Below are 120604 nucleotides of genomic sequence, written 5' to 3'. Positions count from 1 at the left end.
GCAGGAAGTGTCACACTGCAGCAGAGCATCCCATGTGGGTTACTGCTCTGCTACACCTCTCCCCAGTTCAGGTTTACAGGAAAGGCTGCCAGTTCTGTCTTTAAAATTATGAACTTACGCATGGCTCTCAGCTCTCTAGACTCAGAAAGAAAGAGGAGAAATGCCAGTGTTTGCATAAGATCATGGCTACACAGAATTAGCATCCATCTGGTTTCTTCCAACTTCTAACTTTTCTGCAGTTGGAGCGTTTATCCCTTTACTTCATATAATTTCTCCAGGTTTTGATTTTTCTTTGTTTTGTGGGGTAGGGCAGGAGAAGCAGGAAGGGGCCTATAGTCCAACTATTTGTAGGGTCTTCACCAAAATAACACAGAGCTCAAGGTAGCTAGGACAAGAGAATCTTGCAACACAGCTGAATCATCTGTGCAACGACATGTTTAGGGCCAAGGGCAGAAGCGCACAGGTGAATCCACACAAACCCTGTTCCTGCTCAAATTACTACCACCTTAGGATGGCAGAAGCCTAGTTAGGATTAGTTTTTCCAACTGAGCACTCTGTCTTCCCTTCTCCTGCAGACCTAGGTACCTCCTCGCTTTGGTTCTTCAGACATTGCTGACAGGGCAACATAAGTAAGTTTTAGCCTCTCTAAAAGCTAGTAATGAGAAATATACTCCTGCTTTGGACCAGTGAGAGATCAGGTGAGTGGTACTCCATCTCACCCTTATGTGAGACAGACACAGTTAATCACAGCCTTTCACAAGCTGGGCTCTTACTAGAAAGTAACCAGGCATCCATTACTGAGCAAAGTAAATCACATATATGTAAGAACAGGTGTCCACTAAGCATCAGAAACCATCCCATCTGTAGCAGGCATGCCTTCCTTCTTCTCTAGGACCCTATGCACCAGAGTCCTTCATGTGGAAGGCTTGTAAGCAGTCTACAATAGATCAGGAAAAAAAAGACCTTGCAGGAAAGATGATGTCCCAGTGGTGAAAGATATTTTATCCATTTTACAGGCTGTTACTAAGCAGCCATCCACATGTAAACCTGCTACCCTCCTTGCTTTGGTGAAGCAATTTGTTCCTCATCCCAATGGGAAAGTGGGAGTGAAGAGAAACTCACCTGTGTGTGAGCATTATTATTAGCTCAAACTGTAGGCCAGATGCTTTAAAGAAACGTCAATATCTACTGCATCCGTCAGATCTTAAGTTGTTCTTGAAACCAACTCCACCCTGTGGATTCCTGACTCATGGAGAAGTTGAGTGAACTACTGCAAGAGTGCTGAGATGATGCAACTCACAGTACCAAACTCTAGTTCTCCACAGTATCACACTGCGCTGTGTCTCTAGCACCTCTCAGCTTCCCTATAAAATATCTCAGACTTGATTATACTTGAATGCTAGGAAACTATGAAGGGTAAAGTAGGACAGTATATTTAAAATCAAATACATACCCTCATACCCCTCTACTTCGGAGCATGGAAGCCTCTCTGAATAAGGAGTTGAAAAATTGACCATACCTGTACAGAACAGCCTGAATGAGGAAACTCCTCGCAAATGTGGCAAGAGCAGGAAAAATTTATTGCTGAACTGTCTGACTTCAGAATTTTTTTTTTTTTTGCCTAAAAGCTGGTATCTTATGCTTTATAAAATATTTGTGCATATTTGTAACCACTGAGCAAAATAGGCATTTCCCCTCTTATCTGGTAATATTTCTTATATATATCTGAGCCATCTGCAGCCTGTGGAACACTCATTATAACAAGTGTGAAAGCGCTGTTCATTGTTTCATAGAAAATGCTGAATAACAAAGCACATTAGTATAATGAAATTAAGAGTTTTAATGCACTGGCATTATAAATCAGTTAAATTCATCAGAGCTGAAAAACATATGGAGAGTACTTTTTTTTAAAAAAAAGTCATAATTATTTTTCTGCTGTACATATGCATATATTAAGTCCTTTAAATGGCAAAAAGCATGATTATGAAAACTGCTATACATCATTTGTATCACAAGGTGGTGCAAGTGACCTACAAGCACACTCACTTTGCAAAGAACTTAAGACAGCACTTGTCTCATCACCCTCAAGTTAATACGGCATGTTACATATTTAAAAAGGAAAACAAAACAACAACAGAATGACCTTGACACCACCGACTCACAAATTGATGCATTTCTTGCCTCAGAATATTGTTCCAATCCAACCTTGACATTCCCAAAATTTTCAGCAGGCTGTTAGCTGTATGTGTCTCAGAAAGCTGTATGATCTGGAAAATGAGTCTTGCTGTTGTCCATTCCAAACCAAAATGTTTTATGTATTTTGTAAACAGCAGAATTTTGATATAAAATACCTACTAGCATCCTCGATTGCATTTAAAATGCACTTCCACTGCAATCCAAGACAGAATTGCTAAGGTAACTTAGAAGTAGCTTTGTTGTTGTTTTGTTTGTTGGGGGGCAGGGGGAAAGAGGGGAATAGAGAGACAGCTCAGAGACATTTCGTATTACTCTGTATTCCTACTACTAGTGTATGTTCACTACAGTGAATCTGGACAAAGCATCTAATCCTCCTTCCAAATGAAACACCTGGCTGTGAAACAGCTTACTGCTCCAAAAACATATTATACCAATTTGCAGCTGTGATTTATTATAACTACTTCCTTTACCTTATTATTATTTTGCATCTCTGGCACGACAATTCATTGCACTTTCTGTATAAAGTAATATATTTGCACTTCACTGATAAAGGATGACTGCAGATTGATATATAAAGATTAAAAAAATGTGAGGTTGGCTTAATACAAAACAAAATCTGCTTTGATAGTATTTCATTATCAAAACTATCTGGGATCCTATAGGGAAAAAAGGGAGGAGCAATATATTAATTCATGATTCATAATGAGTCAAGTGTCTACAAACCATTTGTTGTGCTCTACACAAGGATGTGCACATATCTTTCAGTCAACAAAATTAATACAGATTCAGACTTTTGACAGTATTATACCCAAATGGAATAGAATAAAACCAGAGCAGCTCCAGCCACTGAAAAAGGAACACACAGTGTGTTCTAGTACAATCTTGACTGCCTACATAGCCAGTTCATTTTGTTCTAACCTGTCAGAGAGACCAGTCAAGATCAGATCAGTCAGATGATGCATAATTCTAAAATATTTGAAATGTTCAAGTGCAAAATTAATATTTAAGATGGGCATCTTGGAAGTGATAAATGAAACTTTTACATCCAATTACATGTGCCTTCAGAATAAGGTCCTCTGAAAATCAATAGTTATATGTGATGGCTTTACGGAAGAAAAAAGGACAAAGGACAACCTGCAGTTCCCTATTTCCAGCATGGCACACACTTGAAACACATCTTACAATCTCTTACAGTGGAAGGCCAATAGCCTATTTCTGAGATGCCCGAGGTCTTACCTTGACTCACCTTGGTCATCCCTGTAATGCACAGAAATTTTGTAGGAGTTGCACTTAATTACCTGTTTGGCTAATATTCACACAGCCCTGAATCCCAAGCACTGGCAAAAGGCACTAAAGTGGCAAACGTGAAGTATGCAAGCAAGGATGGCTTTTACACTCTGTTCTGGCAATAGTCTAATTCTGCCTCCACTGTGATAAAATTCTATAATGGTAGTTTAATAGACCCAGAAGCCTGAAGCATTCTAGATTTGCTGAAGCATTCTAGATTTGCTGAAGCACATATCTACTTTTGTCTGCTTGGTGTACCCTCTTCTGCACATCACTGAGAAACAGCAGTACTCCATGGAAATCCCCACTAAAGTAACTGAACCATCTCACTGGACATATTTATCCAAGAAATGTAATAGATAGCCATTACACTCTCAGTTGTTCTCCCTGAATATGTAGGTTCTTTCTTTTTGCTGTTACTTTTAAAAATAAAATGCACCCACTTAATTCCCATTACACAAATTAATAATTAGAACAATAATAATTTGGGTTCTTTAAAGGCACACTTGGCAAAATAGTGATTTGCAGGCAAAAGCTAATAGACATTACTATACAGGTGTGTGTATATACATGTATATAAAAGTATCTCAAGACTCAAAGCCTGTAGGTATGAAGGACTGTGTATGAAGGTGCAGAGCCTCAGTCTTCTGCTTGACCCCTTCACTTTGCAGCAAGGTTCTTAGGAGGCTGCAGTTTGTAGGTGCTGAAGTAGTTCACCACTTGCTGGGGGACTTCTGCCAGGACACACTGCGCCAGAGCTTCTTTGGGAGCCTTATTAACACAACAACAACAGGTATCAGGTTCCATTAAGAGTCAAAGGGGATCCTAGGAGGAGCAACCGCAGAGGAACTCACACAGTGCCCTCATGGGAGACAGGGAAGCTTCCCTGCCATCCCTACCTTTCCACTCCCGTGACCAGCTGACTGCCTCCTTTCACTGCAGTCATGTAAGCTGGATGTCCATAGGGATGACAAAATTTATATATGTGTGTATATGCCTACACGCACACAGAGATGTATTTATTTGCATGTAGGTATCACACACACTTCAGACACAGAATTTAGCCATGTCAATACAATATTACTAACAGGGTTAAGATAAAGAAACAAAAAAAATAGAACATGCTAGGGCTGATATTGAAATTATGAATTTTTAAGGTAGTTTATACTGGTCTTATTTTCCACACCCCAAAAGTTTTGATTTTCTTAGAAATTAACTTTTTTTTCAGAGATGTGACATTTAAATGACAGACTGCATGAGCCTAGGCACATTTTATTGGGTTGTACAGCAAATAAGGATTCCATTCTTTCACTTCCTGTTTTTTGGTATCTTTGCTTTAATGTAAATTCAAAATGACCCCACTGTTGTGACCACAATTTCTAATGCCTACCACCTCCTCAGCTTGGCCTAGGATTTTAACACTGCTTTAAAAAGTGACACACACAGAGATGCAACTGATCCACAACTACAACTGGCACATCCACAATAAAAAACACTTTTCCATAAGAAAAATCACAGTGATATCTCCCAAGTAAACAATGTATCCATTTACCAGACTAAAGTGAGTCCGAAGGATATTTAAAAAGGTCATTTCCCTGCAACAACTGGTCAGAAATGCAGTGCAAAGGAGTCTTTTCAGCTGAATCGACTTCCCCACTGAAAACTCTATAGAGGCTCAAGGCTTTTTTTCCTATCCCTCTCACTTCTCTCCTTCCCTGCCCCCCCCCCCCTTTTTTTTTTTTTTAAAGCATTTGATGAAGACAAATCTCAGGCTTTAGAGTTCATCTCTGGGTCACTACAGCAGCTCACAACTATATGAATAATATTCTAGCAAATTCTAGCATTCCTCTACAAAATTTATTAAGCGGACAGCTAAAATTACTTACATTCTGGAACTTCCTAAATGGCACAAACTGGACTATGTCCCGGACAGCTGGTTCTCCAGATGGGGACCGAAGAACTCCGTTGTCACCATCCAGAAACTCCATAGCATCAAAGTCAGCTCCCCCAACACCAACAATGATAATGGACATGGGCAGTTTTGAAGCATTAACTATGGCAGCTCGAGTTTGATCAAGATCTGTTATTACACCATCCGTTATGATCAGAAGTATAAAATATTGCTGTCAAAGCAATAAACAAGTGTTACAACAAAAAATATATATATACTAACATCAGGCTTAGGTTATTAGTAGATATTTTCTTCAGTATTTCTGCTCAAGTAGAAGTTCTCTCTTTTGTGCGCGTAACATACCTAGCAAAAATGACAGGAGGTTTCTGCTACTGTTCCAATATAAATATCGATTACAGCTACTACTGTAAAACCACCAAGGCAAAACTTTACAAACTTCTTTGTGAATAAAAATCCACAGCTCTTTTCCAAATTGCTTCCCATGAGCACTACTGTATGCAAAAACTGCTAGCTTTACTTCCTGATTTTTTATTTATTTTTTATTTTTTACTGTGTAAGAGAGAGATTTGCTATGCTGAATAATTAAGGATATATATGGATTTAGGTTTCTTAAACTTATGTGAACTACTACGCAAATAATTTGATAGTCAAGACTCAGTCTTCAAATTTGCCAACCCTTAATATGGTCAGCAACCCACACATCTGATTTGCAGTAGGGAAGCAGGCATGATATTTACAAATGCACATAACACATTCAGTTTTATAGTAAGGGCAGTTCAATATGTATATTGGTACCTAGATGTCAGGAACTACATCTCTATGCATCATATTACTTCTCTGTTTCGGTTATCCAATGCAAACCAAGGACTGTAGTTAACTTTTTCACTGAGATTAAGATGCTCTCCTATATTTAGAGGCTTAAATTAGACTTCAATATTTGTATAGCACTGCAAGAACTTTTGCATAAAAGATCGCACAAAAATGTCACATTTAAATTGCTACTTCAACTCTCTCGAGTTTAATTTAGAAGTGAATTGCTCTGCATAACCTGCAAGAATGAGTTAGACTTTATCTAATTTTAAGAATATCAAATACAATTTCACAGGGTAAATGGCAAATTGTTGAAACAGTTCATGCTTACAAGCGTAAAAGAGAAAAATAATATATGCAAGCAGAAAACAAAAAAGAAAACACATACATACACTACAGTAAAGCACTTACAGATGCTGTTTGCTGCTGTGTAGCTGCAGCAGCAAATCTTGCCACATGATTTATAATTGGAGAAAAATTGGTTGGCCCATATAACCTCACTTGAGGAAGGCAAGCCCGATATGCATCAACAATGCCTTGGATTCCTAAGAAACAAGAATATTTTCTTCTTAACTTTTCATATTAGAATTATCAGTGAAGTGACATTTCAACATGAAAGACCTGTTCCTACACTGCCTAAATTGTGCCCCAGTTGTTCAAAACATTTATTTCATGTATCATTAGAGAGAACAAATGGTAGTTCTAATAATGAAGATATTTGTTAGGGGACATGATTAAACTCTTCTTCTATTTAGTTAGATCAATATACTTCACAATTTACCTTTCAAGTATTTTTTTCCTTTCAAACCCATGGTCTAATAAGTTATATACTTTTTCCAATATAAATTGGAATCATTGATATTATCGTTCATACAGTTGTGCTAGTGATGCAAGGAACACACAGATATATATTGCCTCATATCATTTTAGAAAAAGTTACTTTTGGACTTACCACTGCAGAATGGGTTTGATGGATTAAAATTTAATGGGAACTCATGTGACACCTGTCAATACACGAAGGACAGTTAGAATTGTATACACAATCTCCTCCTGAAGCAATGCTTTGAACTATCCAATGTAATGCATTTGCACATCCATTACCTGAAAGGAAGGAGGAATCTGTGCCCCAAATCCAAAGGCTGGAAACATTTTATCTCTAAGAAAAGCAATTTAAAAGAAAATGAAGTGAGTGCTTTGCTTTAAAAGCTGTCATAGTTCAGTAAATTGAGCTAATCAGGGCTGCTTTTATCATTAAAAAGCAGCTTATTAAGAATTAAGAGGGAAAATTAAGTGAAAGTTTCCCTCTGTAAACATATCTAGGAGCAACAAAAGTCTTTAAAACCAGATCACCACGAATTCAAACATTTATTTAAATTAATAAGCTGTATACAACACAGATGAAAAGTCCTAGTTGTCTGCTGTTAAACACAAGCAAAATGGTGATTATGAAGTTTTTTTTAGCCTTCACTCAGGTCAAAAGCTTTCATTCTGACATACTTGTTTGTCATTCTGACATCTTCCACATTACAGCCCATTTAAAAAACAATCATCACAAGAACATGCACGTATTTAAAACATCCAAGGAAACAAACAAACAAAACCCCCCCGCACACATATCAAGACTTACGTATCATAGTCCTGAATGACCATTCCTACTGACCAAATGGCTGTCAGGTATTCGTTAACTCCACTGGGGCTGAGATAATGCAGTGAGTCCGGGGAGCGAGGGTCTCCGTTGGAGCCTGTAAAATCTATCCCCACCTGTCAAACACAATAGTTACTCCAAACTGCTGCCAGAGGTGAAACCAGCCTTCTAACAGCAGGCAAAATCTGTGCTTCCCTCAGAAGGGGTGGAATGAATTTTAGCTGTCAGATTTTGGCTATGTTTATTTTCCGTTAACATTCACAGCAGCTCTTCAATAGCTGCAAAGTTCATCCTGTTTCTTACCATACACACACTCATCAGTAGACTAGCCAGAGACCACAGAATAGCCTTTTCTCTGACCTCAAGAGATCATTTTCTCTGGGTCAATAATGAAATACACTGCAAAGGTGCCACTGTAGCTTTACAAATCCTACCACTTCAGGGCCAGCTCCTCTGTCATGGCTTCTGCGTATCACTTTCATTGTGCAAAGGGCCTTGAAAGCCACATTCAAGGTCGAAAGAGAAATCGTAGGCAGGGAGGAAAAAAAACAAGAACCAAACACTTACAAAAAGGAAGCATAAAATAAACCTAGCCACCAGAGAATTGTAAATTTCTCCTTCCACGCAGCGCTGTCAGTTTCTGCTAAACATAACTAGAGGTTCAGAGCTTTGTACCAAGAACAAAAAAATATTTTTTCTGAAACAAAATACATGGACTCTGGAAAAATGAAAAATACAGTAATCAAAAAAGGAGCACAGCTTACCAATGGTACATTTTAGCTTGCTTCAAAATTCAAAAGCTATTTTATACAAATATATATAATAATATATAATTAACTTACTGTGAAATTCAGCTGACATCCACCCATTATATAGTCAAGGAATGTGCATTCTACTATGATCTAAAAATAAAAATTAAATAGAGTAGAAAATTCAGAGAGGCGAAAAATAGGTGTTATTGGAATAACTCTTGAAGTTGCACTGCTTTTACTCTCTACCGCTCCAGCACTGCAGTGAGGATGTTACAGTGTAGGCATCACACACACTCAGCACATCAGAATCACAGCTTCCACAAAATTACACATAAACTACAAAATAGCTTCAAAACTGCAATCATTTATAACACAATATATTAAGAAAGACTTGATAGAGTATAAATCACTGTAATTTGACAAATTTGGAAATTCAGTGCTTCAGGAGTGGACTTAAAATTGGCAAGCAATTTTGCCATATAAACAGCAGCTTTAAGAAAGTGAGAGCAGGGGACAGTCACTTGTTTCAGCTGCCTGGTGTTAATCTGTCTCTCTATATAAATCAGCACCCTTAATTGTTCAATACACAGACATGCCTGCCCACAAGTTTCAGACATTTTACTGTTTCAGATATTTTGGGGGCACACTGAACATCCAAGCTATTGCACCCCAATGCTTATAAACAGCCAAACAATAATATTTTACTGACCTCGCAGTGCTTAACACTCACAATGCCAGAGTTTTTATAGCTTTTTTTCTTCTGTCGTTTCTTTTCATTTATACATTCAAACTCAACCTACGTGAATTCAAAGGAAGACAAAAACACAGTAAATATCATTTATGGAACATGTTCAGAAATTCTTTGATTGGACTGATATTTTTGTCTTGTATTAAAATGCAGTTTATTTCACTGTCAGACAAATTTTAATTCAGCACACAAAATCTGCTAGAAAAAAATCATCAGGGCAGAGAAAAACACTAATCCTCTCTCTATCAAAAGCGTACAAAATGATTTATTTAGAGAAGTGTATTTCCACCAATAAAGAAGTTCTGCATCATTTTCTCCCTGACGATTTCTCTTCAAAAAACTTTCTCTTTCATAAAGACAGGATTATTCACTTAAGGCGAGAGAGAACACCCAGCAGGAACACATGAAATAAAAGTTGCATACTGAAGTCTTCCAAATTCAGTGATTCAGGCTTCATGAACTGAAGCAGTAGCTTAATCTAAATTTGGGCTCAAGAACCAGCCAGTGCGCATCACAAGGCACTGCTACCAGGCAGTGCTGAGGGCATGTGATTGGCATGTAAATGGTCCAAAGAGGCATTTCAGCTGTGCCTTCTGACTCAGAGCCAGAAAAAAGGCTCCACTGCTTTGATTCCTGCTAAAGTCAGATTTAAAAAAGCAATCTTGCAATTAATCTCAAGAGTAAAAAGGCACGGAATGTACTAACAAGGCTAGCACCCGCTAAGTCTATATGCTTCTCCCTCACCTCTTCAAAACTTTAAGTAACTTTACTCCATACTATCACAATTGCTCAGGTACTCAGTACTACTGGTCAAAAATATATAGCACGTATATGTAATATAATCTTTCAAGTAAATTTCATAATCATTCAACAAGAATTCAAAGTCTGGGGAAAGCAAAAACATATTAAGAGGAAAGGAGGAAACTTCTCAGTAATCCTCCAGAAGCTCCCCCTTCAGGTGAGCCTGTGGGAATAACCAGAGATCACCCAGCCTATGAAGTCAAGCTTTAAGTTGCACTGGAAACATCTTATGGACAGTATCAAAACACATGGGATTAGAGAAGCTATGCTTCAGCTTCAGAAGTCTGTGCTCCTGAATTCTGTTTTTAAACAGAAGTCTGGAGCATACTATTTACCTGTGTGGTTGCACATCTTTGCTTCATCCTACTGACACAGCTACTCTAAACAGGTGGAGCCATGATGCTCATGAAGGCTTTCCTAAGCTTTTTTTTTTTTTTTTTTTTTTTTTTTTTTTTTTTTTTTTAAATAAGGCATGAAGCCTTCCTAAGCATTTCCAAAACAGAAAAAAACTCCTTCAAATTCACAAGTGACCCAGCCTGTTTCATTTCTCCCCTTTCTGTCTCTTCGATAGGGGAGAAACGCAAATAAGCCTTTATGCAGCAGGCTTCACACTGCCCAGGTAGCTACAGTTGTGGTTCTTAAAAAAAAAAAAAAAAAAAAAAAAAAAAAAAAATCCATGTATGCTGGAAAATATGAATGTACAGAATCCTGCTAGCTTTACTCAGTTTATGGTACTAACAAAAAGGCAAGATCACCTTTAAAAACTGGAATGTATTATAAACGAGTAGAAAACTAAGCTATTTTATGAAATTCCACCCAGTCCATTCACATTCATATTTGCATACTTTAAATACAATAATAATAAGGATCTCTGTCAGCAATAAAAACTAAGCTGACATTATCTGGATGCAGAAAAACTAGAAAAAATAGCTCCCAGGAGCAAATTAAATGTGAATAAGGTAAGCATTTCAAAATTCTTAACAAATGATACAAAAGAGAATGATTAACCCTGCACTGTTCAAAATTTATTCACAGACACACTACATTCAAGGTCAACTTTTTAAATCATCAGCAGCTCTGAAGATTTCAATAAAAACAAAACATCCAAGATGTTATAAAAGAGCAAGCAGGCACTCGCTATAACCCATTATTCATAATGCATTAACAATTATTCAAATTTTACAGAATTTAGGAAAAAAAAATAGTTGTCCATTAAACAGAGACTTTTATGTTAAAGTTGCTATGCTGTCTTTCACTCTTTTAATTGTAAGCTGTTTATTACAAGTTTTGCAAATCGTCAAAAACACAGAGGATAATTTTACTCTAATAGTCATCTAATATAACACGTCAAGTGAATTTCTGTGCAGCGGTAGGGTTTTCGTATTCAGTGAATTATGCATTATAGCTGATGAGTGCTGCACTCGAAATAAAGGATTAAGTCAAATCTGACAGGAGTACTGCTTTGTCCTTTTAACTGCAAGGAAATTTGTACTCTATTATTTATTCTGCCTACCTGTATTTTATGAATTCTATATATATTTTTTCTAAATCTATGAAAGTTATTGGAAATCAATGTTTGGTATTTACATACTTTAAGCATTGAAAACCAACCAAGATCTTAATCTTAGAATAGTGAATTTGTAATGTAAATTCTGAATCTGCCTCAACTGCACTAGCATTTTAAGTTGTGGCCAAACACAACTTACATACCAAAAAGCAAATCTGGTGAGGCGAGTTTTGCCGCCAAATAGATAAAGAGAATAGAGAAAGATAACACAATAAAAACACACAAGCAGCTAAGTCTATGCAAGACTTACAGGTGAGGACCGAGATGCTTCCTTCAGTTTTGACATCGTGGTTTGAAAGCTTCCTATGAGATCGTGAGACCCATCACCATCATAGTCATAGCACTCTACCTAAAATGAACCATTATGCAGCGTTAGTAACATCAATATCCTACCACAATAATAAATACTGCAATGGTATTTCTAATAGCACTTTACAAAACTCAAAACACAGAACACTCCGGAATCTCTTGCATCATGGAGCTTCCCATGTGCTAGTGAGGCAGTTTGGTAAATTTGGAAGTCCCATCTACAGGATTTTAGACCAGGTCTTCCAATAAAATCCAGGAACCGCTAACACTCAGCAGGGCAGGGAACAGGGGTAGGTTACATCAATTCTACTGAAATGCACAGGAGGGAATGGAGTTGGAGAAGGTAAGGAAATGATCTCTAGGTCTCTTACTGTCAATAGGGTATGGAGACCTGATTTTTCAGAGATATAAAACATACCTACCTTCATAATGTCCTCAATTCTTGCTTTTTAAAAGTTGAAGTTATAAATGTGCCCCAAGTGTACTGCTGAGTAAAAATTTGTGTATTCGATTGTAATAGAATATGCTACTTAATTTCATCTTAGCAAGACAGACATATCGGTTAACTTACTTCAATTAATCAGATCAAAGAAAAATTGACTCTAAGAGTCAAGGTTGGAATTATTTGGGATCAAAGCATTAGCTTTCAGATAATTTGTATTGAGTATATATGGCTTGAAATGAACAACTGTCTTCGTGTCCTTTCCAATTTGAAAAAAAATTCTTTGATATACTCAAGAAAAACAGGTTGCATTACTTGTTCATTTCATTTAGGAATAACATAGTAAAATGAATAACTGCACCACACTGGAGCTGCTAAGAGAAATAAGCTTTCTGGAAATAGACAGCAATATTGAAGTACAAAACACACGTACAAGACAAGTTCTATTCTGTGGAAAACATGCCTCTAAAACATTGCAGTTTGCACTGCTGCTACAATATCTTGAATACACTAAATAAAATGCAGGCACATGCACATATTATCAACTTAAATCTCATACCAGCAGTCACAGTACCAAAAGATTTGATGTACACGGCAAATGTGATGTAAATTCTTTTGAATGCTCTCAATTAAGCCAATCAGGTACTCAGACAAGTGCTTTAGTACCTGAAATTTAAAACTGAAGATATTTCCTGAACCAAGAGCTATGATATCTGTTCAAAGTTAGCACTGTTATTTTTCTTTTTTAAGGAAGAAATCTGCCTTGCTTGTTGTACTTGATCCATCTAACCCAATATACATTTCCAATATTGTATGTAAAATACTTAGTCCAGGCAAGACAAAAATATTCCTTTTTCCCCCCACCACATATGTTCTCTTGGACAGGCAATATCATGAGACAGTGTGATAAAATTGCACGCCTGCTTTCCCCAGCACACCTACACATGCTTGCTCCAGGAGAAAGACTCACATTTTCAGCACAGAAAAAAATTACTGACTCACTGCAAACAGACTCACATGGAGTGTATACATAAATTCAAAAGACACAATATCATCTTGGTTTGTGCATCGCTATGCATGCACAAAGTCATTCGATGGGTGAAAAGTCACTTGTTAGAAAAAAAAAAATACAGTATGTGTCTTTACTTACTATGAGAAATAGCCCATTTTGTCTGCCACTGCATGCATATAAAAGTAGTAAAGCATTGTTTATCCACTCAACAGTGTTATAATACAATTTCATTTGTGTTTTAATGTTTGAAGTGATAGTTCCCACATTTCCAAGATGTATCAGAGCGTGGAATTCAATCTACTGCCTGAAAACCCAAAACAACTACCAGCAAAACCAAATTTCCACTGGAAATAAATCTATGTTTTTGAGATAAGAATCTGAATTGGCATTATTAAAAGCCTACAGTATATCTGGTCAGGTGTTATCATGGTAGAGGAAAAAAAAAATCACTTCATCTTAACAAAATTATTTTAATCAAAGATCTACAGTTAACATGTTTATTTACTAATCAGAGAAATATGTCTACAATATCTGGGATAGCTCTTGCTTCTCCATATATTTTGGAGAAAGGAGAAAGAAAGGAGCAAGGAAATAAAAACAGTATGGATGTATGTAAGTAAAATGCAGTAAAGGAAGCATTTATGAGATTCTGGGCTTGTAAAGTCATTCCTTACACTGCTGTGTAATTAGATATTTTAATCTATACAGGTGCTTGTGACACCCTGGGACTGCTAAGCATTTTCCAGGACTGCCTCAAGCCATATAACTAATATCTGTCACATGCAGTGCATGATCTCCTTTGTCCTTTCCCAGGGGAATAATAATGAGTATAGCACTTTTTTTTTTTTTTTAAATTAATGTCTCAGGTTCCTAACATGCTCATGTCACCTTATAAATGACACAAGGATTTTAACTTCAATTCCATCCTCAAACTAAGGGATTTCCCAAACAAAACCATTCAGAAGAAACACAACTAATTCAAGGTAAAATTCAAAACCCAGGAGTTAAAGACTAGACTCAGTAAAACTATCACTTTGCAGACTTGCTTGACCCTCGAAAAGAAATTCCAGTTTTAACCAAGGAGCCAAATTACTGATGTACTGTTATCTCAGATCTTCTGAGAAAGGGAAATAGCGCCTCAGCAGATGGTCCTCAGTCTCTACACAGTCTTTCAAGACCAACAGAACAGGTTCAAGGGGCCCTCAAGGGAGATCTGGGTAACAAACAGAAGGGCTCTGTGTCTTCCTTGCTGCCTGCTTTTGAAATGACTCTGAGCTAGATGCTCAATTTGTTTGAGAAGAAAGCCTGCCAGCTGCAGACATGTTTTCTTGACAGAAGCTGCTGCTGACTCAGAACTTGAGACCTAGGCCTTCACAGCAAACCCACTCCCCATTCCTGTTGCTTGTTCTGCTAAATCACATAGGCTCTAGTTCCCAGGTGTCTCAGGATTCTAAGGGCTGGGAAGAATTCCTGCTTCACAGCAGCCTCGAACAGCATCACAGCCTTCAACCCTAGCAAGATCTACATATAGGCTAGAAAAAGAAAAAAAATCTTAGTCCAGATTCACAGGACTTACTCAAAATAGAGAACAGAGGAAAACATATCCTAGGAATTCATTCACACCGCTTATTAGCTGCTGTGAAGGAGAAGATAATCCAAAAGAGTAGCATTCCCAGGTGATAGCAATACTTCCATATAAGCAAGGTTCGCCCTCACAGTTTAAGAAGCAGCCAAGAGAAAGTCCTGACTGATGAAATGGGAAAAGCATAGACTTGCCTCCTCTTTGAGGCTTTTCCATAAAAAGATGGAAAGTTTCTCTCTAAAGACCGAGAAAAAAAAAAAAGCCTGCTTAAAAGGTAATGCTTCCTTTCCACTATAAGCATGTTTCATTCTAGAGGGATTTATATTGTTATTAATTTACTCAATTTACTCCTCGTGGGAGGCAGCAGCCAGAAGCATCACACAAATGTGATTCCCTCATTCACAGCCAAATTAACTGGAGCTGATTACACCACTGTTACAAGAGGCTGAAAAAGGAGCAGCAGCTGCAACATATATTCAGGAGATAGTTAAAGACTAAACCAGGAAATATACTGTAATACAAGACAGGCAAGCAAAGGGGAAAAAAAAAAAAGGCAGGAGAAAAAAGGGATTGTTAAGCATGTTTAACACATGATCTACATCTGTTAGCTCAGGAAGTGCATTAAAGATTCCATTAATGTTACCTAGTGCACCAGTAACAAGATGTTATTCATCTGATTATTCATAAAACAGAAATAAAAGCATATTCTAATGCATCTTTCACTATACGCTCTTAACACTACTGATGCTGGCCAACGCAACACTTGAATTGTATAATCTAGCAAGAAACTGACCTGCAGCTTTCAAAGCTGTTTATGTTGGACTGTTTTCCCAGCCTTTCAAAGACCAACTTTTATGCATCATTTATGCATCATTTATGCATACGGAGACTTTTTTTTTCTCTCCAAAGCATGCTTACAGCTTTGTGACTTTCAAATACATAATAAAGGAGAAGGGAAAAAAAAAAGGAGAAAAAACAATACTTTCAATATAATCTGAAACAAAAAAACCTAAAATAACACACTTTTCATTACATTTTCTATTTTTTTTAATATAGCCATAAAATCACATGCGTTTCTTACACATTACCTTGATTGACTTATCCATGTCACTGTAACATAGAGAATTGAGAGAGATTTTAAATGGCCTCCAAACAGGATTCAAGTTGTTTTTAATAACCTGTAAAAGACAGCCAAAACAGTAATACTTACAAGAGTGGAAAATAATCATCATATCTGGTCTTCCCCTCTTGTCATGATTTTCATAAACAAAAATTTTTGACTAATACCATCGTCTGTCACTTCCCATAATACAAACACTAACATATACAATTTAGAACAACAACTAAAAAAATGCATTAAAAACACGCCATATCACTGTCAAAGCCAAATCACAGGATATCTTTTAAAATCTGCATTCTCTAATCTACACTGTGATCTACTACATCATGCTGCTATTACTTTGGAAGGAATTTCTGATTTCATTTTCCTTATGTACATGCTGATACTGATAGATTCATCAGTGAATGGAAGCATGATTTATCAATAAAAAGAAAAATAAATAAATAAATAAGGGAATTTTTGAAGAAACCAAAGTTCTGGAGATTACATTTCACCCCAGCCAATGCTTATTCTGAAATGCCTCTTCTGAAAAATACTTCCTCAAGAAATTCATGGTACAGTTCAGCAGAAATAGCGTATGAGAGTAAAAGGATATTTGCTGCTTGCCTGCGTGTCTTAAGCCAAAAGCTAAATAAATATTTAGGAATAATACTGATGCATATGCAGAATTTGTCATTTAGAATGTGCCCATAATATAAAATATCCTCTGAAATGGACTGGTATCAGTACAAGCTCTTCCTCTAAAACCAATAAAATGATTTTACACAGAAAAAAAAAAATCCCACATAAACAGAAAGTCAGTGGAACAGCTGAGATAATTTCTAACTCTGGTCTGCACATCAACTGCTAGACCAGTTTTTTCTTTTTGTAAGAAATGCTGTACTTCTAGCAGCATGACACACTGAAATTCAAAATTACCACAGCTTCCAGGTTGTTGATAGAAAACATCCTACCTCTGTTCTGTGAACCATCACCCAGTTTCCATCTCCAGTCTGCTTGTGGAATTCCAGATAAGGATCTGACTTTCCAAAGAAATCCTGTATTTAAAGAACGAGCAATTATCCCAGAACATCCTGGGGCATGAATATCATTAAGTGCTAGTTAAAATACATTTAGATTAACAAGAACTAAACTATAGTTAGGGAGGAAAAGCTTGTTATTATTCAAATGAAAATAATTCAAGTCAGATAATATTTATAACAGTAAAATAGATCAGCAAAAAAGTGCTTACATTTCTCTAGCGTCTATATACTAAATACCTGACAACTCAAGCAAATTCAGAGTTACTTATACCGGTATGAATAAGTAGTAGTAGAAATAGCTCCCTAAGTTGGACATTTTTTTCCATTATTAATACTATATTTTTAAATACAGTAATTTCAACCAATCCAAAACTATTGAACATTATAGATTCAGGCACTAAAAACAAAAAAATACATATCTATGTCAGCAAGTACACTTCTGTCATTTATTTTAATAAATTTACAGGTAATCAGTTATGCAACTGTTCAAATGATTGGATACACAAGAACTCCTTTATCTTTTTAATTAACTGTGAAGATGTACATTTACATGGAGAAGTGCTGATCTAGGAACACCCCTGAAATAGTCAACATTACTCTGAAGTTATTCTTCATCCGCTTGGACGCAGTCCTGTGCCACGTGCTCTGGGTGACCCTGTGTATGCAGGGGGGTTGGACTAGATGATCTCTAGAGGTCCCTTCCAACCCTAAGCATTCTATGATTCTATGATTGTATGATTCATTTTTCTTCCGGCGTAAGCAAAATCTTAATGGCCCCAATAACTTCTCCAAATATCAGAATTAACATTTTAATGCTTCTGCCTGTGACAGAATTCTAATTTCACTGCTTCATCACAGAAACAGCAACCAGTTAAATACCTTATTGTCCAATTTCCTTGCTTCTACTTCCAGTACAACTACTCTGTTATCCTTCACTTCTTCTGCTGTAATCTAGATAGGAAAGAAAGTAACAAAGATCATGTAACTTGTATTCAGAGGCCAAGGCATCTTTTCAAAAAAAAACAAAAAAACAAAAAAAAAACACCTCGAAGCATTAAAAATGGAGGGGAAAAAAAATGGAAAAAAAACCCACACAATTCAACATTGGGACTCACTACCCATCACAGTCTGAAATACATTTCAATTCAGTATTTAAAAACAATGATGCTGCCAATTAAAGATGCTGTTTGAATAGCAGGACATCAGTTGCTTTGATTTTGAGAACTTTCCAGCATGCTCGGCAGTAGCCAAGTACCTGGTGACACACTGGCACACACACAGATATTTTGCCTGTCCATTCCTCCATCCTGTCAAAGATGCACACAAGGAGTCTTCCAGATGCAGAAGTTGGGCAACCTTCCCTTTTGATAACAAGGAATTCACTGGTACAAAATATCCAGAATGCTGGATGCTAGACCTTCTTTCTAGCACTGTGAATTAGATATGCTACATTTAAGCAACAATATAAAGCAAACAAACAAATGTTAAGGTTAAGTGTTGAAAAGTAGTATTATCTTACCGTAATACTGCCTTTTCCAGCAGGTCTGCCATTTTTAAGTACCAATGGTTTTGTTAAAGTCTTGTTAGAAACTATCTGCCAAAACAGAAGTTGAGTATCACGCATTATTATTAGAGGAATCAAATCATTTTTTCATATGCAAGAAATGAGACTGTGAGGTATTTTCATGTTAAGAATGTTTTCTTTGCCATGAAGATGACAGTACATTTAATTCCTATTTTCTGCTACAGATAAACAGATATATACCTGGTACATTTCAAAGATAAAAACATTCATATGATGTATAAAGGTATGAACATATGCAGAGTTTCAGGAGCAGAATAAAATGCCTTATAGCAACATAATACACACACAAGGACAACAAGAGTATCTTAAATTGCAATCTTAAGTCATTCTTAAGTTTTTCAGAAATAACATTTAAATAGATGCAAGCCGTATTTCATAAATAGCTTCAGCAAACACATTTATAAACACAATGTGTTCGCTATGCAAATAACCATCAGCCCCCTCTTGCTGGATTACTAGTTGATTTTGATTTAGCCTTTTCAGGCAATGTTTTTGCAGAAGACTCTCTGCTCATTCTCTAGGTCTTTCTTTACTGCAGGAACAAGTGACTGCTTCTAAATTGTTAATTTAATTTCACAATGCCTCTTTTTTCCTAATGCACTATAAGTAAAAATAATTTAGACACAGTAGTGGAAAAATTGAGAAGACACTCCTGAGAAGAAAAGCCTTCAAAAGCTCCACATGCTGGAGAACATGCTGGAAAAGTGGCCTGAATATGACAGCACAGAACTGACAGGCGAGTAAAGAGTTAACAAGTGACTACGAATTGCAGGAGCTCTGCCAGTGTGGCAAAAGAGAGATGTAGAAACTCTGGGAAGCAGGAAGTCCTGTGGAGGCAGGGAAGTCTCACTTCACTAAAATTTGCAAACAAAGAACTGATACAATTGCAAAACACTTGATAAGGGACTGAAACCCGCCTCACTGAGGGTACAAAGCAGATAATATGGAAGTCCCTTGAAGATTCTGGAAGAATCACCTTATAAGGCTGACACACTCCTTCCCTACCAGCATAAAAGCCCGCATCTGGCCTCAGTGCGTTGAGCGGGGATTGGGAAGGCCACCTGACCAACTCCTCCAGCTGGATCCTGAGCGTCTCTCCCCTCCTCTCAACCTGGGGCATTCAGTTAAGGTGACTCCTTATAAGAAGGAGAGCTCCGTGTACACTCAGGGTGAAGAAACGCTACAGCATTTTATTGGAACAAGCTGTGCTCTCTATATAGTCGTACTAATTACTAGTTGCTATTTACTAATTGATAAGCCCATCTCTATAACAACATCTACTATTACCTGGCATGATCATTATCTCAAAGATCTTGTACTGGTGAATAAATTCAACTAAATAAAGCCCAGTGCTTGGAGCCACTCTGGATTATTTTACTGCCTCCTTTAAGGAGCTAGCATGACAAGAGTGGAATTCTATAGCCAAATGAGAGTGACATCAACAGTATATACAACCAGGATCATTGTTCGCCCTACATGGAAGGCAATCATTATCAGAATTAATATGGCCCTTGTTTATCATTGTATATCATTGTACGCTAATTCTTTTATTTCTGGGAATATACAAATAAGAATTTGGGCACTGGTGTAAATAACCAGCAATTATTACGTTGTGCATCACGGCAGTCCTCTTACTCTTAGATAGCTATCTAAGCAGTCACCATTTTAGGGTACATTTTAAAACAATATCTCAAGATATTTTGCAAATAAAAGGTCTATAGTAAACTGAGCCTGGAAAAAAAATCTATTTTCAAATTAGAGTATCCTGCCTACACAAGAACACAGTGATAAGTATCTAAGCTCTTTTTAAGATAAAAGTGATTAATGATTTGCAATATGTTTGTATTTTCTTAATTAAAGGACTGCATACTTACTTGCCCCAGTGTACATTCAAATTCTCCAAGGAAATCATCATCACTCAAATCAAAGGTCTTGTTGTCAATGTCATATATTCCAAATTTAAGTTTCTGAACAAGCTCAAAATAATAATCAATTAGGAATTTCTTGGCAAATTTGGGGTTCAAGGAATTCTTGATTCTTTCTGTGCGATCAACCTGCAGTTAAGAGAGAAAAAAAAAAAATGACCTTAGCCAGAATTTTACTAGTCAGTTCAAACAACTACAATAAGCTTCCAAATCAAATGACTAATTAAAGGCCTTCAGAAGAATCTTCTTAGTTAAAACACATATATGCCTATAGGCCTTCTCAAATATAAGTAACCACTGAATGTTACAAAGTCTGCTACCGTGAGTCTCAGATATTCGATGAACTGTTTCTCTTTGTTCCCAGTAAGAACTAACTACTCCTGGGTTGGAAAGACCAACATAAAAGCAGCGTATTTTCAAATCCAAGATGAGAGACAGTTCTGGAGTACTATATTTTATAAAAGCACACTTAAGCACTTGAAGGCTGTCTGTCCACGTATGGTTACAGTAAATAGTATTATAAATAGTAAACAGATGTAAGCACTTCTTAGAAAAGAATTCTTAGCGTATTACCTGTATACCTACTGCAGACATAATCTAGCAAGGATTCATACCATTCAGTGGTATTAGTAGATTTTTTTCTTTAAGGAAATTTTATGCTCCAGTGTTTGAATAGATCCAACAAGTTACACACTATTTTGAGCATCACATTTTACCTCATACCACTGCTGACCACTTGTGTTCTGGAGCAGCACACACAGTGGGTCTGACTTGGAACCAACATCTTTATTCAAGAGATTGGCGCAGGCAACTGTCAGCTCCACCTTCGTCACACACTGGGCAGCCATTTGTTAAGCTAGAAAGTAGTAAATTTAAAAAAATTGACCATTAAAAAATGGATTAAAAAGGAAACCTTGGAAAGTTCACAGTGCATTATTTCTCTAAGTGATCATCAGAGCCATTAGCTTGTTAGAGGGAGTCCTGAGACTCTAAAATGCCATCTTAAAGATTTATGATGTACTGACATTATCAAGAAAACTGTCATACTCTCAGCTTTACCACAGAGGGATAAAACTTCACTTCAAAGTGTGCATATATGAAATGAAATCAGGTTTCTTAGCCTGAGGACCCAAGTGGAAAACGAGACACACCACCAAGAAATCACAGTGCTTCCAACAACTGACAGTAAACTTTGTCCCACATTTTCATGATGAGGTTTTTAGAATACCAAGCAAACTTTAAGTTACATCCTGTAAAAATATACATGAAGGCAACACATTCTTATGACAACACAGCTTTTAATAAAAATTTAATGAATTAAAAAAGATCACATGAAATATTTTCAATTCTTTATAACAGGACATGAGGTTGGCAGGTTTGGAAAAGTAATAAATATTTATTGTGGGCAAGAGGAATAGATTATCTTTTCTTAAATATCTTTCAGATGAAATATAATTTTTCTAATATGATAAACAACTCTGAAATCAAGTAAGAAATTAGGAGAAGAGTTCCTTCTGAAGACTCATAAAAATACATAATGAAATCAAGACTTTCTCATATTTCCTCTGAAGTAACTCTCATTCTCCACTGCAACTCAGTATATAATAGCAGCAGAGAGATATTTTCTTTACATCCAGGTTGGCCTTTTCTAATACCTCTTTGGGAAGGGAGCGTTCTGCAGTAAAGTAGCCCTTGACTCAGTACTAAAACTTCCCAGAGATCCACCTGCAAACACAAACTGTTTTCAGAGCTCCCAAATCACTTTATCCTTGCAGCAGCCTAGAGGTGGGATCCTTCTAGATCAACTACCTTGAAAACACGTGAAACAAAAAAGGAATAAGGAAGAAAAGACATCTGCTTCTGTCTAATGTGTTCACCGCCATCATAGACATTTCAGTGTACCTAGACCTGAAACTTTAGCCCAATCCCTCTCTTATCTTCACTGCATTTTTACAATTTTCAGTGAAAGCAATTTGTTTGGGAGGGGTGGAAAGAGATGAAGGGGAGGGAGGAAGGAAGAAAGAAAACACTGCAATCAGAATTTCCTGAGGATCCTTACATTTTGCTTAACCGTGTTTCATATATTGCCTCTCCATCCCTGCTTTGCTCAGTTAGAGATGGACCCTTGGGGGTGCCGATAGAATAGGAATAATCTGCAGTACAACCACTGAAACGTCCCTGCACATGCATTATTTATAAGGGGCACAGCAGATTTACAGAAACACTCCTATACCTCCCAAGCACCTAAATGTGATTCCATCTACAAGCATCCTTTCCCCCTCTGACTTCACCAATTTTTGATCAAAGTTTTTGGGGGAAAAAGAAGAAGAAGAAGAAAAAAAGAAAAAAGAAAAAAAAAAGAAAAAAAAAGAAAAAAAAAGAAAAAAAAAGAAAAAAAAAGAAAAAAAAAGAAAAAAAAGAAAAAAAAAGAAAAAAAAAGAAAAAAAAGAAAAAAGAAAAAAAGAAAAAAAGAAAAAAAAAAGAAAAAAAAGAAAAAAAGAAAAAAAAAGAAAAAAAAAAGAAAAAAAAAAGAGTGAAGCTCCAAGTATGTAAGTTGTTTTCAAGCCAATGCTTCTAACCCTTAGAAAGCATATCTTTAAAAGCACTCTGCTCCTTTTTCCCAGGTCTCTCTTCATAGAGATATTCTTTACTCTGCTGTCTGCCAGAAGAACTCTAATTAAAGGCCAGTGGCCTTGCCCAAAGGACCCAGGGCAGAGCAGAGTCTGACTCATTAATGGCTGTTTCCAGAAATGCAACTTTATGCTGACAAAAATGATGTTCTAATCTCCAGTGATGCTACAACTACACGCACAAATGGCTTTCCTGAAATGAAAGAGAATTCAAACTTGGACGATGTCATACTCTCAAAACGGTTAAAATTTTCTTAATTGAAACTCTAAAGAGTGGGTAAACATTATTTAAGGTGAGAGATTGTGAAAAGACACATAGTCACACTTCTTTTGTTAAGTACTGCTTCCAAAATCACTAGTAAATAAATGTCCAGAAACCAGTCTGTGGAGGCCAGTCAACCTAAACATTTGGTCAGTTTATCTATTGAGTTTTTGTGTTTCCCACTCTTCCCTATTTCTCTTATACCAGAAGCTCTTTCTCACAGGAACGCTTTGTAATTTCCTCTCCTCTGCACTTCTTTCTCTCCGACTATATATCTGATTTGGAAAGAGAGCCAAATTGGCAAGAGAGGCACGTGCAGACAGCATTCTTTAGCACAGCACAGAGAAATCAACAAACTGCTCCATATCCCTTCACTGAAATATAAATGCTGCTGTCTGAGACCTAAGCAGGATGCTAGCAGCTAAAAGACACAACTGTTTATAAGAACAAGCAGTTAACTGAGCAGAGGATACTGAATTTGAAAACCAGATATAAAACCAAAACCTCTCAAGTCCTGAGATGATCCTTTACACTGTCTGTCTCCACTTTTGTAAAATGCAAGATGAAAATAATGCAAATTATTTCCCTCCAAGATTTTGAAAGTGTTAGGAATAAATATTTAGAATTGAACAGGTCTGTAATGTTTTTAAAGCATTTGAAGAAATATTTTTATTATACTTGGAAAAAAAACAATAAGTTTCTCCATAATAATGCAAGACTGATGCTTTTATATTATATGGCTATGTAAAACCTGTTCTTTAATAAAATAAAGCTTAAAAGATAACAATATACTTACCAGGGAGAAAAGGTCATACTTCATTAACCCAAAATACAATATTTATGTTTGTGAAACTTTCAACGCAGGTATAAACAATGGATATTTCTCAACACTGCAGTCATTACAGAACCTTCTGGGGTCAGGCAGGCACTTCAAATGGGCAAAATCGGGAGTCCTTTAAGCAGAAGTAGCTGTGGGAGCTCTACACATAATTGTGTAAAACCTCAGAAACTCTCATAAAAATGCACAAAGGGAAAAATTCTTCTCATGTTTGGAAGGCTGTGTTAGCTGACATGTGAAGGACAAGGTGGTGATTGGGAATAGTCAGCAGGGATTTATGAAGGGAAAATCGTGCTTAACCAACATGATAGCCTTCAGCAAGTCAACTGCCTTATCAGGCAACAGCAGAGCAGAGGATATTGTTTCTCTCTGGTTCAGCAAGGCTCTCAACAGTGTCCTGTAACATCCTCATGTACAGACTGATAAGTGCAGGCTAGAGAAGCAGAGAGGTGGACTGAAAATTAGCTGAAATTGAGGGCCCCAAGAGCTGTGACCTGCAGCACAAAGACCAGCTGCAGGTTGGTCACTGAGGCAAATACTGCTCTGTGCTCTCATTAACAACCTGGATGATGGGGCTGAATGTACAAAGGTGCAGAAAATAAAAAAGGGGAGAAGTGGCTGACACACCAGCAGATTGTGATGCCATTCAGAGGGACCTTGACAGGCTGGAGAAACAGGCTAACAGGGATCTCTGAACAAAGGGAAATGAAAAGTCCTCCCCTTCTATGGAGGAATAACCTCATGCACAGGTAAAGGCTGGGGGTCAATCAGCTGGAGAACATCATCGTTATATAGAAGGATCTGAAAATCCTGATGAACAAGTTCAGCAGGAGCCAGCAACACACCCTGAGGTCAAAGGCGGCCAATGGTATCCTAGATTACATCACGAAAAGTGTTGCCAGCAGATGAACAGAAGTGATCCTTTCCCTCTACAGCACTGGAGAGGCTGCATCTGGAGCTCTGGCTCCAGTGCTGGGCTTCCCAGTTCAAGAAAAACATGGACATGCAAGAGCAAGTCCAGCGAAGGGTCGCATAGTCGATTAAGGGACTAGAGCATCTCTCATACAAGGAGAGGCAAAGAGAGCTGGGACTGTTCAGCCTACAGAAGAGAAGGCTCAGGGTGTGTGGGGGGGGTCTTATTAGTGTTTTTACCCAGAATCAGGTTAAAGCAAGAACATCATTAAATCTACTAAATATTATAGGTCCTTCTGCTCCAGCTGTCATTATCAAAAGGAAACTGAAAATGAAGGATTAGCCTCATCCTGCAGTTATACTGATCATAACGTTCTCTGAATTCTGTCAATAATTCTTTTGAAGACAAGCAGTAACCACCAAATAACGTGGCCTATGTCAGCTTTTAAACAGAAACTGTGAACACAGCATTGTACTTGGAGGAAACACATCTCTTAACAAGCATCTTCTAATTCAGCTCTTAAGAACTGCTGGATTGCAAGTCACATCAACACTGCAACACCAGAGGAGAAGACAAGCTGGCCCAAATGACTCTCTAGGGCAGCACAACTATACATACACATCTACAGCTGCTTGATTCAAGTCTGACAAGCAGAAATACATAATTACATAAAAATCAAAGGGCTAGTAATGTGAGCGGGGTTCACTAACAAGTCTCAGACCTGTTCTGATGCAAGAAAGCTGCTGCTGTCATAGGACCTTTCCTGTCTTCTGTAAATTACAAATGACAACAGAGCAAAAATCTGTGCTCACCCTGAAGCCCTGATGGATAGGGAAAAAGTGGATGAAATACTTAAAAACTTGCTAATACGGTATGTTTCTAATCAGATAATCTTCCAGCTACAGATGCTGCCACACTTAAATTTGTGTTATGTGAACCAGAGTACCAGAAAAAGGCAGTACCATGCACAACTAATGGTCTGATTCTCCAGAAAAAATAAGTATTTCCCAAGAAACTGCACAGATGACAACCCAGAAATAAATAATGTAGATATGCTATAAAAAAAGAGTCTTGAAACAATCCTAATCTTGAAATAATAAAGGGGTAGCCTTACTTCCTGAATACAAAATGAAAGCCACCGTTAGTCTCCACTCTTTCAGACAGGACTAAGACACCGCTTCTTGCAAGTAGGTATTTTTGTGGCGAATGATTCTAGGCCTGCGCTCCTGGTGCTCCACCTGCTACAGAGCTCACAAAGCAGCTGCAGGACTCCTTGCGATGGCCTCTCCTCCACTGAGAGCGTTAGTAGTGACAATTTATGACACTACGTGTATGTACAGACACATAGACTCCACTATCATACAATATAGGTAAAATATGTATTTCAAGAAGAGGAAAATAAAACCCTCAACATAATATCTCAATTTCTAAGGAGACAGACCACTTCACAATATCTACCATTTTATATAATGTTAAAAATGTCAAGATGAGCTTATAAGCTAATTTCATCACTGCATTTCAATGTTAGAGGCTTCTCTTAAAAATCCTACCTCCAAATAGTTCTGGCTCCCCCTTTTTCTCTTGCTTTACAGGTCACACAGCTGATACACTCCCCTGTTGCATCAGCTGCTGTGCCTATGAACTACTTAATAGAAGCAGCTGAAGTTAATGCAAGTTAATGCCTTAGAATATATAGGGAACAATTTGAGCTAAGAATCATGCAGACCCTTCAGTATCAGCTATATGTCATCACATTCACAACCCTGTATATATGTTAAGGAACTGTATTGTTCTTAATTAAACACACGGAATCAAGCTAACAAATATAAGACACGCTGACCACAGAGCCCATTTTATTGTGGAAGAGGCCCAGCAAAAGTCAGAGCTAAAATTTAAAGAGTCTGGGACATATAAGCATGTGCGATAATAGAATTTATTTTCTCTGTGGGCAATGAATCATCAATTTACATAGGCTTCATCGTACACATGCTGTTCAAATACTTATCTGCTAGACTGGTAGGAGTAACTAACACCAGAGTAACAAGTCAGGCAATGATTTATAGATAGACTCTCTATATAAAAACCTATAATTAAGTTATTCTGCCAAATAATATATTTAGAATTCTATTTTTAAAAATCTACTGTATGGGCCAGAAACTACTAATTTGACTTCCAGGACTCTTGTCCACAAAATGACTTAGAAATCACCATTTCTGAACACCTCTTTGTTGACACTTTTATTCGTGAATACATGTGTTCACCTATTAAGTATATATTTAATGCCAAGTGTTCTTTCCAGCATCAGCATCCTTTCCACACAAAAGCTTTTATTAAATGTGGATGACATTTTGATTCAAGCTAGCTGAATATAAAAGTTAATATTTAACCTTGAACAATACAATTAAGAAAGATGCCCTGACTTCTAATATACTTTATTGTACTAAATAGACAGCATTCAAGCTGTGGAAAAAGGGGTTTCCTGTACATGCATTTTATCAGCCAGGTCCTTACTGAAAACAAAACCATGCAACCTGAAGCATATCTTAAAGCATGTCTTTTTACTGCAATGTCTACGTGCAAAGGTACTGACTTACTTTATATGATTAACGGTTGCAAGAAGAAAGAGGGAATACGTAACTACAACCTGCTAAGTTTTGTTGCATACACAAGATGCAAGTTATCACATGTTTTATACTAATCCTTCTTATGGTCCATTTCAGGCCTGGCATGTTGTGACCGCACTTCATTGTTACAAATACCAGTTCTTAAAAGTGAATTTATGGTAACTTGCCTGGGCACCTCTCAGCAGAAGTCTAAAGCTTCAATAAAAATGAACACAGAAAATGTGAAAGAAAATGAAATTAAAACTAGGAATTGCTACTGACATATAATTATTAAAGTCATAGGGCCAAGTACACCCTGTGTCTTATTAAAATGAATAATCTGTTAGACATCATATTTGTCTATTTAATGAAAATTCATGAGAAACCTATAGTCATTTACTGTTAGAAAACAAAGCACAAAGTAATTCAGTCATAAAAGAAAAACTCAAAAAGAAAAACACCTAAGTGTTTAAGAATAAAGATCAGATTACTTTCTCCCTCCCATACAATGTCCTTTTCAAAAGGTATTTTACATTGAGTAGACTAAAATTAGTAGCTTGCAAGCTCCTACCTTGGCCTTTGCACTGAGTAACTTATGTTTTCCTATGCTATGAAAGATTCCATAAGATGATAGAGAAGAAAGAAAAGTTATGGAAAAGGGGGGGGAGGGGGGTGGAAAACACTATACTACACTGTCCAGGAATATGCTTCAGTACAAACCATAAAGCTGCCTTCCAGGTACTCACATCCTTCATTGACTGTTCTGGGAGGCATCACAGATTCTCCTCATATACATATGCAGTTACTCTGAATACACACACAGCAGATCTGCTGCTTCCTAAACCCACCATATAATTTCACAAGTGCTCATCAGCTACCCTAAGGATTTGCTGCAATGCTCCTGGGTGCGAGGAGCACCAGAGCAGGCTGCCCCCAGCAAAACAACTTACTCAGCTGAGTCCTGAATCACCTCTCGGAGCACGGAGTGAACAGACGCACTGGACCAGCCACAGGATGGAAGTAGTAATTACAGGAGGCAGCTTCTTTCAGCAGCGGAAGGAAGTATGGAGCAAATAATCCAAATCGTTAAGGTCATTTCTTAAACTGAATCTCAGACCTGGCAACCCAGACCCAGAACTCCTAATGCAGGGGCCATTTGAACACTTAATAATGACATTTTAAAACCTCCTAACAGCAGCAGCTCATTTAAAACAGCATTTAAAAATAAAGCAAAGACATTAAATGTAAAACACTGGGAACCATAATTCTATATTTTGTTTGCCTACTTGTTTCAGCAGGCCACAACACAAATTCAAATGTAGTGCTAAAAAGGCCTATTATTTGTCTTAACCCAACTGATCCAAGAAACATAACAAAAATTAATACTCACAATTACTAACCTAGTCATGTTGGAAGAAAGTCCTAAGAAAGTCCTATTTTTCATTGAAAAATAAACAGATTAAGAAAGAAAAAAAAATGCCTCACCAATTAATTCTGTCCTTAAGTAACAGGTATTTCCTAAAAAAAGTCATGGTAATAGTATCTACCTTGCCAGCAGAACTTTAAATCTGAATAAGGAAATATACCAAATTCTGGCCTAGGTAAAAACATTTACTCAGCTGTAGAGATTTTATTTTTGATAAGTTATTTTACCTTTATCTCTAAGGGCAGATCTTCAGTGTCAATAGCACAAAATGGCTATTAAGGTACACATTACTGCAGCTCCCCTATAGCTTTAAGTTTCAGAGAAACACTACTGTCTTGGTTGCAACACAACCAGTGTAAACAAAGCACAACACACACTTGGAGTAAAAAGCTCTGGAATCGCTTGCAGATAACAGCAGCAAGAACTTAGCTAATGCTTGACTTACTGGAAGAGGCCTTCTGTTTTTCTAGAGATTCTGGTTTTCTATAGGCTAATTCTGACATATTTAACACAAACAAGTTATGCTTATTGAACAAACACAAAGTTTCCCCAAAGTCAAAACACACACTAATATTTCTGCCATGTTCCTCCTACTTCTGCTAACTGACAAGAATTGCTTAGGGCTGAAAATTGAAAAATCTCCTCCTCTTCGTTACATACCCAAATTTAAAACTTTACATAAAAAGAAGAAAAAAGGCAACACTAAGTCACTCAGCCTGAATCTCCCTTCCTGCACCAAATACGCAGTTTTGTGCTGCCACACAGGTATCTTTAACACGCGGGGCCACCGAGCTCTGCTGCCGCCCGGCTCTGGGGCAGATCCCCGCCGCCCCGGACGGAACGAGGAAGACCCGGGAGCCTCCCCTGTTACCTCTATGTGGGGAACCCCGAGCTTCGCCTCGCGTCACCCCGCACCGAGGGGCGCCGCGGCCTCCGACCGTCCCGCGGGCGGGGAGCTCCCCTCGCCTCGCGACGCGTCGCGAGGCGAGGGGAGCTCCCCGCCCGCGGGACGGTCGAAGGCCGCGGCGCGACCCGTTCCCCCCGCGGCGCGACCGTTAGCAACCGTTAGCGACCGTTAGCGACCGTTACCCCCTCACCTGCCCGGGCCGCAGGCAGCGCGGAGCGGCGCTCCCCCCGCCCTGTGCCCCGCCCCGGGGCGCATGCGCAGAGCGCCCGGGAGCGGGTCCGGGTGGTGTCATGGCGGCGCTGGCGCGGCCGCTCCGCGGCGCCTCCGCCAACGTCTCCTCCTTGCGGGCACTGCTGCTGCCGCCGCGGGCGGCGCGGGGCGGCGCGGCCCGGAGCGGGGCTGGCACCGAGGTAGCGCGGAGCGAGCGGCGCGGCGGGAGCCTGCGGCCCGGCCGGGGCTCCCCCGGGAGCGGGGGTCCCGCGAGACACGTATCACTTCAAAAGCTGCAAAATCCTTGTGTGTTCTCGGAAAATCCGAGCTTTTTTTCCCGTTGTTTCTTAGCATGCGTTTGCCGCTGTCCTTACTTAGATTCAGTCTAGCGCATAGTTCATGTTTTAAAGCATAATTAGGAGGTCTCCTTGCTGGAAAGCAGCCGTCATGTTTATATTGTGGGTTTGTTTATTTATATTTTTATTTGTTTTAATTAACATACAAAAGCTTTCACATGTGTTCTAAGTCAGAAATATAATTGGACTTTTCTGCAAACCGGATTCTAAATTTCTGGCAACCAGAAGAGAGTCATGTTCCTTGCAATAATATTTATTAATGTACATTTTATGGTTTCCTGCAGGTGCTTGGAAAAGGCTTTAAAAGGGGGGTTGTGCTGTCAGCAGGGTCTTTTCTGGTTTATGAAGCCTATGGGCTGATTTCTCGCTTTGCTGAGGTCCACGCCAGCGCCAAAGGTAAGTTTTTCAAACTGGGAAGCGTGCGGGTCGTTCCGTAGCAAAAGTGTCGCTTTTGGTGCCAGGATCATGAAGGGAAACTGCATTATGCTTTAAAGTTTTCCTGCTGTGATGGGAGTGTTTTCATGGTAGGACGCTTTTGAATTAGGTCAGAGTTTTGGGGCATAGTAGTGGTTTAACAAGCAGTTCCTTCAACCGTCACTGAAGGCAGGACCAGCATCTTGCCCTGGGTAGGACAGGACACGTGCACGAGGTGCGCGACAGCCGCTTTGTGCCTCCCCACACACACGCTTCACATAGGTCCTTTTGAGAACAGCATAGGTCATTTGGGAGTACAAAAAAAAAAAAAAGTGGTGTGGGATGATACCTAATAACTTAGATAAACTGCCTAAGTGGGTGCGTGGTGTTTCCAGAAGTGAGCGCTGAGCTCTGAGAGCGGCTGAGGTTGGAAGAAGCTTCTGGAGATTCTCAGGTTGGATCCCGCTGCCCAGGCAGGGTCACCTAAGTTGTGTTGCCCAGGGCCTCTGGAGAAGGAGAATTCCCAGCCTCTCCTGGCAGCCTGAGCCAGTGCTAAGTCACCCTCATGGTAAAAAAAGGTTATTTGTAACATTCAGGTGGAAGTGCTTGTGTATTAAATATGCTTCATTAGATGTGTTAATGTGCACTGTGTCTTAAGGAATAAATAATACAATTCAGCGAAGGTAAAATTGAAGATATACTCTGGAGCTAACCTTAAAGACTTAAATAAGTCCATTGAGATAGACCATTTCATATCTTTTAAGTGGTTGATGGTTGACAGAAGATGTCTAGAGCTGACAAAGTAAAAAATGGCCCAGACTGCTCTCCTAATTGTCATTGATTTGTACTTTTTGTACAGCTGTGAGTAGTGAAGCTTTTTAGCTGGAGATGAGGGGGTTGTCTTCAGCAGTCTTCAGTGGATTGTTGTTCTGTAAATAAAACTTCACTGCAGTGCAAACTCTAGTAATAACTTGGAAGAAGTGGGGAGGATCTTTGCAAAGGAGGAATAAGCCCTGTGTTTAATCACAGAGTAATACCCAGGAAGTGACAAGTGCTTATGCATTATTGTAAAGTCTAAAGGAAACTAGCAAGGCTTCTGACTTACCAAAATACTTTTCTGCCAATACTAAAACATTAAAAATTACATTTAATAGCCTTGGAGTTCTTTTCCTATATACTTACATACTTAATGGAATTATCTACCTGCTTCCATCTGGGTATTCCTTTTCTCCTCATTCCATCTATCTTGTGCTAGAATACAGTACTGTATGTTATTTGATATTTCTGGTTGCGGGACACACTTTTTATATATCTATATTTACACACACACTTAGTTTTCTATATCTGTATATACTTATTTTTATTTATATGTATATAAAACTAAGTACATGATAAATATATATGATTATACATATATAAATTCAGCCAACTGTGAAAAGAACAAAGTATACTTCATATAATACTACACATATTATACTAATTTCTAGAGAAAGCCAGCTTCTTTTTTTCAGGTTCTGCTTTGTCCATTTTTGATTTTAGTGTTTTGAAAAACAAATGTTTCTGTAGATGAAATATATTTTTGGAGTCATGTATCTGTGAAAATCTTAAGCACTTAAACTTCAAAAGTTAAAATAATGTTTAATTTTGGTTTAATGAATGAGATGGGCAGCACTATTTTGACTTGTGAATTCATACTGGGAATCAAGAATATTTTAACAAACCTCTTTTGAACTTTGTTATTTTGTTTTAACAAAACCTTTTGGGTTTCTTTTGTTATTTCTTTCTTGTTATCTTCAAGTTCAGCACATTTCCTAATGAGGGAGTTGCACTTCTTGCAGTCTGTTGCACTTGTCTTCCTGATCATTTTTTCCTACTGTTTCTTCTGCTTTTCAACTTCTCACCTACTGCTTGTACTGTCTGACACTTTGAGAAAGACACTTAATGTAACTGCCTTAAACTTCTAAAGCTTCTTTTGCCAAAGGCTGTTCTATAGCTCCATGAGAGAGAAGAGCTCCCCAGCCCTGCTGTAGCTGTGATAAATGTAACTTACCCAGCCCTGCCTCGCATTAGAGCCATTGCTTGATTTGATCTTAGGAACTATGGCCTAAAAAGGAGCTAGTTACCTTGCTCTTTGTGGTTCGGCTAGAACATCTTGCTCTTAATGTTGTGTTTATGCTGCAATATACCATTTACGTGTAATTTGTTCTCACATTTCCATGATTCTCATTCCTTCTTAAGTAGAAGAAGTTATAGAGCAAGCAGACTACCTGTATGGGAGTGGAGAAACTGAAAAACTGTATCGCTTGCTGGTTCAACATAAAACTAGGTATTTGGCTGCATTGAATATCCTCACGTTCTTTTGACTTTACTGTGTGCTTCTGTACCAGCTTTTCAGCTAATGTTTGGCCTGTGGCATGCTGGGGAATCTTGCTTTTCTCTCTATAAAAGAAGGGAAAAAAGGACCCTTGGTATTTTTTTTTGGTGAGGGAAAGGTGGACGAAATGGACCTGCTTGTTAGTTCAATGCAGCTGTAGAAGTTGAGGGTTGACACTTAGTTTTTGCTGCTGTAGGGATTTTTTTTTTTGCTTATTTACTTTGTTTTTTCAAGAAGTCCTTAAAATTTAGTGAAAAAAGTCAGAATGTAACTACACATAACTAAATAATGAAAATATCTGGAATTTAGGTTATTAAAAGTTCTTGAGAGTCATTTACTTTTTTCATTTCTGAATACACTTTCTGTTTGCATTTGTATCCTGTTAAGATTTATGCCTGAATGCAAACAGCTTGCTTGTAGTTACGTCATAGCTGTACAAAACATTGCTGATGGGAGAAAATGCTTGGAATCATCCTTCAGAAAGTCCATTTCTCAAGGCATCAGATTCTATCTAGAGCATTTCTGGAGGAAGTTATTTTTCCATTCAGGTTTTTTATTATTGCCAGAAAAATGTGTAAAGCGTGGAAAACAAAAGGAAGGTCCCTGTCTGTAAGGGACCTAGTGTCAGAACAGTATTTCCTATTCGAGAAGGAAGAATGGTCCCAGTAACTGTACTTAACATTTTTGTGACTCAGCTGAAAAAATGAGTCTGCTAATTCCGTGTTACCCATTAACTAGGTACCATTGTGATCTAGTGCTCTAAATAAGCAGATAAATGTACTGCTTCATATGGTGATATGGATGGTCTGTGGATTTTCACTGTTGTTCTAAGAAGAATTTCACTATTTAGCTACTACAATAGAGATAAAGATACGTAATATTGTAAAAGATGCATATTTTAAGATACATAATAGGGATAAAGATACGTAAACTTGTTGTAAACAGGAATGTGAGCATAGTCTAGCGAATAGTCTAGCGAAGAACAAAGGAGTCGCAGTTTCTCTTCTTGCATTTCTAGTGGTACTGTTGAGTTTTTTAAATCTACGTCATCTTCAAGAAAGCAAAGTCCTGTCCCGCAGTGAGGTTTGCTCCACAGGTCACAGTTGTGTGATGAAGGTATCATTAGGCAGTCTTTAATGGAGGGCTGGCATCCGTTTCTTCTTGTTTGTTCGCTTTTTTGTTTGTCTGCTCTGATTGTATATAGCATAGAATGACAGATGATCCACTGTTGTCTTCCTACCCACTTGAGATATGAACTAAGATGTTGATTTTAGATCTTTCGTTACGTTGTTGCCATTATTATTTAAAAACATTGGTGTTTTTGCACACAACTAGCGAGGACGCAGAGCTGTTGTGGCGGCTGGCACGAGCATCGCGTGACCTAGCTCAGCTCAGTAGTACTTCTGCAGAGGAGAAGAAGCAACTGGTTTATGAAGCCCTTGAGTATGCAAAAAAGGCACTCGAAAGAAACGAATCGAACTTTGCAGCACACAAGGTGAGCAAAGCAAAATGACTCGACTGAAATCTTGGTGCCTTTCAGCTTCTGCCAGTAGAATTTTGGGGTGAATGTCATTGTCATTCAACCACGTCCAACACAGTTCAGCATTTCAGTGGAGAGTGAGTAAAATTAACTTTTTCTTGTTCACTAGTTCACTAGCTTCCTGCTAAGATCAGACTTCAGTCTTTTGCAGCTCATTCTTCTCTCTGTGGGAAACAGCAATTGGTTAAATGCATTCAGGACCACAGGAAGCGGTCCTGAGGGTGGATTTATTTCTTCTCCTCTGACATAGCCAGGAAAACACTTCACACACCCAGCGTGCTGTCCCTGTGCACACTAGCAGCTTTATGGAGTTTCACTGAGAAGACTGCGTGCTCTGCTTTCTTCTTGCTCTCCATCTCTTTCCCTCTCTTTCTTTTTTTTCTTTCCTCCCCTCTCTTCTTTTTCTCTTTATGCTTATTCTCTGACATGTTTGTTACATTTTGGGTACAAGGATGCTGATTTCTCTATCTGTGGAAACAAGCAGGTTGCTCTGCTGCTATTTAAATAGTTCATAACAACTATTGCTTGATTGTTACCGGTGGTAGTGATTTTGTTTTAAAAGAAATTCACTATTTGACTGTAGTGAAATATTATTCAATATTTTATTTTTGTGCTTTCAATTACAGTGGTATGCAATTTGTATCAGTGATGTTGGAGATTATGAAGGAATCAAGGCTAAAATTGCTAATGCCTTTGTTATCAAAGAGCACTTTCAGGTAAGGTGATTTGGTTTGGGGGGATTGTTTCTTCAGGGGGAGAAAGGGATTTCTTGACAAAGGATTAATGTCTAATACATAGATGAAGAAAGTTGTGAACTGATTTTCATGAAAATTTGCAAGGGTACTTCTGTTCCCATCTCCTGATGAACATTGTTTTTGAGTTATTTTGTTATTCCTGGAATTCTGCAGCTACAAAGGGATACAAATTGCTTCTTGCAGTAAACTGAGTCCATACAGAAGAGAGTGCTTGAATTAGCTGAAGTGCTTTTGACTCCTGTTAGGAATAAAGTACAGCTGAACTTCTGAGAAATGGGTGTGTGGCCATACCTGTAGCTGTGGATTGTGTGACAACAACAAAAAAAAAAAAAAAAAAAAAAAAAACAGATATTGGTTAAGAAAAAGGGCTACTGATTTGGGTAATATCACCAGAAATCATAGCAAATTTTGAACACACGGAGTCTCTTGTGAAACTGTTTACTCTGACTAAATTCAAGTGCTTTAAATCCACTGGTGTCTTCAGTTATTTGAAGGTAGGTAATGTGCATTAAATACATCTTGAAATTCTGCACGTGGTTAATCTGGCTCATATAAAAAAAAGTCTACCTTTCTTTGTATAAACATCCATATATGTATCTGTATTATTCTGTGTGTGGCAGAACAACTTTTAACATCTTTGTTTTCCTGCCCTCGGGTCCTCAGAGAGCCATTGAACTGAATCCAAAAGATGCTACATCGATTCATCTTATGGGCATTTGGTAAGGTCTTGTATTTTCAAGCAAATGTTAGTTTATGACAATGAAAGAATGTACCAGATTATAAAACAGCTGAGCAATTTGGAATGTATTGTGGAAATGCTTGGGATAATTGAGCAGCTTGCAAGTAGTTGATACAAACATGAAAATCGTCTGACAGAATACAGCAAGTCGTGTTGACAAGGTCTGGCTGTTAATTCTTAGTTCAGAAGATGAAACTATATTTGGTTTTGTTTCAGGTGTGCTGTATTGAAGCATAACATCTCATTTTGCAGAGTTAATACTTCTGTAGCGTACATCAGATTGGGCTCTACTGGTTACCTAGCAGATGAAGGACAGGAAGTGTAACTTTCCTTCCCAAATCTAGGGAATACTGGGGAAGTGGTTTGGCTGAAACTGGTATTTCTTATGTGTTAATGAGACACTTCAGATACAGCCTTTCCTATTGATTATCTGTCAAAAAGAGCCAAAACTTCCATTGTTTCTAATGAGACTAAGAAGGAGAAAATAAAGAGACATTGTGGTTTTAAAGGTGGGAGTGAAGGAAAGCATAGCCACCCTTTTTGTGGCTTTTTTTTCACTTCATTTTTTTTATCATCCACCACTCATTCCCATGTGACTTCCCCACCACAGTAGTCCATATGTTTGCACACACATGTACACTGCCAAGTGAAGGAGCCCAGAGGTCGCTTTTGAAACATGAAGCATGCAACACAAAGGTATTGAAAACATTGTTGCTTTTGGCATTAAAATATCCCCCTATTCTACATTTGAAACTACTAATTGCTAAGTCTCAGGGTTTCTTTAGCCGAAGCCAGGATTTAGTGTCAGCTGATATTTGGGGGTGGGTTTGTTTTTCTTCCCCATCTCCTTCTCTCCCCCTTTCTGTCTGTTGTGCATTTAGCCTATTATCTTGGTATTTCCAATAGGGAACATATAGTAGCAAAACCTAATAGAGGGAACTTCAACTCAATCTGTGTATTCCTGCCTTGTCCCCAAAACCTACCATGCTGTATTTCCAAATCTTTTACCTCCTCCTGTGCTGTTATGCACAGCAAAGATCCAGCAGTACATTTCTAATCCCTGTGTGAGAGTAATCAGTGTGAATTTACCCTGGAGTGTCTTAGGTATTTGAAGTACTTAGCAAATGTTTAATTCTTTAAGCATCTCTGAGATAGGTGACTGAGTAGAATTATGTTGAGTAGAAGGGACTAGCCTAGAACACAGTAGTTTCTTAGGTCTGTTTTCATTTCTATGGATTGGAATATTTGGAGAATATGCCATTGATCTGCTTCTGAATACTAATAAGTGAGAAGAAACAAGGCAATAGTGAGGTCAGACAGTGACATGATTGTTTTAATGTTTTAAAAACAATTGCAAACATCTGATAAAGACACTGTAAGTGTCTCATGGGTCTCCAATTCTGTCTAATGCAATAACAGTTCCCCAGAAAGATGCACAAAACTACTTGGCAGAATTTAGCCGCAATTTTAGACATTTTGCAGTGTTTGGTATGGCTGTAAAGGCTTGCACATGGAATGTCTAAAATGACTGCAGGTGTTGTAGTTCTTGGTAATAACAAACTGTCTGACACCTAAAATCAGGGATAATACCAGTCCAGAAGAGGAGAGAAATGTGAAGTGCATATACAAATGTTTCCTTTTACTCCAGGTGTTACTCCTTTGCTGACATGCCATGGTACCAAAGGAAAATAGCTGCAGTGCTATTTGCAACACCTCCAACATCCACATATAAAGAGGTACAATGTGAAAGTGTTTCAGAGATTATCTGCTCCCGCCCAAGCCGCTGATACACTGACTTCCCTGGCAAAGCTGACCTGAAAATGGTGAACAGTGGAGAGGGTTTCTTGTACAAAATGGCTACTAGCTTTTGTGTCACCCAGAGTAGCCTAGAACTCACAAAACGAGCATGAATTTGCAAGTTTACAGCTATCACTAATAAAATGAGAATATAGGATGTCTATCTAGGGTATCTGAACAAATGTATTAACCAGCTTGCATCTACAAAACTCAAATGGGTAGTGGGAAAGTTTCTGCAACTCCTGCTGTAATTTTTGCTAGTGGAACAATCAAATATTTGGCCCTCAACGGTATTTTTTAAGTTTGTGGAGTTGAAGAGTCACTAGGAAGTAATTTTAAAAGGCGGCTTGCTTGCCTGAATAGTCAGTTCTCATTGAAAAAGAAAGTAAACATGTCAAGAATGTCAAGTTTGCAAGTTTGGCAGAATATTGGTCTCGGAATACGAAGTGTCAGCCGTGATTTTTAGCAGTGCAGAATCTTACCATTCCTAGCAACGAGTTCTGCAGCAGAGTGGCTGCAGAAGCAAACTTATAATAGAATTTGTGGTTGAAACATATTGCTAACAAGTTTGTGCAGTTTCAATACAGACTGTTTTATAGATCTTTCCACATTTTAAAAAAAATGGTGTTTTCCCTGTAACATCAGAAAGAGGTAGAAATGGACTTAAAATTTCTGATGTGCATTATGGAAAACTAGCTGAAAAGTGTTTTTCATAAATGCTTGCTCTCAGAGGAGGATGCTAGCCAGCATTCCATAAGAATCAATAAGTTCTACATCAAGTACTTGTCCACACTGGTGCTCTGAGTAACATTTGTTTCATCTATTAAATTTATACATGAGAATTGGCTAGGAGGCACTGCAGATAGACGAGAAAGCAGAAATAAAATCCATAGTGATTTTGACAAGTTGAAGACTGAAAGTACAACATCAAAAGTTTGGGGGAGACATGTAAGGCACTATTCTTATGGAGGCTGCAAATGCAGGGAATAATCAACTAAGCAGTCTCAGCTCTCCCTGCTGAGAACATTGGTGTTTTGGTTGCATGCTGTGACCCATCAACAGTGCTGGGCATCGTGGGCTGAAAGACAAGTCCCTCTTCAGCTGTGTTGAGAATCCATGGGACTTGGGGTGGATTATTGTGTTCCATAAACTCCATTTTAAGGAAGACCTTTCCTTTTACAGGCTCTTCGTTATTTCCACATGGCAGAAGAAGGTAATCCCTGTAGTTTGGTTTGTATTTTTTTTACCTACCTTCTAACAGAGTAGTTCTTTAAGCGTGGCCCAGGTAGAGCTAATTCCTGTGCGTGTTCTGGGCTTGGGCAGCCCCAGGCCCCGCTGTGAGGGGAGGGAGCAGCAGGGCGGCCGCCCAATGGTGCTTTACTCAGCAAGGCCTTTACCTGCCTCTGCCACCTCCTCGGCAAGGCCTTTACCTGCCCGTGCCACCTCCTCGGCGAGGCCTTTACCTGCCCCGGCCACTTCCTCGGCGAGGCCTTTACCTGCCCCGGCCACCTCCTCGGCAAGGCCTTTACCTGCCCGTGCCACCCACTGCTCGGGTGCTGTGATCACACGCTTGTAACTACCAGTGTTTTGACCCCTGACTTTGGACTGAACATCTGAGAAAACTTGTGCTCTACCAAGCGTGGACAGTAGGCAAGTCCTTTGATAGCAGTCAGTAACTAAAAACACGCTTCATAAAAGCAGCTTAAAGTAGAGAAGGCTGATAAAAACATTTTGTTGTTGTTTTTCATGTAACAAAAGCTAGTTTCATCTATCACTGTAACAAAAGCTAGTGCACATGATTTGAAATAGGCCCCCTTATTCTCTTGCAGATTCTGGCTAAGCTGGTTACACTTCTGCTTGCACCTACTATGTCCCCAAAAAGCACAAAATTTACAAAAAGCAGCTGCTGGTGTTATGCATAAACTCATCATTTCCTGTTGTCACAGGCTTACTTTCATATACTGCATTCATTTAACTACTGATAAATGTAACGGTACTTAAGACTGAAGTATAGCCAGTAAAACTTTCATGCTGGCTTCCTTCTAATCCAAAGTGGTATTCATCTTTCCTGAAGGAAATGTTTAAAGGAGTGACAATAGTGTCAGGACTTTGATAGTCTGCTGCTCACTATGATTCAAACAACTTTTAGTCCTGTTTCTGTACAGCTGATCCCAATTTCTACAGCAAAAACTTGCTCTATTTGGGAAAGACGTACCTGAAGTTGAACAACAAGAAGATGGCTCTCCTGTGGCTAAGCAAAGCCAAGGAATATCCTGCACATACAGAGGAGGACAAACAGGTAGGAAGTTTAAAAGTGTGACGGTGCAGTTATGTTTTAGAGTCAACGTGTGTGATGTTATTGGCAGTGAAATATGTAAAATTACTGCAGAGTAAGTGATAATTTAGCAGCTATTCCAGGATTACATCCAGACACAAAAAACTGTGTTGTGTCAGCTGAACATAAGGGTTGGAAGCTTTCTATTAATAAAGGATTGCTATTATTCTTTCTGCATGTGTATGTGTTGTGGTTTTTAATGATAATTATTATTATTACCTTAACTATGTTCAAGTTAGGGCAGATAACCTATGGCTATACTAGGCAGAGAAAAAGTTAATCTGTGCTTAAGTTAAAAAGGTAAATGCTCTATTTTAAAAGACTTAAATAAAAACTCTCCCGTGGAATCACAAGAAAGGATGGATGAATGACAACTTGCTAGATCCCTAAAATCTAGCCTTCCATTTCCTTCTAGGCAGCTAGGGCGAGATCCAGCCTCCCTGCATTGCGACAAAGGGAGGGAACGTTCCCCTCGGAGCAGCTCTGTTGCCAGCTGCCACGCGAGACCCTGGCTTTCCTTTGCCACTTGCTCAGAAGCCTCCTGGTTTGGGCAGCCCTGGCTGCCCTTGATTCACTCACCATAAAGCTGCAGTGTGAGATCAGGCTTTAACTGTTACAGCAAATATCCAAGTTAGCTGTGACATTACGAGTGACCTAATTGTAGGAAACACTTCAGCTGGAGAGTAGTGGTTTTTTTTTTTTTTAATCAGAAAAAAAATTCAAGTTTTTCCCACTTTGCAGATTCTCTTGTAAGATTCAAACTGATTGAAGTCTCTCCCACAGAGAGCAAGATCCTTCAGTAACCTCTTTCAGTAGGAGTATGAGTAAGGGTTCCTTTCATCCAGTGTTGGGGAAGATGTGCAGGAATTCAGTAGCTTAAAGTAGGGGCTTGAGGTAGATAAGAGATTAGTCAGTTTTTTCAGCAGTTCTGAGTGGATGTGATGACTTGTTCCTCTCATGCATCCAACAGTCTTTCTTCCACGAGGAAGAAAGCACAAAGCCACAAATGGTCTTTGTGCAACAGTTAAGCTCTTAAAGCCCTCAGCTGCCGCAGCGGTTGGACTGCTGGTACAAACTTGTTTTTTTCTAGAATGTTGTATAGCTGCAGCGAGGAGTGGTCATCTCTCCATTCTCTGGGTAACACCACGAAATTGATGGGTGTCAAAAAGATGGGAATGAGACTTCATAGTCTAGTACTACAGATTGCTCCCTCTGCCTTTGGTCTTTAGGCTGATACTCAGAAATTTTCTCCTTTTCCTGTAATAGTTGGCTTACATTGTCTGAACTGCTTTGTTAGGACTTTTTAATTTTAATATTGATGTTATCTGGCATACCCATTTTATTTTATTTCTTTTGCACAGAAGCCTTAGGTAAAGGAGTCTCTCACTTCACACTGCTGCATTAGCTTCTCTTTAGTTCTGAAAACCCAAGGCTGACCAGTTAGGGCCAGAGAGGGTAACTCACTACTGTTTGAACCAGGAGTCCGTTAGTAACTTTATCTAGGTTGAAAACAAAACGAATTGCTGCACTTTAGGCACTAGCTTAAAACATTCTATTGTCACTCATAGTCATGTAGAACATTTATGCTTGAATTATAGAATGGGAACAACTATGGAAAGAAAGCTGTCTGATTGTAGGAGGGCAGTAGTTTATGGACTGCTGTGAAACAGCCGGGTGCTTGCAGGATAAGGTCTGCTGGCAGAGCCTTTGTGGACATGGCATCATTTTCTTATTACTGTATTCTTTTCTTTTTAGGTACAGAAAGAAGCTCTGGAACTGCTTAATTCTATATAACAAGAAACAAGACATTGGGAACTCAGTACCTCCAGTGTGACCACCATAGGAAAACAAAAAGCAACCAAACCAATCTGCTACTTATGCTCTGCTGACTCCATTTATTAAAGACAGAGCCTGAACTTGCTCTCTCTCTTAATTGTTTTATTACATGATCATATCTGTTGACATACATGGGAATAAAGGAATTCATCAATGAGTAGCTGGGGAGAGACTGAGAGATTGAGTTGAATTTCTACATTGTTCAGCTGTAAAATGTTAGCTGTAAGGAATAATAAGAAACAGGAATATTAAAGAAAAGAGGTATAGGGCCATTACCTAGCCATTAAGGTGTAACTAAATTTCTATAGCACTTCTCTTTCCTGGGTGATTCAGCCACCTTTGATAGTACTGTAATGTCCATTAATAGTTTTAGATTGTGCAGCATTAATCAGAAGTCTGTAAAACACCAGCAACCTTAATTCCTGTACAGTGGCCCGCAAGAAGGGCTAAGAGCAAAAATAAGCACAACACACAAAAGGTGAAGCAGGAACCCCTTGCACATCCCTGCAAGGGGCAGCATTTTGTGATGTTTGCTCATGTTTTGCATTTTGACAAGATGTGAATTCTGAGAGTTTAGTGGCCAAACCAGGTCTGCTGGAAATACACCCTTCTGCCTCTAGACTATTATCACCCCGGGAATACTATTTGGAATACATTAGAAAGGCAGGACTACAATACTGAAGCCATTCAGGCGTTTACTTGTAAAGTCAGGTTTTTTCCTAATATTTTAGCACTAATTTACACACACACACACACACACACACAAAATTAACCTAGGTTAGGTTAATTTCCACACTGAAAATTTGCATCATGAAAAAAAATTTAGTCTTAACCATGCATGGTATTAGCAGTAGCAACTCCAACGATCTAGAACTATAAATTCCTAGTTCTCCTTTCAGTGCGACCCAAGTCATGATCTACAGAGGGGGCAATGGATGCAGGTGTAGGGAAGACCAACCAGCCATGTCACACAGCCATGCTCATTCTAAGTCAACAATAAAAATTCACAGCTGACAGGCAGAGATCAGCTTTAATTCTTACCTCAAATCATGGAGCTAGATAAAAGCTGTTTTTCTCCACTACAATGTAGTAAATTCCTTAATCTTGACACAGGACAACATGATGAGGTTTAGCACTCTGAAGCTAAGGGGTGGATGAGACACAGTGCATCAGAGCTGTTGGTACCAATTCTTCAAACTCTCCCATTAATCAATCAGAAGTGATTTGGTGATTGGCAGATGTTTTCCGGGAGGCTGGTTGCAGCAAAGCCTTCTGCAGCTCGCTTGCCCTGAAGAGGAGCATCTGCACAAGGAGGAAAGCTATCCAGGGACCAGGTAAAGATCCTTGGGAGCTCTGAAAAGAGCAGCTCTGAACCTGCTTGCAGGAGCAGACTGAATTAAGCAACTTGAGCGTAGCACCCTCAAGTAATATCTTCACTGCTTCCCTTACCTGATCTGAGCCTTTACTGCCTTCCTCTCTTCAGACCTCTCTTCCTCCCTCCTCCCAAGTACAGCTGCACTTTGGTAAGTACGGATGGGAACAGAAAAAAGAGTTTCAATGCATTACTGCTAAAATTTCTGGTTCCGGAATATCCAGCTTAACCACATGGGCACACACAGAGCACTATATACATTTTCCTTTTTTACTTAAGAGCCAAACTCCTTTAGTCAGTCATTTAAAGTTAATTCATAGATTACAACTGCACTTATGAGACACCTAAAAATCACCAAAGCAAACCAAGTACATTTTGCCATGTGCTGTCTTTTTTTTTTCTCTCCTTTTATTTTGTTCACTTAACTCACAGATTCACAGGATTCAGCAGTTGGTAGTGGGTCACCAAGTCATTCGTTAGTGCAAATTCATAGAGTTCAACTATATAACATTTAGCCCTCTTGATCATTTTTCAGGTAAACCACACAAGCTTCTGCTGCTCAGCACTGGAGTTTTTGGTTTGTTTTAAAGCTTCCTCCGTTGTAACTGGCAAACATCATAATTTAGGTGGATTTATGCTTGAAATTAATTTAGAGGTGTATGCATGAAAAGGGTTTTACAGAATATATTTGGTACAGTATGAGAAACCTTCACACAGTGGAAGTTTCTGAAACTCTTCGGGGAAATTCATGTCATATAGAGCAGTCTGTTGGGCCAGTTTCACTGCTGCTGCTGTCAAAGCTATTTACAAGTTATCAATCAGCTCCACAGTACACTTGCATTCAGAATGCAAAGCCTCAATATGTAATCCAACATGTAGAAAAATAAAATTTTGGCAGAATTCAGGTGCTGTTTGGAAAGATACAAGAACAGATATACCAGTATTTTTTCTGCAGTTACACTTTTAACAGTGCAATATGATATGTTACAGAAGTGTTTTTAATCATTCTAAGATCATGTTCATGTGTGTACAAAATTTCTGTAAAAGTTAAATGTAATGAACTTACAGTTAATATTTAAAGCATAATATAAATGGTAATTTTACTCTATAATAGGAAGCACGGTTTGCTAAAAGTAGCATCGAATATAATTCACAAGTAAGGTTTTGTGATTTTGTTACACGTCTTTGCAGTTCAGCAAATGCCCTCAATACCAATAAGACAAATTTTAAGATTATTTTGTATTACTGTGCACTTAGGACAAACTTGGCCTACATAAAAGAATGACAGGTTTTAGACATACTTAATTCATGTACATCTGAGTTTCTACAAGAACTTAAGAGGATGGCTTAATGACTTTAATACTTAATAAAACATTTTTAACTGTGCAAAGCTTATGTAACTTTCATTTGGGTTTACTAGATCCCATCATTGAAACTGAACATGAACACAGAAAGCAGCAAAGTTCACATTATCTTTTGTATACTCTTATATCTCAATTTACATTGATATTCTCTATGCAGTTGGAAAAAGGACACCACATTGGAAAAAGGGAAAAAAAAAACCTACAAGACACCAGACCAAAGAACGAATGTATAATATCTTCTCTTTTATTATTATTTTTTTCTTTAAAGATTACCTAACATCCTCGTGGCAATAACCCAAGGTAATATGTAAACAAATTTCAATGCTGCTCAAATGAATTAAAATATTCTGTTCAGCTCCTACAATAAGTCAGAACAGTGGCACCAATTGCTTTCAACATGAAATCACATTCATCTTATTATACATGACTCTTGTGCAAGTCATAAAGGCTTTATTCATGACCTTGGCTACATCACTATAGTAGAGGGAGGGATATATCAGCTATTTATGTGTTTCAAAATAGTTAAACTGACAGAACAACATATTCCGTCATCTCAAATACCAGCAGCATCTTTCTACATATTTAGGATACGTGTGGCCTAAGCCTTTAACTCCTTTTAGAACAGCCATGCAATAAAACAAACTTGGAAATGTTGAGAGAGAACACAGAGCAGTTTTAAACATTTCTTCTGAATAATAAAGCCAAGATAAAGCAAATCCAGGCCCTTTTAAATGGCTGCAATGTTTCATACACTTCAAGCTCTATAAAACTAGAGCCCATTAGTATATATATTTATATTTTTAATATATATCTTAAATAAGTCTTTTGTCTGCTTTCAAAATTTATGAGGGGGGTTCTGGTCATTTGGAAGGGCAATAAATAAAAGTAGAAAAGGCTGAACTGTTTTGCATATCTTTGTGGAAGAACGGAGAACAATTATACTTTTAGAGTTCCAGAAAGATCACTGTACAGAACAAACAGCTTATATACAATTAAGTGTGCATTTTAGTTGGCTGGGCCTTCTAGTTTGCAAGATCTCCTTTTGAACCAGAAGCCACTTCTACTCTTGACCAAATCCCTCTGTTTCTTCAATGGCAAAGAGCAGCTTCTCTTTTAGTTGTTCATAGCTCTTATATGGTGGCAAATCCAAACGATTAAAACTGAGTAAAACAACAAACAAACAAATAAACAAACAGAAAAACAAAACACATTTGGTAAGTTTATCTATCCCTGTAGAACATCGCAAAGCTTTTAAGATAGGAGTTAAAATGTTCTGATCTAACAATTACAAGCTAGAAAGTGGCATCAGTGGGCTCTCACTGCTTTGTCATTTCTATGAACACTTAAAAAGCACATTTTAAGGAAATACTTTAAGGAAAAAAAAGGCCACTGTCACATTATATAAAAAAACATAACTTTTGAGGACTAAAGAAAACCCAAGATTCAGAGATATACCACATTCAGAGGAAAAAAAAATGTTAACCATGAAATTAATGTAATCCTAAAACCCCTAAACTCAGGCACACGAAAAAAGCCCAAGTCCTTTATTTACCTCTTACGAGCTCTTCTTCCTGTGACTTTGCCCTAACAGACTCCTGATATGATTCTGTCTCACTCTTCCCTCATCCCCAAGGCCATCCTAGACAAAGATGATGTTTAACCGCTCTGCTCCTCGCTCAGGAAAACGGCACCCGTTGGGGAAAAGGGGGAAGGCGAGGACGCTGTGCAGCAAACAGCCCCAAAGCCAAGGGACTGTCACGGGTGCTGCTGGCGCAAGGGCATCCCTGGCTGCGGCACTAGCCCAGAGCGCAAACGCCAGGCTGAGAATCCGCAGCCTGGAGGGAAATGGAGCAAGGGCCAAATCGAACCTGATCCGAACATTTGCTGGGATTTCTTCAGCACCGATTCTCTCATGACTATATGGTTACGTTTCATAATATTACCATATAATACGTATAGGTAATAACTGTATATAAACTTGACAACAACATGACTTCTGCTCAATTATTTGATACGCTTTAAATTAAAGAATTAGGGAAGAATCTCTCAGTTCCATGCAAGAAGGATAATATTTTGATGTGTCTGATACTGACATTAAACAATGCAATAGCAAAACATAAGAATGTAAGAAAACATAAAAACATAAGAATAAGGTAGTCAGCAGGCTTTCAATACTGTCATCTCAGAGCAGTTAAAGAAACCAAAGATGGAGATCAGAGATTCAAATCAGATTTCATTTTAGATTTTAGAACAAGTGCAAAATCAGAAAAGAAAACCACTAACGTATATAAAAACAACTCACCAAGTGTGACTTCTTGGTAACCAGGTTTCCTTACCAACTTTTTCAATGCAAAATTTCTGAGGACCATTGCTTCCTAGAAGAAAAATTAGGAAATAAAGTGCTATTTGTTCTTGTTAAGTAGTATACAGCAGACAGAACTCATTATGTGCTACTCAACATTACATAAAAGTGAACATGCTGTTTGTAGTTAGCAAAAGGGCTCATTTCTATTTATGTCATGGGCCTTCTCCCGACATAAAAGACCTGAATCCAAGCTGAGGGCACGACACATCTGCAGCACGGTTCATTTGGAAACGGATCAGTTCCAGCACAGGCATCCTACAGCCTTCACTTACCCATAAGCTCAGCAAATCCTCCCAGTGGTAATCGGCAAGTGCCAGTAACAAACTGCAGAAGTCGCATGCGAACTTCATTGTCCGTCTCCTTTACAAACTAGACACGGAAATTCAAATGGGAAAAAAAAAAACAACAAAAAAAGTCATTCTCCAATCTGGTAAAACGCAAGGCAACAAGGAGATCCAATTTCAGATTATGTATTATCAACTGTGACAAAAGGAAGACTGGCAACAGCTCAGTAATTAACAAGAACCTTTAAGCTCATCTATTTTATTCCACGCTAAAATGTAAAGCATGGCTCTGAATGAGCACTGCCCTTTGGGCTGAACTCTGTGGCTGCCTGCCCTGCTCACAGTCGCTGGGTGTTTCAAGGCCCAAGTGCTCTCTGCAGCTGACAGTCTCAGTGGGAGAAACCACTGCCCACAGCAAGTGTTAGCATTTGGTAAGGAAATTTACTGGAGAAAGGGGAGGAAAAAGAGGAAAGCCTGACAACATCTTAGTAAGAAAAAGCAGTGTCAATATTGTTAGTTTGAAGCAGAAAAAAATCTGAATAATAAAAAAAAAATATCTTTGCTTTATAATTGTTGAAACCACATTCAAGTTGCATGAAGTTCTGGTTAACATATTTTTGGTAATGAGCTGCTTATTTTTTTCTCCCTGCTAGATCAGATAATTACATCTCACAGTATTCTGAAAATGCAATAATTTAAAAAGTAGTGGATTGGCACCACTTCTTTTTTGTTCTAACAATTTTGTTCAAAGCATTTCTAAAATCATTATTTTTTTTAATCACAACACAGGAAAGTCTAGCCGTGACAACTTCTCTTTAGAGAACTTCAGAGCAACTGGGAACTTGCATAGATTTTTTCTGTTTTTCTGAAAATATTTCTTAGATTAAGGTATCAGTAATAATCAATCCTAGAGTGCCAGTTTATATTACAATAACCATAAATAATACATGGCATTTTATATGCACACATGCCCTTAAAAGGGCATTTGGAAGGCCGATTGCTGTTAACAATAGTAATAGTTGTAATGAAGTATCTTGAGTAAGAAGGACAAGACCGAGAAAAAATACCCATGACCCAGCAAGCCAATAACAATGCAGGTATCTCCTGGCCATTTGCCACCCTGCAGTGCTGTCTAACAACAAGCAACCCAATCTTCCTTTCCTTTCTGAAAAGGGAAAAAAAGGAAGCAGCAAAGGCCTTCGTTCAAACGGCTTCACTTCAGGTGCATTATTTGTGTTAGAAAACAAAAACAAAGCAAGCCCAGCAGGAAATTTTTTGAATACAGGAGGAAGTTTTTCTCCTGGAGGGTAGCAGAGCTCAGCCCACCTGCCAGAACCAGACGATCTGCTTGCTGTTGCGGGTGTAGTGCCGGTACACGGTGTTGCGCTGCCAGTCGGCCAGGTCCACCTCCTGCATCCCGCACAGCATCACCTGCGGGCACAGGGATTGCTCGACTGCATCCACATCCGTGCACATATTAACGGGGTTACATCTGCCTTTGTGACTGTCTCATATGAAACAAGAGAGGTTCTTATCCGAATGAACAACTGGTGAACTTTTTTTTGTTTTATTCCACAATTAGAATTTTCTTCATCTTCTTTAGAAAGTCTCATTTAATTTGCAAAGGACAAGAACTGTTCATGTTTTTAAGTGATATGAAGGCACCACACACTGGAAGTTTCAGGCTTCTTCCAACTACTATTTCACTACTATTTCACTATTTCACATAAAAGATATTAATTTCTTTGCTACTATCACTGCTTATGGTAAAAGGTAGTGAAAGTGCAAGTGCAAAGTAACCAAGGCAGCAAAAGCTGCAGGTGGTAAAAGCAAAGCCTCCCAGAGAACCCAGCACTACGTAAGTTGTATCAAAGTGCTTTCTCTGGCAAAGCTCCTGTTTAATTCAATAAGCTTTCAGGACACTATTCATTTTACATAAAAAATCTTGATAAGTCTTACAGAAATAAGCACTTTTGTCCCAAACCATAACCCAACAACATACAGCACAGGGCAGACTGACGGCTAAGCATGGTACAACCAACTTTTTCCAAAGGCTCTTAAGTTAACATTTTGAGGACCTGCAAAATCCATACAACTTTCTCCCCTCAAATTTAATAACCATAAGTACCTATAGGGATACATCCTATAGCAGGTATATGAAACCAAGCAATTATTATACACCAGAGTCCCTTTTTCCTGATTCTGTTAAAGGTAATTGCACATATCAACTGGAGCAGAAAGTTTTAGAAAACTAACTAATTTATCTGTGATCTCTGATCCTTTAATGGGATGTGTGACAAAGTGCATTCCACAACTGGGATTGCATCTAAAATTCACAACTCTTGGACATCACAAAGCACAGACTCAATGTAGGTATCAGTTTTCGGTCATAATTTATTCCCATCTCTCCTGTCAAGACTCCCTGTTCCAGATGAGATCAAACGTAGCAGGCGAGAGATTCAAGCTGACCTATCCATTTAATCATTCCACATACACCATTCTTCCCTAAAGGCAAAAATGTTGAACAAAAGAACGTTACCTCCAACTCCTTCTCATCAAAATAGTGTAGCCATTGTAGAGGAACAACTTCATTAAAACCATCAAGAAAAGCTTTGGTTTGTTCTCTAACTCCCCGAGAAAATCGCCACTCTGCCATTAACCTGGGAAGGGCAAAAAACAACAAAGGACATAAGTGTAAATTAAATATTACTTTGCAGTCAACATAAAAAAAATCAAACGTATCACTGCGTGTCTGTTCAATTAAGATAACATTTCCTCCAATTTTACTTTCTTCTATCACTATGATGCTATAGAGTCTAACGAATTTAGCATACTGATATACTATCACAACTCTCCCAACCCAAACCAAAAGTAATAGTGCTTGTTCACCTTGAACTTTTGTTAATATTGACTTCCAGAAGTATGTATTTTTATTACTAACCTTTCAATTGCCAGAATTCAGCAGTCTTTTAATAAAAAGGCTGCTGCTTGGACATTGTTATTTTGTTATGGCAAAATTTATTCTGGCTTAAAACGTGCATAAACTTACTGTCTTAGGTGGACGAAAAGTTCCCATTGATTTTAACATTTTTCTTTTCTTGAGCCAAAATGTGAAGGCAGAAAATAATAAAAATACTGTTGACTTTAATATCTGTAACTATGTTTGCCCAATATGTCTACAAATATGCTACAATAAGACTATCTACAACTTCAACAAAGAGTAGTCATTTTCTATTTGAACATCTGATTTATGCTAAGATTTAGAGAAAGGGAGATGTAAGGGTGTTTTAAGATCCAACTCGAAAAGTTAAACCATTTCTGAACATAAAAAAATGAAGACAAATATAAATATGTATAGTAGAAACATTTCAGTGAGAAGCTAAATATTGTTGAAGTGGGAATTTTATATGCAGTACAGGGAGAGGCATTATAATATAAAAAGTATCTATGCACATGTGCTTTTGAGACTGTGCTGAATATGTGTGTCAGAACTTTAAGTTCAGAAAAGGAAAGGCAATAGTAAAGATTAGGAGAGAAGGTAGCAAGAGCAGATAACAGAATAAGGAGAAAAACTAGCTCACTTCACACCACGTTATCCATCATTCCTTAAAATTTGGTTTCACTTCTAGAGCTTCTTCACAACACAACCTATGGAAGAGTTGTGAAATCCTCTTCTCAAATGCATGTCTTCTACCAACTGAGCTTGTTACTCTAAAAATTGGTTTGTTCATTTTCAATTTCACTTGTTTTCTCTCACTGTGTATGTAATAACACAGGCTACCACCCCTTTTTGTGTATTAATTTTTTTTTTTGTTAACACCTATCATGGGTTAAGACACCACTCCAAAAGTTATTATCATGAAGTGTGTATACATATTCAGACACACACATACAAGGCCAAAAAGTACAGACATCTCCACCTTCCTACCCAATATATTCTTCTTTGTTCTCCTCGGTTACCAGGATATTTGAACCTCCTGATTTCAGCTCATGTGAGGTTACTTTTCCTAAGAGCTCCATATCCACACAGAAATACATTTCCAAGTTACACTCCTCAATGTTGTTATCCCTGAAGGATAAAAGAAAAAGAAAATTAACACTATTCTAAGCAAGCAGACAAGTCAAAAGTCTATAAAACATCAGCAAAACAAGTCTACAAACCTTATCCAAATTAGAGAGTTGTAAAATTCAGTATCAATGGATTCTAAGTCCTTAATAGTAAGTTTCTTGCTCAGCATTCGTTTGTAGAAAGGCAGGGAAAAACCAGTGTCAATAAATTTTCCATGAAACAACGCCTGTTAAACAAAAGCAAGCTGATTATATTGAATTGCCAAAATTATTGAATTATTTCAAGACTTTAATTTTTCTCCTTTTCTTTCTCCTTCAAAATAACAAAAAGGCACCAAGTAGCAATAGTGGCTTTGTATTTAAAAAGAATGAAATATAACATTAAATGGGAAGAAAGAAAACACAGTTAATTAACAAAATTAAGCTAAGAATACGCATCAATACAAACCGGAAATTCTTAGGATAAAAAAAAAAAATCAAAAAAGAATACCATCTCTGAAAAGATGAAATTTCATCTTGGTTATATGGCTCGGTCTATATACCTAGGTGAACATATTTGATCTCATCTGGATAGGACGCGGTTGTATGCAGTATAAAATCCTAACCATTTTGTAAAATGTAGTATAAAATCCTAACCATTTTGTAAAATCATCCTTCAGACAATGCTACAGCAGCTTGCAAAAAAAAACCAACCACCAAAAACTACAGTTAAAAACACAAGCACAGGTTGCTGTTGAAAGAGCCAGGGGGATCATTTTCTTATAGGTGAATTGTAACAGAATTCTCCCTTCCATTCCAAGTGGAAACTGAAAATACAAACGTTGGTCGCCCTCCTCTTACCCATACAGAACACATACAGGATGCACTGCACTGTATACACACACACACACAACATTAACCTCTATAATGTTGCCTCTGAGCTTCTGAAACTTAAGAGACCTAGTTATTACCATCAAAACCTTAATCCTCCTCATCCTGATCCGTTATACATCATTTACTAAAATACATCTTTAAAAAACTCATCCTGGGCATAGGCCATGAAGCACTTTTACTGCTTCTCTCTCTCTCCTCACAGCTGAACTTCTACAGCAGAGGAGTCTAACAGGCCATTTCCTCCAGAAAAAGGCAACGCTCCATCCTTCCCCCCAATCTTCCAGTCTCTGCTTCAGATCCTCTTCTCTAGCTTGCATTTTCTTCTGCTTCGGAGAGCTAAAAAAGGTTCCCCAAAAGGCCTTTTCTAAGTTAGCCTAGACATCTCATGGGAGAGAGTGCAGTATCCAACTAAACCACTTTCTGCTGTTTTTGAAAAAAACTGTTAAATTGTGTCATTTAATTCTCATGGTTTTCTTATAGCAAAACATTAAAATTGCAAGAGCCAACAGTTCTTTTATCACAAAGTAACATATTTAATCTCTATATTCAGCCCAGCCTCAATCACTACAGGGTATTCCAAAAAGTACAGAAAACCTATACTGCAGGCAGTATTATCCATTACAGTCCACAAAATAACATACCCAGACTTTGCAACTGACCACATTAGACACCATTACACTGGTACGCTCAGAAAGTTCAAAATTAAAATACAAAACACTCCAGGAAGAGTGTCTCTCAACCTTAATTAACGTTTTAATGTCTTAAAAGATTTGAATTTGTTCTTCCCTCTAATCTATACTTTGTATGAGGTAGTTTTCCTAAATTTAATGGAAAATTTTACTTTGGTTATGGATTTATGTTACTCCAGGAACAAAACCCATGACTAAAACAAACAGAATTTATCTCTAGCACATAATTTGCTCCACCACAGCCGGCTGTTACCGGGCACAGCAGCTTAATGAGGGCTCTAAAAGGGAAGGGAAAAACGGCTGCCTACTGAAAGCGTTAACCCAGGGACATCAGCTTTTCATGGCAGCACAGAAATAGCGGCCTTGGCCGTAAAACCCTTAAATAAGAGATGTGACCACCAAAAGCAAATGATTTATGCCTCATCAGCTGCTATAAGAACAGATTTCCTCCAAATCCAAAAATCACCTTTTTCTAAATTTGATTTTTTTTCCCATGCTTAAAATACGCTTTGTTTTTGTTTATCCCACCTAATTTCATATCCAAAATCTTAATGTCAGAAGGAGGGGACAGAATCTTCGACCTGCAAACACACTTATCTGCTGTGTTTGTTTTCACTGCCAACCAAGTTACCAGATGTCCCTGGAGGCCACCTGTAGATATCAGGATACTGATGGGCAAAGACAATTTTATCAACAGATGTAAGAAAAACAAATTAAGTGGAACCTGACAGCAGAAAATCAGGAAGCTTTCAGCTCCCTGCCAACCTCTGCTCTTCCCAGTATGTGACCTTTGCATGGGCATAGTTATGGCTTACTGTATTCTGCAAAATGTTTCTGACACATTTTTTCTAGTAGAGTAATATACACACACACACCTCAAAAGCTTCCTCCAAAGCCTCCTAAATTAATCACGTTTTCCAGATAATCAGTATTCAGACACTCAATCAGGCATGGAAGAAAACCACAGTCTGCATGAAGCACACATATCTAATTGATAACAATATAATGTTACATTAAATTTCATATTAGATTTCATCATCATTTCAGTAAGCTTCAGCAAGCAAGAGACTTGATTATCAGGAGATGTTTTAGGTTCACAGCCTTGCATACCGTAATCTTCCATTTATTAGGAAACTAAGAATCTTTAAAAATTATAGAAGCAAATACTACTCAAGAATAAGTTTAAATATAAAACAAACAATAAAACCTTTAGAAATCTAACGTACCATGGCAATAAAGCGCCCAATGAAACAGAAATATGAAAGATGATCAGGATTGATTGTTGATGCTGGATTTATCTGCAGGCAATAGTTGCTCTTGCCAGCATATTCAAATAGGCAGTACATAGGGTTCAGTACTTCATGGGAAAGCAAGAAAAACCATTCTCTAAGGAAAAACAAACACGTATACACATAAAAACATCAAATACAGATGTTTATCACCATTCCCCTTACGTAACTAGAAAAATGATCTAAACTTAGAAACTTAGAAAAAATTATAAACTTGAATTTAGAAAGATAACATAGATGGTATTATATGATATTCACAGAATAATATATGGAATCATATTCTATTTAAATATTTAATATTTTAATAATAGATTTTTATGTTACAAATTAATGACTTGCAGAGTTCAGGACTAGTTGGTAAGCCTGTCGCCTTTAGCATGTCCCTCAACACAGGCTTTGCTGTGTAGGGTTCTAGCTAGAAGTGGCCACAGAAGCCCCTGCCAGACTGTTTCTCTAAGCACAATGGGTCAAACTGGACAGAGCACCCAGTTTAGCCTGCTGAAACATAGGAGGACAAATCAGGTGCACCAGCTTCTTCATTTGTATCAATGCACTGAATCACGCCAGCAGGTCAGTACGTAAACATTTACTCAGTGCCATTTAGATGTTCCCAGCTAAAGTTACAATGAGATCCTTGCTGCTTCACAAATTCCCTTTCAAAGCCTTAGCTGAGACTTATTCTTAAGGCTATGAAATTCTAATACATACATGTTTATGCTATTTATTTATTCTGCTAAATTCTGTGACTAACACTGTTCAGTTAAATTCTTTTAGTGTCATTTCTTTGGAATAGTTGGTTTCTCTGAAGAAGTTTCCTTGAACTCTCCTGGTTCCCATCTAATGCACAGTATAAACATGATAGGGACACTTATCAACAAAAACCCATGCATTTCTCCATTTATATTTTAACCAAACTTCTTTACAACATTTTAAGTTACAGCAACGACAAAACACCTTCACATTAAAGAACTAGAAAGAAATATTCTATCACTGATAACTACCTCCAACTCCTTGAACCTGCAGCATAAGGTATATTTTCATCATTAGTAGTATTTGAGCTGAGTAATTGGCAGCTGCCATCAATGGTTAGTCTCAATATGGACCATGGATGAAACACCCTGTTTATGTCTTTCCTGTCACCAGATTTTCCTTTCGAGTTTGAGTTCAAATTTTGGAAAAACTTGTACTCTATTTCTTCCACGCTCCTGACTACATATTCTGCTCCTCTGCTGTTATACTTCACGCCTGGACTGTGCTCTTCTTGTTAATATTCTTTCTGCTCATATCAGCCCTATTCTCATGTTTGCTTTTTTTTTTTTTTTTTTTTTTTAGACTAAGCAGGACCATTTATTTTTCCATAATCCCTGCTGCTGGGAAAGATGAAGTTACTGACACAATTCAGTTTAGAAAAATTATTCTCTATTTTAAAAAAAGTTTAAGCATCAATCTTTGTCACAACCTGCACATGTGAGAGTTTAATTTTACTAATACGAAGTGTTACCTAAAACAAAAGCCATTACTGACAGTTCCACCTACCAAGTACATTAAAAGTAGCTAGAAAGTTTACCCAGGTGAAACTGCAAACGTTGTTTCTTCATCAACAGAATGAAATTAAAAATCAGGGCTGCTGTGTAAATAAACAAATAAATATTTTAAACAAATTTTCTTTTACCTTGCTAAGCCACCATAATCCAATCCTTCTTCTCCTCTGAATATAACATATAATCTTCTCCTCAAATCATACGGCTTTAATGCCATAATCTATCAAAAAACACAGTTATCATAATAAATTAATGTACTTGGAATGTAATTCATCCTTCAAATTCACTTTATTAGATACAGAAATACCATATATGGCTTAAGAAAAAAAAATCAAAAAGCTGTTAGACCAACTCATGAAATGCCCAAAAACTACTGGACACAAAGACCAACTCTGACAAAGTCTTTCTGTTGCAAAGTAGGAAAATGTATCTGGAAGACCTCAGTATATGGCTGCCCTCCTATATTCCTCCTAAGGCATCTGTTATTGATCCCCCTTAAAGGAAAACAGACTAGGAACATTTTTTCATCTGGTATACTAAAAGGTTTTGGACAAATCACTTCAAAATTCATTTTACCCTAATCTAAAATAAATATAGCATTTTTTTCATTAATACTATACTACAATAATATAAATTTCTTCTTGCCTAGACAACCGCTTCTAAAGGCTTAGATGACACACAGAAGGCAAAGATTTTTATTAGTCTTGCAGCGTTCTCTAGAATCCCCCCTCAGCATAATACCAGAGCTAATGGTAAGGACCATTAGTCTGAATGGAGATCAGCCCCTTTGTTTTTACCCTTTGTCTTGATAATCACAAGATAAACTGCAGTCTTACTTGCTGGAAAGAATCCTCAAACAAAGTCTGTCTGGACACATTGATCTTCACATGGCTTGGCAGCGCATTGGACTGTAATCATAAAGTAGCAATGTTAAAGGGCAGCACAAAAATATAAACAGAAATAGCCACAAAAAGCAAATAATTGCTTATTCAGTACCTGACACAGGTAACGGAAGTGAGCAAGTTTCCACCTAAAGCTGCGCTCATAAGCAATCTGGGGCCCTTTATTTCTGTAAGGGAATAAATTTGAGATGCATCAGCTACACAAACAGCACACGGTACTTTCACCTCCAAGCAGTATCTTGTAGATTTCACTAACACAGAAATTTTGATCACAAGAAATGATCACCCACGGAAGTCTAACGTATCTTCCCATTTCTTTTCATATGGCTTCCAAAGAACAAAATGCAATGGATGGTTCAGTATATTGGTTTTCCTCTCTTCCCCTCTCCCGCCACTTTCTTCTTTGCAAGACAATAGTCAATTTATTGGGTTTGAGAAAAGAGCAAAGACCTTGAGGATTTCAAAATCTATCAATTTTGTGAGGATTAGAAGCTAGCTAAAAGACAGACATCTAATTTATTGCATTACTGAGAAAGACTGCAGTATGAACTTAGTCACATTAGTCAACAAGGAGCAGCATAAGATAAAAGCCTTTAAAAATTCAGCTGTTTGCGGAACTAGGAAGGAATTTACACTACAAGGCAGGAATTTATACTACAATAATCTGTTAGGTCTTTGAATTAAAGGCTATCAACGTGTCATTAGAAATAAATCTTACCCTACATAAAAGATGTTAAGACAGCAACCATCATTTGGGTGAATACTTCTGATAAAACTATTTAAAAGAAGATTCACATATAAAATTTTCAAAATGTTCAGAACTATTCTTAAGATTTTATATTTTATACAGTGTAACTATAAGGAATACCCTTTACCAGCATCATTTCCTTTAGCAATTTAACTAATAGTTACACTAGCTGAATATTCATGTTTATGTCACTGCTCCTGTCACTCCTCCAATTTTTGCATTTTCAGCCTTAGAATGTGCTCTCTATACAAAAACTCCTAAACCTCAGAGCAGTAGTTCAGATTGCTGCATAGAGAATTTGATAATTAAATCGTAAAAATAAGTTAAATCTGCAGAAAACTTGTATTCATAATTTAGTGGTCAATTTTAACATGAATATACAAAAAAGGCACTGTTTTCTGGTATGAGAACTTCATCATTAAGATACAACAAGTTAAAACATTTAAAAATTAATTTAATTTCTCACTTACACAGAAGATTTCCCGGTACGAGGATCATTGAAGGTGGTGGTTCTCATATTATGATCAACAAAGTATCTGACACCTTCTCTAGTGTATCTGATTTCCCAGCCCTCTGGAAGAGGGTCCTCATTTTGTAAACTGCAGAAGAAATTGCAGATAGTACTTTTTCCCCCCACATCATGAAGCTTAACATAGTAATTAGGAAAGCTTTGTTTATTTGCACAGTCAATATACACACCTACCCTTGGGTTCGAGGGTCTTCCCACTGTGTTGTCTTTGTGTTATGATTTACAAAATACACCCTATCATTTGAATCCACTCTTCTTTCTAGGGTAAAGAGAGAAAAAACAAAACTATACAACAATTGCATCCCAAATTCTGTAATTGCTGCTTCCTGAAATCAACAGCTGATTAACTTACCCCAACCTGGAGGTAAAGGCCCAAGTGGATCATTTTCTGCTGACAACATTGAAGCCTATTTATAAACAAAATGTCACTCAGTTAGGTCAAATAGTATTCAAATTTCTTTTTCTTAATGTATTTTAAGATTACGGCTAGTTCTGCATATTATCCACTCTGTAAAATCATCATGCCATTTTTAGTCTTTTTTCACAGAGAAACACAGAATATACAGGGACAGTCTTGATTTGAATGCGTCCAGTGAATGTTTCCAATCTCCTGTTCCCTCCTTTCCCCTCTCAGCAAATCTGACAGACAGACAGGTGTCTCGAAGATGCAAAGCTCACAAAAGTTTTGTGGAAATATGTATCACAGAAGATATAAGCAGACTTGTTCTTTCTTGATTTAAGAACATGCTTTTTCTTAAGCACAATCTTACAAAATGCAATTTTACAAAATGCAGTAAGAAAGAGATGTTATAAGAGTAAGAGATGTTATGAGAATGTTATAAGATCCAAAGATCTCAAACACACTTAGAGTTTACAAATGGTAATTTTTTCAAGGAAAGCTACAGGTATTTTCCCTGTTTTCTTCTGAAAGAAGAATAGAACAAGGATACAAAGAAAAAGTAATTCATTTGAATTTAACCACTAACTTTCCTTTTCTGCCTATCAGTTGCTAGCTGCAAATATAAAACTATCATACTTCAGCAGCAGATAAAGTTAGCTTTTCCTGCTCTTAGAAGCTACACAATCACAGTCATCTATAGCCAAAGACTTTATGTTAAAGATAAAAAGAAGTTTCTCAAGAATACTTAAAATAATGAGTCTTAAGAAAAAAAAACAGAAGAACTGAGTGGTGGTATCATCCAGATATTTCTAATCATCTTAGTCAGTTCCAAGAATTGTGTCAATGCTAGAAGGTGGCACCTGATGGGCTGGATGCAGTATCAAAAGGAGCACCCTGTATTAACCGTCATGGATTCATGGATACCATCACCCTGTTTCTGGTACCTTAAATCTCTCACAGCTAATTGAGCTAGGCCTAGATGATATCCCTATGTGCAGCATTAAGAAATTCAAGATGCCAAAACACTAAATGTGCAGTATCTATTTTTTATTTAGTTATAAAGGCCCATCCTTAGAAAATATTTAACAACTTTCAAAGAGAGCCCTACATATTAGCAAGCTTTGAGTTTTCAAACTGATGTGAAGTAACCATCTGTAGGATAAACAAGGCTGTTCCAGCTAGTTCACTACTGCTTTTCCCATCAAGCAGTAAACTTTACCAAACCAACAAATCATGTTTGAACTTCTTAAAAATATGCATGAAACAGTATGACAAAGGGGACAGTTAAAGTTAAATTACTTCTTTTTTTAATCTATTCTGAATAAGTATTAATTTTATCATGCACATATTTTCTCTCCATATATAGACTTTTCTTTCATTTTCTTTGAATAAATTTTAACACACATAGTTGAAGAACATAAATTTATTAAAAATCAGTAACTTCAACTATTTATATTGGAATTATTACAAGATAAACTAACTTTAAAAAGTTTAACTTAAATCTGAAGCAACTCCTCTCATTTTGGAATGTCTAAAAACAAAATAGTGCAAAAAAAGTGCAGGTAACAAAAGGAGCTGGTTCAAGAACAAATAGAGCCTCTAAGTGGTTATATGATCATTAATACATTCAGTATTCCATTAAAAGAGGAAAACAAGCAGGACGAGCTACTCTTACGATAGTATGACAAAAGAGAATGAAGAAGCTGCAAAGAAATGCATATAAATCAAAAGACAATTAAAAATCCCCAACTTCAAGCCAGTGCCTCCAGAGCAGCACACAATAGAACAGTACGAATAACTAAAATAAATATTCACTGTCCTTTTTTCTTTATTTCCTTAAAATTGCTTCAACTACATTAAATGAAAAAAGTTCAGCTTTTTCCTAATAAGCAAGAACATTAATTCATTGTTTCCTAAAGGGATACATTACAATCTCACTTAAAAGAACTTCTATGTAGGCTGGATCCTATCAATTACCTGCAGATTGACTATAGCAATTTTAGAAAAAAGCATATAGCAGCAATCAAGTCAAAACTTCTCTCTCTCTCTTTTTTTTTTTTTCAAGCATGTCTTTCCTGACAACAAATAATTTCATGATTATAAGGGCAGAAGGGACATTTTAAGAAAGGAGTCAGTGTGACCTTCCATTAAAGTTATCACTACGTCAAGAATGGATTATTGTTTGGACAACAGATTGACAGAAATCTAGTTAAAAAAAAAAGTGCCACCCCAACCACCCACACTCACTTGTCCTGATCTTAAGACCCTTAATCAACTGATGAAGGTGGTGTACCAGTAAAGAAAGCTACTCAGTAGGAGTTCTTGACTCTACACATCTCAGCTGTAATTATCTAGTATTAGAATCTGTCTAAATTCCTAACAAAACTATTAAAGAGAACTACTGGAGGTTTGCTTATATTTCTTCAGCAAGAATCAGTACCTGTCTACTCTTTTGTGACAAGAACGCGTTCCCTACCAAAGTGTCTCAGTGTCGCAGTTACCACTTCTGTGTCTCCACTACATGAAGGTAACTTATCTCAGTGACTTGATGAGGCCATCCCTATGCTCTGGGCAATGTCTCAGGAAGCATCAGCTCTGACTGCACCAAGGTACTGGCACAAAGCACTGAAGAGAGAACACGAGCAGAATTGAGAACTGTGCCTCAGAAGCTGCTGAGAACACAGACAAGTTTCAATATGCGTATGAGACAAGTGAGTAGCTATGAAGCTGTCCTACTTTTAAGAAGGATGGTTTAAGATATCCACATCTTTCTCTACTTGTTTAAAATGGGTGGATTTTGAGGCATAGTTCCAGTACTAAAAAATTCAGAAGCAATGCACATATCCCCAGCGATGACACAGTACGTTTAACCAGCTAAGCCACAGGGGAAATCTTAAACGCAGAAACACAGCACCAGCCTTTACTTCCTGGGGGTAATAAAACAGTTGCATCAAATTCAAAGCAATGTTAGGTCTGTGGATGTACAGAGTCCCAATCCAGGAGCTAAACCAAGTTAAATCAGTGCACTTAATGATTCCTTCCTTAACCTACTCCAGCTTTCCTTTGTGTCATTTCTGAAAGTCTCTGGAACTGGATCTTTTGTTAAGAAATTGAATAAAATTCTTACAACCAAGTGTTTAGAGTGACAGCAACATGCAGGCACCACCAATCTTAACTTTCAAAAAAATAAGTAATCCTATTTATTCAATTGTGTTTTCAGTTGGTGTCAAGCAAGACATATTTTTTTTTCTTCCTGTAAAGCTTCAGTGAGCAACTATCTGAGAGAAATGCAAAAGCATGAAGGAAACTCCAGAGCTTAAGAGATGCACAGGCTTCCAAATAAGCACCAAAGGTTACAGAAAAAAATAAACTACCACCTTCACCAATGAAAGACTCTGAATCACTAAAACAGCTGAATGACATTCACTGTTCAAAATGCCCATAAATCAGCATTCAAGTTCCTTTTCAGTTAAGGGAGTACTTTAGGTTTAAATTATAATCTACTATTGTAATTTAAAGTCTTTAATATCATACAATCCTCAATGCTCAAGCTGGGAAACAGACTTAGAAGAAGTTTGTTCCTTTTTTCTCTGAAGTGATTTCATTTTTCAACAGAACCAAAATTTAAATCATTGATGTCAAACACACACAATTGAAGAGTTATGAAATCACTTCTTATAAAGCTCCTCAAAACGTGCAGTTCTCTACTAATTTCTCCATAGTATTTAGAAGTTACCGAATAGAGGTATCGTTGGTTGAATTGCTGCATAGCTCCCTGCAGTTGATTACGCTGAGATTGCCACTGCTCAAAGTTCCTGACCGATTCCATCGTTGGCCGCTGCCACGTTGTGGTTCTGGTATTGTGGTCCACATAGTAAACTCTTCCACGATCATCAACTCTTCTTTCCCAGCTATCAAGAAACACAGGTGTCAACAGCTATGTGCTTTTCAGTAACACTACAAAATTGATTTTCTTTTTGTGTTAAATTCCTAGTAGAACTACCATCACGCGCATGCGCTCACAGCCTGATTTTAGTTTTTGAAGTAATCACTGGTCTGTCCATATTTATGGTACAAAGACAGCCATACTGAGTAAATTAAAGACTGCAGGCAATAGCATGGTTGTTTCTCTCTATATCGCCTCAGTTTTATCTTCCTGTGGCCATTGCTCCTTCCATGAGCAAGGCTGGGAGATTTCACAGAAAACACTTCGCTTAGAAATCGTAGCTACATCTCATGGTGTCAGCTACCAAAGGTGATACAATGTGCTTTATTTGTTTCTTCTAATCACTAAGAGTTATTATATATAAATACAAACTTTTTTTTTTAATGAAAGTAACTGCAATTGATGTAATTCTAAACTACCTGAAAGTCAGTATTTCTTGATATATGACATTTGAAACAGTTTTTATGAACTGCTACTAAAACTAACACTATACTTTTTCCTGTACCAAATAAATTAAAAAGAAATATATTACTAATAACAGATTTAAATCAAAGGAAGTCTACGTACCCCGGAGGCAAGGGCTGTGGTCTTTCCCACGTTGTAGTTCGCGTGTTGTGATCAACGTAATAGGTTCTACCATGTGGATCCTTTCTTTGCTCCCATCTTTAAAACAAAAAGACTTTTGTATAAGCCAAGATGAATATGCTTTCCCAGGATTGAGCTCTCACTGAGCCAAGAAAGAACTTTGCTATTGAACAGCACTGTTAGTCAGTCTAGACTGCTCAACACAACTCACTGGAATACACATCATCTACTTGAACAGGTAGCACCATAAATACTTCTTTAAACAAAATACATAAAATGAGCATACTTAAAATTCACAAGCATTTTCAAATTCTATTCAACATATGTGAAAAAAAGCCTTTTACCTGCTCAAGATTTAGATACTGAAAGAATCTCATTCAAAATGAGGCGCCTGGACACTCTTCTCCTTTTGCAAAGCACATATTTTGTGACTCTATGCATACGCTTCTCACAAAAGGGAATTTATATTTTTATCACTATGTCCTACATGCAACAATGGGATCTTTCAGAGTAAACCTGAATGTGTGCTACCACATGATAGTCTTGTGTTTCTATTTCCTGGCCTGGTAAATAATTCCCAGTCTGAAATCCCAGGGAATTATTTCTTTAAACTGATTTGCAAAACTCTTACAATGAAGATGGACGGACGACAAATCATCATAAGTACTACTGGTATCGTGGTGCTGAAGATTGTCGTAACACAACAAATGGTGTTCTTACACGGGAGATGAAACAAGAAGAAATACTAGGTGAATATTAGATTTTACTACAAAATACATTCTACAGTTCAAAAGGTTAAACACCAGTACCACAGGAAGATATAAAGGAACAGCAGTCTGTAATAGACTTTCAGGCAGTAGGGCTAAACATAGCACAGACTCAGCTAGATCAGGGAAGAGGATTACCAGCAGTCAGGGAAAAATGACAACCAAGGTATTTGCCCACAGCCACATATGTGCTATGTCCCTTGTCCTCAATGGGAAAACACACCAAAAAAAAGTGTGTGTGTGTGTGTGTGTGTGTGTGTGTGTGTGTGTGCATCTAGGAATTCCCAGTTCCAAAGATTTCCCATTCTCAAAAGTGGTGAAAATAAGAAGTTCTCTATCTCCTCCCCAAGGAATTACATTCAGTACTTGGATTTTTCTGGATTTCTGCCTTTCTGTGTGTTTATCCAACTCCAAAAACTCAAATGCAACGTCACCAATAACTTATTGAACCTGCTTCAGAGGGAGCAGGGGTGCAGGTACATGAGGGTCTCTCTCCGCAAGCCCAGCTACACTGGCACACTGTATACACACTGCATAGGAAACAGTTTCTGTGTTCAGAAACTGCTGCTCTGGATACCAGCAGTTAGAATTTCAGAGGAACATCAGGATTTTGAGTTAGTTACTAAAGATACCTTTTCATCCAAATATTAAAGCATCTGCAAAATTAGATCAATATATTTTTAAACGCAACATATATATTTTCAGATGATGTCTCAGGACATTTTTACTTTTGTCTTTAACTTTTGGGACAACAGCAGTGTTTTCACATAATAGTTGAATTCTAGTCTTCTAGCTCATCTTAGCAAGCACATACACTTCAAACCTATACTTTCATATATAGCATTATTGCATGCACTGTTGCATTGCAAGTACCTACAAATACTTTTTGGGTATTTTACTTGTTTTCCATTCTCTGTAAGTTGATCTTTACTACATTCTTGCAGGTAAAAACCAACAGAACAATGAGTTATAACCCAAATATAAAGAAGCTGGAATACGCCAAACAGCAATCTTCACAGTGAGAATACCAGGGTTGCTCTGTTAAATCACATTCCTGTCTCAGCAAAACACTAATCAATCCTTAGTTTTTCTGACAAGAGCTACTGGCCAGCCAGACTAGCACAGTACAGATTCTACTTTGGATCAAATAGTCACGTCTCAGCCAAACAACCTGCAGCTGGCAATCTGGGCAAGACACTTCTTGCACATTCAGACACACAATTAAATTACGATATCAAAATCAAACTCACATACCCTGGTGGCAAAGGTTCTGTACTAGCATTGCCAGGCTGCTGTCTAACAGGTTCTGCAGATGTGCTTGAGGAGGATTCCCTTGGTTTCGCTGCATCTGCTGCTGTACTGTTTGCAGAATTAGATGGAGCACAGTCTGTTGTAGTTGCAGCTTCAAGTCCAGCAGACACAACAGGCAATGTAGAAGTGGGCTCTTCGGAGCAAGCAGTGGCTTCTGTTGTTGACTGAGGTTCAGGGTTAGTGCAGTCTGTAGACATGGGAGCTTCTACAGAACTCATCAGAGGCTCAGAGACAGAAGAATTACCAGCTTCTGGTGCAGAGGAGGACGACTCACCATTAACTGAGAAATGCGAAATAAGAATATTTGCATATCAGAATCTAATAATATTTGCTTAAATGACTAATTCAAAGATTGGCAAAGAAAGAAATGTTTAAGCCATGCCCATCTGTAATAACATTCTTTAAGATAGTCATAAAGAATCAACTTATTTACAGTTGCAATTAAAACTTATAGCCAGTGAGCCACCAATAAATATGTGATCAACTTGAGGTAACTAAACAGCCTCAAATTCAACCATACTCTCAGAGGATACTTCTTAGTTTCTTGCTGTCTTTTCAGTTCAACATTATATTTTACTTCTTAGTAAAAGAAGTACATTGATTGTGTTCAGCTTTGATTTTGAAACTTCATAACTTTATACCAGCTTAGCATGTAATGAAGGCAAAACATTAAGGAATAACTATCTATCTATCTATATATATTTTTGAGCTCAGATATAAACTATGTAATTAAAAACAAACAACTATGTGTGACTTGTAAAAAATCCCCCAAATAAAGTTCAACGGGTTCTAGAAATTGAATTTGACTGATGTAACTTACATAGTTCAGTGACTGAAGAAAAGGATTTTAGAATTATAAAGTAAATTAGGTAAATTAACTGGCCTTTCTAGAGACCACATAAATGCTATCTAATTCATAAACTCATTAAAGACTTAAAACAGACATGGATTTAGTGGGAATAGGGACTAAGCCAAGCCCAGTTTTTCCAAACCACCCTGGTTATACATTGGTATCGGTCATCATTAAAGTACTTGCAAGCTGACATGCGTAAGAGTCAGAACTAGTTTTCTACAAGACCAAATATAATATGCAACAAAAACCTCAACTCACTTTCCATCTAGTAGCATGATATTAGGTTATAGTTCTAAGGACTGCAGTTGTTCTATACTAAAATTTACTGCCTATGAAGACACTGTCCCATCATTTTAAAGGAGTTTATTTGAATTCTGCATATAACTCTCATAAAAACAAACAGCTAAATTCTACTCACTACTTGCCATTCTATGTAATGGCATCAACTGTTTGGTTTCCCAAGGTCAGAAAAACGGATCAAAGAATTTTAAGTTCTAGAACTGCTTTCAGCAGTGCATATTCAAAAGAACGTATTAAAATTATTACAATAGTTTCTATATGGAATGATCATTGGGTTATATGTATTTTCTTTATATGCATAATGTTGAGCACATTTTTATGGGTAGCAGTAGATCTATTAGATATACAAGAAAATTGCTTTTTAAACACAGTTGTTCCAGGACAATACAGTACTATTTCCAGCTCACATTTTGTGGATTATTTCAAGCAAATATAAAAGCATAGCATTAAAAAAAAGAATAAAAAAAAGAGTAAAGAAAAAAAAAGTAAATGCAGACAAGGTACTCAGCTTCTTCACAATCCTGTTTTAATTATGAAAACTTATGTAAATGAGGAAAAAAAGCCAAATGAAGAGAAGTTTCTGCTTTCATTAACAAAAAAACTATTTATCCACAATAAGTGAATGGGATTACACAATAAAAATAGAGTCCAAATAGCAGTGTCAAATCATCAGCTCTTTTAGTAAGCTGATCTCCAAAACAGATCTATAAAACTTTACATCAGCTGATTAACTTACCAATTAGATCTAAAACAGCAATTGTGCCAATGTCACATGAAATTACAACACAGCTAGGCACAACATTGGAAAAAAAAATGGGTGTTACCAACAAATGCTGAAGACCTCCTATGCCTTGCCTCAAAAAAACCCCAAAGCCCCACATAAAAATGTACAGCAGTTGAAAACTGTGGTAATGGCAGAATAACACAAACACAGTGAAGAGTCCATCAATATCAGGATTTGAAAAAAACAGTGACTTTTTCAGTTTCCCTGTTTTAGAGTTGAAATGGATCTCAGTGACAAAGGAAAATGAGAGCAAGGCCTAAATATAGTATGTGCCCTTTGGCCTTCAACTGAAAATACAGAGGAATCAAATTCAATTTCTATAAATAGAGAAAAGCCTCAGAAAAGCCTTAATTAAATTATTACCTTTTAAAGTTTATAATTGTTCCTGCCATTCCCACATTTCCCAACCCATTACAGAAAGTGTGACAATCTCCATTTTCTTAACAGCTTGCCTATTTCTGTTTCAGGGTACATCTGTTTTTCTGCTTTCTCTGTAATTCCTCTCAAACAGCTGAGAGCAGACAGAAAGAGCTTTAACACAATCATGAATGAAATGAAAGTTCGGTCAAAGAAACACCAGAAAAAATGAAAATATTTTCTTTTACTTTGCTATACTGAACAGTAGTTGTAATCATAATTGATACCAACAGTTTGTGCTTAAGAGAAGAGTGAGATTTAATATTTGTCAATATTTGTTTTGGAACTGTGCATCTTTTGAAAAATGAAATGCTTCAAAATGTGTTGAAGACTTTCCTCTCAGAGCACTGTGGTTCCCTGACAGCACTTGAAAGCAACTTTATCTAATGGCAAACTAAATTTAACTGTAGTTAGTCAAATTAACTCTGTGAAAGAAATCTGACTCCAAAGTCCCACAATATTTTATTACATACAATTTTATTTTATTATTTGTGAGGAGAGTACTCTCTCAGGGCACGGAGGGGAATGCCTTTTTTTTTTTTTTCTTTTTTTAAATGAGACCCCCCATTTTTTTTTTTGATTTTTCCTCCAGACAATACATAATATTCTTCAGTTATCTGGTACACAGTAATGGATGTTTTGGATGTTTTACATCTTTCTCATCAGTACTCTTCTCTGATGAAGAAAATAGGAAAAGCTAATGCATTTAGAAATGGAAAAACTCCAGGGAAAAAAAAATCAGAGAAGTGAAAATACAAGATCAGAAGTTCAAGCCCAGAAATATCCTGCCCGTAATTCTGAAATCTAAGCAAAATTTACTGAAAAAGTTCTGCTTCAGATTCTTTCAAGTGGACACAAAAGCCTCATGGAAGACGGTTTCGAAGCTCTCCCATTCTTACCAGTGCTGTTGACAGGTTCAGCTGCAAGTGGTTTTGGTACTGGTGGGTTTTTGGGTCTGGCTGCAAGGTGAGAAGGAGATGGGGCACTGTCTCCATTAACAGCTTCTATGCAGAATGTGTTGGATACTACAGAGTTGGAAGGTACTTGATTGTCTAGCCCATTAGAAATGTCACCAGCAGATCTTGACAGAAATAAAAAATCATTTTAGGTTACAAACATTGAACAGTAATGCTGCCAAACCAAAACCCACAATAAAATATTCTAGAGAATCAATACAGACACTGAAGTAAATTCACAGCGGTTTATAATACCGTCTTTGGAGATCTAGATAACAGCCAAGTACAAGACTTGCTAAAGGCAAATTTAAGTATCTCAAAACTTCCAAAACAAAAACTGATGATTTTCCATTTTCAGATCATTCTTTACTTGTAATGACATATTAAAATTGAATTGAGCAGACTGATTAATCTGCCACATTCCCAAACTGCCCTGGTGACCCTTCCAAAACAGCAGCTGTCAGCAGGACAACTTCTTCTCTTGTTAAGCACATGGAACAATTGTTTCTGTCATATCTGCAAAAATTATTCTAGTAATAACTTAAGGGAGTAAAAAAAAAAAAAAAATCTCCTGCAGTAACACAAGGAAAATAACAAGGAACTTCTCTTCTCTAAGCACAGGCAGGATGTGACGAGGTGTACAGATGTACATGGGCAGCTCTGTGTTTAAAAGGCCACACGGAAACAGGAGGGCCTGTGAGTGCTCAGTCCTGCTCAGTTTTACTCTTTTTACTCATACCTATCACAAAATGCTTAAAGCCACCCATGAGACAATCACATATTGTAAAACTTAAGTTTGATGCCAACTTCCCTATCATTTTGAAGAGCAATGGCTAAAAAGTAAAATGTATTTAGGCAGAAGTTAAACAGATGTCAAAAGAACAGAATGATCACAATTCCACTTTTCAGAGAGGGAAGGGGAAAAAAAAAAAAAAAAAAAACAAAAACAGCATTTCCATGCTACTCTACACGCCTCCAAAGAAGTAGTATTAACGAAATTAAATTATTATCTCTTCAATTTTACCCTACAAACCTGATTTCTTCCTAAAGACATGCACAGAAACTACCTCAAAACTTTTCTTCATCTGTTTGATTTTAAAACTGTAAAGCAAAACTGCTCAATAGTTACATGTAAGATCCATAATCACAACAGTAACATCAAGAGTGGGATCCCAAAAAAGCCACCCCCGAAGAAACAACAGTTGAATGGAAACAAATGATTCCTGCCCATGTTTCAAAAAGGTAATGCAGATTCATTTGAGACTTTTTGAAATGATCGTGAGCACTGGTAAAGCTTTCTAAAGAAAACTGGGGAGAAATAGCTTTTTATCCTCGTTCCCTAACATTTGTGCATGCATGGTATTACGGGGACCAACCTCAGTATACTCAAGGAAAGGAGGAAGCAGAGGGCACAAGGACAAACGTGGCCTTGTCACTCAAACATATAGCACCTGTGTCCTATGTCACTGCATCCCACGCCAAGCACTTAAGAGGGAAGGAGATCAGAGAAGTAACCAAATGGGCCAGTAATGTCAAAATGACCTAAATGTTATCTACTTGACTTCTTTACTGGTGGTAAGGGGACAAACCATCTATCCCTACTCCTCTCCAGGCACTCTCTGTGCTGGAGCAGAGAGCCAAGAAATAAAGTCTAAATCAACCTCAAGGCCTTTTCTTGCCACTGAAGGTTGAAGCAGGGAAACTCTGCACCTCCATGCTCAGCAAACTGTTTCCTAAAGCCAGTGCAAGTCTGTTCAACGACTTCCTGATTGACACTTTAAAAAGGAAATGGCCAAGAAGTTATTTTTGCTCTTTCTTCTTCCTTATGTTCAGATGGTAGGTTGCTAGATGTTGGTAGAAGTACATAGAAACAGCTTTTAAACAGCAGAGGAAAACAAGTGGAAAACTCATCTCTACTGCAGCACTTAAATTTCTAATCAGACGTATTTTTTACATTCAGAGGCTGCAAATCCAATAGGCAATCAAACTACTGGAGAACAAACTAACAGGAGAGGACAAGGACAGAGTTATAAATATAATTATTGTGTCCAGCTAATTTATGTAATTATTATACAGGCAATATTTCCTAAGATATTTGGGCTGAGAGTCACAAAATATATCCCCTTCACACACACACACAAAGCAATTAGTCAACTTAATTGACACAGCTGCTAGTTGCTAATACATTTTATATAGTCTAGAATATAAAAAAATATATTCCAACCTGGAAGTACTTCTCGCCAAAGCATCTCTGTTTTCATGCACAGCCTCACCATTCTGCTGAACTTCTACTGAACAGGAAGAAACAAATTCAACAGCAATAATCTACTATATCTGTTTAAAGTTTTAATCAAAACACTAAAAATTTATTCTTTTTAATTTGACTTACTGGTTGCCGGTGAACTGAGATTTGTAAGAGATTCTTGTTCAACAACCAAACCATCTAGCACAACTGTCAGTTCACCTGTTTGCACCATGCCACTCTTGTTTTCCAGAGAGAGTTTCAACTGCTCTTTCACCTTCTCCACTGAAAATGCAATTGGAGAGGGCATGGGAGAGAAGGAGAGAAGGAATAAATTAAAGATTAAATTCTAAGAAACACTGAAAAAAGAAACATTTCAACACCAAAATATGATACATGCTGATTTAGTTGTATTAGGCTGAGCATGAGATGCTCAGATGATTCAAATCAACACAGCAATCATTAAGGAGCTATATGTAAGAGCAGAGTTTATTATAAAAATAAATTGTCCATTTTCATAGTATATTCTATATGCACACATAGGAGCCATACAGTTTCAGCATTGCCATAGATTTTCCAAGTTAGTTGTTTCTAAGCCCTTTTGAAATCATGTCCTACTTTCATAGCACCAGGAGACTTAAAGTCAAACAACTTGAGGATTACACATCCTAATATTGTGCTTTATACGTCACAGTAAGCCTTATACTAACACCAGAGCTTGTGTTCATTCCTTGTATCACTTTACAAAACTAAGAGACAACTAGAAAGAACATCCATCTGTGCAAGACGTAAATACAAAGACTGCATAGAAAACTTACTATTGTTTGGGAGTTTTTTGGTTTTTTTGAGAGGAGGGTAAATAATTTTAGTAAATCCTAAAGCATTTTTATAAATTCCAGCTCAGACGATTAATAGAGAGGATATCTCAAATAACCAAAACCAGAAACTACTATCCCCAAAACAAATAGGGAGTTTTGAGATATTATAGCACCTACAAAAAAAAGTGCATATGGTCCAATAAAATAACTCTACATGACCAATAAAGAGTACACAAATATGCAGACAGACATATGCAACCCAGAACTTAGCATGCTGTGGATGTTACATAACCCTCTCCCAGAGAACAGTTACAGGCACTTAAACCTACATCTCAGAAATCCGGTCACAGCAAGCTCTGGGGTCACGTTACTCAGCTGAAAGTGGTTAAGGCCTTTTAGTACTTGCAGTCTAATTTGATTTTTCATGTTCGTATTTTTCTCCACATGATAGTATTGCAAGCTAAAGTTAAAACTCACTGTACATTTTCTAACTTTTTCACTCTTATCTAGCATCCTAAATGACAAATAAACACAAGAACAGGGAATGCTCCCATGAGCTATTGCCAAGATGTTAAGGTCAATAACTCGAACCTTTAACCTTTAAAAGCAGACTCACTAGTGGATCAGTACTTACTAGCAATACTTAGTTTACCTCCTGCTAAATTAGGATGAATTTCACAGTACCATAAATCAAGAGAGCAAACACCAAGTTGCCCAAAATACACATATGAAAGTTATCTTCAATAAAGTTATTGATGCAGTGCAGTTTACAGAACTGCATTCTAAGCAATTATACTACCCAAATTAAGAGACAGAAAGAATTAGTCTACAATACAGTTTTTAAATTGCAATATATAAACTGCAACATATTTACATAATTAATTCTACAAAGGATGATTGGTCTACCACTTATTAATTTAAAAGGTTCCCTCCCTAAAGAAGATTAAAGATACCCGTACTACAACTGAGGTGGTAGAAAACTTACTACAGCTGTAAACAGCAATTCATTAGTGATGCTAGTTAGTGAAGAAAATGAACACCACTAATTCTAAGGTTTCTACATTTAGAGGATTTTACACTTTCGTCAACAAAGACACTTCCAAGTGCTGCACATGAGCTTAGACATCAGTAACTGAACCAATGACGACTGCAGATCTCACTGTTCTATCACTGAGCCACTGAAAAATCCCACGTATGCCAAGCTGGGCACTTGCCTGAGCACAAGTCACCTTAGTGAAATCTGTAGCCAACTTGGTCAACCGTCCCCTGAAAGAATTTGTCAAGGTGTTGGATCCTAAACCTCCAGATTTACAGTTAAAAAGTACAAACTGTTACATTACAATGGTATTATCATTACATTATTTATTCTAATATAGTTAGAGGATAAAATTTCAGTGTTGCAAAACATAGAGAAAGTGTGATTACTTTCATATTTTGTATTTTTAACAGTCAAAAAGTCTCATTTCCCCCACTGCTCTAAGTACAGCTCTTTGTTTCATACGGTATCGAGCTTGCAAGAAAGGTCAGAGAATGGTTTAGCTGGAATTGTAGTGCCACTCTGAAGTGGAATTTAAAGTGTGGATTCACCATCTTATTGTATTAATGAAAAAATAGAAAAGCAAAATTAGATAAGGAAAATCTGTTTTAATTCTACTAAAGAGAATTAAAATTAGAAGGTACATAGGACACAGTAATCCCTGATGCACTGAAGGAAGTTTTCAGTTGTTTCATTCTTTAGTGGGTCCTACTGCTCTCTGGCAGCTAAATTATAAGGGGACAATATCCAGCCTTCCTGCTACTGATTCCACAGAAGGAAAACGTGAAGAAAGATGCAGACACCTTTTCAGAAAGTTTAGACTTTCTTTTTATTAAGTCTAAAACAGATCCTTTGGCAAACAGGAAATTAGTATGTTGTAGAGCATATATTTAATCACTTAATTTGATTTAATATGCAGTAATGCATACTCTAGCATTTGTTTCAATATTGTTATATTCCATTGTTGCATTTAAATTGCTCTGTACAGCACAATTAGACATGTCCAGAAGAGAAAATTAAAGACAGCAACTGAAAGTCAGTTGTAATAGCATGTGAAGTTAGTAGTCTGGTTGCCAGTTTTGACATACAGATTAGTAATAATAGTTTTACTTTACTCAACATATCCTTCATGATAACTTACATTTTCTATTGTGTATTTCCAAAGCTTGTCTCAAGTCTACAGTGGCTCTTCCTAATAAAGCATCTGCTTTTAAAGTGTGATGGCTCCACACTCTAAATTCCAGCGTAGTCTGTGGAGTCACATTCCTGCATATAAAATACATTTTTAAAAAAAATATACAGATTTTAAAGTATTCATTTTTGTTATTAGGAATATTTGATCTCATTTCACTTCCTCATTTGTTCTATTTCTTGATACTAGTTTACTGAAAAATGTTTTTGCACTGCAAGGGGGATTTTTATTTTTCAACTGTAGACTGTAAACACTGTCACATTTATACTTGGTCTCAAAAATCAAAACTTGAATTGCCTTACTAAAATATTATAAAGAATCTTGGGAACACCAAAATAACCTACACTAAACGCTAATCTCAGTTATACAACACATTGTTTTGTCAAAAAAAAAAATCCCTATTCCTCCCTAATTCAAAATCCTACTTAAAACTTGCATTATTCAGAAGGGTTAAAAAAAAGCAGCAAGTATATTCTTGCTTTTCCCCCTTGTCACTACAAAACAAATACTAAATATTTACCCTCCCCTTCCAACAAAAAAGAAAAAAGAAAAAGAAAAGGAAAAAAAAGGAAAAAGAAAAACACACATACCACCAATCAGCTGCCTGCATGTAGGAGACACCTACTCACCAGGTGTTCATCATGAAAGTATGGATAAAACATTATTTGTGATTCAACAAATACATATAAAACCTTGACTCTCACAGAAATCATAGGGAAAAGCAAATATATTCATACATATACCTATACATCAAATGATAAACTAATATAAACACTGGAGGGGAGCAGCAAGGTAATGGAATCAATAACAGTAATGAGGTGGTAACTTTTAGCAGTGATCTTTCCCTAGCTCAAGAAGGAGAACAAGAAACTACATTGGGTCCAGCAAAAGTAAGTTTCGTAGTACAGGCTCTACTGCAGCAAGAGGGTTTTCAACTGAGAGAAAACAGAAACACAGCAGAATCACAGGGCAGAATCACAGTTCTAAAAGAAGTACAATACTACATATCCATCACAACACTATTGGAAATAAAAAATTATATCAGCATTCATTTCAGCATTGCCAAAAATCTTTTTTTTCTTTTCAAATTTTTTTCTCATCAACAGAGGCAACTTTGTAGTCACTTGAAGGTGTTAGACAATGTGGACCATTTTTACTGAAACCAATGAGCTTTTGCATTCTGAATAGGCTGCATTCTAATTGAAGCCTTTCTAAAACACCAATTTTAAAAGAAGAAAAAGAAAACCCTACATGAATGCAGGCCTACATACACACACAGAAACTAAAACTGGTGCTCATGCAGTCCTATACAGCCCAGGGAAAGTTGATAAGAAACAATTCACTTAACTTCAAATAGGTCAGGAAACTGAAGCAATGACACCATTCCAATACCCACAGTAAGAGGGTACCAAAACACCTTATTTAAGGCATGATTCCTAAACAATGTTGATGATATAATGAGTGTATTTAGAGTAGTGTAGCTGGCCAATAACCTCATTTCTATCAGTTCGCCATTATTCTGCTCAATCCAACCAGCAACTCAACAAATATAATGACAGTTCTGTGTCTGTGCTAGGACTCCTGGAATTCACCGCCAGGCCCAAGCCTCTATTATTCATTTCTACAACGTTGTGAAGGGGTAGTAAGTTCTACTAAACTTGAAACACTGAAGTGTGAGGAATTGAGACACCAAAGCATCCTAACTGCTTTAGCCCAGATTTGGAGATAACTGTGAGGGGCCCCAAGCAGTGAGTTTCCCACAGCTCGTGTGCTGCACTGCTCCCCTCTCCAGCACAGATATAAGCAGCAGGTGTGGGACAGTGACCTTGTTACTGCACAGAGGCAGGTCAGATCCTGCAAGAAGTCCTGATCCACACTCAGTGCTGCATTAAAGTGTTTATGCTCTTTTAGGGCCAATTCTGAAGCAATATGAACTTGGTTTTGGCTTGAATACATTATTCAACAAATAAAGAGTGCAAGATTTGCTAGTTCTCCGTGGAATCAAATTCAGGTATATCTGCATCTGTACTGCACTTAACACACAACCACACTAAGCAATTCAAATATTAGCACACGTTCCATGGTCATATTGCAGTAAGCTGTTCTTATGACTACAGCCCCATTTTAAGGCAAAAAAGTGACATTTCTCATAACTACTGCTTATCAAGTTGAGATTTTCTTTTTCCTTTTGAAGTTGAAACTGATGTGGTTACAAGTAGTAACATCTCCTAGGGAAGGATCTTAAATTTGAGGGGTCCATCGTGCACATATATTATATGTAATTATATATATTCATTCTGCTCTTACCATGTGTATATAACCTGTATATAGGGAAAAACTGTTCTGTAAAGAAATAATACTCTCAAAGCTTCTAAGTATTGAAAAAGAATTTTCATTTGAGATAAATATCACCTTAAGTCTGCATGTAGTTATCAGCAGCCACAGAAAACTACATACGCAGCGAAGTTTAACAAGTACTTGCCTGTACTGTCTGTCTAATAAAGAGTATTAAATAAACAAACAAAAAAATCTACTTACACTGTCAGCTGTTCATCCCATTTTGGATTTGAAGAACTACTTGATTTTGCTGTTTTCTTGATTTCCCCATCTGCAGTTAATTCCGTGTAGAAAGTTGTTCCAAACCAGTTCTTTTTCCGTTTCAGTTTGGCACTAGAAACTAATAAAATGCATTGCTTTATCTACAAGAGCACACTTCTTGGTGGGAAACAGAAAAGGTACAGCCTACACAATTTATGACACATTCCTCACCTCTTCTACTTCTGAGGAACATACGCAATTGCCTGCCTGATTATTAAAAAACTCTGCGTAGGAAAGTTTCAAGCACAAAAAAAGTCTTAAGAGGTCAATGCTACAATAATAGCTTCCACTTTCAAAAAGGTATTTATCAGGTAGTTAAAAACAAGTGCAGCATATTCTCTTCAGCATTTATTTGCAGGGTGGGTTAGAGAGCAAGCACAACTACTGTAGAAAAATATACTGAGAATCCTGTCGTTTCTTTTGGTTTATTTTCTCATTAGTCCTTCTCTTCTTGTTTTTAACTAAAAAAAAATGGCTAAGTATGATATAACAGAGATTATCTGGCAGATTATTTTTGCTCTCTTTTTAAACAGGAGCTTTAACGGTGAACTAAATTATACGTAGATGTGGAAGCATACCCAGGTCAGGGACAGTTCAAAGCTTCATTCATTGCCTAGCACAGCCTGCGTGCAGAGCTGCAGCTCCCTGCCCACGCTACCACTGTGGTTGGACACATCAGCTTGTTGAAGGACAGAAATCAGTTCTTACATTTCCCCCATTTAAAGAGATTTGCAGACGAACTTGAAGTTCAGTACAGTGTAAATCTTCAACAATCAAGATATAGCACGCAACCAAAGAAGCTATTTTTTACCTCCAAATCACTAGGGAAGTCCTCAGTGCTCACCACAAGTTGTTCTCCCACTTCCTCACCCAGCTGATAATGTTACTATAAAAGCCAAGAACAACCTGACTGCCAACATTTTCTACTCTATTTCAGGCATGTACTTCGGAAGACACCAGTGACGGACTCACAGCTGTACATACCTGCTGACTCTGCCTTCCTTCTTAACCCTCCCATATTTCAATGGGATCCTCTTTCCCTTCACTTTCAACCTAAAGCAAACCTAAAGCAAAGCTTTTCAACCACTTCAATTAATCCTTCCCCATTATTTTCAGAATAGTAAATATCATACAGGAAACTAGAGTGAAAGGTAAATAAACTGCCAGAAAGGAAGACTAAAAAAGGCTGCCCTATACTTCCAGGTTACAGAATTTTGAAAAGTATACATTAGTTAGCTGCAGGTTATTGAAATGCAATTATCCAACATTTGAAAGACATGAGACACATCTTGTAGAGGAAATGAAGTAGAAATATTTATACTTCCTTGCATTTGAAAATTTCAGAACAGGTCCCACATGTGTCATTAAACAGAAGTGATACCCTTTTAACCTGCAGAAATCTCTGTTTCTTCCACATTTATTTTTCTTCCATATCTTATTTTTAATAGCAACTACAACATTTACAAAAAATAGGTATCTATTTGTAATATATAAGTCTTTCATAAAAATTTAATTAGAGAAAAGGGAAAAAAATAAGTCTTGAGGCTTTGAGTCCCCAAATATGAGGTGAACAGTGCAATTTCATATTCAAAAAAAGAAACAGAAGTAATAAACAAAACTATTCAAAGACTTCTAAAAGAAATGACAAGACATGGTATCTCACTAAGTACATTTGAAAAAATGTTGATGGCACAACTTGTTGTGAACACATTGTCAACTATCTAGTCCTGAACAAGTCACTACTTCACATGAACTTCCCTATCTGCAAACCGATGAAATCTACTTGCTTCTTTTGTAATAATGCTTTTCAACTATAGTTCTTGAAACATAAGTACAGAAACCATAGTACGAACTAGTCTGAGCTTAGACCAGCCTAGGTCAGCAAAGGTCACACTTCTGCCTCCCACCTCTTCACTTGTACTGCCACTGATCTAGCAATAAGGACTGGTTAGAGAACTAAGTCTTCAGAAAACTAAACCTAAAAAAAATGCACTGATTTTTGCCAGCTTTTATGCCTGAAATCAGGTCTCAGTCAGAGAAGTTCACGTGCCAGGAAAACACAAGAGTATTGCTAAGCAGCAGAACGGTACAGGTTACAAAGCGATCACTTCTGCATACCCAGTTCTGAAGATCTGGGGCATCTGTAACTCAGTTTATTACATTGCTATATACTGAAGATAACTCCATCTATTAGTTAGGCTCAATTTTGATGATTTTTTACACCATCAAATTATGTGATGCTTATACAATGCTGATTGCTTTCTCTTATATTTAATTTGACAGAACAACCATTCTGGGGACTATCCGATATAGGCTTCCTAAGATAACCTGATCATCTTTAGATCATCCATCACGATGCAACGTTCTTCAGATGCACTTTCTAAGACACTGTGTCTTATTCATGTTTTTCCAAGCTTTGTTCAAAATAACCTTAATAAATTCTTGGTCATGCATTCATTCTTACTTTAGGGTCCTCAGATTTCTCAGGATCCCTGGAAGAGTTCAAGTTACGTATTTCTGGTAAAATAGTATTTATATACACACATCTACATGTATACATCCATTTGCGTGTATACATATTTAGTAAAACATTTCTAACTATTTGCTGTTAATATTTTTTCATTTATCTAATTATGGCAGTGTTTCAGTAATTAATTAGCTTGTTTACCTCTATCTACTTTGCTTCTCCTCAGACTACAATAGATCTTTATCCTCCTCTGACACTCAATAGCAAGAGCAGCTAAAGAGGACACTCATTATCACATCCATGACCAGTTTTATTCATGAATAGCACAGCCAGCAGAGCTCATAACCTACTCAGCCTGCCCAGGATCTATCAAAAGAATAGGCACCGTTACAATCAGAAGTTTCCAGAACTGAATGTACCCCACTGCATTTCCCTTCCAGCAGATACTGGGATGACTAAAGTTCACCTCAAATTGAGACCAGCAGAGCAAGGAAGAGGAAACAATCACAAGATGCAACACAGGAAATTCCAATCACATGAAAGGAAAAACCTTCCCACAATGAATGTGGTTTATCACTAGAACACTCTGCCCAGGAAGTTTGGACAACAACCTAGAGCAACCTGATCCAGTGTCATAGGTGCCTCTGCCTTCAGTGCGAGGTTGGTCTAGATCTCCAGAACTTCTTTCCAACAGAATTGATTCTATACAACCATGTAGTGCATCCTGCTGCCCTAAGGATGACACAGATCCCCAACACTATTCCCAACAGAACTCTTCATGATATGTAATCAAAGACGGTTATTTTTTTTCTCCTCCTTGAAAATTTAACAGATTTTAAAAATGTCTTCCAGTAGTTCACTGTAACAGTGTACCCATTTTTTTTTTCCTTCTCTGTCTTACTTCAGTGACCACTGCTCCCTGGATGGAATAAGTGAAGTCCTTCACATTTGCCCTTGCCCTCACTGTTGTACCTTTTTTTTTTTTTTTTTTTTTTGAATTGAAGAGCTCGTTTAACCCTGTAATTCAGCTCATTGTATCAACTCTACCTAGCTTCAATCCATCTTTATATGCTATTTTTTAATCATATTTAAATTATTTAATAAAATATTAACTACACACAGCTTTCCAAACCTGCTTTTTCTAGAATATACACTTCCCTGTAAAAATGGCTATGGTGCAAAATCACTACTTGCCTGTTACTTGCATCTGCAATCTTCCATTGTGGTTGTTACTTGTATCAGATCTTGGTGAGGCTGTGGCCATGTCAGAAGTTGTAGCTTTAGCCTTTAAAAAGAAAAAATTACACATATACCTTACTAAAAAGTACTTATCTCTGAATGTAAAATGCTCAGCCAAGTAGCATGTTTCTAAACAGAGAATGGCAGAATATACTAGTTCATAACATCTGTTAAAAGGTAATTACTTTGCAAGTTTATCACCCCTTACCTTTGAGGATGCCAAGGCACTTGTGTAAATGACAATGTACATAGTTTAGAACAACTGTATAAGGTTTAAAAAAAAAAAAAAGTGATGTAATCAGTATTTCTGTATCTAAAAGGAATGCTTATGGTCCTGACTTCAGAGGTGCTAAATACTAACAGCTTCAAATGAACAAACTGTGTGACATGCTGAGATGCAGTAGCAGCAGAAGCAGTCAGGCAGCATGGACAGCGATTTGGAAAAAGAAGATTCAAATTGTGTTCCCAGCTTTGTGGTCAGTGTTCAGGATCATGAGTGCTCATCCAATGCTCACTTTTTCACCCCTTCAGAGAGGGCTGCTCCTTGCAAAGCGCTTGTTACCTCACATTCACTCAGGGTCTAAGCCGTGGGGCCCTGAGGGCTGCTGTGAGAACCAGTCCCACCTGAAGAACATGCAGCCAACATCGCTCCCCCTCTCCCAAACTACCAGCCCTGAAACAAAGCTAGAAATAAAACCCGTTCTCTGTTTCAATAAAACAGTTATCTTACCAGAAAATAATACATACATTTAAAATATACTTTCACAGTCTGGATATATGTCCATACATTTTTTTTCTGCAAACTTTAACTGGTATCAATAACAACATGGAGGGCATTAAAGAAGTAACACGGGCAAATCAATTCTGTGGCAAGTAAACGCAAATTCTTCACAAGAAGTCAAAATCTAAGATCTAGTTATAAACATATGCGGGGGGCAGGGGGAAAAAAAAGTAAATGAGACATTTTTACCACTGACCATATTTTTAATGTTTCTTTATCCTACTTTTTGACCTACCCAGATCTCAAATACCAGCTATTTATTTTATTTCTAGTCCAACGACAACAAAAGGACAGACCTGTTCCAAAATCTCCCAGGTAGACAGTCCATTGGCTCGTCTACGCAGAATTCACGTTTCCACTGCCAATTTCCCCGCCCTATCCTGAGTTTCTGGCTCTGCCTGCCCCCGAGCTGCCACCTGGATCCAGCACCCGTGTGCTCTGCCCGTGTCCAGATAACAGCACAGCAAGAACGAGCTACAGAGAGGTGTCCATCGCTCCCCATGAGAGAGGCGATCACCGCAGCAGGACGACCCCGGCGCAGCGAGGACGTGAGGCAGGGCCAGGCCTGGGACCAGCAGGGGGGCTGCGCGTTTCGGGGAGCCCATCCCACATGGGCAGTGCCCTGGGTTCTGCTCCTGCCCCCTGTAGAGGGGAATTCTGTATTCCTGACCAGCTGGAACATCTAGGGAGCTGCACAGAACAACGGCCATTGTTCCCAATTTGTATTAACATAGGAGACTGTAAATAAAATAAGCTATAGGTGTCCCTGCTGGAGCAGGGGGGTTGGACTACATGATCTCTAGAGGTCTCTTCCAACGTCAACCATTCTGTGATTCTGTGATTATCAGGTATGCAAAAATACCATTATTTTTTAAAATTCAACATTTACTTCTATATGAACAATACATGAAGAAAGTGTTATGTTACATTTCTTATTTAAAATGACCTTACTGAACAGTAAACTGGTTGAATTGCCTGCCTCTAAACTTTGAAACACAAGGTGACTAGAAGTTTCACTGAGTAGGAATTAAGGAGGGAAGGAGGGACATTAGATTTTCCTTGAGTCAGCCAAATGAAAAAAATTAATTATTTTTCTAATAACTACTTTAGCAAGCGCTTGTCAAAAAGTCAATTTATGCTTCAGAGCAGTCTGATCAGTTTAAGATTTACACCACTAACTAACCAAACTCAGCTAACTAACATTTTAAAGAGTCTGATCAGCCCTCGTGCAGGTTAATTCTTTCAGCAGGATAGAAGAATCACATCACCCTGGCTGCAATTTGCATTCAAGACCCCAAAATCTAAACTTACGGTATTCTCAGAAAATAAAAATAAAGGAAACCTAATCGTCTGATGCCTGGGTCGCACTCTCACACCTCAACTGGTCTTTCCTGGCAAACAAAGTCTTCAGCAAGAAGAGTTAGCAAAGTTATGCTGTACGAGATGAAGGACCTTACCTGGAGATCTGGACACCTAACACTCCCTGAAGGCTGTTCTTGAAATATAAAAAGTAGCAAATGCTGCTACACAAACAAAGAGGAGAAGCATAATCCAATGCTTAGTCATAGTGCCTTTCTTTGATAGGAAAATTACTACTGTGAAACAGTCATAGACTAAAAAAGAAAAAATAGCATATATTAAATTATATGTTTCCAGTAGTGATAAAAACAGTATTAATGACATTGTATAAATTCAAGAAAAGAACAGGACAGAAAAGCAATGCTAGGAGAATGACAACAGTGACAGAATACAGAAAATATTTAGTCCAACAACAATAAAGAAACTGGATCTGATCACTGTCTATAAATATATCAGGAGGATGGAGAAAAAAAACAAAGGCTATTAAAATAAAACAATAGTGTTGATAAAAATGCTTGCAAAAATTCCCAGGCTTCTGGAGGGGCAAGGGTGCAGAGGGAGCAGGCACAGGGGCACGCTCAGGAGCTCAGCAGGGAGAGCAGGGGACCCGCATGGCAGGGGCACTGACAGACCTGCACCAGGACAGAATCTCTCCATCACTTCTCCCCTCCTTGGCAATGTAGTTTTTCATAAACTGAGATAAAATTTCTGCAACTGCAAATTCTTAAGCGGAGGAGAGGGAGGGAAACAGTTTCAAGAACCAGCAGACTACTGTCTTTATGAGCCCAAGGAATAATCAAAGTTTCAGTTTAGCGAGGTGTCTGAATTTGGTGAAGGACGGCAGCAGTTGGCAATTACAGGAAGCAATTAAATTGATGATTCTCTCTTGGAGAGCTGAGAAGCTTTCCACAACCAGGGGCAATGTCAAAAGCAAAATACCAGTATTTTCTTGCAGTAATTTGAAAGAAAGCTGACCTGAGAAAAAATCAGCTAGTGAAGAAACACTGAAAGATGCAGCACTTCTGCTTTCAGTGGTGCAAACCCTAACCCTACTGGGTAAGGAACACTACGTCTTCTGGGCACTATGGGCACTGCTTTTAGGCATAATGCACATAGAGCAGAGGAAAAATTAAAAAACAAAAACACTAAGTCCCTTTTTCTTGTTATTGGAAAACAAATGACTGATTTTAGTTATTAAACATCTTGGGTAAGGGTTAATGACTGATGTTATCTCCTACATAATCCTAAAAAGAGGATTAAATACAGAAATGAAAGAATCACTATCCATGTAGTTACATTCCTCCCAAAAAATCGAGGAATTAATTCCAACAAAGGCTACAGTCGTGACATTCCTGAACAGAAGCTGCTACAGCTCTTCACTCAACTCTGGGGGGATGTTGTGCAATTTCACATTTTGGCAATGTCTTTCTGACCTCCTAGAAATTCCTCCACGCTAAAACAGGATTTAAAGGTCAGTCTCAAGTGCCATGTGAAGTTCAGTTATTACAGCAGTTCTTTCTAACGCATCCTCATCATCCACCACCACTAAGTGTTCAATCCAGTTATAAATCACTATAACGGATATGATAACATTAGTACTACTTAAATACAGGTTGATTAGGATAAAAATAAGCCTCTAGTTAAACAGTGGAATGCCTGGCAAAGTATTCAGTTAAAACAACAACAACAACAACAACGGTAATTCATGTGAATAAACATTTTCAACAAAAGACAGTCTGGTTAAAAACAACAATGATATTGATAAATTCAGACTTCTGTGAAGTATTTTCTTTAAATCCCAAACCACTATAAAAACAGAAATACGGACAACTACTCAAACTTCAGGCATATTTTCCTGAAACAATATAAGCTGCCTGGTTGTACTGACAAAAGTGATAAATTTTATCACAAAACCAGCAGTATGACTACACACAAATACACAGGCAAGATTGGCCCACGTTAACAAACACCAACAGTTACACAGGCAACAGCTCAGAAGCCACTCAAAAGTTAACTGAATGAACAATAGAGAATTACACTTAATAAAAGTTTCCCTTATGTCAGTTTAGGCTATGTCAATTTTCCCGTTTTAATTTCAGACAGCTCAGATACTCAGCTTTGTAGAAGTATCTGCAACTGTAGCTGAGTAACTGACTGCAGTTTCAGCTGATACAAAACAGAAGAGAAAGACGTAATTTAAAATGAGCTAAATTGAATCACAATGTATTTTCACTCACTAATGGTGCTTTAACGAATACAGATTTCTTTTCCTGTTGATATGACACTGATCAGAAAAATATAATACATGACTTATAGGGGAATGTAAAGGTAAGCAAGAGCACAGATTATACCACAGATGACCACTGGCAAATCAAATGGCTTTCTATACTCCCAAAAGCTGAATAAGAAACCTTGAGGTCATAGAATCACAGAATGCTTAAGGTTGGAAGGGACCTATAGAGATCATCTAGTCCAATCCCCCTGCATACACAGGGTCACCTAGAGCACGTGGCACAGGACTGCGTCCAAGCGGGTTTTGAAGATCTCCAGAGAAGGAGACTCCACAACCTCTCCTGGCAACCTGTTCCAGTGCTCCACCATCCTCACCATTAAAATTTTTTCCTTAAGTTCCTGTGGAACTTCTGGTGTTTCAGTTTGTGGCCATTACCTCTAGTTCTGTTGGTGGCCTCCACTGAAAAGAGGCCAGCACCATCCTCCTCACTGCCTCCCTCGAGGTACTTACAGACACTGCTCAGATCCCCTCTCAGCCTTCTCTTCTCCAGGCTGAACAGGCCCAGCTCTCTCGGTCTCTCCTCAGTGTCAAAAGCTTTGACACACAGGTGACCAGACAGATGACATCCACCGCTCTCCCCTCATCTACCCAGATGGTCATTCCATCATAGAAGGCTAACAGGTTAGTCAAGCATGATTTCCCCTTGGTGAACCCATGCTGACTACTCCCGAGCACCTGAGGTCCAGTTGTACAGTGCACTCAGCAAGGACAAAGGACGTTGACAAGTGCAGTGTCTAAATATTAGTAAGCTTCCCACCAACATTTTCATTCAATTTACTATAGAAGTCACCATAATACCATCAATATTATTTTTTCAGACCCTCCAAATATTCCACCCCCTCCCCCCCCCCAAAAAAAAAGGAATCTCATTTTTTCAAGATTTTTTTCCCTCCAGCAGAAAGGCAGGACAGGACAGAAGGAAGAGGGGAGGAATAAGTGACGTGAAACCCTAACAAAGTATGTGTAACATGATAAATAGCTCTTTTGGATTCACAAGAAAATAACAAAATTCACATAAATCCCTTTTGCTTGTTACAAAATGTAAACATGGACCACAAAAGGTCATGTTATTTTGATTAGAAATCCTAGACAAAAGGGATCCTTAAAACAGAAACAAACAAAAACATGTTTGTTTAAATTCATTAACAAGCTATCTTGTGACATATCATCCTTTTATCACTATTATTTAATGATGGAACACACAGAGCTACCACAGCACCACAACAATTCTATTGGATGCAAAACTGAACAGTGTTTGAACTACCACAGCATTGACAACACCCATTTCCACTCTACACTTCAACTACTGCCTTTGTGCTCTCCCGCCTCCGCAAACACCCTCGTGTTCCCATGAGGGGACGGGGCTGTTAACAGGCGCCTTGTTCCTTCAGCGCGTACCCGGGCCTGGAGCTGGGGAAGCAGATGATTTTCTACTCTCCCTGACCCAGCGAGACAATCCTCTCCTTACTGAAAAGGCTGGAACAGAGCTGCTCTGTCACTCGCAGGCTCCAAGGTCTCTCCAAACTCTCTCCCCCGTCCTCTCTTTCTAGAGGATTGGATCAGCTATCGTGGACAGGATCAGTAAATTGAGATTCTCACACGTGCAGTCTCCTGACGTCAATCACATCTTGTGCAAAGCCTTTATTAGTTAGCATTGCAATAATTCGCATTTTCACAATATCGAAATGTCAGCATGTAAAAGCACGAAATGACATTATTGGGAGTAAGTGGTGGTAAACTCCGAAATTTAAGAACTAGAGATTCCAGTACATTAGTAAACAGCATATAACAGCACTTACTCAATAATGCAAATTTAGAAGATTCACATTATAAAAACATTGAAATTGTCAGACCAAGCAGAATTTAACTTCCACGTTTCCTCTGCACTTCTTAGAAGTTTACCTTCAAAGGTTTACAAAGTAAATCCTGAGTCTTTTGCAACAAAACCAGAGTCCAATGTTGGAAGAAAGTTCATGCTGTAAAAATAACAAAAATCTATCACTCTTCTGTCAATCTACAGAGAGAATGATATCTTCAACTCCACCATCAACAGCAAAACCTTATTTTGGAATACCTAAGATGACAGAGAATACACAGACCGACAATCTCTACCTCCATAAAATAAGCACATAGCAATTTTTTGCAATTCCAGTGTGGAGATGGACCCCCGACACCAACTCATTCATCCAAAGAAAGTATTTCCACTCCCTCAGCAACGTTAAGAGCTCCTATATCCAGGAGACACTCTTTACAAAGACAGATCACATCTCTGAAAGAGCAGAGGAACGCTGCCAAAGAACTACTTTCATATATCTTCTGATAATAGAGAAAGCCTCAGTTATGTCCCTGAATATCAAATTCCACCCACTCTCTAACTTTTGATGAAAGTCAGGGAGCAGTAAAAGGAAGATCTAACCTTGAAATAAATCTTTCTGGATCCGTCCCTCTTAACTTTCCTCACCTCATCATCAGAAAAATTCAAGTGGCTCTTCCTGTACTGAAGAGACAGATGGCATCCTGAGGCAGTAAAAGCATAACAGTTAAAGCATCTCTTCTAAAGTAGTAAATAACTAAACAATCAAAATTGCCGAATCCAAAAACAAGCCACTCCTATGAATAATTCTGCATGCCAAATGTTGAATGAACCTACACAAACTTTAATAAATAAGTAGATAAGTTATAAACCAATTGTTATCTCTGTTTCTCAGCCTTCATGTTCGCAGAAGTCCACGTAGCACTTCCAAAAGGCAGCCCTGTGACGTGAAGTACTGCTCGTGCTGGAACCTGCTCCGCTAGATACCGCAGATCGTGCCTTCAGCAGATAGTCTTGCAGTGCATTACAAGTTGCTCTTCCCTTTGCTAGCCTCTCCACATTGCACAACCCCAAAACTGCCTGTATTTTTTCCCTACCATCATATCATTTTTCCCCCACAAATATCATGACTTCTACATCAGATAGTAACTTATTTCTCTCTTAGGTATCTATCTGGTGTATATATCTGACTAAATTCGAGACATTTGTTTCAGATCTGGAAACAGGCCCCAAAAGTTGTTTGCCTTTTTAAAACTTAGCAGGATGGCTTTTAGAGCATTATTTCTAGAAATTGTCATCTCTTGCCTCAAGCAACCTTCAAGAAACATCTGAGACTTGACATCCCTTAAATAGACAACCAATAGAAGTTGGTCATCAACAACTAAAATCACAATAGCACTTACACCAAGGCAAATACAGAAATTTTAATTTAAAGCTTATTTCCCTAAGCTCCAAAAAAAAATGCTTGTTATTGTAAGGGCTAATGGAAAGACTACAATTATTAACGACAAGTATCCTTCAAAACACTTAAAAGTGACCATCTTAAAACAATCAAATTTTCTGCTTCATGGTGATGATAAAACTCCATCTAAGGAAAATGTGATCCATCCTCTTCCAACTAAGATGTAGGTTCTTTTAAGATCTACTGTTACACGACAACTCAAGAGTCAGCAACTCCATTCTCCTTCCCAGCCCAGCACACAGTAACTAAGAACATACTGTGAAGATAAAAAGGTATTTTGCTTTAGGTGTGATGGACTAGGGATACAGCTAAGATGCCAGGCATGAGGTTTTATTAGCTAGTAATTTATTGGCATGTATAAGGTGGGGAGAAAAATCCTGTCCTGTGAATTGACACTTCCAATGAAAAGCGCAAGCATGGACATCTTGCGCATTTAATCAAATACTTACTGGTTAATTTTGATTCAAAGGCTTTCAGTAGAATGCTAGGATATAAAATACTCACACAGTTTTTTACATTACTAGTTTTCACGTGTGGCTAATTAAATGTCACAAAATGCTGCTTTGACAAGCTGCAGACATTTAGAAGATTTTCCTCATGTGTGCACTATGTTACACTCATCACTCCTAAGGATCCAAATTGAACATTAATGCAATTATTAACGGAACTGAAAAAAAAACAGGAAAATATTTTTAGCCAAACAAATGCATAATGTGAGGTAAATAAAATATCCTCCCTGCTGCAAAGTATTGTAACAAGGGTTATATTTAGTTGTAAATCGACTTATTTTATAATCAGTTATGCAGCAAATAAGTCTTTCTTTAAATTATTAGAAATTGCAAATGGGCTAAAGATTATGAGGGTTTATTTTTTATATAAATGACACATAGAAAGCCTTGACATTTTTAAATCCACTGAATTTAAAGCAAACAGAGCAAGACCGACAGACTAATTTGTCACTAAGCAGCAGCCCTTGTTTCACCTCAGTTATACCATATACTGACTGAAACAGTGCAGTGGAAAACAACAGTAGGCAGCCCTGTGCTGTGCAGCTCTCACAAGGCACCTACACAAGGAAGGCAAAGTCCGAGTTACACAAACAACTTCAACCTTTGTTTTCTAATCTGAGCACTCCATACTGAAAGGCTTTTCAATTTAACAAATCTGTTTATACGACACTGAAGTGTTATCCGTTATTTGAAGAGTAAGTCAAGTTCCTTGTCTCTTCATGTTTTGCTTTTGCCGCAATACAAGCTGTCGATACTTTCAAAGATATTTATTCCAAAAATAAATCAATTTAATTTTTACTTACTTTCATCTTTACTACTTATAGCTGTTAGTGCTATGCATATTTTTGCCTTTGATTTTCACACCTAATTTGAATTTCTTTAAAGGAAAATGCTTTCATTATTTAGTTCAGAGGCACATGTAAAAAAATATGTAACATATTAAAAAATATAATTAACACTGGAACCCTGTGTGTTCTCCATCACTTTTTTCTAGATAAAAATCCTAAAATTATGCACTGAGAAGAAAGTACCTGTAACAGAACCGGTCATAGTTTCCACAGCCTGCCAAGGGAAGGAAAGATTACTAATTTTAAGGACCCACATAAGAACAGACTAAGCTACAGTCCTGTGCCCCAAACTAAACATAAGAAAAAAACAGCACAAGACATATTTGAAATGAAGAAGAACTTTATAAAGAACAAAACAACTTGATCAATCAACTTCGTAACATTTAGTGAGTAGTTTTAAACAGTGTCCTTTACTATGAAGTATCTTTTTAAAAATGATAGAAATTTAAGCTACTGGAAATAGTAGCTTAAATCAGCGCTTAGTCAAGTTAGAAAACTAAAAACCAAAATCATTTTTTTCATTGATTGCTTAAAATACTACTGCTCAGAGCACAGGTTTCACTTCTCATCACACAAGGGAAACACACTGCAGTACTTCTATGATATTTGCTATTGCATCTACTACTAGTTTTAAACTTCAGTCAAACAAATACTGATAGTGAAATAAGAAAAAAAAACCACTCTAATATTCACAGTAATTTTACAATACAATTTATTAAAATAGAAATTAAACGACTTTCAATTATTTAACATAGTAAGTGTTCCGTTACAGTTACATAAGAGGATGAGAACAATCCTGTAAATTCCTTTTCTACTTAACTAAGTTTCCTTAAGTTTCTTCAGGTGCTGTTTAAAAAAAAGAAAAAAAAAAAGAAGCAAGCCTTTACTACTGAAGAAACAACTGCAATAACTGCAATAGTATTTAAACTTAAAAATATACAAATAGATATGGAAGGTATGAAAAAGCTATAAGTACTGTTTCAAAGCATTCATGTTCGTAGGATTATTCTATGCTAATGGTTATGCTGTAAACTTTCACCCCAATGCCAATGCCAAACATTCACCCCATGAAACACGTCCACTATGTACAGTCCCAAATGCCTTGCTTAAGCTCAAGAGCACTTTAAAACCATATTCAATGGACAACATCTCTTAGGCCTTCATTTAAGAGTAGCTTATAAGCATTTGTAAAACAGGGAATTACTTGAAGCTGGGAAGACTGAAAAAGGATACAAGAATCTAAGTAACTTCTACAAAATCAAGGAAGAAAAAGTTATGAGAATTTTTTTTTTTTTTTGAATCACCAATACACTTCTCTGACTGAATCCTCAGAAGAGGAAACAGTAAGAGACAGAGTAGGATTTCATATACATTCACCCATGCTGTGGCCCAAAGTGACAGGGATACCTGTTTTGACTTCATTAGAATTTCAAGCTCAGCAGACTTTTTCAAAGTCAGTAGGGCTTTGTTAGCAAGACAAGATCTAAGTGTTAGTTCTTGCTGACAGCTAACAGCTCCTCCAGAGATATTTCAACATTCCTGACAAGCTGCAAATAGTTTGTAAGTTCAATGTTGCAAACGCTATAGCAGATCTACCTAGATTTGAACTGGAAGGCAAGCTGCCACTTCTCTTCACATAATAGATTATCTTTCTTAAGCCAACCTACATGTGTTTTTTTCCACGTCAAGCAAAGAAACCTTTGTACATTCACATTGCAAACAGACAGGGAGACCAGGCTGCATATAACAAATATTCCTCTTTCTGTATTATTTTTCAAGCACATTCATTGCCTACTGTTTCAGATGCTGCAATATTGATCTATGAATTACCTGCAGCCTCCTGCCAGCCTCATTTTAGGCTGTATTTTTACAAAAATGATGTAAAATTACAAAGGTTTACAAAACAAGGTTTCCACACTATGTTATGCAAGATGTCTAAACAAATCACAGACTATGACTCCACTGTCACATGTCGACGTGTTCTGTTTTACCTTATAGATGGAAGTGCAGCTCTTCAACAAAGACCCTTCCAGTCTGGTTTCCCAAGAAAACACAACATGTATGATTCATACCATCCAACTATCTCTTCCCTCTTCCTTTCATTCCCATCACTTCAAATTCTTTTATGAAATTCAGTTCAATTTAACTGAGAAGAAACGTCCACTGTGAGATTAAGTTCTCACAAGCTTCACAACAATCAACGTCTGTGCAGAGAAGAAATACCCAAATTCCTGCTGTGCTGAGCAAAAGGCTGCAGCAGGAGTTCTGCTTGGCACAAAGTCCAGACTTACAAGTGCAATGTAAAGTAATATATCAGAACACATCTTGAGAACTTTTAGTATACCTGCCTCTCCATAAGTTTTTAGTACACCCTCACCATAAAAAGAAAATCTGAATGCAGTCACATATACACTTCTATATTAAAACTTCAGGTAATACATATTATAAAAGTAAAGAAAACAGGTAGGTATAGGCTTCAGAGCAGGCTGGCAGCCTGGGCATGTGCCCAGAAAGCTTATAAATCCAACACTCATGGTCCATGGCAGTCATCACCACCTTATTAGTCATGACAGACACTACTAGCTCAAGAACAGGTCTGTTGTTATCACAAAATTAACTACCCAACAAATTCCAGAGAAACTTAAAGTGTTGGATGGTAACAGAATTTTGCTGGTTCTGCCCCATCCTCATCACTCCGCCCTCTTCCTTTGTTTCTTTTGGGAATACAAGGAATCCCCCATTCCAATAATAGGAAATACACTACTCCTGGCTCATAAAATAGCTCAGGCTCCTTTTTCTTCTCTCTCTTTTTTTTTTTTTTTTTTTTGTTTGAATGAGTCTGTAAGAGATTGCAATTCAATACTCAGAGGACAGGAGGGACAAAGAGGCCATAAGTAACCTAATGTTAAGGGCTAACCCAGTATAAAGGATCTTTTTCACATTTTTCAGCATAGGAAGTTTCATGTGATCCACCTCTCAGTGTCACTGTCCAAGCAGAGTTTGAAGAAGTACAAAACAGTGTGTGTTCTCACTTCCTTTTTTCCCCTAATAGTTGCTTTTTAAAATGTATTATCAAGTCTCTTTTCATCTCTGTCTCAGCAGTGTGTGCTTGTACCATTAACACGTCTGTCCTAATTCCCTGCCCAGACCTCTAATCTTACCTATTACCATCTAAGGGCAACCACCCAGCACACAACTGATTCGCTCTTATTCAGATATTTCTATCAGCTTCAGTCTTCCAATTCTTATATCAGGCTATTCCTGCAGCATCACAGAAAGTCAAAAAACGAACACGCCGAACCTATAGGAACTTCTCAAAAAGGTATTAACCTAGTCCTCAGTAAGATGTTCAAGGGATAAGCAACTATCACTTATGAACTTGTGACTGCTACTGCTATTATTTTACAAGATAATTATAACCTGAGTTTATCTGGTTGCAAAATTTAACAACTTTATGAAGAATGTCATCGCACAAAATTTGGTAACATGAAAATGAGTAACATGGGTCTTACTAGGAGGATCCAAAGATCATGAGCTAGAATCAAAGGACAGTGCTTAACCACATCAATATATTCCACATTGTTTCATTCAAAGTTACAAAGCAATCGGTGTCCAATAAGTACTTAAAATTCCATGGGACAGTAGTATTTAAAATATCAGTCATTTTCATTTCAGCTGAACAGATGGAGTTCATCAGAAATACAAGGGTCACTTGGGACCCACAAGGTCCACTCCCACAAGGGTCAGCATCCTGTCTGGTGCAAAGCAAATGACAAAATTATGAAACCTATAAACATTAACTGCTAATTCTTGTGATCACTACTGCCTTGAAAACCTTGAAACCAAGTGATTCTTAAAACTGCAGAGCAAAGTTCATCCAACCTCCCACTGAAGTAAGCCAATTTTCAGAATAATTCCCCTGGCTTTGTTGATGTTAAAGGCATCTTTGACGGAGAAAGGAAAAGTATCCCCAGCATCCATTATCCACATCACCAAAACTCGTGTGACATGGTCAACACACCCTTTTTGCTGCAAATTACGCTCAATCAATAAAGATAGTGAATAAAGTGAATCAGTGAATAAAGTGAATTTAACTAGTTGAGGTCTGTACATAATGGAATCCTTAATCAACTCCACATATTAGCACTAACTAACCCCCACTTTCCATTAAATCATACTACTTAGGTAGGGACATTAAAAAGACACTCAAAACACGAAGGCTTAATCAAGTTCTGAGTCAAGCTCTTGAGAAGATCCCTCACTATGGACAACACACCCATCAAGAAAGCAAGGAAACAAAAGACTTGCATTTGGATACAAAGGGTATAAAAGACTGCCTCCAGCTACCTTGCAGCAGAATACAATCTGCAAAATGTATACAATAAAACCCTGTAAAATTTTCACACATACATCTACCTGCTGTAAGGAGCTTCACACCTCAGCTAAAAGTTGGGTGAAGAGCCACTCCTTGTGTTAAAAATGACGTTTTACCAATTTCCCTTGACGTGTCCTTGTTTCTGTTGCTCTTTTGCTTGGGTCTTAAGTTGGAAAAGACATCAGTCAATAATACTCAGTTGAATTTGTTCATACATGTTACGACTAAAGCATCTTTCCTTTTTCCAATCTGAAGAATATCAAGATCCCTGTAATTCTATAAATCTTCTTCCATATGATCTGGTCATCCTCGCTGTACTTCTTTGCATCTTCGCTAGTTCTGCGCCATATTTTTTTGAGACGGAGGGAAATGGAAAAATCAAGATCTTGTGCATTTTATCCTTCAAGATAGGAATGGATATAAACAGTGACATGATGATGTTGCCTGTTTGATTCTCTATTCCTACATTTTCTACCTCCATCTTTGCAACATCAGCTTTTTGAATTGAGGGAGAGTCAACCAAAAATTAGAAAAGTATTCTTACTATCCCTTTTTTAAAAAAGAATATTCAAATATGCAGAAAAATAAGCCAAAAGACTGAACTAAGACTTAGTTCATTTATTATTACTTTTTATGAGTTTTCAAGATTTAAAATGGAAAGAATCGCCATAAATGATTTATCCAAAATAGACCAGAACATCAACCCTCTCTGAAAGCAGACTGTATCAAGCAGTACAAAAAGAAATCCAAGGAAAATTGTGGCAGACAGTCTAGAAATGAGGTTATTTTATGTTATGATGTATAAAATATATATGTTCCTTAAAAAACTTCAACTATTTAACATTTGCCTTATTCTGAATCCCATATTAACTAACCCAAAGAATTCTGTAACAATTACTTTGTGACAGACTGCTCTATTCAACTTTAATTTAGTTATATGAAAGAGAGCTAAAAGCATAAACTGCAATTTATTCATATCGTATTCAAGGTTCTGCTACCGGAGCCCTCCTCACCCTTACTTTCTTTTTATGCTAAAAATAGTAGGATTTTCCAGTTTGTTTGGCCAGAAGCATTACTATTCTTATAGCTCGCGCCTCCATCATTTTCCCCTCACACAAATGCAGTATAAACAACTCAGAAACACTACAATGTGTTTATAAAAGACAACGTAGGACATCCCCATATAGGGCCACACAATAGCACCATACAGTTGTAACATTTAGCATTTCCCAAATAAAAAAAAAAAGTAACTAACATACTAGCTTACATGCTATTTTTATATTTTATTCTTAAGAGATTCCAACATTCCAGCATTTTTTAGTCTACTGCTGAACTAATCACATCTTTTTGTTAAAACAATCCACAATCATCCTGGGCTCTTATTATCATCCCATACTCAACTGGCTCTCTTACCTCTATCTGAAGTTCCCATTTCTATAACTCACAAGTAATTTCACAACGTACAAATTTTGCAAGTTCCATTTTAAATCACTTTTCCCTGCCAAATGGGCATCAGCTATTTCATTAATGTTAGTCTTCCTGCAATGTTATGAATTAAGACTTCAACTACGAATAACCTACAGCGATGCTGGGAACAGCAGTTTTACTCACTATCCTATAACAAAAGCCATCTCATGGCAACATAGCTTTGTCACCAATTTGTCACTAGACCCTCAATCACAGATTTTTTTTTTAAATGGCCCAGAATTTATAGAAACTTCTCACCAAATTTTCCATACAAACTGAAATTTTACTTATCCTCTGACTTACATCAAGAAGACAAAACACCGCTTAAAAAAAAAAAATAAAATCTGCTGCTACTGTAAAACAGTAGCCAAATTAAAAAGAAAAAATAACAGTGTAAAAATGAAGTTGGAGGAGGGAGCAGAAACAGGGAAGTGAGAAAAATGAAGGAATAAAGAGAAACTTCCACACTTCTAAACTGGGGGGAAGAGGTAAGTTTGTTACTGTGCATACTTCAAAAAGCAAGAGAGTTAATTTCAGTATATTAACCAGATTCTTTCTGAAAATTGATTTTCGCTTTGCTACCTTCATCTGCTCAGCAGTTTTAGTTTATGCTTACAAAAATAGAACTTACACCTTATTGAATTTCACAGGAACTAGCAGAGCACCATATTTCAAAACTGGACATGTGTTCTTTCAGTTCTGATGTCTAAGTATATTGTGTAATTTTAAAAATTATGAAAACTATCTTTCCTGTTTTCCTTCCTCTTCTTTAAAATTATAGCCCACTTGATTTATACTGAAAAATTGCTAGTTACACGAAAATTCACATAACTCACATAAATTCAAACATTTTTAACCAAGTAAAATAAGGGACAAAGAGAAGGTTATATTTGTTTATTTTTACAGGATTCTTCTGCAAATCTGCTGCTACATTTAAATATTAATAGCAGTACAGTGCAGTAGAAATCCCAGCAACTAGAAAAATGTGCAGAATACACTTGTACACTTTCCTCTGTTTTCACAGAAGTACAGATAAGAGCTCTCTCCTGCCCACTTCAGGTTGCAAGGTAAAGATGTTTGAATGAGTAGAGTTTATTTTCCTTATTTTTTTTTTAATGTGACTTCTCTACATTTTCTTTTCAAACAGTTTGCTCCCATCAGACACCAGAGGCAGATTTCACTAAAAAGCAAAAGACTAACAGCTGTATTACTTACATCACAAATTCCTCTAAGTTAATATCCTTAACACCAAGATGCCTGTCAGATTTTGAACCAGTTACAATCAAGACCCTAGCCACTTGAGCAGAACATCTCTAACACATCCAAGCAGTAAGAAAAATGTGATTAACAATTCTTTTTCAAAAGCCCAAATAGATAATCTGCTTTGTTAAACCCACACTTAACTTAGATTTTTATTGCAGGCCAAGTCAAAAGGCCTCATGAAGCAAAACTACCATCCAAGTAAAATTCATTCATTCTTCAAAGGCAACAGAATTTATAAATTAAATCTCAATTCATACTCCCTTCGAAGAGTGCTTTTATGTTAACAATGAATTATCAAACCATACATTATATGACACTCGTAGAGAGTCTTCAAAATTGACCAAGGAAAGACGGCGGAAAATAGTTTGCTACGTATCTACCTCTGCAGAACCACGGCAGCATAAACCTGAGCAAATCTATGGCCATGTAGCTAGCTACGACACAAGGATGAGGGTGTCCACAACATCCTATTGCAAATGCTAAAAAGGGAGGTAAGGTGTTGGTGGAAACCAGCGCTCTCCCAATTAAGTAATTCTGGTATATTGAAATTATTCTGACAGTTGATACCTACCCTGTAATCTCTGTAAAGGAACACTAGGTTCACAAAACAAAGCTAAATCTAAGTACGCTTCTAGCTAAGCTGTTAGGTCCTCAAACACAACAAAAAAGCATATCCTAAAAGACACTAATTAGAACTTGCAACTTAAAGAATAAAAAATAAAAATAAAGAACTCCCTCTAAAAATCAAAACTCAGAGAAAAAACACATAATCTCACTCTCTATGGAAAAGCAAAAAAAAAAAAAAAAGGGGGGGGGTGCATCACTCACAGATCTGCACTTTCCTACAAGCCTTTGTGGAGCTGCAAAGCACCACCTCTCCTGCACTCCTCTCTCCAAGCACACCCATTGCCAGGACAGTGGAAGCCAGATCTCTGATAAAATAATCATGTTTAAGGCCCATGAGATATATGTCATTACAGCAACACATCAGCAAATTACGATTGAATAAAGGAGAAAGCAGCCTCACTGTTGTTAAAAAGTTTTACAAAGCAAACTTTCAGAATCAGACCTGGTTGTAACCAACTGCTATTGTCCAACTTTGAACATAGCCCAAAGCAACAGAACAACTCCACTGGCCACAGCTGAGCTCAGAATTGCAAGAATGAGCTCGGCAATTCTGGTTTACAAGTTTCAGAAGGTCAGCAAAAATGAAAGGATCATGATTAATCTGATGCTACCATAGAAACTGTAGAAACTGGGGAAAAAGATGCCACCGTTTTTCAACTCTTATCCTGGAAGGCGCATTGGAGCAGCTCACCCACTAAATTAAGATTCTTATACAGTTGATGCAAGGCTATAAATCACTTTTTTTTATTATTATTACCCCCTCCCCTTATTTTTTGAGGTAAATGTTACACTGAAGAAGCAGATAAGAGCACTAACCTAGATTAAAAGATAATGTCATATTTAGCAGTAACATCAGTCCTCCTCTTCAGTCCTTTTGAAGCACCAAAGTATTTTTAACCAAGTTCAAAGTAACCTCCACTAATCACTTAAGGAGGGCTCGGAGGAGACATTTTCTACTGTTTGCATTTGTCCATCCCTCCACGCACCCCCTCCAAGCCTTTTTGCTTCATCTTCTGGATTCTAGTCAATTAAATTCCAGAAGAATTTCTGTTTTAGCAAAAGAGCTAACCAGAATGGTCGAAGTGCCTAAACAGTAACCACTTTTAATTAATAAATATGGCTTAGCTCATGAATTCTTGATTACAGCACCTCGGTTTTCAAACACGGTGTTTTATTGGTGTAGGAATTGGGGAGAAGAATGAGAAAACAGAACACATTATCATCTACCCTATTACAGATTTTGATTTTTGGACACAAAATAGTAGAAGGGAAAGAACAATCTCTTTCCCAAATACATATTCTTTATAAGAATAAAAACAGAAAAGTGACTGGGTATAAATTCCAATTTACAATATTGGTATGGAAAATAAGAAGGATAATAATAAAGAGAAAAAGCAACAGAATTGGCAGGCATTCCTCTACCTTTCAGGGGTTTCACAGAGTTAGGAAAGGGGATTTGCATGGAGCCCTGTGAGTCCTCCCAAAATTTAAGAGGCACTCCAAGACAGGTGCTTATTTTAACTTTACTGCCAACCCTTTAACAAAACACACAAAGTTCACCTATAAGCTTTTGTTTATGTTTTAGCAATAAATGCAAATTAATACAAAATTTATATACATTTGGTAACAAGGTGTCCCATGGTGACAGATTTTGCTCTTGAGTATTTAAAATTGCTTGCATGATTTCAAGCATAATTATGTATTCAAGGGAATTATTCTACAGTATCATAAGAAAAACACCACTGTAAGTAAGATACACTAACCAGTAGCATTTACAGGATCAGATATTTAAATGAAGACTTAAAATAAGGCCCAAAGAAATGACATTAAGATTCTAAAACCACAGATTGGTTTACAACCAACATTAGTTCAAAATATTTCTAGTTGTCCTATTTTAAGGCACCCTTGACAAGTTTCCAAATAAGCTGTGCTTTTACAATCTGTAAAACCCTTCTTAAAGGGATGAAAAATGCTAAGATTTTCTATGCAAATTTCTTATATCTTTATTATTAACATCAAGGAGAAATAGCAGTTCAGTTTATACATGTATTAACATGGACTCAGCTGAGGCAGCATACAAAATTTTAAAAGAAAGTGTTACTTGTAGTAACAAGCGCCAAGTTAGTACAGATAACAAGTAATGAGTTTGCTCCTATATAAGGAAAGGATTAAAGCAAAACAAATTTTAAGCGGAGATTTTTCCTACTGCTACGAAGGCCACACATACATGGATATATATCACACTTGGGAAGGACGGCCATATTTAACCTAACCATCCACATCCAGTGACAGTATCACCTCGCAAGCCTGGGCTACTTAACTTGCATAACCTTCTTTCATGTGAAATATCCTGATGATTTTCTGCGAGACACTAGAATGATATGAAAATATGGCTAAAATACCAAAAGGCCCTTTTTCAGAGTATAATCTCAGGACAGAGGTGCTCCATTAAGAGGGTTACATAGCGCGGTGTCCGTTTCTCTCTTTGACATACAGGTTAAATATTTATGGCCCTGGAAGCAGAGGACGATTGCCATAGGTTAACTTAAAGAAGAAACTGGTGCTGCTCCCAAAACAAGACTGGGTAAACGGGCGCTTACACCAAGCATCACGTCACGATACAGGCAGACGCGGGTGACGTGAATCGCAGCTTCGCGACCTCGAATTGTCACTGTAAAACTCACGTTAAGCGAGACCCAGGGCGCCCGGTAACTTCGGCGGTGCCTCCCCGGCTCCCCGCACGCCGCTGCCCCCGAGCCGCGCTCCGGCGGCCTGGCTGGGCACGGGGGCTGCCCTCGGCCGCCTCCCCGGGGCGAGGGGAGGCCGAGGGGGATCGATCTCCTTCCTCCTCCTCCTCCTCCGCGGTCCGCCCGGCGCTCACCCAGCTCGGCGCTCGGCCCGGCTCCCGCCGCCTCCCAGGCCGCGAGCGGGAATAAACAAGGCTGCCCGCCCGACACCGGACACCGGTGGGGGGAGCCCGGCTGCCCCGCCGCCACCGCGCGGGGACACGGGGAGCGGCAAGGAGGGCAACGCGTCCCCCCCGGAGCAGCCTCCGGCCAGGCCCGGGGCAGCGGCGAGTCCGCGAAGGCGGCGGAGCGGGACCTCCGCGCGGCTCCTTCGCCATTTTAGCCCCCACGCCCATTCCCGCCGCTCCGTGACAGGGGCCCGCGCGGAGCCCCCCGCCCCGGGCCGCTCTCCGGGGCTCCGCCGGGCTGCGGCGCAGCGCGTTTTTGCTCCCTTACCGTGGCTCGCAGCCCCGGAGCTGCCGCCGCCGCCTCCCCTTTCTTCTTCTCTTGCTCCTCCTCGCCGCGGCTCCTCAGCCCTCGGCGCCGCGCTCCGCCGCCGATGCCGCCGCGCAGAATGGTGCCATCTCACCGCGGCATCGGCGGCGCCCGCACCGCAGCCCCCCGCCCGCCGCCGCGCGCCCCCAACGGCCGCGCCAGCCTCGTGAGCGCGCCCCGGCCACCGGGAACCCGCGGAGCCGCCGCGGCCGCCCGGGCGAGAGGGCCCAGCCGGCACCGAGCCGCGCGCAGGCAGGAAGGGAGGGAGGAGAGAGGCGAGTCTGAAGCGAGGCTCCTCGCAGGGGACGGGGCTTATTGCGAGCGCCGGCCCCGGGCCGAACCAACGCGGCGCTGCGGCGGGGAGCGCTGCGAGGCGGGCGCAATCAGGCGGGAGGCGCCGGGCGCCGCCCGCACAGCGGAGCCTGCGCGGCTGGATAAGCGCGGCGGCCCCGCCGTGCCCGGGCCCGCACCCGCCGCCGCCGCGCGGGCGATAAGGGCCGCGCCGGCCCCTCCGCGGCTCCCCGCCCGCTGCGCGCGCAAGGACGGAGCCGCCCTCGGCCGGGGGCCACCGCGGTGCCTCCGCTTGGTCTCCTTCTCCTCACCCTCCTTCCCGCGTAACTTTTTTTCCCCATGCTTAGGAGGGAAGGGGAATGAATAAATAAGTAAATGTCAGTTCCCTTTTAAATCCCTCCTCCCCACCAGGCGGCCGTCAGGGCGGTGGTCGTGGCTCCCCGCGGCTGCCCTCGGTGGAGGGTGCGAGAGCCTCGTGCAGGTGACCGAGGGAGCGGGAGCCTCGTGCTGGTGGCACGTGGTGGCCGCGACAAGGTGGCCCTCGGGCATGAGCACCATCCTGGAGCCCCTCAAAGCTCCCCTCATCTGGAGCAGGGGGCGTGGATGGGCGCCATGAGGTCCTGAAGCAGTTTCCCCCAAAAAAATCCGTTATTTTGTGTCTTTTTAGCAAGCAAAAGGCCCACAGTCACACTGGGGCATTTGGATTCCTATGGGAAGTAAGATATTGAAAATGCTGCCTTCTGACCTGTTTGTTCTTATACAAAATCAATAGGGAAACCACAAAGTCTAGGGGGGGGGAAAATCATTATGTTCATTCAGTTTTAGGAAATACTTTAGACTTTTGTAAAAAAATGATAAACTAGGTCTTCTCTTAATAGTACTACTGTAAGTGCCTGAAAACAACGGTAGTTCAGGTATTTGTCTGCAGTAATTTTAACAGGAGATGTAAACTCAGACTCACATCTCAGCTGTTTTCAGCTAACAAACTGGTTAATCCATTTGATTTGATCCATTTGATTTGAAAGATTCAAGAAATACGTGTTTATCAGCCGAGCTTTAAAGAAAATGTCAAGCCTGCTTTTGTCCTAAGACTGCCCCAAAGTAACTACTAATTTGAGACCAATATTACTCCCATTGGTAGCACGTTCAAATTCAGCTGGTAGGCACTATCACTCTTCTTACTTTTTCTTTGTTGTGATGTAAATCAATCTAACAGAAGTACATAGAAAAATATCATCACTTTAAGGAGAGACAGTAATTAATGGGGAAATACATATATTTAGGAATTTTCCTTTCAATACAACATTGCATTGCCAGCAGTTGACGCAGGTGAAGGTGTAAATGCTGAATAAGCTCCATACTGGTTTACCATAAGAGTTTGTAACTGCGGAGGTACTAGTGACTATTACAAGTTTCTTAAGATGGATCAGCTCTTTTCTCTGTCCTCTATAATGTAAATGTAGGCTGAAGAGAGGGGAAAGTTGGTTTTAAAGTATTTGTTCTGTGATTCTTGTGGGTTTTTTGTTTCTTTGTTTTTTGTTTTCATTTGTTTTCCCTGATTCTACTCTGTACATAAACCTTTAATAAATCTACTGGGGTCCTCTTTCAGGGCTTTGTTGCTAATATAAGTAGCCTGATACAGATACTTGAAAAAAATATATATTTTTTAATAGACTATACATGTAAAATTGCTAGGTACCTTTTTCCCATGCCTTATGAAGCATAAAAAGTGTGTGACTTGAAACAATGTTTTATGCAGAAATTATGGTCTTATCTGTCTCGCCTCTTCCCTGTTTTAAAACAAGCTTTGTCACACATTTGTCTCGCCCTGGGGAACGGTGACATTCCAAGTGTTATTCCCTCTTAAGAGACATTTGATGCACTTGTGAAAGCAAGATGTCCCAAGTTTACTGTTATCATAAGTTTGGTTTTAAATGTTTTATGAAGCCTCAAGAGTCTTTCATTCTTCAACTAGTTTTAGGGCAATAGATAAAAATAATACTGTATATGTGAGGATTAGAACCCATACATTCGAAGCTAACTGAAAATATTTAAGTTTTGGTTAAGAATCTTTTCTTTTTTACTGTATTGTTATTAGTAAAGACTGCTGGATCTATTATACAGTGTTGAAGGCTAGAACGAGTGAATGTAAATTGCTGGTTGTCTCACTATGCATGTAATGCTTGTTTCAAGTGTGCGATAAAAACTGATGTTACTAACGTTATGATTTTTTTTCAGTTGCAGGTTCAGCTAACACCGTGCTTCAAAGCTTTGCTGTTACTTAGGGTTGAAATCTGACCTTGGATAAGATCTCATAAGCCACCACAGACATCAGCCAAAGTTTGAACTTCACAATAGTGGTTACATGAGGTTTTACCTGAAATACAATATAAAAGCAGTCCCTGTGCCCCAGTTCTTGAGGTAATCGTTTACAAGTCTGTTGGAAGTTTGTAACAGAATCTCCTTGAGTGTCTTCCTGACTCTTTTTTCACTCTTTTTCCCTGAAAGGTAAGGACAATTTTGGAGAACTCAGAATCAGAATTGATATCTACAAAATAGACTGTTTTTTATGGTTTAATGGTTTTATGGTTTAATGGTTGTACACTTAGATATTGAACAAGGTATATTTTGCAAGCAGGAATTTGAGAATGGGCTTTTGCAAGATGTAGGTAGTTTTGTGCTAGCGCATCTCCTGGTTGGAGTCATACCTCTCTTCTTCTTTTAGTGTTTCTCTGTGCAGAGGATTGGCAGTGAGTATTGCTAGCCTTTAATTGGAAGGTATAGGTGAGTGGCAATAGTTTTGCTCAAATAGGACTTGTGGAGAAATTTTATAGAACTTAATAGTGATTGAATCTGCGAAATTCTAAGTGCATGTCTCTACAAGCACATAAAATTAATATGCAGTAACATCCATTTAGGCTTCTTCTCTATTTTAATTTCTTAGCCACTTTAAAAATGTCCTGTGCATAATCTCCTGGTGTTAGAAAACAGTTTAAAAACTGCATAGAAAAGGAAAAAATAAGTGTAATAAGTAAAATTCTTTAAAAAATAGAGGATGAAGCTGAAATAAATCTTTCTGTCTCTAGTAGACTCAAATACAGGCTGACTTCATCTGAGAACTGGTGTGCAGAACTTATATATTTGTAGTTTTGCTGCTTGAATTGCGCAGAAGGTTATAATGAAATCTTAAATGCAAATCATCAGGTTGTGAAGTTGTCCAGCCCCATTTTCCATCTGTGAAAAATCCCCCAAGCAGTATTTAACAAGAGTAGATTTCCCTGGTAATTATTGATATTTTTCATACAGAGACTTTATTATGCAAAATTCAGAATAAAAGAGAACCTTCAAATAAATTTCTCTGGTCCATTTCCAGAAAAGCATTGAATCATCTGAAATGGGATTTAGATAAAGCTGTAAGTTGTATCTTCAAGAGTTCAAGCTGCAGAATCCTCTAGCTGTAGTCAACCAAGTCTTTGCTGGAAGCAGCTGGCAACTGTAAGCCTGTACAATAAGTATTTAATGTACTTTTTACATCCTTACTTTTGGTTGCACCAAAATAGTTGATGCTTTACTTACGCCTGTGTTTGTTTATGATCCAGAAAGTAGGTCAAGCATCATCTAAAATTCCTGGTGGGGATTTTATCACATTTGTGATAAAGACAGAGAAGAGGCAAACATCATAACAGCGATCGCCAGGCTGCAGGATCACCATGATTATGGGTACAAATTGAAACACAAGAAGTTCCATCTTGGTATGAGGAACAACTTCTTTCCTGTGTGGGTGACAGAGCCCTGGAACAGGCTGCCCAGAGAGGTTGTGGAGTCTCCTTCTCTGGAGATCTTCAAACCCACCTGGATGCCGCCCTGTGCCCCATGCTCTAGGTGACCCTGCGTGTGCAGGGGGGGTTTGGACTAGATGACCTCTAGAGGTCCCTTCCAAGCTCAACCTTCTGTGGTTCTGTGATGATTGTTGGGATTGATGAAAGTTGGGACCTGGAAAACCTGCGATCTGTATCCTGCTCAGCGTTAGCATAAAGGGCCAGGCTAATCTCTCTTCCAACAATGGTACCATCACTAATAATTACTTTTTATCTGATTTGGGATCCTCTGCCCCTCCTGTGCTGTCTGTTTGCAGCTTCACAGAGGCACACTGACAGTGCCAGAGCGTATTGCCGAACGACCCAGCAATTAGGAAATTCCATAATTATTACATTCTGAAATCAGGCTGGGTAAAATACAGTGACATTATACACATATATATATATATATGAGTGTGAATATCTCTGTAAAAGTATACATGAAAATTATGTCATCATTGCAAAATATCCCATTCATACAGTAAGGAGAAGGTTTATGTCCTAAAGGTGGTATACAGCTTTTTGACTTCATATTTAAAGTAGAATCCTGCGTTAGTCCTTTTTTTCCTTGTTTATTTTAAAGCCTCTCTAGTTTTACAATGGTTACAATTTACTATTTGAATACTGTAACTACCATTTACTTGCTTTTCATTTAAGCCACGAGATGTGGATTCTGCTTCTATTCTGTGTGTAGTAGCTGACACAGTAAGGTTCTGGTGTCTGATGCCTTTTTTTTTTTGCATATGTAGCAATGTAAATGGTTTATAGTTGTCATCACCTTGGACACACTTGCTGTAACTTGAAGCCAAGAATTTGCTGTCAAGAGTGCATTAAAATTAATTTTTTGAGTATCATTATGGAGAATGTGAGAATGACAAATTGCAAAGATTTGACTCCACTTAGTGGAAATCAGTTCAATTGCTTGCTTCTGGTTTTAGGTGGTAATCATTTCTTAATCTAGATGTTTGGAAATAGAATCTTTTTCCTACACCCAGTCCCCAGTGTTTTAAGTTAAAAGTGAGAGAGAATGAGAGAGGTAAAAAAACCCACTGAATTTAACTGAACTACAGTTCCCTAAAATGTAAGTTCTCTGTATTCAAACATCTCCTTCCAAAATGACCCTGTACTCAGAGAATATAATTATTTCAATACATTGATATTGTCATCTTTTCAGGTTTGATATTCATCCTTGATGCATTGGTAAATCAGAAATGAATTTGCATTTTTTTTCATATGTTGTTATTGTTTCTGGCGGGCTGTCTCTGGATATAAAACCAATTTTGCAAAAGTAAATTATTTACAAACTTCTGTGTCTTATCTCCTTAAAACACATTTGCTTTGTTTTAATTCCAGTGCTGCAAGGTCATTTCTAAACTCATAAAACCAGATCTTCCTATAGGAATATATTTGAAATGCAGGCAAAGCCTCCCATATCTTTTCATCAGGAACGGTTTTCACAGGAACAATACATAGTGTGTGCACTAATGTAAGTTCACTTCTCTTTTCAAACTGCAGCTGATAAGTCTTGACCCACTGTCTGGAGACATTTCCTGGCACTGAACTCTGTTTCAAAGCAAGTCTGCACCTCTGGCTGAGGAATGGGCGACAAGCTGAGGTTGAGAGCAGGTGCAGAGTTAGGGCCCCCTTTGGGCGCATGGAGAAAGGACAGGATTTTCCAGGAGACATGAGGTCCAGGAGGTCACCTAAGGAAGGTGAGGGAAGCGGTTTGTTTTGTCAAGTTCAAATTTCAGTAGTAAGATTGTTCGGGACGGGGGGGTGGAATTCCCCAGTAAATGAACAGTGGAGTTGAGAGAAGAAAACAAGAATATGACAAAATACTGCAGTTTTATTCTCACTTCCTATGGAAGCAATATGTGTATTAAATGAATGTGTGTTCTCTCAATGACTTCCCCCTACCTCTCCGTAATAACTTTTGAATTTGGTGGCCAATCTCAAACATGCCTTATGAAGACTGATAAATTCCTGCAAACTCTGAGAAAATAGGTGGCAGCATATAGCAGAAAGCTTCTGCAAATGTCCTCTGGCGGGGCTACAGACAGGAAAAAAAAAAGTTACCTCATTAAAATGCTCACTATTAGCCTCCAGAGAATGAGGAGCAGGGGGAGAAAGGGTGAACAGTCTGCCAGCAGCCTGTGTAAATGCCTGCCATAGCAGGCAGCTTCAGTTCAGTTTGTGTTCTTAAGCACCCAAGTCAATCACCCATGCAAAACAGTCTTTAAGAGCCCAAGCTTCATTAGTTCCAGTACCCACTGAGTGATGTGATTTAATTATGGAGCCATATAAAGCAGTGCTACACAGCCCGTAGTCTATGGATAATTGGTGGTCAATAAAATATCAGAAGGGAGCTCAAAAGACAAATAAAGTCAAAAACAAATAAAAATTCTTGCATGCATCCTTATACAGGCAAGCAAAATGAGAGTAAAAAATAAGCATAAATTTTGAATCCTTATTTTTATTTGACTGCAAAGGAAATCCATTGTGGCTGTTTTGGCACAGGAAGCACAAGATAGTCTCTAAGTTGGTTTTCTTTCCAGAGTTTAAGTGATCCTTCAACTAAAGACAGTTGAGGAACATAGTGGTATGGAGAGCTGGGCGTCTGTTTTAGCTGCAAGAGGACCAGCAAGTTAATCTTTTCTGAATTATTATTCTGATTTTTACCCAGGAAAAGTAAGAAATCCCAACCTTCAACTTTGGTATTACCCGAGACTTCACTCTGTGAGACTGTTGTCTTCACATAGTGGTGGTTGTGGTGTTCATGGCTATTTAATATCTGATGGCTCAACTTTTAGTATGAACATGTGCAAATTGCTTTTTTAATTATTATTCTAAGGAAAAGCAAAGATCTTGAGCTTCAAGTTTCTTCTGATCTGCATCTCTGACCTTTTATGGATTCTTGCCTGAGAGCCCCTTTACTTTCAAGTCCTTGGTAGATCATAGTAATCTTGGTGAATAGATCCTTTTACTGATATTATAAACTGTTAATAAAAATGGACTAGAAATTCAGAATTTACTTAGAAATTTGCTACTTTTGACTATCTCAATGACTCTGTTTTAATGCAGCCACAAGACACCTTTCCACCTTTCCAATGTGATAGGTAACTAGTAATTTCTGTATGTTGCATATTTTAAAATTAAATTTAGAATTTGAAATAAAATACACTTAATTTGCTATTTAATCTTTTAGTCGCAAGGAAGAGTAATAATAATCTTAGGTTTGGTTATTTTTAAAACTATTTTTCCTTAGTATGACTCACAAAATTGCATAATTGAGGAATCCAATTTTTTTAACCTATTAAATATTAATGTGGAACAACACTTGCATTTTCATTACACAAATCAGTATACTGTTACTCTTTTAAAACATTTAAAATGTTTTGAAGTTCTAGTTTCACATCCTGCACGTGCAGTTTAAAATATGTAGTTCTTAGTACATAACTGAGGAAATAGCATATCCCTATTATTGTTGGGGATAAAGCTGTTCTGTTTTCTTTTAGCTTCATCTACGTGACGTTGGTTGCTTTGGAGGGCCTGTTGGTGACACTCACTTAAATGTTGGCACTATCTCGCAACTACATCATTAAATCCTAAATCAATATTTCCTGCTGTCCTCCCAGTTATTTGCAATACAGATAACTGGAGAGAAGGGAGCGGGTGTCTGTTCCAGGTGCCAGCCATGACTTCTAGATCAAAAAAAATCCATTTTATCCATAACTCTTTCTCTGATGTAGGGCTGTGAAGTTAGGGTTTAGTTAAAAATCTTCAAGAGCACAGATTCTTGCATGCAAAAGTATTTGACAGATATACGTGGAAGATAAGCCCCGTCAGATTTTGGTGCTTTGGTATTGCAGGGTGAGTCCCACCTTGCACCCAGCACATACCTCCCTGCCTGGAACCGCGGGCCAAGTGCCGAGGAAGCTGCAGGAGCGTGGGGAGGTGCTGGGCACAACACGTCTGCTCTGGGAGCGGAGCCGGGGGCACGGCCGTGCTGCAGGGAGGGCAGAGCAGCGCAGGGCAGAGCGCTGCCCCACGAAAGCAAACCAAGGGCTGAAGCAGAAAGGGGGTGCAAGATGAATCATTCGAAATATCAGAAATCAACAGGGCGACTGCCCATTGCTGTCATTTTTTATTACTATTGGCAATTTAATATTTATTACTGTTGGCAATTCTTTTCTCCTGAGGGAGTGCAACCTGCATCAGAACTGATGCACGGATCTTTTGAGGAGTGTTTATTTTTTTTTTAGTTTTCTTTCTGAAATTAAATGGGAAATGCTACTTTTCCTTTTTTTTTTTTTTTTCTCCCAAAAATGAGTGATTAACTAGAGGAAGCGGTATTTACCTTGTTAAATTTAGTAACAGTGTTACCTGTAAAAAAAGAAATAATTTTGGAGTGACTAAGAGCAAAAAGTATAATGGCTAAGTAACTACTTTCAGACAGTAAATTATTGTATTTTTATTTACACAATGTTTCAAAAATGATTTTCCAAAATTATGCATTTTTATATCTATTTTTAGAGAAATAACATTTTATTTTGAAAATGCTGAAACATTCCATTTTGTATTGCATGCGTGTAAGTAGAAGAATATATTTTAGCAAGACCATAATGATGTTATATACTTCACTGTAATTGAATGAAAACTAAATTTGGGGTGAGAGGGTTAACTTTCGTTTCTTAAATGTGAGAATCTTTTAATTTCTCTCCTCTTTCCAAGATGTATCTCATTAACTCTGATAAGGAACATATTAGTCTTGCAGCGTTCAGGGAAGTCACAAGCCAATTTTGTTGATTTCTCTTGGGACACAAGATTATGTTCATATTTATTTTGTGGCAGGAAAATGCAAAGTAAAGAGAGGAAAGTGAGTGAAAGTGGTACTCAATGAAACATAAGTGGTAAAATTGCCATATAGCAAGGAAGAGAGAACTCTTATGATTTGCACACTTGTACTTTTTTTTTTAATAATAGTTTGCCTTGAAACTCAGGAAGGTCGGAGGCCAGCCAGTACAGAAAATGAAATGTTTCAGAAATGCAGAAGGAAGTGGATATGCTTCTGGAATAGGTAATACCCATTTTAAGGAAGGCATGATCCAGTTGTATTCAGAAAGAGATTGCTGTAGCAAACTACTGCTTGGACATTCTGCAAAGCCATGGCAATCTGTTTGTGTTCGGTTAAATTAGTCTCTTGGTAGTAAATGATTCAGATTTCTTTCCTAAAATATTACACATCATACTGCCCATATGCTTATCCTTTACTGTTTCCAATATATTACTCTTCTTTTCTCAGCAGATGCACTTCCTACACTGTCAAAGGCCAAATAGAAAACTCAAAATTTGGACAACAGCTAAGACGTTGTAATTAATTTTCCTGTCAATATAAATTTCTTTGTAATGAAGGTGAGAGGACATTTGCTTTAAGAAAACAAAGTTTGCAAATACAGATTTAGTGAAAATAAAGTTACAAATTATTGTACTTTTTAAAAAAGTTCTAGTTTTGTTTATTTTTAATTTAGCAAAATATTTGCAAGGTAATCACTAATAGGAAGATGGAGGTATGAGCAACATTCCTTTTTGCAGCCAGCAAAATTGGCCAAACTAGGTGGGCTTCTGTAGGAGAAATCAAGTCAAATGATCTTTATGAAGGAGTTAAATTAATTTTATAATCATTAGTTGGAGGAGTTGACCCTTTGTCCCAAGATAGTCAGTTGTTAAAATCTGTTTAGCATTGTCAGTATTTTAGTTGTTAAAGCATTCAGTTTTGCCCTGTTAGCCTGAAAGGTCTGTATGACTTCTATGTGCTATTTTTCTGCATGGTTTAATGTAAAATTTGCCCTATAAAATTTTCAAAATGATGAAGTTTTGGGATTTTTTTGAGTTTTTCTCTTAGAAAGCTTCTGAAAAATCATAGTTATTAGATTGTAAAACAGTTATGAAGGACCAGATAGTGTTACAGTATGCAAGTTTTCCCACTGAGTTGTCATTTGCACACTGAGCTTCAGTAATGAAGAACTGCCTTAGTATGGAGGAAAGGCTGGGTTTAATATTTGTTATGTTTATAATCTATGCAGTGGAATGAAATGTTGACAGTTTTGTAAATGGTTCTATAAGGATTTGTCAACGTATGTAAGGATGGTGTTTTGGTTTTGCCTGTAATACTGACTTTCAGTTTTCTGATTTCTTTTTCCTTCTCTACCTTTGACGTATTTCCTAACTAATGTAATTCTCCCTCGCACGACAGCATAATTTCTGAGCATCTATCCTCAAAAGCCAGGTGGGAGGCTAGGTTGGTTTAGACTCATTAAACCTTGTATCATCATCGTTTTACATATATTCTAAACCCGCTTTTACCAATAAATCTCTTTGCAAGGATAAAGGCTTTAAATGTGATAAATTTTATTTTGTCTGCTTTTGGGTGGGAGTAAGGCAGCCTGGAAGCAGCTCATTAATTAATTTCACGGCTTGGAGCCTAGTTGGGGGAAGAAAGCAGGCACAGGGTATTATATTAATTAAAGAGCACCGCTGCTTGTGTTGGTTATTATTGGTAATGATGACTTTTTATAAGCCCTCTGTATAAGCCACTAAATACTTAAATGTCTTATACAAGAAGCAAATAAAAATTCTTTGCCACTGTTTTGGGGAGGCAAAATCCAGTCTACTATTTACTTCACAGCTTAAGTTTAATCCACACAAAAGCTACTAAACATTTTTTTTTTTTTTGACTAGGATTAACTTTGTTACTACTTTGTTACTATCCTGTCTTCTTTCAAGGGAAGCTCCTTTATTTTTAGGTTTATTCCTAAAACCATGCTATTAAGTGTAGAAGAGTGTGCCCTGTGCGGGAGGGCAGCTAGACAGTGCACCAGGGATGTATGAAGAGCTGTATGACCATTTCAGCTTGCCATAACTCCGTGTAGATGGGGAATCCTGTTTGTAACAGAGAACTGATAGATTATTTTATAAACTTTTGGCATTAGTTTAATTAAGACTGATACATTACTGTGTTGCAGGAAGAGAAGCCATTGAGATAAGTAAATGCCATTTTTCTTAGCCAAGGAGAAATTGTACCCAACATGTATGACTAAAATATGACTTAATGAGCACTGTGCTTATCTGCTAAGAACTACCCTATTCCAGCTCTCTATAAGTTACCTCTAAAAAAGTTAGCAGGTACCTCCTTAAAAGTAACTTTTTTTTTTCTCCATTAATTCAGGGACATTGCTTGAAATGCATCTTCAGGTAACATTTCTGTAAAGTCGGTGTCGAGATACCATCAGATTTTGCCATTTCACTTCTCCAGGCCTATGGCAGCTTTTGCAGCCATCCGTGTGTTTCTGAGTTTGCTTCCGTGCAGACGGGATCACTGTTTTTCTTGCAGTGGAGCTCGAACATTGTCCCCATTCTGAATGCAGCCTGACTTTGCCAGAATAGGGTTTGTGATTTATTTGCTCTTTCTATGCCCTCAAATACCGTATGAAAAATAAATTGACTTTGTTTTCCATCATCCTTGAGTAAGCGATAGAATTGAATTTGCATTCTTTGGGAGACTTACATTCTAAAAGGTTTTATTTATTTTTCTTTCCACGTACACTGTGTACTTTATAAGTGCACAAACTGAAATGTTTTGAGAGAGTTATTAATAATTATCAGTCTCATTAATGTGCTTGGGGCTCTGCCCAAAACTAATGTGAACTGGAGGACTTCAGAAGATGTGCGCTCCTTGGAAAGAGTCCAGAGCAAACCAGCAGATCTTATCAGACATCTAGAAAACATGAAGGCTGAGTATCCTTCAGTTGTTTATCACAACAAAAGAGAAAACAGTATTTTCAGAGTAGTAGTTCTTTGATAAAAATAATTTTATCCATTTGGGGGGATGGAGGGAGAGGGAGCTACACGCTGTTGGTAGCACTATTTGGGAAATCAATCTTTAGCTCATAAAAATAATAATCTATGGAAATGCTGGCCTAAGACATGAGAAATGTGTTCAGTTCTTGCCCCTGGCCTTGGGAATTCACTGTGTTCTTTGATCTGCCAGCACGGCCATGGTAATAATGTTTTCCACCCTCTGTTGTTTATGGGGTTTGATCCAATTAGGACGTTGGCAGGGGATCACGGCTGACACGCTTGCAGCTTCTTATTCTAAAACCACTGCAAGCAAACCTTGTTCAGCCCAAAGGCTGCCTCCCCCACACGTCTAAATTCACCTGCTGTTTGATTCCAGAGTTTTCCAGCTGTTTGCAGGGGTTCTGTCTCGCTTGCTTGGAAGTGTTTCCGCCTGAACACGTCAGTGACTGAATCCCGCTTGCGCTCCCATAGGAGCAGGGCCTGGTGCGGCTCCAAGTTACTTCCTGTCACGCAGGGTCACTCTGAACTGTTGTCTGCAGACCTGGCATCCACTGGCTTCAGGGCCCACTCTTGTCAGGGTTCCAGTTTCCTCGACCTGCAATGCCAAGCCTTAAAATCACACTGGTTAGGGCATTTCATTAAGCCGAGGGCGTTCGGCAACCTACCAGGAGTATCTCTACCCTTTTACTGCTGCAAATAGATATTGAAGTAGTTCTGGCAGCAGAGACCAACCACAGGATCGTCTCCCTGTGAAGGACTTTAATTGCTAAGTTAATGCAGTCGTTGGCACCCGTGTACCGCGCCGGTACCGCCTCCCTGCTGAGGCTCCGATGGGATGGGGATGCCCGTGCTGAGCATTCCCTGCGGATCGGCGGTGCAGGCTGCTCTGCTCTGTGTGCAGGGCTGCTCTGAGATGCTTAAGTGCTCCGGACAGTACACGGGAACGTAAATCTTTATGTTAGGACTCGCTGACATTAGGTGAGGTGACCGTGTGCCTGGCAGTCATTCAGCAGGTTTAGCCCCAAGCCTGGGTTCCTTGAGGGTGGATGAGGGGACCCATTATACTGAATAAGACCCACAGGCATCATAATTCAAGTCACAACATACCTACATACCTACCTGCCTCACCTAGTCTGTAGGTAAAATCAAAGGGCAGAATATGTCTGAAAGCTCCTGCATTTTAATCACTGTTACTTCATTAAAATACGAGTGTTGTTTTGTAAATATGATTTGTGCATGGCATTTCAGAGCCTTCATTACTCATATGAAGCTATATAATCACTTTTGTTCCCTAGCAGCACAGAGCCTAAATAAGAGGGGGAAAAAAAAAGACTGCAATAATTTAAATCTGCTGAGAGACAGAGCAGAGAACTGTTAAATTTATTTCATTTGTCTCCTCTCAGCATGCCCAGTGCTACATTCCCCATATTATCTATTGCAAGATTCAAAAGCAGATACAGGATAAAACTGAATGTAACCAGAGTAAGATAATGCTGGTTATGAATATATATCAAGGCTACTATACCTGTTGGGTTATTGTCCCTACTTAAAACTCTTCCTTTCCCAGTGTGTATAGCTAGAGTTGGGATTAGCTGCAGCAACCACTTCAACACTAAAGGTTTTGTTTAAAGCCTAATAAATAATAATAAAACATCTCCATTTATTTCACACCCAAAATTAGACGTTCTCTACTGTTCTTAGCTGCCATTAACTAAACATAATTGTCTGTTATTTCTTACAAAAAAGCAGTTCACTGGCACTCCTGCTGCCAAGAAACTGTAGAGACCTCAGCTGAAGTTATCTGGCCTCGTGGTCTGCGCTGATTCAGTCTCCTGTAGGGATGAGTCATGGCTGTTCATCGCTGGGTGACGTTTAAGAACAGTCTGGATCTCCCCATAGCAGCAGTTTTCCTTTGCAGTTGGAAAACCTGGCTGTCTTTAAAGCGACTTTTGAAATTTGTCCTAGATGCAGTTGTAGTCAAAACAAGTAATTTAAGAAGGTATCGGGCATCATGTTTTTCTCAAAGAGATCACCAAAGAAACATATGGACTATTTAATGTGACTCCGGTCAGTAATGCTCACACCGCCAGTTGACTTTGTGCCTGATATTAGGACTGTTTGTATGAGCCTTACCCACTCCTAAAAATGCATATGCCATCCTTAAAGTGGTTCCAGAAGGTATGGAATAAGTCAGCTGCCTTCTAAGTGATACTCCTAAGAAAGAACTTTCTAGTTTCTTGAATTCTTTGTTATTTTGATTTCCTTAAAGCGTTATGTTGTTTTCCTGTTAAATGTCAAAGCCAGTTCAAGGCTGTAGAGCACACTGTGCTCCGACTTCTTTAAAGAATGGTTGCAATCTATTTCCGTCACTGATTTTTTTCTGAGTTAGTGCCAAGAAAAGCAGAGGTGCCCACGGCAAGGACAAGACTGGACAGCGAGAGGAAATGTTTGTGCAAGGTCTGTCCCACACCTGGGGAACGCTCCTGCAGGGAAACACTTGACTTGCGGTGAGACACTTGGATAAAGGAGCCCTCAGTGCACACGTGGTTAGAGCAAATAGTTCCGACTGGAGACGTTGGCATTTTGATCAATGAGTTAATACTCTTGGCAAGAATTTGTTTAAATACAAAACTTGGCTTGTGCTTTGGTAAGGATCAAGTCCTGAGAGATTAAGGTAAACTAACTGAAATTTGTCATGATTGAACAGCTGTAAAATTCTCTCCTACTCTAAACTACTCTAAAAACATGGTGGGAAAAAGCTACACTGCTTCAATTGCAGTTAGACTGATAGCTGCTCTTTCCTGCTGGAGGTAGTAAACTCTTAACTTTTTTTTTTTCTTAAAAGGAGCTGCAAAGCTCACACATTTAAATAACATTGTATTAGAATGGCGGAAATAGGGCTTTCGTGTATAAGTCATGAAATATGATCTTAGCAGTCGCTTTTGAGAGCGTGCCCTAGGCTATCTCTGCATGGCTTCCACGCGCTTACACTGAGCTAAGTGAGGAGGGTTTCCTTGCTCGCCAGCATATTGCCTCCCAATGTGCTACAAGGAATGTTTCTGTTTAATGAGGTGATCAAACCCGAACGGAACCGCCGCTGCTCCGACATGCTCCGATTGGACTGGAGGGGAAGCGGTGACAGCCGCGGCCGCGGGCCGTGCGAGCGCGGCCTGCAGGGAAGCGGCGCGGAGCGAGCAGCTTCTGCCAGGTAAGAAAAGAGTGTTCAGCAAGACGATCGGCCATCAAACGCTAATTCCTGCCGGGGCTGTAGGAAACGTTAGGCCCCTCGGCCCGCCGCTCAGCGCGAGGCCCAGGCACCGCGCTGGTTCGCGCCGAGCACGCGGTCCTTCTCCATCCCGACCGCTCCGGCAGACTGCCGCGGCTGGAAGAACGGGCTCATCTGGGGGATAAAGCTCACAAAACCATAGCGGCTTATCTGCCCCAAAGTTCTCGCTCTGCTCCCACTGGTTTCATCCGGAACGTCATCGTGTTTTTGTTCAGTAAGAGCAGGTTTGCCTACTGTATTTGTTAATACATTTATTTATACGTTTTTGCAAATTCATTTGTTACATTTTGTGCTATAATACAATTTTATGACATACTGTTTAGGGCAATTTGGGATTTGTTTGTGGTTTTCATGCATCTAGGAAAGTCATAATATTTGCTATAAATATACTTCATCTGTTTTATTTTGGCTCCTTTGGTTTCTGCACATTTGTAACAGTGTTGGTGCTCCCTCCTCATGTAACAGATGATAGCTAAAACACTTCAGTTTTGTAACAGTTAGGGTGGTTCAATCCTGTCTTTCATTAAAATATATGTATTTCTAATTAAACTGTTTCTGCCTAAGCTCCATTTTAATGTCATTAAGGGGTAAATCTTTTTAAGAGAATAATTTATCCTTCTGGAGATTCTAAAATTTCCTTACCAAGGGCAGAGTATATGTGGTCTCTGCTTTTTGGTTTATGTGGAAAAATATATTGCTTTTTCCCTAAATGCTGCCTTGCTCAAGCTTGATTTTTTGGTTGACACAGGCAGCAGATACAGTCTATGCGTGCATGAGGCTTAGTTGAATTTCTTGTGAAGTATTGCTATAGGTATAAATAACTTTGACAGGCTTGCATCAGGCCTGTAATTATTTGAGTGCTCACATTTGGTTTTTGCACTGTATGGTATGAAGAGAGTGCAGTACTTTCTCCCCAAAACAGTAATCGAAATCAGTTTAGTTGAAAATGCAAATGGAGTTTCCTTTGCTTTACTTGACTTAATGGATTAAAGAAAGACCTTTGAACAATTTAACTGCTCACCTACCAAGGCTTTTAAATTTCCATATCTTTTGATAAGATATGTAAATTATGTGGAGTATTGGGAATTATTTTGTGGGTTATTTGATTTCACAGGAGTCCTCTCTCAGCTCTGTAAAGATTAAATAGTGCAGTAATACGTGTGGACCAAAGATATATATCACTCGGATGGTCCCTTTCCTGAGATTGGACTGGTCAGGTTGCATACTCTGACTGCACTGCAATTTGGGGTAAGCAAAGTAAAATTATCACCAAAAATAGTTGTGTCCTGTTAAAAAAAAAAAAAGAGAGAGAGGAGAGAGAGAGAGAAAGAAATGACTGAGCCTGTCAGTGACCAGAGGAACTAATAAAAAATCATAAAATGTGTCTGGAAATAAATAAATAAGAAAAAAAAACGATTACTTTTAAATGTTCTTTACATTTTCACTGGAAAAAAAAATCCACAAAGCCACATTTGTGAATTTGTTTCTGTGGTTTATTCAGTGTTGGCTCCAACACTTCCTAGCCGGTGTGAGTCTCATGATAAAATTTTGTTAAAGGGAGTGTGCACACATGCATATGTCTGTGCATTTGCATAGAACGCAGCAGAAGTTTGGGAGAACAACACTGCACAAAACAAACCATTAAGTTCATTTTTAATATAGGGCTAACGACGAAAGTGCTTAGTTGCTATATGTTGAAAAGCAAGAAAATAAGGCCTTATAAAGCACGCTGAAAAACGCTTCTACCTATTCCTTTTCAAGCTCAGCCTGAGTTGCTGCTACATGTTTTAAGTAACAAGTTGGAGCATGTAACAAAGTTCCATAGATTATCCATTTTTTACCAGTAATGCTTAAAAGCACCGTCAAGCTCCCCACATCGCCGTACCTGCGCAGTAGAGCTCAGTGCGGGTTCCGAGGCTGGTCCCAGGCTCACAAAAATGTGCATAGGGCAGCTTAGGTGAAGCATGGAAAGTGGCCCTTACAAGGAAGGTTGCTAGTGTTTTCTTGATAAGGAATATCCTTTACTGTTGTATGTTGTATATTGTCCTCCTGAACTCAACTGCTCTGCGCTGCTGCTGCATGTTAGTATTGAGACAGGTTTTGTCACCAGACCTTCACAAACATGCGGTGACAATGGACTCGACCATCTCCGAGAGTAAAAGCTGCCCCTGGATAGATCATTTGATGGCAAAGAACTTAGTTGCACCTTGAATACTTTCAGAGTAATTCGTTTTTCTTCTTCCTGCAGAAGCCTAGGGGGAGGGTAATAGGAGATAAAGATGTTCATTTTCCTGGTTGCAAATTGGAGTGGGAGAATGAGCAACCATATTCTGCATTTGTAATGTTTGAGTTAACATTGCCGGTTGAGTTAACTGGGTTGGATTTTTTTTTTTTTAACTGAAGGCCACAATAAATATGGATTCCAAATAGTCAAACATTTGTTATCATGTGGAATGTTCACAATGTGAAAACGTTTATCTGGGTTGTCTAAGAAGTTTCTCTTACTTCTCTTGAATTCCATGACACACTTTTTGCTCTTTGCCATTCTGGGGATATCCCAAAATATTGAACCTTTTTCTGTATGTTTGAGATCATTTTTTATTCATGTAAACTGGTAGGTAGTAGTGTCATTTACCTTTGTTTCTCCCTTTGGTTTATATTACACTGCTTCTTCGTGCTCTCTGCTAAAGAATCAGTTGTCCAGTACTTAACAGGACTTTGTCTAAGCTCATCTTGAAGCACACACGTTCCAGCATGGGCACAAATTGCCATCCATGGCAGCAGAAGGGGCTGAGCACGCCGAGTGTCTCAGATACTGGTGCCACAAGTTCAGTGCAGCTCAGCTCTCAGCTCAGAGACTGAGCACTCTGAGCTACAGCAAGCATGAGAGACACGTTCACAGCCCAGCAGAAGCTCATTTCGGGCCTGATCTTCATCCCTCACTATAGACACAGACAGAGGGACACAGCCATATCAAACGTATGCATAAGTGATTTGGTGATCTGGTATTTCCACCGTAGATATTGTTAGTGGTGTCATATGAACATACATACATATATATCACAGAATCACAGAGTGGTTGAGGTTGTAAGGGACCTCTAGAGATCATCTAGTCCAACCCCCTGCTCCAGCAGGGACACCCAGAGCACAGGGCACAGGGTGGCATCCAGGCGGGGTTTGAAGATCTCCAGAGAAGGAGACTCCACAACCTCTCTGGGCAGCCTGTTCCAGAGCTCTGTCACCCTCACAGGAAAGAAGTTCTTCCTCATATGGAGATCAAACTTCCTATGTTTTAATTTATACCCATTACCCCTTGTCCTGTCACTGGCCACCACTGAGAAGAATTTGGCCCCATTGTCTTTACATTCTCCCCTCAGATATTTATCCATATTGATCAGATCCCCTCTCAGTCTTCTCTTCTCTAGGCTAAACTGGCCCAGCTCGCTTAGTCTTTCCTCATATGACAAATGCTCCAGTCCCTTAATCATCTTTGTTGCTCTCCCCTGCACCCTCTCTAGAAGCTCCACGTCCCTCTTGTACTGGGGAGCCCAGAACTGCCCCCAATACTCCAGGTGCGACCTCACCAGAGCTGAGGAGAGGGGCAGGATCCCCTCCCTCAACCTGCTGGCAACGCTCCTCCTGATGCAGCCAGGATCCCATTTGCCTTCTTGGCCACGAGGGCACATTCCTGGCTCATGGGATATATGGAATGGAATTCCATAGAATATGGAATATATACTAGCATGGAGGCTATTTTAATAACAAGAGACTAATGTAAATTACACTATTTATAGAAAAAGCTTAGTTGTGTGAAGACTTCAAGTTTCAAAGTCCCAATTCTCTTCTTAGTCTGTTTCTTCAGAAGTGAAGGACAATTTCTGCTCATTCCTAAATGGAATAAAATCAACATCTGCTACATCCTGTTCATATTTAGCAAATATCTAGAAAGCTGTTTTGGAAAAAAACACCAAGCAACAGTGCTGCTGTTCTTCCCAGGGTCCAAAGACAAGTCCTGTGGACAACGCGATCTGCAGCACCCCCCCCTCTTCTTTCTGCGCAGCGTTATCCACAGACTGTAGCAATAGCAGCTGCATATCTTCCCTGGCACAGACTGCTTTAGGGTGGAGAGCAGATTCTTTCCCCTTCAAATCACTTCAGAAATGACTTGGCAGGAAGCCAGCTCGTTTGTTTTGTACAAGTAGGGAGGACTGGTGTATCAGCACAGAAAAAGTGTTCCTATACTGTGCTGAATTGCATGAATTCAGTTCGTGTCCTTTCCCTGATGACTTTGTTGTGATTTTCACAATATTTTTTTTTACCCAATTACCAAAAAATAATGGAAAAACTTAAATATGAGACTGTAGCTTTCTTGCTTTATGCATTCCAGTTTGTGATGTAGTCTGCAGCAAGACTGAGACCCGGGCTATATGTAATTGACTTAGATCACAGATTAGACTGGGAAATTCAAATTATGAAATGCAAGGTAGGAAAAACAGGGCAAGGAAACAAGCCCACACTCCAAAATTAAACAGCATTCTGCAGCTCTTACAGTATAGTTTCTAGGTTTTTTGCTTCTGTATTACTAGGTTTGCAAGACAAAGAAGCCTCAATAGAGAAATAAGTTTTATATTATTTTATCATTTAATTCAT

At 38.3% G+C, this 120604-nt stretch overlaps 3 protein-coding genes across 8 annotated transcripts; 1 reads left to right on the top strand and 2 right to left on the bottom strand.

Moving 5' to 3' along the window:
* Positions 1 to 4038: 4038 nt before the first annotated feature.
* CPNE3 (copine 3) lies at positions 4039 to 21589 on the bottom strand. Its single transcript, XM_010219230.2, has 15 exons — positions 21432 to 21589; positions 20665 to 20844; positions 18725 to 18799; positions 18085 to 18156; positions 17137 to 17220; positions 16152 to 16241; positions 11969 to 12067; positions 9312 to 9398; positions 8693 to 8752; positions 7833 to 7966; positions 7307 to 7361; positions 7158 to 7209; positions 6617 to 6750; positions 5370 to 5606; positions 4039 to 4254 (listed from the first exon to the last, which is right to left on the bottom strand). The coding sequence occupies exons 1-15, from the start codon at positions 21561 to 21563 to the stop codon at positions 4144 to 4146; spliced, it is 1602 nt and encodes a 533-aa protein (XP_010217532.2). The 5' UTR covers positions 21564 to 21589; the 3' UTR covers positions 4039 to 4143.
* Positions 21590 to 30584: 8995 nt separating this feature from the next.
* Positions 30585 to 42735, top strand: RMDN1 (regulator of microtubule dynamics 1). Its single transcript, XM_088523271.1, has 10 exons — positions 30585 to 30704; positions 31145 to 31256; positions 33513 to 33600; positions 34984 to 35143; positions 35815 to 35904; positions 36607 to 36662; positions 38331 to 38418; positions 39662 to 39692; positions 40645 to 40778; positions 42570 to 42735. The coding sequence occupies exons 1-10, from the start codon at positions 30585 to 30587 to the stop codon at positions 42606 to 42608; spliced, it is 918 nt and encodes a 305-aa protein (XP_088379397.1). The 3' UTR covers positions 42609 to 42735.
* A 2330-nt stretch (positions 42736 to 45065) lies between these two features.
* Positions 45066 to 100766, bottom strand: WWP1 (WW domain containing E3 ubiquitin protein ligase 1). 6 transcript variants are annotated; one of them, XM_088523216.1, is made up of 24 exons: positions 100625 to 100766; positions 80541 to 80631; positions 76820 to 76958; positions 74231 to 74355; positions 71383 to 71520; positions 71218 to 71284; positions 68937 to 69118; positions 65627 to 65963; positions 63588 to 63683; positions 62811 to 62985; positions 59027 to 59081; positions 58849 to 58933; positions 58616 to 58744; positions 57492 to 57564; positions 57332 to 57403; positions 56627 to 56715; positions 54892 to 55051; positions 52197 to 52330; positions 51964 to 52104; positions 50575 to 50695; positions 49362 to 49466; positions 48024 to 48120; positions 47689 to 47761; positions 45066 to 46546 (listed from the first exon to the last, which is right to left on the bottom strand). In XM_088523216.1, exons 2-24 carry the CDS (start codon positions 80608 to 80610, stop codon positions 46447 to 46449), a joined length of 2763 nt encoding a protein of 920 aa, XP_088379342.1. In that variant the 5' UTR covers positions 80611 to 80631; positions 100625 to 100766; the 3' UTR covers positions 45066 to 46446. The 6 variants fall into 6 exon arrangements, with proteins under 6 accessions (XP_088379342.1, XP_088379337.1, XP_088379349.1 ...); XM_088523211.1 differs by lacking the exon at positions 100625 to 100766 and having other exon boundaries at positions 80541 to 80641; XM_088523223.1 differs by lacking the exon at positions 100625 to 100766 and having other exon boundaries at positions 71218 to 71281; positions 80541 to 80641.
* Positions 100767 to 120604: the final 19838 nt, after the last annotated feature.

Source organism: Tinamus guttatus, unplaced genomic scaffold, assembly GCF_059628265.1.
Source record: "Tinamus guttatus ecotype Peru unplaced genomic scaffold, ASM5962826v1 Tinamus_guttatus_pri_ptg000012l, whole genome shotgun sequence".
NCBI classification, from domain to species: Eukaryota; Metazoa; Chordata; class Aves; order Tinamiformes; family Tinamidae; genus Tinamus; species Tinamus guttatus.
This window is presented reverse-complemented; position numbering and strand designations above follow the sequence as displayed.

Excerpts from the sequence above, each read along its gene's own strand:
- CPNE3 (XM_010219230.2), bottom strand. The coding sequence starts at position 21,563 with ATGGCTGCCCAGTGTGTGACGAAGGTGGAGCTGACAGTTGCCTGCGCC. Across the intron at positions 20,845-21,431 it reads GTGGTCAGCAGTGGTATGAG|GTTGATCGCACAGAAAGAAT; the intron begins GTAAAATGTGAT and ends TCTTAACTGCAG. Across the intron at positions 7,210-7,306 it reads AGATTCCTCCTTCCTTTCAG|GTGTCACATGAGTTCCCATT; the intron begins GTAATGGATGTG and ends GTGTATTGACAG.
- RMDN1 (XM_088523271.1), top strand. The coding sequence starts at position 30,585 with ATGGCGGCGCTGGCGCGGCCGCTCCGCGGCGCCTCCGCCAACGTCTCC. Across the intron at positions 33,601-34,983 it reads CTGGTTCAACATAAAACTAG|CGAGGACGCAGAGCTGTTGT; the intron begins GTATTTGGCTGC and ends GCACACAACTAG. Across the intron at positions 40,779-42,569 it reads ATACAGAGGAGGACAAACAG|GTACAGAAAGAAGCTCTGGA; the intron begins GTAGGAAGTTTA and ends TTTTCTTTTTAG.
- WWP1 (XM_088523216.1), bottom strand. The coding sequence starts at position 80,610 with ATGGCCACAGCCTCACCAAGATCTGATACAAGTAACAACCACAATGGA. Across the intron at positions 57,565-58,615 it reads CGTACCGGGAAATCTTCTGT|AAATAAAGGGCCCCAGATTG; the intron begins GTAAGTGAGAAA and ends ATTCCCTTACAG. Across the intron at positions 49,467-50,574 it reads TTGATGAGAAGGAGTTGGAG|GTGATGCTGTGCGGGATGCA; the intron begins GTAACGTTCTTT and ends CTGTGCCCGCAG.